Source organism: Ctenocephalides felis, unplaced genomic scaffold (genome assembly GCF_003426905.1).
Source record: "Ctenocephalides felis isolate EL2017-DRISC unplaced genomic scaffold, ASM342690v1 CF-g0.4_SCAFFOLD_01604, whole genome shotgun sequence".
Taxonomy (NCBI): Eukaryota; Metazoa; Arthropoda; class Insecta; order Siphonaptera; family Pulicidae; genus Ctenocephalides; species Ctenocephalides felis.
Window position 1 is genome coordinate 54820132 of NW_020537758.1, and position 144179 is coordinate 54964310.

Genomic DNA, 144179 nt, shown 5'->3' on the forward strand with positions numbered 1-144179 from the left:
GAAAATTTTTGCATATCTTCACGTGTTAAAGGTATCTGAACATTTTGGCACATCTTAGAAAATTTGGATGTATGCGCGTGTGTGTATGTTTGGATACAATTTTTCGTCGACAATTTAGGCAAAAAACAACCGATTTTAATTCGAAAATATTCGATTCCTATTGATAAGGAGACGTGGTAATTAGTTTTTCATGGAGAAATGTCAACCTGTTTTCAAGATACGGGGCAAAATGTGCCAAAAACTGTAATTCAGTTTTTGAGAGAACGAAGTACCCGATTTAGATGATTCAAACAAACATTTTATTTGTTTGGACGAAATAAAGACTTTATGTAATTTTTAGTGAGGCAGGTCGCGCGGTTTCGGAGATACAGAGGACGAAGTAAAAAAAAGATATTAGGCGGTCAAAAATAATCATTAGGCATATGCACATCAAATTATCAGATATATAATCAACTTTTTAAAAATGAGTACTAACTTTGTTACAATGCTGTTGCGTTCCGTACCAAGATTGGTAATTTTTAAAGTTTACTTATTGGTTAAAGCAAATTTCAAAATTTTCAGAAACAATTTTTTTTCAAATTCAAATTTTTAAAAAATATACAAAGTTTTTTACTCCAAATCGGAATGTTAAATTTACAATTCAGTTTGAAAATGTACATATTCCAAATGCGTTCTTCTAATCGTAAGAAATATTTCCCCAGATGGATTAATTCTGCACCTTTTGCTAATGTAAACTTTCTCAAGTCTTTTGAGTGATAAGACTGTCACTGTATATTTCATGAACGATAAAATATAGTGATTATAATTATCTATTTGAAAATGTTTAAAACAGTTGTTATTAATCATCGATCAATATTTATTGATTACTGTTTTTTTCCTCGAATTTTTATTTCTGGTATGGAAAGATCCAACAATTTGCCTTAAGGCACGATTCCATGCACCACTAGTTACAACTTGTCGCAAATATTGATACATGTCATCATAAGTATCGCGGCATTCGAAGATCGTCGTCTTAATGCGTATTAATGACAGTTTAATCACCGTGCGGGCGTTGCATGCTGCATAACTTGTGCGGTGTAGTTCGCAGACACGTTTCAGAGAGGAAATTCATTTGAGATTTCACACGCTAATGTTATTACAAGCCACAGAGAGAGAGTAACATTGGGAAAACTGCAAGTGAGGGTAGAATGTTATATAGAGTTTGTGTAAACGGCAAATTAATCGCATAAGTTATTTAAAGCTTTATATATACTAACATACATATAAATATACTCGCAAGGAACTAATTAAATATACTATGTAAGCATATAGTTGTGCTCTGTACGATTGAAATGCTTTGCGTGTTTTCTTTATCGTGAGAGTAAAATAAAAAATAGTTGCGGAAAATAATATTCTATGTATTCCTTCATAGAGTAACAAAATAATCCGCATTTAAATTTTACTTATAGACTGTTATAATTATTATTATTTGATAATAATCGAATATGATTTTGAATATGATAATGAAATATATACGTATTAATCATTTGCATGACAAAGAATTGTATAATTTTTGTTGTACACTATATTTATGTATTGAGTTAATGATTTTATCAACTTCCCGCAAAGTCTAGAAATTGAAATCGAAAATTTTTACATTTGTTCACGTTTTGAAGGTTTCTGAACATTTTGGCATACCTCAGAAAAAAATTGTGTGTGTATGTATGTGCGGATACAATTTTTCGTCGATGTTTTCGGGCGCACGGATCAACCTATTTTAATGATTGAAAAGCATTCGATACCTATCGATAGGAAGATGTGCTGATTAGTTTTTGACAGAGGCGATTCCAGCTGTTTTGGAGAGATCGAGCTAAATGTGCAAAAAATGGCATTTTTGAGATAACTAAGCATCTGAATTGAATGATTCAAAGAACTTTCTGCTTGTGTTGACAAAACGATTGATTTTGGGGAAAAAAAATATTTCCAAAAAAAAAAAATTAATATTGAAGACAATTCGAATTTTATTCTTTTTCTAGCTAGATTTTAAAGCTTAATTATATACTTCAAGTGAATAATTTCAACTTTGCACTTCATTCTATATAATTCTTATAAATATTATAAAATATCCTTCAATCTAAATTTTATTGATTAGTTTAGTTTATTTACTTTTCTGTGAACATATATAAGTACCAATAATTATGAAAATCCATTTGTAAACATTTAACATTCCTCAAATTTTTCTTTACGGTACGGGAAGTTCCAGCAATTTGCCTTCAGACACGATACACCATTAGTTTTTGATATTATTAAATAAAAATGAGTAAATTTTTGTTTTAAAAAGTCTTCAACAGCCTCCTTAGCATATCAATAGATTAGGATGGGGTATAAAGTTCCACTTTGACTCTTAGTAATAATTTAGCCAAAACCAAACCAGTTACATCAAAAGAAAATTGATGTCAATTTTCAACATCAATTGTTTTCTTTTTCCCAGCGTGATGGTGGTGCTTTTTACCTCAATTATATGTGAGCAATTCTAGAGGTTATAAAAATAATAATGTTGAATCTAACTTAAAATAACAACACCTATTATCAACTAATTAAATAATGAATAAATATTTAATAAATATTGAATGCATAAAAATATTTAAGTATCTCAAGTTAAATAACAGTGCACAAGTGCTTATTAGTTTTTGGCGAAGGCAGGTCTAGCCGTTCCGAAGATACAGGGCAAAAAGTGCCAAAAATGGTAACTCAGTTTTTAAGAGAACGGATCATCCGATTTTAATAATTCAAAAAACTTTTTACTTGTATTGACAAGATGAAGAATTGATCAAATTTTAATGAAGGCAGGTTTAGCGGTTTTGGAGATCTAATAAAAAAAAGTAAAAAAAATGCCATTTGGCGGTCAAATATTGCCATTAGACATATGCACATCAAATTATCAGATATTTTATAGAGATTTTAAGAATAAGTATAAATTTTGTTCACATTCCTATGGGTTCCGTACCAATGTTTATCCGTTAGACGGCGACGCGGCGCTTATGTGCTTTGACACTTCGTCTCTATGCAGTTAAAGCAGTACGATTGCTTTGAAAAAAAAGTTCAGATTTTCCAAAATATGTCCAAATAAAGAAAACAATTTTTTTGCAAAAATAGTAATTTTTAGTTTTTATAGTCATTTATAGTCTCTCAAAAATTTAATTTTTTCGAAGTAATTTTTTTTTTTCAAAATTGTTAATCGTTTTTAAGAAAATAATAATTTTTGGTACGGTAAGTTTCAGCAATTTGCCTTAAGGCGCAATGCCTTGCGCCATACTAGTTCATTATTGTGAATCATTAACTAAATGAAAATTTCATTTTGAAATATTTAATGGCTATTAAAATAATAGTTAGTCGCATATGAGTACAAATTTCAATATATAGCTCTAGATTTGTATACGTGCCTCATTTCCTCCACAATCCTAAGTCGTGCCACGAAAGTCTTTCTCAGTTTCCAAAATCTACATGTCTAAGCACCTGGCACCTTCGTTTCAATGTTTCTCGCAATTATAAATTACGAATCTCGGGGAATTTATCTGTGTCATTACCGCAGTGCGCAATATCACATGCATTCACGTACATGCAAGTGGGATTTTCGAATAATGGAAACCACCGCTTCCTTTCCGAGTTGCCGTCTCTTTGTACCCTGATGCGATAGTAATTGCATTTCGTCAAGTTGGGACAACTGTGACGCATATATCATTTACCGGGTTGCTAATGAGATGTCTTCAGCTCTTTGTGGCAAATGACTTTTAGAATTTAACTGTGCTAACTTTTATTTCATGTGCAAGTCATATATTATGAACTCTCCGCTGCTGATTGTAATAGATTTCGAAAAAAGAGTGCGCGTAAGGTTCACAGGCGATTGAAGTGAAACTTATTTGATACTGTACGAGATGGCATTTGAGTAAAAATAAATACATCATATAACAATTTTAAATATGTTTATTAGTAATATGGTATCACTCGTGATGCACACATTTATTAGTGTCAACCATTATACACATTTATATAATGATAAATTATAAATTATATGTATAATATAATATGTATAATTATATGTATAAAATATGTATAATATTTAGAAACAATAATGCAATTAAAGCTATACTTATGACATGATCGGTTTGTCATTGTAATTAGCATTTAGAAACAAACTCTCATTAGAGAAATGAAGTAATTGCTGATTTATTATAAATTCTATAATATTTGTTCACATAGTGGATTATTTAAGTAACGCCTAAACAAATATTGTTTTAGCAATTTTACACATCATGTGATTGTGTTAGAAGAACTTCATGTAATTAAAATTAACATACATTCATTGACTGCTTGTATTTGTTTTTACTTTTTTGCTGGCGATATAATCTCATTCTTTGAATAGCTGTAATATCTATCTTGCCTATTTTTTCCATTTTAATAACTTCAAAGATTTATAGAAGCTACGAATAATATAGAAATAATTTCTAATCAATAAACTTACTAATCATTAATCTTATTAATCAATATTTTCAAGGGACAGGGCAAAATATTCTTCTGATTCAGGCATTTTTCATTAAATGAAGATCTATGTTACGATGTAACTTTAAAATGTTTATTTATCAATGCCGATTTGTTTGTCGATACGGTACGCATACAACGACAGATCTCTATTCACATACGAAATAACTTATCACAATTTCCGTTGCATTTGTACGGATTTACACCCCAGTCGCGTCTAAAAAAGTATTACTTCAAAAAGTTAGTGAAGTACAGGGTAAGGCGTGGCACAAAGATCAAATTTTACTTTTAGTTATTATACTGTGACAATCAGGTACCTACATCACAACAAAGAAGACGTTTCAAACGAACAATTGCCGAACTATCTTCAGTAAAATTCCTAGCTAAATAATTCTAATAATAAATTGAAGAAATAAGTTTTTCTTTACTATTTTTCTAAAAAATGTCATCTGGATAGCTAGGGGGCATACAGTCCACTATCTTATTTTTAATTGTAGAGAAGTTACGATAAATAATATCTACGGTATAATTTATCGTTCCATTCATTTCAAGACTTTTTTAACAAACAATTTCTGCCGGCTTTTTTGACAAATTCTGCCTTTTCGAATGAATCCGATACATAAATTTCATAGAAATTATTTCTGTATTATTCCATTTTATTTTAAAATGATTTTACTTTTTATTGGGTTATTTTATCATTAAAATTATAGAAACTAGTGGTGCGTAGAATTGATCCTTACGGAAAATTTCTGTAACTTTCCGTACCATAATTCATAATTTTCAAAATCTTTAAAAAAATTGAATATTTAGAAAAAAATTGAATTTGTGGAAATCCGAAATTTTTAAAGATTTTAATTGTTTTAAAGAATTTTTGAAATTTTTGAATATTTCGAAATTTTTCAAACTCATCCAAGTCGTCTGATTTATTTTGTCGAAAATATCATTTGTTCAAAGGACATTTGTTCAAACTATATATATGAACTTTACATATTATAAATCTTGATACGGAACCAATAGAAATTGAAAAAAGTACTTCTTAATAGAATTCCTAAAAAATATCTTCTAATAAAATATGCATAGATCTAGTGATCACATATGACCATCAGATGACAGCACGTCTCTCCATCAATAAGAATCGAATGTTTTCTGACCATTACTACCGTTATCTGTGCTGTTGAAATCAACGACGATAAATTGTATCCAAAAATATACACATACTACTACACACAAGTACACACACATACATTCATGTTTTCAAGGTATTCCCAAATGTTCAAAAGACCATAAAACATATGCAAAACATTTCATTTTTGTTTCTCTGCGATTGCTATAACTTACCCTTCGAGAATAGCATTCATTAATACAGCATTATTAAACTATTGTAAATGCATAAATTTTAATTCATCATTATATAATACATTTTATTTTCGATGTTTTTATGCATTTAATTATATATAATTATATAGAAGCGCTTTGTTCTTTAAATATTTAATCAAAATATAATGATTCATGTGATATGAATTTATTTTTAATTTTCAAGCTAAATTAATTCGCGAATCGTAATCAATATATGTATTATTATTTTATAATTTATTACATCTAGAAAATATATATGGAATGATGTGATTTTAAATTTAATTATGAATACAGACAAAGTCAGATTTATTTCAATTTAATTAAAACTATTCATAATTTGTTTTATGAAATTAATTCCTAAATTTTCAATTATAAATTATGAACCCGATATTCTTCCTACGTATATTTTTTTGTTCTAATGATATATGAAAATGTTTTACAAATATACAATGCGTGTATCATATTTCATTTACAGTTGCGTCTATAATTAATGATACGTGCTTTTATATGGAAAAATAATTTTCGATATTAAAAATACTGCAATGGAAATCATGAACAGTAATTAATTTTAATAGCTTGTATGAAATAATTGATAACGTAACCAACTGTATAATGTAATTTATTATTAATTACTTGTTTCGTTAACAACGCAATTAAGCGTGTATTAAATATTTATTTTTTGCATTATCTCAATACAAATTAAGCAATTTTATTTATGATTATAAATCCTGATGCAAATATTTATGATGAAACCGAACAAACAAATTTCTCAATCATTTCTTAACAAACTAGTATTAGCAACTACTTGTTCCGAAATCGATACTGTCTCGGGCAGCCTGTTATCAAGCAGTGATAATATCAGATTTCAACATTAGATTATAGCTCTAAAACATATAATCAAGTGAAAATTACTTTTTGTGAAATTTGCTGAAAAAATGATTAAGTCAAATATACCACTATTGGAAATATATCACAACTAGAAAGAAAATTTTCTGAGTTGATACTTAATTTACATCGTTAAACAAAACAGTGTCTTCATATAATAATAGACTAATACATTTAAAATAGATGTTTTCATTGTTTGTATAATTCAGATAGTTGTTTATACATTTATGATGAATACGTTTTCGACCAATACCGATAACCTATGTCAGTCTGCGTAAAGACAGCGAACTTTGAACATTTTAAAATTGAAATGCGCAATAAAAACAAATTATGGCCTTTCTATACCATGTTTCGAAATTGCGTAGGTTGTTCACTATAATGTCCCAAGGTTAAAAATTCTATAATTTAAATACCGCCGGATTTTGGAAAAAAACTCATAAACGCCACGACGACTGTTTCTTCTGTGTGGTAAATATCAATAAAATAAATTTAGGCAATAGAAGCAAATAGTCATACCCCAAGACCGCAATAGTCCGCGGTATACTTACGACCCCTATCCGTTCTAATGATGATCGATCTACAACATCAAAATCGTTAATAACTGATATGTTCGATGATTTTAAAATAAGGTAATCTAAAAAAATCCACTGTTCGTAAATATTATGAAAAAAATCTAGAAGAAATCCAGGGAGTCAGGCAAGAGAATCTACCAAGATATGATGATCTTGAAGGAGCAATAGCACGAGAGGTGGCTAATAAATGTTGAGGCTTAAGACAAAATCAATGGAGACCTTGTCCACGCTCGAAAATTATGTAAAGAGACTTTTGAAAGCATAAGATGAGATATTTGTTAATTTTTCATAGGTAAAGCAAGCACTTTGGTTTATCTCGAAGACTTGAGCATTTATCAAAGTTTTGTTGCTTTTTTTGGAATCAGCGTCGAATTACTTAAAAATCGTCTTAACATATCAAGAAAAAAGAACTGTTGTGCAGTGTAATCAAATGCCATGGTAAAATTATTTGCTATATATGTTTTATTAAAGAAACAAAATTAGGTCGCTACAAGTTGGCTATCATGGATTCATGTTAATTATTTTGTTAAACCCATAGATAAGTCGCAATCTTCTCATTCATTCTATAAGTCTCTTTCCCATTAGAACCTTTGTCTTAAATATTGCAAATAGCATTAGATACTCGTACTTCGCCTTATTTTCCCGTCAACTAATAGGACACAACACAATCCCCCAAATTCCCGGCTTTGTTCCACACATGAGGACGTAATATCGCTCCTTGGGGAACGCGATGAGAGCGTTATCTGTGAGTATGAAAGAAGGGGGTAATGACATGCAAATGACCGAGTCTTCTGTTCGAGTTCCAGTTTCTATTGCACGGTAATGGGTTTTTGATCGCTCCTAGTGCTTCGTATTTATTTCTTTTGTTTTATGTGTTTTGTGACGCTGTGGAACGGCTTTTGCTCGAGTCGCGGGGAATGTTCTGCGAGAACGGGCCGCGCCGCGCCGCGCCGTCTGGTTTTTATTCCGATATATATAGGGTGCCTTTGCAACTGATCGACGCGATCTGTACCGATATCAACGGTTCATTCAGTAACGAATGCTTTTACGTTCGAAATAAACTGAATGTCTGCTGAATATAAATGGGAATCAAGTGAATTTATTTATCAACGGTTGTTTGCTTATTTAGCACTACTCGAGAGATTCGCTTAGGTAAATTAAAATGTATTCAATAAAATACACCTATACCTACGGAGTAACTCGTAACAATCCTACTCCTATTAGTAGACGAACTAATTAATTTTTGATTAATTTGTAGTTTATTTATAATCCTTTAACCTCATTAAAATCTTTTTTTCGTAGTCATATACAAAATACTAATTACACTATTATGCAGAAATTGTATCAATTTTCCGTGAAATAAGTTTTAGTAATCGCAATCATCGAAAATAAATCTGATATGTTTTTGCGATTCAAAGACCTCTGAACATTTAGATATACCTTATAAATAATTGGATTTATTTGAGTGTATGTTCGGATACAAATTTCTGTTGATGATTTCGAGAACACGGATCAACCAATTTGATTAATTTAAATATCATTTGTTTGATATTTTATTTATTTATTTATTTATTTATTCATAAGCAAGCCGTAATCAATAATAATAGATATTATTTCAGGCTCTTGTCAAGCTTATTCATAGTTAATATTAAAAGGAAATAGTAATTTTATAATAATCATAGTAGCTGCACGAATATCGCTTCTGAAAATAAAGAGCTGAAAAAAAGCATTCGAACATTAAATACAATGTTCATCATCAAGTTCATCATATTAAAGTCTATTTGACCACCAGTCAATCTCAAAATTCTTGCACAAGGTTGAAAGTTATACTCATTTAAAACCGTAAAAATGTTAAATTAATAAAATATCAATAGAAAAAAATTTAATTTTTTTTTTTAAAAAACATGGTTGTACAAGCGATAAAATGGTCAGACTTCATAGATAAGGATTATGCAAGAAAATAGTTATTCAAATCAAATTGAGAAAATTCAGTAATGTCATAAAAAGCTAATTCTTTAAAAAGTTTAACTAGGGAAGCATGAAATTTTTTGCTGTCTAAGTTTCGGATGTTGAGTGGAAATTTATTCATAAGCTGAATACCTAGACCGTCGATCGTATTGAAAGAGCTGCCTAATTTATATGTGCGCGCCTTAATAAGTTAGTGTCTAGTATTGTAGTTTGAGGAGGACGAAGCCATATAAAAAAGTTTCGAATTGCTTTTGATGAAAGATAATGTTACCAGCAGAAAAATGCATGAGACAGTTAGAATATTGTGTTTTTTAAATATGGGTCTGCAGGAAGCTTTACTGGGCAAGGAAAAAATTATTCGAATTGCTCTTTTCTGAAGCTTAAATATTCTAATTAGCTCGGATGAAAAACCCCAGAATTGGATCCCGTATGAAACGTGAGAATAAAAGTTGCTATGATAAACTGAAAGTAAGCAATTTAAACCAAGTTTGGGTTTTAGGGTGCGCAACATGAAACATGTTCTAGATAAAGTTGGTGATAGTGAGATATAGATATGAACAGACCACTTTAAATTATTATTAATATGGATACAAAGAATCTTTGATACTTGCGAAAAATTATATGCTGAATTATTGATGGTTAAAGAAGTAATATTATTGGATAAACGATTTTTTGTACAAAAAGATATGATTTGGGTCTTATCATATGAGGACATGATTATTTTCACAAAACCATTTCGTTATTTTTGACATAACCACGCTTAATTTATGTTGTAATTCATTAAGAGATTTAGCCTTGATGATAACGCTGGTATCACCCGCAAAAAGAATAAAATCACAAAGATTTGTACAATGGGGTAAATCATTAATATATATGATATCGATTTGGAGATGAAGTTTTAGTCTTTGACACAGGCAGTTCTTTCGAAAATATGGCGAAAACGTTTCAAAAATGGATTTTATTTTTTTAGATAAAGCTGAGTCTTTAAATATTATTTAAATTATTTATTAAAAAATATTATTTGTATGACGATTTGAACAACTAATTAAGTTTTTTGTAAAATGACCATTAGACGTGTGCACATCAAATTTTCAGATATTTTATAAAGATTTTAATGATAAGTACAAATTCTGTTTACATTTCTGTTTACATATGGGTTCTGTAGTAATGTTCATCGGTTAGACTGCAACGTGACGTTTACGCGCTTCGAAATGTCTCTAAAACTAATTGCGAGAGCGATTGCTTTGAAATAAGTTCAAAATTTTTAACAAAATTCAAAATGTAAGCCAGGCATGTTGATTTTATGTTATGTGATTTATTTTGCTTTTTCGGTTAGAGTTTGGGTCATCTGGCTGATGGAAGAGGTTGCATTTATTACTGTATTATTACAGGTGCGAATCTAATCAGTCTAATTTTCATTTTCATGACTGAATATGTTTCACAATTTTTGTTGTCAGACATTTTAGTCGCCACGAATTATGTGCCTATTTAATTATTTTTTTACATATATTTTTGACTGTCTGTAATTTAAATATTATATTAATTAAACTCAAAAAACATAAAACTAATTTCACAGACGACTATCTGGTTTCACAGCACGTCAAAATCGTGAAAACAGGCGGTGTGATAGTAGTTTTGTTACCCTCGATTAACAAATCTAAAATAAGTCAAGTAATAATAGTTAATAAATTAAAAAAACATATTGTGCACCGATTATGTTAAAGTTTAAAGCCAAGGGCCTGCCAATTAACTTTACTAGTTTCATTCAAGTTTATGAGTACTTCTTCAAAAATACCAAATAAATGTTTGAATATTTTTACCAAGAAATATTGAATCTTTTTCGCAGTGTCTTATACTTGATTAGTGTGTCTAATGAAATAAAATTGCGCAACAATTACTAAAAAATTCTTTAATAAAACTTCAATATTAACATTTAAACTCGACAACTTTGATACAGTTTCGTCGAAACTATTTTGAATATTAAGTACTTTTTCAAAGTATTCGTACACCATATTGCGTGTCGAGCCAATTTGCAATTATATTAAATTCAAAGACCTCGCGGAAGACTTGACCCATTATGCATCGCATGGCTCTGTTGTTCATGAAACGATCAAGTTTGTCGTGAGTGCACTATTTCTTTCGTGCAAGCAATTATCGTTAGCTTTAAGTAATGTATTAAGGTTGCATATTACAAATTATAAATTGCTTTAATTATAATTTCATATTTCTTAGAGATGCTATCAGTTTCTGCGTAACCTAGTTTTGTTGGAGAAAAATGCAAATTATGTGACATGTAATATGTGTCATTTGTCGTACCTGGTAATTAGTAATCATCAGGGCTTGCGGATATATCAATCATACCAAAGCTGAATATGTTTCAATTCTCAAAATGTGATATTTAATTGTTCAAAATGTGATATTTCAATGTTCTCATTTTGTATATAAATTTTGAAGTTTCTGAAACGCCCACGACAAGTATTATATATTTTTTAAAATTACTCAAAATTTAGTGTAACAAGCTGAATCAAAATTTCAAAATTTTATCATCAAATTTTTAGTAGTTGCTATTCACATATGTATGGAGGTGAATGCAATATTAGCTAATACAGTCAGCATACAATTAAATTAAGGTTTAGTATATTCATTTTGGAAACATTTAATAAATAAAAAATTCATCTGTGCCAGAGAATTATATTTTTTATTTTTATCAACGCATTTTAATAAAGTTAGGAAATGGTATTTCACAAGAAATGCCACCAGTGAAAATATAGGAAAAATTACAGCAAAGAAAAAAGTGAATACACTGCATTTATTACCTTTTTTAATAACGTCCAATTATAAAACAAAAAAGTACATTTGCACTCGTACCGAAATATCTCTGAAAACAATAATGAATCGAAAAATCAGTGAATGAGTACTAAATAAAGGACGCACAATAACTCATCCAAGCGCGATTTCGCAGGAAATTAAACTTGCTGTGCCTTTTTAATTAAAAAAAGCAACGCTTATGCGGAACAGAAAAACACCCCGTTTTATTATAAAACGAGAGAATGGTTCCTACTATTGTTCAACACTCGAGATTCAGAGCTCCAATTTTATGTCTTTGCACCCTTTTCAGTTAAAGTTTATGTTTTGACAATAAAACATGAATACGACAATGTTGAATGTTTTAATTAACTTCAATACATGTAATATAAATTCAAATGGATAGGACAGAAGATTTTCAAAATGTTATTTGAACTTTCACACTTTCACAATTTTAAATTTAAGTATTTTAAAATCTTTCAATTTTAGTTGCATTGATCTACCGAACTATTATATTTATTTCGCTAGATTAATCAAACAAAGTGATAAATCTGTATACAAGTATCAATTATTATTGAAAGAAATCTAACAAAAAATAGTGTGGGTAAGGATCACACGCCATTAAAGTAAAACTTATTTGCTACTATGCAAAGTAGCAAATTTAAGTTAAGTAAAAATAAATACATGATGTAACAATTTTGAATAATGTTTATTAGTAATATGGTAACACTCGTGTCGCACACATTTATATGTGTCAACCATTATACACATTTATATAATGATAAATTATATGTGTAATATTTAAAAACAATAATGTAATTGAAGTTATACTCCAAATATGACACGATCGGTTTGTCATTGTAATTAGCATTTAGAAGTGAACCTTCATTAGAGAAAGAATGAGTAATTGCTGATTAATAACTTCTATTATATTCGTTCACACAGTGGATTGTGTTAAACAACGCCTAAACAAATATTGTTTTTGCAACTTCACTCATCAAATTGTGTTTTTCTGAATTTTTCATTCTTTGAACATCTGTACTATCTGTCTTGCCTAAAAATATTTTCCGCTTTAATAACAAAACTGTAACTGTGCTGAGCTGTGAAAAACATTTCAAAGATTTATAGAAACTACGAATAATATAGAAATAATTTTTAATCAATAAACTTACGTTTAGTTCACGTAACAATTGTTTAATTTGTTTTATTATTTTCAAAGAACAGGGTAAAATATCCTTTTGATTCAGGCATTTTTCATTAAATCAAGATTAGTACTACGATGTAACTTTGAAATGTTTATTTAACTATGCCGATTTCCTTGTTGGTATCGGTACGCATACAACGTCGATACCGTTACACATACAACGACAGATCTCTATTCACATACACGGCGACTAATCACAATCGACCCGTATAGAAATGATATTATCGAGAGCGAATGACGAATCATTGGCACTCGACTCTTATCTGCCGTAACGCACTTCCGTTGCATGTTAGTCGCGACTAAAGAAGTTTTACTTCAAAAACTTACTTTGGGTTCTTTAAAAGTAATTCGATGTACATAGCATGTTAATGTAGGCGGTGATTCTATGCAATATTGTAAACATGTTCTAACAAACATACTTAACCTTTCTACCCTTGGACACTATCTCAAATTCAGTAAAGTTTAGTTGTTATGAATATGGTCACTACCCTGGCACGAGTGTACCCAGTCTCCCTTATATAAGAGAATGGTATATAAAATAAAATTATTTATCTTTTTTAAATTCAATTGGTAGTTTACTTAATTCTACGATATAAATCATTGTTATATATTGATGATACCTCATATATTAAATATTTAAACAATGACTAATTTGTAGAATACATATTTTAATCATTTCAAATTATATTAACTCATAGTAAATATTATTTTTAATTTCATCGTGTATTGTGTTTTCTCTTATCTCGCCATATGTTTAATTTTTTTTTAAATTTATTACAATCATTTGCTTTTTGGAATTCTAACCTTCATGATTAAGAAATAACAATAAAACAAAATAAAGAATTTTTTAACAAGCAGTACCTCAAGAAATTGAGATAAAAAAGAGAAAACTTACAGGTTTTTGATGAACATATGATTTTTAATTTTTTTTTTTAAATAAGCCACTATACTATTTATAAGCACCTGACCCAACATTTAAATTTTCATTATAATTTTTCATTCTTGAACAACAGCTTATTCTCATCAGATGAAACTTATGATATATTCTTTATTCTATCTTTATTAGTTTTATAAAGAGCTATGTCATAATTCTCAAAATTTCTACAGAACTAAATTCTGCTACGTCTAGTTTGAAACTTTTTACTACTAAAATAGTTTATGGCATTCCCGGTATATTTTCATTCCTGACGTTGTGTTCAGCGTGAAGTATTTTAACTGTGTCGTTACTCCTGTAATAAATATTAATAATGAGAAAATTATTCCTAAAGTGACAGTAGACTTCTCTCAAACAACTTAATTATCATTGCGTGTTTTAATTATTTTAAAAGGTATTAGGAGCTTCCAAAGGTACCTATTATTCAGTACAAATGAACCTCTCTAAATCACGGAATTTTTCTGATGTAACTTCGGCGATCGAATTGAGTTGGAATTTTCCAAATTATGTGTATTGTAAGTGATTAAATTTACATGAAAAAATAATTAAGTATTGTTATTCCAGCTTTGATAATATACTACTTTAGAAAATATTTTGAAAAATTACGGCAAAATAGATTAAATAAATAAATTATAGAAACATTATAAATTTGCAAGCTAAAAATGCTGAGGGTTTAATATTTGAAAAAATATAGAAAAATTATTTTGAGGCATTTTAAAACATCTATAATTACACGAATTAAATTGTTGTCAAATTTACGTAAAATAGTCATCATTTTTTGCTAAAATAATATTAAAATCCTCAAGGTAAAGTAAAGTTTTTTTGATATTATGATAGAAACTATTATAATTAATAAGCACAATTGAATTAATGTTTTTCTACAAAATTTGCATTGGAGTCAAAAATGTACTGTTGTTGATCTGGACATATTACATAAAATCTGAATTTTATATATATTATACTATGCTTAAGCACATAAAATAATATTTTGAAAAGTTGATAGCTTTTTTAATAAAAGGCTAATATTTATAATATTTTATAAAAAAATAAAGTTTTGATGATTTTGAGTGAGAAGTTTTGCATTCAATTCTCTATTCTCTTAAATGTGAATTTTCGTGCCCGTTAAAAATTGCTTTATATTTATTATATAAATATATAAAACTAGTGGTGCATGGCATCGTGTCTTAATGCAAATTGCTGACACTTCCCGCATCAGAATTGAATATTCAAAGAAAAAAATCAGTAATCAATAAATATTGATCAATTATTCATTCATTGAAATATTCATTGACAATCTTATCGCTCAAAACACTTGAGAAAGTTTACATTTGCAAGAGGTGCCGAATAAATATCTTTCTAAAGAAATATTTCTAATGATTAGAAAAACGCATATAAAATGTAAACATTTTTAAACTGAAATATAAATTTAAAATTCATATTTGAAGTATAAAACTTTATTAATTTTTAAAAATGTTGAACAATTTTTTTTCTGAAAATTTTAAAATTTGTTCGAAGCGTATAAGGAAACTTTGAAAATTAACAATATTGGTACGGAACCCAACAAAATTGCAAGAAATTCAGTACTCATTTTTAAAAATTTTATCAAATATCTGATAATTTGATGTACATATCTCTTATGATCATTTTTGACCGCCAAATATCTTTTTTTTTACTTTTTGCCTCTGTATCTCTGAAATCGCTAGACCTGCCTCACGAAAAACTTCACCAATTCTTCATTTCGTCATTACAAGTAAAATGTTTTTTGAATCATCAAATCGGTTGATTCGTGCGCCCGAAATCGTATACAAACATACACACACACACTCATACACACACATACATCCAATTTTTCTAAGGTAAGATGTGTAAAAAATTTAATTTTCCATTTCTTTGCGATTACTATAACTTACCTTACAGGTGGTTAATGAAACTTTAAAGTAGCTTTGTCTATAATTTTATGCCAGGTAAAATTAAAAGATAAGGTTTATGAACAAAGTAGATATTTCAAAATATATAAATTGATGAATTATTACTACAGCAAATTTAAAATAGAACAGTGATTAATTACGTACTATTGGCTAGAGACTATTAAATTTATCTAGTTAGTTAAACAATTAGTATGAATATATGGCGACAAGTAATAGCTTAAATTCGTATACAATTTGTTAATCTTAAAACTGATATTATTTCAATGAATAGTTTTAATTTGTTTATCTGAATCAACTTTAACCTACATTCTTCAGCTATTTGCAAAACTTATAAATCAAAACCATCATTCTTGTCTTATCTCCAAACTTTTAGTTCACAAGCTTAGCCTGTTTGCATATTAGTTGACTAATCTCCATAATATGTGTTATTAGATGAAACTTGTGTTGTCCTGGGCTTTCGTCTACTTCGGCCGTGGTCTCCATGAGCAGGTGTTAATACTTAACTTGTCTTGTTAGTAGTTTCTGCAGAGTATAGCTAGTCACTTATTATAGTAAATTTACCTATATACAAGGATGGTCAAAGATTGTTTGTTCTTTGTTGGCTTCTATTATAATTCATAACTTTTTATAGTAATTTATAATTATTATTTTTAAGTTTTTTCTTGAATTTGCACTACAGTTTTTATTTATACAGACTGCGTACAGTTGTCACTTTGTTATCAGCAATAATTTTGGTAATTTATCAGTTAGCTGGAAGAAAATTAAATGGTGATTTGTACATTTGTCTACATGGAAATAGTGAAATAGAGTCCTTAAATACGATGTATTAGTCATAAAATTAAATCATACAAAAAAAGGGCGAGTGTCACCACCGTCCACACAGGACACTCATGTCATTCAGTGATGTTGAATGATTTGAATTAATGCTCTGAAATTTCAGATATTTTCTCTTATCGACTTTCAAACAAACCTAGTGACATTACAAAAAATAAAATTTTGCTCCGGTTTCTAGTAGTACTTCAATATTTCGTATTTATCTGTAGCATCAGCTTCGTGAAAAAACACAAACTCGTTCGCGAATCGAAAACATCGATAAAAAACAAAGTTCTGCCCGACGAAACGACACTGCAAAACACACGTAGCATATACGAAAATGTAACACAAGGTAAAAACTAACTAATCGGGTGTAGGTACAATTTCAGCGATGATCAAACTTTTCCATTGATAAGTATTATACAAAACACATTTTTGTATTTTCTAACGTTATTATAAGTCAATGATTGTGCTACAATTTTCATTGTATTCAATAAATTTACAAATGTTTAACTTTTATATAAACTTTTTAATTTTTGTATTTTTATCATTATTGTCCTATGCAATTGTGACTTTCATACTCTTCTCGATTTCTACCGTATATTATGCGTATATTTTATTACCATTATATGCAATAGAATGACAGTAATTATAAATATAATAATATAATAATATAATTATAAATAAATTGCTGGAACTTTTCGTACCAACTTTTTTTTTTAAAAAAAGATTTACATTTTTGTAAATACTTTACTTTACGTACTTAAAAAAAATAGCTTTTTTGACAAAAAAGACTTTTTGAAAAAAAATGTTCTCTTTATTTTGAAATATTTTGGAAATTATGAACTTTTTTTCGAAGCAATCGAACTGCTTTAACTGGACAGAGACGAAATATCTAAGCGCATAAGCGCCGCTTTGCCGTCTAACGGATAAACATTGGTACGGAACCCATAGGAATGTAAACAAAATTTATACTTATTGTTAAAATCTCTATAAAATATCTGATAATTTGATGTGCTTATGTCTTAGATCATTTTTGACCGCCAAATGGCATTTTATTTACTTTTTTCACTAGATCTCCTAAACCGCCGCCTTCATGAAAATTTGATCAATTCTTCATCTTGTCAATATAAGTGAAATGTTTTTTTTGCGGGTGAACCGTATTCCCGAAATCGTCGACGAAAATTTGTATCGACACACACACACACACATACATCCATTTTTTCTAAGGTATGCCAAAATGTTCAGAAACCTCTGAAACGTAAAGATATATAAAAATTTTCATTTTTGATTTTTTTGCTTACCCTACGAAAAATTAATAAATGATATATGCAATAGGTATACTTTTTTAATATAAAACAAACGAATAAGATAAAATTAATAAATATTAAAAGTGTAATTATTACAATAGTATGTATTCACAAAATAATTAATATTTCAAATATTATGAAATATACGTATAAAAGTTTAATGAGAAAAACGTGGGCCTACATTACAAATATTTTCATAATATTGAACATACATATTATAAGAGGATGTTTTATTAGGCTTATCATTAGAAAAGATGGTCTTATCTTTAGAAAACTTAAAGGAGTAAAACTGCTAAAATATCTCTTCGTGTTAATTCAAGACAAAATATAATTCAAAGACAAATTTTGAACTCTTTAAATTCGATGCGATTTATGGATCGTATTAATGTATGGCACTGACTCAGTGCTATAATGGAAACTTATTCTTCCTTTGGATTCTATCTCAAAATCAGTATAATTTACCTGTTAAGACATTTGTACCCTGGCATTACCATGCTCAGTCTGCTTTTCTATTCGTTACTAATTACACATGTATATAATTAAGGTGGACCGGTACCTAAGGGGAGAGCCTGCTTTAAAGGCTTCAAAACATCAATTTTTTTGAGGACTTTTTGGGAAGAAAGTAAATATTCAATTGAAATAAAATACTTAGGTTTTATTTTTATACATTTTTTAACATTCTTCTCAAATTAATTTTTAAATATATGTCATAGTATACTGGGTACAAGCTTTTTGCCGAGACGCCACGAGCATGCACGTGTCGTTTGACGGGAAAATTGCAGTTCACAAAAATCAAAACAATTCACCAAGTTTTTGCAAATAAAAAAAAATCATGTTTTTTGATAAAAAATTTTACTTGCGGGTTAATTATAACTTTTTTTAATTTTTTTAGGTTCAACTAGAAGAGAATTTTATACTGAATACAATCAATTTTGTCTCGTTTTGATAGGACAGTTGTTTGGCTATATTTCCAGCCAATTAGGTAAAATCTAACAAATTAAAAACCGAGAAATCGTACTTCGAAGTTTTCGTTCCGCTCGTATACATGCTCGACGCTTGCTTCCTATTTCTTCCATAACTCCGAAAATAATTAGATTTTATTTTCGAAATTTCAGGGATATATTCTTGGCGAGGTTTGCAAAAAATCTACTTTTTTAACACTCTAAAGCAGGCTCGCCCCTTAATCTACAATATAAAAAATTAACTCTGAGCAAAAAAACAAATCAAAATAATTATAACTCGTTATAAACTTGTTATCAACAAAATTATATTAAAAACAAATTTTCTCTGCTCAATAAAAATACAGGTAATGACCATCTGTCGGTAAAGTAATCTATCGCTATTTTCAACTAAGTCGTTAAAAATATGACCACAGGAATAAATTAGCCGTAATAAGTTTCGAAACATATAGTCACCCATTTTGAAAACGTCTCTTTCGAATTAAATAAATCCTTAAAACTCCATCAATATCCCTGTCATGTGTAAGAAACGTCCCCGAGTGTAGATTTTTTCCTTGTCTCGAAAGTAATAACAATAACCGTCCACATTGTTATCTGTACCACAAAAAGGCAGAAGTACCTCGCATTCGGTCCTCGTGACGGACAAAAAACATATCCTGCGAAGTGAAACATTACAGTAATCTGTAAACGCCGCCACGACCCCGATGCCTCGTATATCATGCCCGGTTCCATATTGCACGCGACAAAACTATGCGGAGCCATTGTGCAAACGTGATCTGCTTCTCGGCTTCCTAAAGCTGGACGATTTATGATAAATGGGAATTGTTAATTGGACATTGTTTTTGTTGGGGTTTTGCAATTACAAATCATTGAAGACAGCGGAGTTTCTAATCGAACGATAGATTTTTCAGATATGAAATGGGGTATTCGGGTACATCTCGACAACAAGATACCCAAAAATGTGACGCAATTCAAAGGGCTTTGCTGCATTTCTATGTCGGCATTTTCATGTTATTGTAAATTCGCATTAAGGCATAATCAAACTAGTGGTGTGTATGGCATCGTGCATTAAGGCAAATTCCGTCATTACGAATTGAAATGTTTTTTGAATCAATCAAATCCGATGCTCCATTCTCTCAAAACCTCGATTTCTATTTTCTTCATTCTTTGCTCCATGTCTCCAAAACGGCTGGACCTGCCTTTGCCAAAAACTATTCAGCACATCTCCCTATTAATAGGAACCTAATGCTTTTTTAACCATTCAAATCGGTTGATCCGTGCGCCCGAAAATGTGGACGAAAGATTGTATCCATACATACATACACACACACATCCATTTTTTCTGAGGTATGCCCAAATGTTCAGAAACATTCAAAACGTAAAGAAAAGTAAAATTTTTCAATTTCGATTTTTGGACGATTACAATAACTTACCCTACGGGAAGTTAATATAGCTTTTAATGCCATATATAATTCAATTCACTCGAGTCAACAAGTTGGCAAAGAACAAAATGCAGTTGAAAGTCAATAGTAGAGTGCCAAAAAAATATTATAATGCCCAAACTTCATCTTACAATAATTAATATAATATAATATTAATAGTAGTCCGAGGATGCGAATCATATTTGTGCTCAATATGCCCAATATGCCCAATATGCCCTTATGAATGTAAATCAAGTAAACATGCAATATACTATAATGGACTACTTCATGAAATATTATGTTAAGTGCGATTATAAACTTAACTAGCAATGAAACTATATTATCAGAATATTAGGAAAAACAATTTTAAATAACATTATATACTATTTTCTATCTAAATGCATTTATATTTACTTCAATTGATAAATGTATGAACATACCATTATTAACACCAAAAATAATTTAATACCTAATAAACTGAACAAGTAGCATCTCATTCTAAAATATTCTATTAATAAAGTAGTTGTTTGTAGCTTTTTGTCTCATTTTCTCTTTTTGTTTCTATGAGAACCTCTTATTTATTTATGGGATTTTAATGAAATTGCACACGGTGATAGAGTTGATATTCAAACCAAATACCTCAAAATATTATAGGCTTACGAAACGTAGTTTAATTATAATAATTATTTAAAGTTTTGAGAAATAAACCACGCATAAAAAGTGTGTACAGTGTTCCGTATACGAGTCTCGTATGTCTCGATTGCTCACAAGCACAATTAGAGGTATATCTTATGTTTAAAATTACATGAAATAAGTTTTAGACTGCAGTTTCCTAGTATAACTTTTTAAAATCACTAAATACTAAAATAATTAATGAGAATTAAATTCCATTATTTTGCTAAACTCTAGTTCGTACTGACTTTCAGCAAGTCAAAATTTTGGCGAGCATACGGAAACGTAATTATTTTAAAACATTTACTAGTAATGTATAGAATCGTGAAAAAATGTGAAAGAGTGATTGTAAACGCACTGGGGTGGTAAACATGCAGACAGCCAGACGAATTTATTACACAAACGAACTAGTCAATCAGTTTCAACTGGTTCAATTTCTATGTTGAGTGATTGCAGTTGCAGTTAAAAGAAATGTATATCTATAGGGATGAGTTTAACATTTAAACTATTTTGAATTGAAATGCTACATTTGAATATTGTTCCTGTACAGATTAGAGACTAGAAAAAAGTTGAATAGAAGAAAGGTTCAAAATCCTTTTTTAACAGTTTTCAAAAATGTTATCCGCAGGAGCCTCGCTATTGTATGAGTCAGAAAACAGCTCAAGTACTTGTCACTTAAAACATGTTAAGCTTTTCCAATCATTATCAAAGAAACACTTCTAAAAAACTGAAAACCGCAGTAACAAATTAGAATTTTCAATAATTTAACTGAGAGTGATGAATATTGAAGTCGTCAAGCGCATGTCGTCCATGGGCGACGCTCGAACTAAAAATTTTTGCTATACGGTTCAATAGTTTAAAATAAATTTATCATATAAGAATTTAACACTAGTTACACTAGTAATACATAAATTCTAACCACTTTATAATTATTTAATACCTCAAATTAATTACTATCATACTTCAAATATGATATGAAACTAATCATGGTTTGAGATAACTGAAGCAAGAGATATGAATTCAGTCAGCAAATTGTCTAAATTTCTAGCTGTATCATTTATAGTGCCAGATCTCGTAGTTGGTTGAAAAAGAGAATTATTCTTTGTGAAATTTAGTTCATCATGTTTTTGACCAGACGATTTCGACCAATCACATCAACTCACTTGACGTCCTTAGCTAATGACGATTCAGTATATGTGTCCCATTTTTCTGAGTAGTTCTTAAAAAAGTTTTACTTAAAAAGTAGGAGAGAATATAACCGTGCTGTATCGAACCGATATTGATAAAACGTGTCTTACGCAAAACAAAATCGAAGTAAAAATGGAATGACCTTAGAAGGAAGGCGGAGGTAAATGCACGTGGAAGTTTGAAAGCATAAATTTCAAAATTAAAACGAAAACTACAAAAAATAGTGTAACTAGGCATGAATAAAATATATTAGTATAGCAATTAAATAGGCAGCCTCAATTTAATTAACTTCCCGTAGGGCAAGTTATAGTAATCGCAAAAAAATCGAAAATGAAAATTTTTATATATCTTTACGTTTCAAAGGTTTCTGAACATTTTGGCATACCTTAGAAAAAATGGATGTATGTGTGTGTGTGTGTATGTGTATGTGTATGTATGTGCGGATACAAATTTTCGTCGACGATTTCGGGAACACGGATCAACCGATTTGAATAATTCAAAAAACATTCTATTTGTATTGATAAGGAGACGTGCTGATTAGTTTTTGGCGAAGGCAGGTCTAGCCATTCCGAAGATACGGGGCAAAAAGTGCCGAAAACGGTAACTCAGTTTTTAAGAGAACGGAGTGTCCGATTTAAATAATTCAAAAAACATTTCACTTGTATTGACAAGATGAAGAATCGATAAAATTTTCATAAAAGTAGGTCTAGCGGTTTCGGAGATATGGAGGAAAAAGTAAAAAAATTAGCCATTTGGCGGTCAAAAATGATCATTAGACATATGCACATCAAATCATGAGATATTTTATAGAGATTTTAACAATAAGTATACATTTTGTTAACATTCCTATGCTTTGGTTCCGTACCAATGCTTATGCGTTAGACAGCGACGCGGCGCTTACGCGCTTTATATTTTGTCCCTATGCAGTTAAATCAGTATGATGGCTTTGAAAAAAAGTTCAGATCTTCCACAATATGTCAAAATAAAGAAAAAAAAAATTTTTTCAAAAAAAAAATGAAAAACTTTTTTTTTTTTTATTTTTTTTTTAAAAAAAAAGTAATTTTTTGTCCATATATATAGTTTCTCAAAAATCTTATTTTTTCAAAGTACATTTTTTTCAAAAATGTTAATCGTTTTTAAAAAATTAATAATTTTTGGTACGGGAAGTTCCAGCAATTTGCCTTAAGGCACGATGCCTTAATTGCCTTAAGACAGAATTCCACTTACAGCTAGTTAAGTTTTTGTTTTAGTTGATCAATTTGAACATGTTTCTATATGTGTAAGGAATTTTTAAGATTACATTGTAAAAACATAAAGTGAAACAGTAGATTAATTTATGAATGCCCTACAGCTGCGTCTAATGCCCTGCAACAGCATTTAAATTTAGTAGAAATGTAGCACAAAATTTTGGCGACTTGAAATTAACAATCGGAAATCATCACACATCACCTTCGCGTTAAGAATGGAAACATGTCCGCCCGTCTTAATCAATGGGGTTCAACTACCTCAGGTTGAACATGTAAATTACTTGGGGTTTCACATGGACAGAAGGCTTACATGGGAAAATCATATAATGAAAAAACGTTTCCAGCTTGAAGAAAATTTCAAAAAAACTGTACTGGCTGTTGGGTTCGAAGTCCAAACTATCCATCTACAACAAGCTTCTTGCATACAAAGTCGCCTTAAAACCAATCTGGACTTACGGCCTTTCCCTCTGGGGCAGTGCCAGTGGATCTAATATAAACATCTTACAGAGAGCTCAAAACAAGATCCTCTACAAAATACTGGTAGCTCCCAGGTATGTACCTAATTGACTTGTTCATCAGGACTGCAACATACAAACAATAGCGGAAGAAATTAGTAGATTTGCTGCGATATATAAGTCAAGATTGGAGAACCATCCAAATGAACTAGCAAAGGACCTACTTTCTGCGAACACTGTCAAGAGACTAAGAAGATTAGATCCATTAGACTTAATATAGTAATATATTTAGTATAGTAATTATTCTCACATATTTATATTTATTATTTGCTTGCAATTATTGTCACATATTTATATTTATTATACTAACTTGAAATACTACCAATGGCTAGTATTTTAAAAACTTATTTAATAACTAATTACAACAATTACTGAATGCCATCTCAGGCAGCTGTAGTTTAGATGAAAATAAAAAGAAAAAAAACATAGATTAATTTGTCGATAAGAATTCACAATCCACATCGCTTAGTGGTCGCTGATATCATATTATACTAGGGTCTATCTCAATACTATGAATTTCAGCCAAGAACACGATTCCAGTATAGTTCGTCGGTTGTAAACACAACTGATCTCGGTCCACAGATATAGTTCGCCTCTCTGACATTGATTAGTCGCATACGTCCCATATCAATGCCCGTACGATAAAAGCAGTCTCCAGGTCAAACAATACATGTTTCTGAGCATTCCGTATAACTATTTGCTGGAATAACGTCAGAGTGCTACTATTTGTTCAGTCTTATGTAGAGGTTACTTTATTGTGCGGGGTTGAGTTTTTTTGTAACAGACAGGAATGCGAATTTCAAGATATTTTAAATATATCATTATTCACAGAATCTTTTGTACTTTTTTACACATTTATTTTAGTTAATTATGTTTAGGTGCACTAGAATTTTCTTTTCATACATTACTACATTCGTTAGAATTGTAATTTCATGCAAATTGTTTAGTTTTTGTGCAATTGTTTGAGAATCTGTTAATTTTATGCAAAATGTTTAGGAAAAGAAAGATGACTGTTGAAATTACATTATATTAAACACTATTACTAACAAAGAGAATAAGTTGCATTAACATTTGTTTCTAGCTTAATTAATTTATTATATTTCATATAGTATTTTGTCAGAGATTTTTGAGAAAATTATAAACACGACAATAATAAGAAGATTCTTTATTATTTTGGAAAAACATATTTTTCCTAATTAAATGAAAAATTATTGAAATTATTTTTAGCGTGCCATTGTGTTACTTACGTATTGAAAAAAAAGTTCATTAGTCTATTCAATGAATAATTATGGGTTTATTGAAGATTAATTATTTACTGCACCTTTTCAAAGGCCGTGCTCCATATAATTTACCAAAAATAATTTAACTCGAATAATGAGAGAACCGTAATTATAATTGCCATCGTTTTTGCAATGAATCAAACATCGATTTCTTGTATTAAATAACAATTATATTGGTTGTTGCAGACCATCATCTTGTATTCGATATATTTTAAGAATTCCTATTGTTTATAAAGCTCAAAATGCCATTGGTTTCAGGCTATTGTTTAGAGGCTTCGTCAACTATTTCATGGTATGTGATGTATTTTTGTACCCGAAGCTATGATATTTTCATAAACATATTTTTATTCGTCATTTCTTAATTTGTCCGTGAATTTCTGTTAAACAAGTCACCATTTTTTATGAATATTACGTATTATCATGAATATTTTTTACAACAATTAAATAGCAATCAGAAATTTCTATAAGCTATTGTGTTGATTTATAGAACTCCAGTAACAGTACTGAAGTTCTATATATATGACATGACGAAGATCACCCCAGTGGGCTACTCCACTTCAATGCATTAGATCGAAGGGATGCTTCTTCTTCAATCTTCTAATATGTGATGCATGTAATACGGGAATTAATGTGGGGTTATTGTGGTTGATGATCTTGTGATGAATTTCACTTCTGTTTTTCACTACCTCCTGGACAGTTTCGATTCTTAGATCGTTATGTAGTATTCGGTTGCTGACATACCAAGATCCATTTGCAATACACATCAAAATTTTAGATTGTTTCCTTTGGTTAGATGAAGTTCTTGATTTACTGGCGCAGTCCCATAACTCTACTCCATAAGTCCAAATCGGTTTTATTGTCGCTTTATAAAGTAGAATTTTGTTTTTTAATGATAATTTAGATTTACCATTAATAAGCCAGAACAGCAATCTCGTTTTTCTTTCCATTTATTTTGTTTTGCTGTTAATATGAGTAATCCAATCATAAATATTTACTAGTCACTAAATGCGGCTGAAGTCAAACTGTATTTTGATTTCAGTAACTCAATTTTCTAATTATAGCAGTAGTAAAACATAGTATATTTTTTTGTTATAAGAGATAGTTTCATAAACTAAAAATTTGAAATTGATTCAGTTTTGAAACTAAAGAATATCCAATTTTTTAACTGAATTATTTCAATCCTTGGTTTAAATGGTTCAAATTTTATTTCTTTATATAGAATTAATAGGATTGTGAATTCATAATTATCTTCTAATTTTTCGAAATGTATCATTAGGAAATATGTTTTTGGCTCCATGACCCCTTTTTAATTCATAGTCTGGATAAAAAGTCAGCTATTAGGGGCAAAAAATACAATGTTTATTTCTAATTTTAGACTGGTTTTACGAAACAGCAGGTACATTATTTAACCAATTCCAAATACAAATTTTAAGGGCACATTATTTACAAAGAGATTACACTCATATTAATCTTGTTTAATTAATTTATTATATTTCATATGGTTTTTATCATCTATTTATTGAAAAAATTAGAAATGCAAGAACATTAACAAAGTTTTTTAATATATTGGAAAATCATATTCCTCTAGACTTGGATTAACTATTAAATCAATTGATCTATCCTAAAATTCTTTTTTTTATTTAATATATTTTTTATTTACTGGAAATCTATTGCCAGTAAGAAGTTGCTTTTTTCTACCCCAATCACGAGTAAGCTTTTACAGAAGTTTTAGAAAGAACGCAAGAATTTGAAAAAATATTAACTACTTAAGTTGGAATAATAATAGAATTATGAATTGTACTAATAAGATATGTATGTAAAATCTAAATATATAAAAATTAGATAATTAGAATTTAAAATGAATTGAAGTAAGAAGTAATGAGAAGTATAGAAGAAGAAGAAATAGTGGTTAGAAGATGAAGTGAAAAGATAGTAAATGAAGGATGAACATAAGTTAAGAAGTATAGAAAAAGAATAGGGTTATATGAAGAAGACACTATAAAATTGAAGATTGTATAAAATAATGTAGGTGGCTAAATGCTCGAGTAAGCGAGGCCAATAAAAATAAAATAAAATAAAATAAAAATATTGTATTTAATATAAAATAACAATACAATTAACTAACAATGCATAACAATTACATAGCATATGCTTAGAAATTATATTTGGGTATCGTCAACGAAACAACAGTTCCAAAACCAAAAAAACTATCGACCTAAAAAATACATGCCTTAAAACTTTGATTGGTGGACAAGGTGTCCAACTCAACCGATTTAAGGCGATAGCTGGTTACTAATTTTTTGTCTTCTACTTTAGTGTCTTTAAAAAATACTATATTTCACTTGGTTTTGAGATAAAGTGCACCTTTTTAGCCGCTGAGCTTTGTGCCCTGTTCTACCTTAAAATCTATATAGAAAATATTATCACAAAAGTGTAAAAATATATAATACATTTTTATTTAATAATTAGTCATATATTTATTATTTTTCTATCTCTTTCAGCTTGCAATAAGACGTATTATGGTGTGGCCGGTCGCACATACGAGCTGGAAGTTCCTCGGCCGCAAGATGACGAACTGCCGTTCATATGTCATCTCAACTTCACGGCCCTGGGAGGAGCCATGGGCGATTTCATTCAAGTGAGTTATATCTTCTTCGCCATTTACTACGTAATTTGTTGGGAAAGGCATCGGAAGTTAAAGAATGTTTAGCAATATATACGTGTAGTAGATACAAATAACTAAGGGCAAAGAATTTCTTATATCAAAATATTTGATGTTTCGACGTAATAAATGAGGTATTTTTAGTGTGATAAATTATGGAAAAATATTATTAATAGTTAACGTTTATGTCCTTAATTACATACAAATATTATTGCAATATTTTTCTTTTTTATTTGTTTGTCAAAATTTATGTTCACAAATATGCGTCCTACTCGAACAAATTGTCTCGAGTAAGAGACAGTAAATATTTTCACCAGTGGATTACAATGGTTGATTATTTAATTATTTAACAATTATTATAAAAAACATATAAATTTAGTTAAATCTGTACTTGAATATATTTCATCAAAGGTAGCTTTTTGTAAAGAGGGCTTGGGCATTTCAGCAACCTCGCTTGTCTTGTTTTGGTTTTCGAGTGTTTAACATAAAATTTTTGAATCTGTCTAGTTTTGCTATTATATTTGGTCAACTTTGATTTTTAATATCGAAAACAATCTTTCATACATTCAGAAACACATGTTTTTTCAATGTATAAAATTATTTTAGTCGATCTCCTTTGAAATGCAAATAATTCACAGAATTGTAAAATTTTAGATGGGAAATACAAATCATCCATATGTCAACAACAATTCAAATTCTTGATAATTATTCCGTAGCTCTAAATAGAAGTTAAAGAATCAAAGGATTTGAATCGAGGATGGATCTTTTTCTTTTTATACATTTACTTTCAAAAATATCTGCCAAACATTAAACAGAAATGCTTACGATGGTATGATAGTAGTAAGAGTTGATAAAGGTTTCACTTTATATATAAACCTAATTATTAAACTGCATTGTGTTTATTATATAATGTAGCTTTTATGTAAATGAAAATCATGGAATTTTTGCCTCTTAGCTGTTCATTTCTATCATGCCTATGGGGTAAAAATAATCAAATCAAACCTTTCGAAAACTGAACCGCATTCAAAAATTTAAATGCTTTTTGATGCAACTCCATGAGGTTTAGATTTATTTCATAATTAAATATTGAAAGAGTTATTATATTTTTTTACCGATGGAGATCATGGTCGTCAAAAATATACTAAAATATTACGGCTAAACGACAAGTCGCTTAATTTTAAAAATTTATCAAACTTTGAAAAAATGAGCGGCGCTATTTTGGTGTAAGTCAAAATTAACCCATTCGACGCCGTTTTCCTAAATTTATAAGCCATTTTATGATAAGCACATTTATGATATTCTTGATAAGCACTCGCGTTGGTTAATTTTTTCATACGATCGGCTGAGCCATTTCTTTTGTCAATACCACTCACAATCAGGGACAGTGATAAATTATCTGAAAATTTTGTTCCACAGTTGTTTGTTTAATATATCTCAGTTGTTGTAAAGTTAGTTTGGTTTTCGCAGAAAAAGCTGTTGGTTGGTCACAGTAAAAGCTAAATTGGAGCTTTGTGCCCCGCCCTACCTTACATGTTATTATTATACTAACTAACACAAATATTCATAAATCATTATTTGAAAAATAAATTAAAAAAACAGATTACATTATAAATTTATTTAAAACGAGTATATATTTCAGTATTATATTTTATCATCAAAAATCTTCTAAGCAAAACGACATATTACGCACTTTTTGGGGCGTTTAAATCAATTTTCTCATAAAGTTATATCGTCCTAACAACACATAAGTATATATCTCCCTACGCTCATTATTTTCATATCTCTCGTCGGATGCATCATATACAGCACCGAAAACTTCGCCAGTACAAAAAGAAATCTATAAAATAACCGTTTCAAGAGAAAATTCCATAAAAACGCTCAACGCTACAAACCATTTATGAGAAATACACATACGTATACCGCAACGCAGCGCGGAATAAAAATAACCCAATGCGCTCCGGCATAAAGCGCGTCCCATAAGGTAAACTCCCCGGTGGAGGAATTCCGCCGGATATTATGTAAATGCTACTTCAAACGATTTGAATGATAACAATATTATAAGATTTTTTGGTTAAATATGCACTTTATGCGCTCTCATAAAATACAGGACCGTAGCACTTTTTTATTCTTTTCACTCATGCAAAATAGACACAGTTACGTTTTTATATATTTCAACTGGGTATGAGATATAGTATTAACTTTTTTAAGTTAATACATACAATATAATATATATTATGAAACTGATTAATAATTTATTTTATATTTACATTAATGTACCAGAATTTTAGCAACATCGATTAACAGATCTTATTTATCATAATAAAATTGATCAAGTTATTATGTTGCTAGACGACGATAATATCTTATTCATATTTATGTAAATTTATGTTTATAACTAGATGACCCGACAGACGTAGTCCTGTACTTACGTTTACAATTCAAATGTTCCATTTTTTTTAATAAATTATACTCTTATTTACCAATTTGTTAAAAATTATTATGTTTTTTTACACTACAGTCTATACCGAAATGTATATACGAGTACATCCACCTATATGGATCTTAAATGTACAACTGCTTTAAATAAAATGATCAATATTTGCGTTTTGAGAAACATTATGAAACATTTTTTTCTTATAAATAATTTTTTTATCATTATCCGACGTTTTGAAAAAAAATGAAAATACACTACTGAGAGGTATGTCTTCTTCGCGGGAAATGGCAAAGGAGTTTGAGTTATTTTCACTTTTGAACTTGAGAGTAAGATAAACCTAATTTCAAAATTTCATACGAATTGGAGCACAGTGAAAAAAGACAGACCCAAAACGCTCCATTGACTTAAGTAAATATTCCGTATCCGATGGCAAAAATATGAAAATACTAACGTTTGTATGTGAAAAAGAAAAGGGCTGTTTTTAGAGTTTTCCCGGCAATTATTCGATTTTTTCTCGCCGTAAGAACCACCCTTGGACTTCAACGAACATTTTAAAAAAAGAATTGGCCAAATTGGTTCAGGCGTTGTTGAGTTATACGCTTACCAACACATTTTGCGATTCATTTTTGTATAATAGATATATTAATAAAGAATTCGTGTTGATAAGTAATTCGCTCATTTTTTTATATTAAATTTAATAACTGTTTTGGTATTTATTTTAGTACTCTTTTATTTATGTCAAAATCTATTTACGCCTTAAACAGCCTGATATCAAGCAGTAGTGCCGTCGGATTGCACTTGAAAATGTAGATATCAATTTCCAAGTGAAAGCAGCTTTTCGGGGCAGTGTTGCACCAATACAAAATTTATCACTATTACAGAAATTGTAATATTAACCTTTCAAAGTACTCAGTTAAGAAAATTATCCCAACGGTTCATAGAACCTTTATGTTGTGATAGATATTCAATCATTCGAAAAACAAATTAAAATTCAATATATAAATATAAAAATATAACCAAAATTAAATGAAATATATAATAAATATAAAAAAGTTTGTCTCTGGGAATTATTAAATTGACTGTTTTCTTATTTTATACCTATGGAATTTCTATTAATAAACATGAGAATTTATTTTCAAGTTTTAACTACCATGAATACTTAATATTAAATTATTTTTAATTGATGTTATTTATATAAAATAACAATTCCCAACGATAACAATTGATTTCCGACCTAAAAATTAAAATAATGTTTGGTCGTGCATAAATTATTTATCTTATTCCATATTGGCAAAGTTTGAAACTAGGTTAGGGACAATATATTCCGGGTAGGGATTGGGAAAGATCAGAACAGTCTAATCAAGTAAATTGAGTTATTTTAATAAAATTGCTTATTTACCGGCAAAATACTGTGTATTAGGTGTAGAACTCCAGAGGATTGTGATAAATGAAAGGATACATTATTTCGAGAAAAGATTATAAAACTTATACTTCACGGCGATAATTCTTTTGAATAAGCATTTTGCTACCCCAGTCTCACAGAATTGTCCCATACATCAAATAAAAAAATGATATGCAATTTGTATTTAATAGTGTATTTTTTAAATTTGTATTATTAATACATATAATTAAATTGACTTCAAATGCTTATTATTTAGCAGTTTATGAGCTTTATTTTTTTGGCATTGATTTTAACATGTTTTTTTTAAATAAGAATGCATCCATTCATTTTTTTTTTTATATAAAAATGGAAATATTTTTCTGCAGCTGTGTATTTGGACACAGTTTAATTTATATATTTTTGACGATATCATAAAATGTGCTGGTTGTAAAATTTGCACATGTGCCGTTTTACTCACGGCCGCCGCCGTTGTAATTATTGATTCTCACCGTACACGAAATAGATTTCGTTCAACGTAACATATTTTACGATCTGCAAATAAACAACCTGCTGATTGAATCCGTGTACGGAATCATTGAGCATTACAGCGTGAAACTTTAATCAAATTTACTGTCTAGTAGATTTTTATAGTTCTTTTAAAGTTTAAACACTCCTGTTTGCTTCATTTTCAATTTATTAGTTGCTTTAACAGGTTTTAATTAATTTAAGACTTATATATATATATATATATATATATATATATATATATACGTGTGTGTGTATGTATACATATCGAGAAGCTTTGTTCAAGTATGAAGATACTAAATTAACAAAATATGCAAATGTTAGTAAATTACGTGACGGACAGGTACCTAACTTGATCTATTTCACATTACGATAGAATTCACCAGAACTTCATTGATGTCCAACAGGTTATTGAATTATAGCAGTGATGGACAAATGTATATAAATAGATGAATATATATATATATATATATATATATATATATATATATATTTAATTTGAGTTTAATATTCGGGCGTAACATCAATAAAAATATTTTTATTGATGTTACGCCCGAATATTAAACTCAAATTAAACATATATATCAACATCAAATTCAAGAATATTCAAAAATATATATATATATATATATATATATATATGTATGTGTGTATGACTGTGCTAGCACCACCATAAGAACATATATCCAAATATTATATATATTTTTCAAAATTTATTATAAATTGTTTTGTACAAAAATATTTAGAGAAAACCTATGCATCCTGTATCTCTACACCTATATAAAGCTTGCGCAACTTCACTTAACAATTGTGCTATATATTATGAGAATCATGAAAATGAACTTTACTAATTTAAAAAACAACTCAAGTAAACTGACTTTACTAATTTAAAAAATAACTCAAGTAGTATCTTCAATAAAAGGATATTAATATATTTATACTGATATATATTTTAAATTACAATTTTATTGGAAATCTTAACATTTTAAATAAACTAGATTAATAAAATAGACTATGGTCGAAAAAATCCTAGTCAATATTTATTGCATCGTTTATGATTTACGATTCTAAATCACACTCAGCGATCATGCAAAAAGTTCTGGAACTCCGTTAATTTTACCTACAAATCATACTTTAATTACAAAATGATACATTAATCTTTGTAATTTCAAGGTAATCCAGAAAACACTTGTTTGGTGATTAAGTCAATAATATAATACTTCAGCATTTTATATTTTAAGTAAAACAAAAATGTTTAATATGATATTTTAACTAGTTGTTTGTTCTTTGCCAAACATAATACCTGCCATATAGTGGAACAGTATTAAAAATTAAATGCATATTTGATTTTGTTATTTAATGTATCGAAGAAATGATTGGTCAAATATCTACCTGCCACATAGTGGAACAGTATTAAAAATTAAATGCATATTTGATTTTGTTATTTAATGTATCGAAGAAATGATTGGTCAAATATCGGTAGGAAAATTTCATGAATATTTTCTTCAAAATAATGACGCATTTTGAGTTTAAAATTATTTCGACATTTGTAATGTACAGAAAAATATGCAGGAAGTTTTATTTAAATAAGCTTTTACAATAAAATTATATTGTGTTTTTTAGAGAAAATAGAAAAAGACCTATTTTCTGTTCACAAAGTTTGTACTATAACCTCTGTGAACACAAAATAGATTACTATTTTTAGCTTCCATTCAATTACAGTTTGACATAGGGTAGGACGGGGCACCAAGGTTCCATTTGGTTTTAGGTAAATAAACTGTTTAATCCAAATAAACTACATCACATCATTGATCTACATATCAACTACTTGGGCACTTTTTACAAATATAATATTGCATGTAAAATTGATCTAGAATTTTGTCAGAAATATTCATCAGCAGAGTTGGAATAACTATTTACTTTATGTATCACTAGTAAAATTGTTTTTTTAACTTAATTTACAATCTTATTTATCATTTTTTATTGTGCACACCTTTGCCAGGGTAAAGATTGAGTTGGTCTTTTCTACCTCACCCACATGTTATACATATTATATAAAAACATCAGGTAAATTTAAAATAAAATTATGAATACAACTAATAAAAACAATTAAATAAAATTACTCAAAAATTGTATTAAAACGAACTACGAAAAGAAATAAATTTGTTATAGATTTTCAAACATTGCCGTTTATCTCCTGAAAGCGACGTAGCTTGATTTATTGCAATGGCTAGTTATACATCTTTTACCCTCTACTTTCAAATATTGTTGTTCAAATAATTCTAACTTTACTTGTTTTTGAGATAATGGTGGCCCATTAACGCGCGGGCATTTAAGCCTCGCTCTACCCTATACTGCTTTTATCAAGTCAAATACTTAAATATTAAGAGATTTTAATCCGAATATGTACATGAAATTAACAATACAATTAATTAACTTTTTTGAAATATTTTTGATTAACTTGAGTAATTTTTATTACCCATAATGTAGTTATTCTTATGGATATGGACTGTCCCATTATACAAAATAGTTGCTTTGATCACTATATTTGTAATGTAGAGAAATATTTTATATTAAACTGTATTTACTAAATTTGTAAATCTATAATATAAAAATGAATTGCAAAATGAATTGCTTGGACCAATTTGGCCAATTCTTTTTTTAAAATGTTCGTTGAAGTCCAGTGATGGTTCTAACGGCGAAAAAATCGAATAATTGCCGGAAAAATCCTAAAAACAGCCCCTTTCTTTTTTACATACAAAGATTAGTATTTTCATATTTTTGCAGAATAATCACTCAAGTCAATGGAGCGTTTTGGGTCTGAATTTTTTTACTGTGCTCTAATTCGTATGAAATTTTGAAATTAGGTTTATCTTACTATCAAGTTCAAAAGTGAAAATAATTTAGACTCCTTTTTTATTTCCCGGGGAGATGACATCCCTCTCAGTGGTGTAATCGCATTTTTCTCCAAAATAACATTGGATATCGACAAAAGAACTAATTATAAGAAAAAATGTTTTATAATGCTTTTCAAAAAAGCAAATACTCATCATTTTATCTAAAGCCGTTGTACATTTAGGATCCATATGGGTGGATGTTTATACATTTCGGTATAGACTGTAGTGTAAAAAAAAACATATTAATTTTCAACTAATTGGTAAATATAAGTACATGTTATTAAAAAAATTCGAACTTTTGAATTGTAAACATAAGTACAGGACAACGTCTGTCGGGTCATCGAGTATGAAATATAATTAAGTATATGATAAATATCTGTTAATATTTTGTTTGCAAAATATTTTATCTTTAAACGAAATCATTTCTCAATAACTTATATTTTTCTTTACATAAATATTTTGCGATTCAAATGTAAAATCAGTAAATGGAAGCAACCAAGCTTATAGCAATATACATTTACATGGATACAGTTTACCATGTCCAATATTCACGAATCCATTGGAGCATTGTAACTTATCCAACGTACACAGAAGTGGCCAACTCTCGGCGATTGTATTCGGAATTCTAATAACATTTGGTCAACATGAAAACAGTCTGTCGATACACATGACATTTTCATAATCGCCTGGCAACTATATTGTAACTTGCGTTGCGGTCTGTTTGCTCGGAGCTAAAAGCCCGATCGTATGACTTGGCCGCTTTCAACGCCATATGGACTGTACGATATGTTTGACAATTGATGCCTATTATATGCAGATAAAGTTTGTGTATTTGTTACGTGTACTTTAGCCAATTAGTTTGAGGGAGTAGTGTGAGGAACAAAGGTCCAATTTAACTTTGAGCAATTAAATTGTAAAAACTAATTATATCACAACAAATAACGCATATCAAACAACTATCTGACTATGGTCAATAAAACTCTCAGATAATTCATTATTGTAGAAATGTGTTTTTGGCTATTCTTCAAAAATTTGTCGCCCGGTTTTTCTTGCCACAAGATATTATTTGTGGTAAATTGTGCCGAATAGTTTTTTGCAAAAATCAATCGAGTCGTGTCTTAATATTTTATTAGTGAAAAAATTAATTATTCAGGTATCAGTGATTAAGCTTATATATTAGAGGCCTACGACAAATGGTTTAATGATAAAAATTAATTAAAATTTGGATTAATATTTAAACCATTTGCCAAAAATAACCAACATGTTTGGGCAATTTATTCAATTTGAATAACCTGCAATAGTTTCTCACTTTATGAAAGTCTAAGGTAACACGGTATACTTATTAATCACTTATAAATAGTATATTCATTTCCTATTGATTAAGTGGATTATTTAACCATTTCGAGAAGTTCATGCAACTTCCTTTCTGCAAGCAAAAAATAAAGAGAAAGCACAGGTTGTCAGCCTTTTTCCTGGTAACTTTTTTTTGTATCTGCTTGTTCCTTTTACCCAGCCAGTATAAAACTATATTTGTTGTCTACTGTCTTTTTTCGTATTCACGTCATATAACATAATATTGTTTATATTTACTTGTGTTTGAATATTTTTCTTCACCAAAACTCTGAAAATGTCGGGAAACGTATACTTTGACCAAAAAACTGAATTCGATAGAAAATCTTCAAAAACTAGCAGATCGAAAAAACATAGAATATGCCCATACCAGAGCATAACTAATTGTGAGATCAAATTTCTTAAAATATAAAGAACAAATAACTTGGCAAAATTTTAGCAAATGTTTATTATAATATAATATTGCTAATATAAATGTGATTTATATGCAAAGTTAATTTAAGAAATTTGTATTTTATTCTATACTTTGTAACATGTGTAAGTCAGTACGAAGGCGCTTTACAATTCTATTTCTGTGAGTCAATCTAGTAGAATAAACGGAATAAACGAAAGGATTTAAAGTGTCCAATTCAAACGAATGCACAATATTCTGTGTTTATCTTTCTATACTCTATAGAACTCTAGGAATTGATCCAATCTCCCCCAAGAAGTAGCACAATTCATGTTGAAGGTGTGCTAATGGAAATAAATGTATGTATAAAAATGATAATTTACTGTACATTTTTATATTTTATATAAATTTTACAGATCAGATACTAAATTGTATTGTTGAAATTACTCAGAATGACCTTTTCCAAATATTGTCATGTATCTAAGGCAATTGAACTGCTGACATGAAATACTCCAGACGTCTGTACAAATGCTAATTATAGTTCATTACAGCTTGTTGTGCTTTTACTGCAAAATAAACTGACCGTGGAGACAACTATTCTGTCTTCTTTGTTGCCGCAATCAAGACTTTAACAGATTTATGTGTTGGCTAAAAATAACATTTTCGCAGTTTCGCAAAATTTTTGACATTAAGGATATTATAATAAAGATATTAATTTCATTTAAATAATAAATACATGAATATTTGGACTAAAAAGTTGAATTAATAATATTTTATTTAAGTAATTTGCCCTATTTAAATATGTTAATCATTAATATAATAAAATGTTAATAGAGTAGAGCGGGGCTTAAAGGTCCCCGGGTAAAAAGGTTCACCAAAAGATATGTTCATCACTAATATTTGAAAGTAGAGGACAAAAATGTATAACCAGATATAACCTTGATTCTTACGACGTCGCTATCGGGAGATAAACGACAATGATTAAAAATCTATAACAAAAATCTTTTTTTTCGTTGTAAGTATTTTGGTTGTGAGCACTGTTGTTTAGTTTTTGAGACCTTGATATAATGTTTGTGTCTACGTTATTCAAATCTTTATAAGATGTGTTTTCAAGTAAGATTTGACAGTTTTGTTTTTTAAAACTTCTCTAAAACTTTACATGTGGGCGGGGTAAAAAGAACCAACTGAATATTCACTCTGGAAAAGATGTAAACAATAAAACATAAACTAGTTGTGTATGGCATCGTGCCTTGAGGCAAATTGCAGGAACTTCCCGTACCGTAACGAAATATTCGAGGAATATTAAATGTTTCATAATTACAGTAACTATATTGAAGATTATTAAAAATACTGTAATTTTGTTTAATATTTATAAGAATTATATAAACTTAATTACAGAGTTAAAATTATTGATTTAAAGTATATAAAAGAGCTTTAAAACTTTAGCCAGAAAAAAAATTAAAATCTGAATTATTTTCGATATACAAAAAAGCTAGAAAAAAAAATTGAATTAAAAAAAAATTCCAAAAGCAATTATTTTGTCAAAACAAGCAAAAAGTTTTTTGAATTATTCAAATCGGATGTTTTGTTTTCTCAAAGACTGCTATGTTCTGCACATTTAGCTCAGTTCATATACAATGTTATTTCTGTAAAAAATGTATCCATAAAATTTATATTTTGCTTTGATTAAATAATGTAGCCAATATTTCGTATAATTGCTTTGAAATTGAAAATAAGACTTTTTACCCTGTCTATGAGGTAAAATGACCAGTTGGCAATTTTTTGAAAAACTGCAAAAAACACATTTTTACAATGATGAATTAGCTGGAAGTTTTACTAAACATAGTCAGATAATTGTTTATTTAATTTTTGTTATTTGTTTAGGTCTAATTAGATTTGTTTTCACAATATAATTGCTCAAAGTCGAATTGGACATTTGTGCCCCGCTCTACCTTATCTTTATATGATTAATATCTCTATTAAGATGTCAAAAATTCATAAACAGTGTTCCATTTGTCCTACCCTATCTTTATATTATGAATATCTCTACTAAGATGTCAAAAATTCATAAACTGTGTTCTATTTGTGCAAAAACTATTCAATAGTATTGATATTTTTTTATTATAACTGTATCTGAATTTATTGATTTCATTTCTAAATATTAAACTTTATCCAGTAGCTATTTTATAAATTTGAACATCAAACTTTCTCTGTTTAAAGAAATTTTCAATGAACTGTTTGTTTCTAAACATTTATTTCATTCTATCTCTTAAACACACCTTTTCAAATGCATAAATACTCTTTTCTTTTTTGTATTTATTGGTTCGTTACTATTTCGTAAATTTTACATAGGATTCTCTAAATTTATCAAAATTTTGTTATACGTTATAAACTGAAAACTTGTTGCAAATGAATACTAACCATGTACAATTTTAAGTTATTTATTATAGAAAACTATATGAATTTCTCTCGCCATAAATCGCTAGTGTAACCAAAAATTTAGAGCAAAACCTCGTTCCTAAATCGGAACGCAACTATGTTGTATATGGCACGCTCGAACAAGCAATCAAAGTGCTGTAATTTTGCTCTACTAGCTTCGATGTTAACTTGTTTTAAAATTTATCGATACAAAATCGATGTGAACAGATTTTTAAACTGCTTTATATTATTGTATTACCTTTTACCAATATGTATCTAGATCCGTATTAAATTTATGAATCTTTTCAAAAACAATACAAGAAGAATTTCTTGATAAGTTCTGTTGAACCTAAATGCCTTAGTAAATCAAAGCCTTTCTAGTAACTTTAGGGGTGGATTAAAATTGACCAATGAGATCAAAATTTAACCTGTATAGATCCTGGAAAAATTTTGAGTGCTCAAGAACTCAATTTTAGCACATGTTATTGGTTACTACTATATAGATAATAGACCATACTCTTTTTAAGTATAGATATGCCTTAAATCGGGCGATATATCAATATCACGAAATAAACTGGCAGATTGTCAAAATTTAAACAAAAGTTTTTTTTTATCATAGTTTATTATGTTGTTTAGTTCATGATATATTTTATAATTTTTTACTGTTGTTTAGTTTTTGATGTAATATAATTCATTTGATTACTAATTTAAATGATATAATATATAATTTTTGTTACAAGAGGGGTGTAACGTTTTTTTAAAAAAAAGTTTTAGAATAGCTTAAATGTGGCTAGCATAAAAAGCTTAACCGTACACTAGTAGAACATACGAAAATAGTAAATAAAAGTATAAAATATGTTAGGGAGCCATTTTACTAGAGATAAATTAAATTAATAGTTATTCCAACTCTGATGACATATTCTTCTGGCGAGGTTCCATACGAAAGTTGTATTCAGTGTGATCTTTGTGAAAAATGTGCCCATAAAATATGTATTCCAAACAGAAGTTGTATTCACCTTATTCGTAATATCTAAATTTTCAAAAAAAGTCAATTCATACCAAAGCAAGATTTATGATACAATACGTATAAATATTTTAGTAGATTATAATTTTTAATATAGTGCTTCAAACTAATAATTAAATTGCAGAGAATTAATTAAATAATGTGTCTGCTATTTTGTAAAACCTCTTTGAAATTGAAAATAAAATATTGAATTATTTTGCGCCCTGGATCTATTTTTAGACCAGTATTAACCAGTATTTACCATACCCATTGAAATTTACTGAACAAAATTTGTTAACTGTAGCTTCGATATGTATTATCTGTTGTAATGCATTTGGTTTGGTTTTCTCAGTATAATTACTAAAATTAATATTGGACTTTCGTGTTCCGCTCTAGCCTGAATAATCCAAACTAGTATTCGTGCACTTATGTATGTGATTGAAGTAAAACTTTTTTGCTATTGTACGAGATGGCGTTTAAGTTAAAAATAAATGCATCAAATAATAATATTAAGTTCACTAGTAATATGGTAAAACACGTGATGACACATTTTTTATTGTCAACCATTATACATATTTATATAATAATAAAATATAAGTTATATATTTATAATAGCATTAAAAACATTTATAATATTTGAAAACAATCAGGTAATTGAAGTCATACTCAAATATGACATGATCGGTTTGCCATTGTAATTAGCATTTAGGACTTGAAGCTTCGTTGGAGAAATGAAGTAATTGCTGATTAATAAATTCTATAATATTCGTTCACACAGTGGATAGCTGTAATATAACAATCTTGAGTAATTTCATTAACGCTAGCAATAAATAAATTGCATAGATGTCCATTATGAAGCATATAAATGATACACAGCTACACAAACTATTGTTTAGATAAATAAATCTCAATATCAATTTATTCTTCATTATTTATCAAAATATGCAACTTTGTGATGGATGGATGCTTTACGTTCAGGATTAGTAAAATAAAATTGTAAGCTTTGACATTTGAACGAGAACAATTGTTTCACCCATCATATAATCAAAGCAATCATACTCACGCGACACGGCGACCAATCACAGTCGACCCGTATATGACGAATCATTGGCACTCGACTCGAACGTAACGCTCTTCCATTGCATTTTTACTGATTTACACTCTAGTCGTGTCTAAAAAAGTTTCACTTCAAAAAACTATTTTTTCATTTGTTTCATATTCTCAGACCCTACATTTGCCTAATTCATTTTGACGATTCCATTTATTTACTTAATTTACTATTTAATGAGTACTTGTGTATCACCAGGAATGTATAACAACTCCTTCCTAGTCAGTCACAGCATATTTACACAACGTAACATCTAATTAAATAAAGTGCGAACAGATACCGCACAGTATATTAAAGCAAGATTACGCGACTTAGAATAACATTGCCGAACGAGAAGGGCGGGTGTGAACTCGAATGATAGAGAGTGATATAGGGCGGAATACAGAATACGAGGTTCTTGTGTAAATAGTAATGCATTTCTTTAATTTAGATTTTGAAAGATACGTGTTATCTATTTTCAGAAATTCTAACGTTAAGATAATTTACCCAATATAGTGCTGAGATAATTTTTGCATATGTGGTAGGACAGGGCACAAAGTTCTAATTTGACTTACACATATCAAACAAACGACTATCTGACTATGCTAAGTATAACTCCCAATTTGTCGTTGTAGAAATGTGTTTTTGCTGTTTTACAATGTAATTTAATTTTTTTTTGCGCCATAGGCGGATAAATTGGTACAACCAGGTGGCAAATAAATTCAATATATTATTTTAATTTTAAAGAGATTTTCTAAAATAACACCTGCATTTTTCAGCCAATGCTAAATATAGATTTTATGAGTGCATTTATTACAGAGATAACACTGTAAATACCTTGATCTGGTATTTTGTCATAAATATACATCAGCAGAATTCAAATGACGATTTATTTAATTTATCTTTTGTGAAATTGCTTGATATTTTATATTTTGTACATTTTTGCCAAGTTAAAGGTTCAGTTGCTCCTTTTTATTCCGCCCACCTGTTAGCTTTTATAGAGGTTGTATAAAAATTCTGTTGAATCTAACTTAAAATTAACAATACATCTTATAAAATAATTAAATAACGTATACCTAAAAATTACATTAGGGTCTCGCGAACTAATCAACAGTACTCGCAACAAATAAATAACAAAAAGCGATAATACTTTTGTTATGCATTTTCAAACATTGCTGTTTTTCTCCCCAAAGCAACGTCGTAAGTATCAAAATAAATTAAATATCATTGATTTGATTTTGTTTTATTTATATTTTTTCATTTTTTACTTCATTTTATAGTTTTCCTTTTATTTTCTTAATTATTATTACTTATTATGTATATTGTTTACTTTATTTGATTGTTCTTTTTATTAACTAAGCAAGCATTTTTGCGTTATAAGACTTTATAAGTCTTTATTGACAAAATAATGAATAAAGGCAAAACAAATCATTGATTTGAATGAAAGTGTCTGGTTATACATATTTTCCCATCTACTTTCAAATATTTTTGTTGAAAAATTCTTAACTTAACATATTTTTTGCTATATTTTAATATAGCAGTGGTGAACCTTTTGACCGGCGGACCTTTAAGTCTTGCTCTACCTTATTACTTAAATTAGAAAAGGATGAAAAAGAGAGTGTTCAGAATCTTTATTTACCTTGAAATAGATAAATTTTTGTATTATTTCTGGTATCTGTAAATGGCATACATCTTATTTCACTCGAAATAAATATATGAAAAAATAAGGCAATAAATGCCTTAAACTATGATTTTTTTGGATTCATCTACAACCTCATTTTGAAAAATGTTTTTAATTACGTATTTGTAATACGTACGTATTTATAATTACGTAAAAACCATATTTTTATGATTTTTTATTCTACAAATACTTAATTTTACCTTCCTTTATTTTATCATTAGTAGGTACACCTAATTCATAAGAATAAAAATTGTATTGCAAAAGATGCCCAGAGTTTTGAAGCAGAAAAAATGTTATAAAACTGCCATTTTGAGTTCGAAAATCAACATTTACTATATTATTGACTTATTTAGAAAATTATTATTGGTAGGCAGGTATTGAGGTAGACAGATTTGAACTTAGTCAAGTAGACACTTTTCTAATAAACATTTGTTACCTATCTTTATCTAGATTTATTAAAATTGAATGAATTCTGTTTCAGAAACTAAAGTTCACTTTACGAATACATATATTATACTTCAATGTGCTGAAATACTTATGAAATTTTACTCAAAAAGGTGTTTTGGATTTTGACTATCAAGTTTAGGTGCTTTTGTAAAAGTTATTATACTAGGCGACTACGGCTAATAAGATCGCATGATTTACGGCTACTACCTATGATTTATTTTTGTATTCTGAATTAATGCAGAATTATAGTTTAGATTTTAATAAGGCGTAGGTGTAAGCTAGTACAGCGTACCCCAGCATCCCCTACGAACGTGCTGGGTTGGCGTTCGTTTGATGCGATGCAAAGCTCGCCTCGAGCGATTCTTCGTCAGATGCTTTTCGCGACGGCAAATTACAACAAATTTGCTTAAAGCATTGAATAGAAGCAGACTATGCACTGGTGATTCAATTGATTGCGATAAGTAGGTATTTATACATACCTTGAATGTAATTAATGAGAAATAGTGAGATTTATAGATAGGTTCTGGAGAAACATGATGTATTGAAATTACAGACGTCAGTTTGATAACGATCAATTAATTCATTCATAACTATAATGAAACGTGTCAAGCAAAATAATTTTCTTGAACTTTTTACTTATATTCAAACAAATTAAAACCAATAGTACTATTTGTGAAAATAATATGCAATTTCAGTCTTTGAGTAATAAGATAGGTCTGGGCTTTATGAAAAAGTAAAGAAACTCAACATATCAATATTCATTATTGCACTACCAACGGCTTAATGAATAGTTGCCAGTTCTTAGTAACCCGAGAATTAATCACTTCTTAGTTTATTCGTTACTTTTTGAGATTTTCTCATTTTGAGTATTATTTTAATAAATATATAACTATAAATAAATAACTTGGTAACTAATAACCATAAATAAACAAGTATAACGTTAATAACTAAAGAAAAGTTGATCTCATGCTAAATTCTATGTAGTAGGAACGTGTAAAGCGACTAGGTGTTTTAATCGTATCAGAAGCGCATTTTTTCAAAAAAGAAAATAGACCTACTTGATAAAAATTAAATTTTGGTGATTACTTATTTAAAGCCAACTCAATATAAAATCAATAAACACCAATGATTTATTCTAATTTACACCTACTAAATTTTATAGCATTATTTTCTATGAGGGGTACGACCATACCCAATATAGTATATAATGCAATATACTGAAAACAAGAGTTAACTATTATTGCAATTTTCTAAAAACAAGGAATAACTATTAATTAAATTTATTTCTTATGAAGTTGCTTTTTTCAACTGAATGCGCTTTTGCCAGGGTAAAGGTATAGTTGGCTCTTTTTACCCCATCCACTTGTAAGCTATTATAGGGGTTATATAAAAATATCTGTTGAATCTAATCATACTAAAATAATATATTATTGAATTAAACAATAGTGCTCATAACCAAGAAAACTAACGAGAACATATATTTTTTTGTTATAGAGTTTCAAACATGTTCGTTTTCCTCCTGATAACGACTTGCTTAATTTAAGTCGATTGTTGATTACACATCTTTTTCCTTCTCGTTTCATATATTGTTGTTAAAAAAAATTTAATTTTACTTGTTTTTGAAATAGTTTTTGCGGACCTTCAATCCCCGCTCTAGCCTATATATAATAAATTTAAAAGAAAGGTTTGAGAAAAAATGGCAAAAATTATAGTTATTGTAATGATAATTTTTTATTGTAATTAACTCCAGTAGGGTGAGTTATAGTCGAAAACGAAAATATTTATATATCTTTACGTTTTAAAAGTTTCTGAACATTTTGGCATATCTTAGAAAAAATGGATGTATGCTTGTATGCGTGTGTGTGCGGATACAAATTTTCGTCGAAAAGTTCAAAATAATTCAAAAGTTCTAAAATATTTCAAAATAAAAAAATAAAGTTTTTTTTTCAAAGAAGTTTCAAAGTTAAAAAAATTTAATCTCTTTCAATAAATTTAATATTTGGTACGGGAAGTTTTATCAATTTGCCTTATGACACGATGCCATACACCACTAATCTAACTTTAATATAACTCTAATCTAATAAAGCATTTTCATAAGAAAATTTATTTTAATAATTACTTTAAATGAATTTATATAACCACGGTTCAGACAAATATAATTAATAAATCTATACCTCAATTTGTTATCCTGCCATCAACATAGACACCTTATATTCTGTCTTAGGTTTATATGAGTCTTATACATTTTGCAAAAAAGGTATACGTAGAAGGAAAATCAATTTGTTCGGCGATTTGCAAAAGTCTCTGAGAATATAGTTTTAAATGTCCTTTGAAATCCTGTTCGATTGTTCGCTTATATATCAAATGGTTTATGCCTGTACGTGCTTCAGTCAGCTTTCTTGCTGAATTATTGAAAGGATATTATATGTAACATCAGAGTATTCAGAAGTACCATACCCACATTCTAAATCCGTACTTTTATCATTATTATACAGACAAAGCACAAAAAGCACACATGCAGAAGAATATATGGTTTTTTCATAAAAATAGAACCTTCTATTAATATTATACTAAAGATATAAATGAATTTTGTGATTATATTAAGCAATATGTGTGAATATTTCACCCCAAATTTTATAGGTAATATTAATTTTATACTATATATTATATACTATGTCATGAGTTCGTAATTTAAGATAATTATATTATAGTTGTGTAGTTAATTATATTAATTTATTTTTGTGTGTTTTGGATTCGTGTGATACAGAAATGTACAGAATCATTTCTTTCATGTTGTTCTACGACCTCGCAGATTTTCCTATTTATTTTCCAATTAATCCTCATATCTAACGCCAAAGGCAATATAAAATATTCAGCATCAGATAGACTTGTAAATTAGTTTTTGTATCATTGAAAGTTAGTAATAGTAATTGAAATTAACTATACAAGCTTCTGTTCCGATTATATGACCATACGATAATTTTTTTATTTTTATTTTATGTATAGCTTTGCATTCCATTTATAAATAAATTACATTTTTTTTACTTTATTACCTTCTTCAAAAAGTATTAGTTTATGTTTCCGGCGAGAAATTCGATAACTTTATGTTATTTCATTTGATTTTGAATAGTTTTGTATTCAAATTTTGGAGAGTGTATATGAATGTGATACAATATTTGATTTTGTCGATCGTTTCTCAAAAATTGTTGCACTGAAGTCATTTGAACTGTTTCATCAGATTTTGAAATCCAAAAATTTTTGAACAAGCTTTAAAAAAATATTAAAGTTTGGAATTATGGGTCGTGTCACCAATTTATTCAAATCGGTAGATGAGTATGACCAAAATCGTCGACTAAAAGTTGAATCCATACATATACACTTTTTTCTAATGTATGCCAGGGTGTTCAGAAACCGCTGAAACGTAAAGATATGCAAACATTTTTAACTTCCTGTAGGTCAAGTTATAGTAATCGCAAAAAAATCGAAAATGAAAATTTTTATATATCTTTACGTTTCATAGGTTTCTGAACATTTTGGCATACCTTTGAAAAAATGGATGTATGCGTGTGTATGTGTGTTCGGATACAAATTTTCGTCGACGAATTCGGGAACACCGATTAACCCATTTGAATAATTCAAAAAACATTCGATTCATATTCATAAGCAGGCGTACTTATTAGTTTTTGGCGATGTCAGGTCTAGCCGTTCCAAAGATACGGGACAAAAAGTGCCAAAAATGGTAACTCAACTTTTGAGAGAATGGAGCGCCGATTCTAATAATTCAAAAACTAACAATTCAAAAATTGTATTGACGAAATGAACAACTAGTGAAATTTTTGGGAAGGCAGGTCCAGCGGCAATGGACTCTCAATAAAAATAGGTTAAAAAAGTGTCATTTAGCGGCCAAAAATGTTTATTGGACATATGTACATCAAATTATCAGATATTTTATAGAAAGTTTAATATTGTGTACACATTTTGTGTAAATTTTTTAGGGTCTCGTACCAAGATTTTTATTTTTGAAGTTTATTTATATGCTTCAAACAAATGTCGTCGGCATTTTTGACAGCTTGGAAGTTCTATTAATTTGCCTTAAGGCACGATGCCATGCACCCCACTAGTTATTTTAGATTTTTAGATGATTACAATAACAATAAGTTATTAAATAATAGTATAATGTAAAATTGTACGATAGTTATTAAATAATAGTATAATGTAAAATTGTACGATAGTAATTGTTGTCAAAAAAATACTATAGTGTATAAATAACATGATATAATACTACATATCAAGTGCAAGTACTTTAATCCTCCGTCGGTCGGATATTTTTTCACCTTCGAACGGTCGGAAAGGTCTGGCTGGACCACCATTCATTTTACATCCATTTATATGGGATAAATGAGTTTTTGGTGTCTTATATATTAACGATTATATAAAAAAATCAAGAAATATAAAAAAATCGTTGCTTTTTTTGTTAATTTTTCTCTTTTAAATCAATGAAAAACAATATTTATTCTTTTTCGGCGCCTTTGAAATGAATGTGTGCATTACTCATCCGATTCTCAGTGTTTGCGATTACCAATAAGTTTGGTAGGTTTTCAAGGAACTCTCGTCATGAAAATACTAACATTCATTTTAGAACACATAGCAAAGAATATAAACAACGCAGTTTGAATAGAAAATACCATGAAAAAAGACAAAATACTGGTTTACATATATCAAAAAGCGTATTTTCATACAAAATGTATGGGTGGTCTGGACAGACCTTTCCGACCGTTCGAAGTATAAAAGAGTTAATATCCTTATAATTATCCTTCTGTACATTTTTTCGTCATGATTTTTTCATTGATCGACAGCTAATGAAATTTTAGGAAAAGTCAAGAAATTTCAAGTCGATAGGATTACTAGAAGTATTTTTTATTTTTAATTGAAGCCGAAAAAAGTCTGGCCAGACCACGCCGACCGACGGAGGGTTAAACCACACTTCCTTCTTTGTAAAGACTGCAACATTTATCTACAAAATATGAATGATAGTAATAAGTTTGTTCGCATTTCATCGAACATAGAAAATCTTTTGAACGATGCGTTACATTTAAATGAGACCATTTAACCAATCCCAGCGAACGGAAACGTGTTACATCAAAGCTATGTATTGCGATCCAGCTGACTGACCGTCTATGGAAATGCTCTATGCAATGCGAAAGCGCCGCTGACTGCAAAATAATAGTGCGCAATATGAAATATGAAATGTGTATCGCAGAGCTATAAACCGCATTAGGGCTGACAAAACTTGCACAAATGCATCGATTTTAATTGAATAAATTAGAGACAGTAAGACATAATTCAGTGTGCTGGAATGAACCCGGACATTGAGGCTGATCTAAAACGCTGGTGTATGAAAAATAAAATCAAACACAATATAGAAGTTGTAACAAGTTGGTACATATAGACCTTGAAAATAACATAAATAGTGAATAAATTGTTTGTTTTTTTTTGTATTCAGTATTAGGTTCAGCGATGAAAGACTGCTAATCCAATTTAATTAAACAGGTCTAACGCCTTATTTTTTAAAGGGACTTTAAGAAATAATATCTATATTATTCAACCAATGCCAAATATAAATTTCATGGTTACATTTTTTACAGGTATAATACTTAATATAACCTTGTTATGGAGTTTCGCCAGTAACATCAGTAGAGTTCGAATAACTAATTATCTAATTTATTTTATAAAATAGCGATTTTACTTTGCTAAGGTAAGAGTTCAGTTGGTCCCTTTTACCTCACACACATCTTATAAAACAATTAAATAACGTATACTTCAAAACTATATCAAGGGCTCGTAAACTAAACAACAATGCTCATAACCATAATAAAATAACAACGATAGAAAATACTTTCGTTATGGATTTTCAAGCATTGCCGTTTATCTTTTGATTGCAACGACGTAAGAATCAAGGTAATAACTGGTTATAAATCTTTTTTTCTGTACTTGGTTAAAAAATTCTTAACTTTTCTTGTCTTTAGGATGTCGGTGGTAGGCTTTTTTACACGCTCAACTCTAATACAAAATTGGTATACTTAAATAGTATGGTATCTAATAAGTTACTAGTAAGACTAGTAATTTTAGTTTGAAGATCAGTTAGATTTTTTTGTTCCAATGTAAGTTTTATCATACAGATAAAAAAAAATACTGCTCAACTATATAGATGCCATTTATCATTAAATATGACATAGCCAATGCAGCGCAATGCAATGATTCAATTCAGAAATATTTTGGTTTTACCTTCACATTTAATAACGTTTAATTCGAAAAAATCTCAAACTGTAATTCTTAATTGCATGCTAATATTAACTAGATATAAGTGGTATTCCATCTTTGCGTGAATTTTGCGAAATGGGTAAATAATCAGCTTTTTATTTCGAAAACAAACTATTTGCTTTCACTATAAAATAATTAAAGCGATTTCCATTTGATGTTATTCAACATTTTTTCAATATTTAGTTCCGAAGGAATGGCCCAGTAGCTATTCACCAAAAACTGAACTACAATCTCCAAGTGATATTTTGCAAACGGTTTTTCAATTTTCAAAATGGGTTCAGATTTTCGTGAACCTAATAAACCCTCCTCATTATCGAGTTTTATGGTTTTTAACTATCTGAAATCGGTCTAGCCGGTTTTGAGAAAACGAGAATCAAATTACATCATTTGGATTTACTGTTAAAAATCAAGGAAAGTGCTCGGCCGATATTCACCAAGAACAAATCAGCACAATTCTCTTTCGTACAGTTTTATATTTTTCGAACAGTTATTGAATTCACAAAACCGATTCAGGATTTGAGGTTAAAACTTGTACAAAAACTTCTGCTCTTTCCTGCTAATCATAAAGAGATGACTTTGACGATTGTTGGCAAACAGTGGTAAACGCGAGTTCTTATCAAACTGCATCCGTCTCTGAGGAAATGTCGACTAAAGAATAAAAAATTGGCTCATATATACATATACACAGGGCCGGTCCTACCTTGAATGCGATGCATGCAAAAAATGCGGGCGCACGCCTTAGGGGGCGCCAAAACGAGATTCGGAAATTAAATTTTCAATATAGTTTTTTTTTTCAATATAATTCAAGAAACCTATAATTCTTTTGCATTCTTCACTAGTTTCTTAGTAATATTTAAGACGCAATTTTGGATATTTTAAATAATGAAAAATCAAAATAAAAAAATCCAACATATAGCACCAGTGTTATGTTTAATAATGAAAGGCTAGAATTTTTTTGCTTTCCATGATTTGTTTAATAGAATAAATCGCAAAATAAATAAGTAATATTTTTCAAAAATATTATTTTAAGCAATAATAAACTTACTGAAATGTTTGGATGCCCTAAAAAGTTTGGATCAAAAAAAAGAATTTAGAAGTAGTTTGGTAGTGCTTATGAAGAATCCGCGAATCGCCACGGTATTCTAAATAAATTTAAATGCTTTTATATCATAAATCTAATTTGTTGGGTACTAAATCCAGAGTTATTAAAAAGCATTTAATAAACTAACGTAAATCTTCTTATAATTTTAATGATAAACTGTTGAAACAGTTAAAATAATAAGGGGGGAGTGGCGCTAGAAAAAAACACTACCTTTCCCTTCGGAGAGTTCTAATAATGTATTTCAAATAATCCATATAATATTCAAATAAAATATAATGACCGTACGTAGTAGCAAGACAAGCAATATAAATATCGATATCGATATAAATAGTAATACTCACTCCCCTAAAGTGCATTAGTTTAATTCAAATACATAAGTATGCATATATAGATATATAAATATATAATTGTATAAAGGTGTGTGTAGTTTGAAGTATTTCGTTGCAGTGTACGAGTCTCCTCGGAAACCGGCGTTATCTTCCTGCTGGCGTAAAACTTTCCGCTGCAACTGCACTGTGTGCAGGAAGCGCCTTCGCTTCAGATCTTACTGGTTCTCTTTCGCCATCCCTATTAGCCGCTATCGCATTTTCCCATAGTTCTAAGAAGGACTCGGATGTAGATGGTCTCGTTCACTAGACTTCTAGTACTTTATATCAGCTACTATTGCGTACTTTGCCAGATTTATATCTCTGTGTATCCTCACAGGAGTAATATATTCAAAGAGACATTCCTTATCTGAATATTGCGTGTATTGAAGAAGTAAATCGAAGATGGGATTTGGTTAGGGTATGGGGTTATATTTGTTAATAATAGTGCTTTTCGTTAAACTTTTGTAAATGGAAGATGAAAAACTAGAACTGAAGAAAATGTATTTATATTCATATGTATTACTATGATCTTTCTGATATTCTGTATCAAAGGGAACTATATGAAATCAGTTTCTTAAATTAACTGGAAAAATCTAATCTATCCTTTCAATATAAATAGACTATTACTGAATGTACAATTTTTAACTTCCCGAAGGAGAAGTTTATGTTTTGATTAAAAAATCCGATTCGCTAATTTTATGTTTTCTCGACGTTTCAAGCCGTTCTGAATCGAATGAGACCAAAATTGGAAAAAGTATGCATGTGAACAGATTTTTTGCCGTAAATCGACGTTTTCTCAAAAACGGCAGGATCGATTTCTAAAGTTTAAAAGCAATTCGATGTATCTCGATGAGTACTATTATTTGTCAGTTTTGTGCGACGATCGGCCAAGCCGTTTCTTTATAAATCGCAGAAAAGTGAAAAAATTTTCGTCTACGTTTTAGCCCGCAATTCTGAATTGATTTTGAAAATTCAAAAACCGTTCGAAAGCTTTTGATTGGTAAACGTGCTTATTAGTTTTTGGTAGAGATCGGCCGGGCCGTTTGCTTGCAATAAAGTTAAAAAAAAAATTCGACGATTTTTATGATTATTTTTTTGGCGGTAGATACCATAGTCTTCTAGATCATACTAAAATATTATAGTCCTACGACAACTCGTTTAGCTTTAAAAATTGGTCAAAGTTTGCAAAAAGTAGTATGGTCTTTCTGGTATTTGTCAAAAATAGAACTTTTATCGACGTTTTCTCAAAAACGCCTAACCGATTTCAGAAATTTAAAAGCCATTTGATGTATCTCGATGAGGATTATCATTTCTCAGTTTTGTACGAAGAGTGGCCAAGCCGTTTCTTTGTAATTTGGAAAAAAGTGTTAAACTTTTCGTCCACGTTTAAGCTCATTCTACCTAATCGATTTTTAAAAATCAAAAACTGTTCGAAAGATATTAGTTGGGAATAATACTGATTAGTTTTAGATGAAAATCTACTGACCAATTTTCTTGTAATTAACTGCTGAAACAAAAATTGAAGCCGATTTTTATGGAACTTTATTTGGCGATATATTTTGTCTTATAGAACTTACTGAAATATTACAGCCTTACGACAAGTAGTTTAATTTTAAAAATTCATCAACGTTTGAGAAAATGAGTAGTTTTTTTTCGACGTTTGTTAAAATAAAAATTAGACTATTTACTTGGTATAACGATAGAGTAATTGGTCTTAATGAACATACTAAACCAATAAAGCCCTACGGAAACCGGATCAATTAAAAAATTATTGATTTTTGAAAATTTGCTTTTAGAAAATACTCAGAGTTAACGTGTAATTATATGTAATAAATCCACTCGGAATAGTTTTAATCACTCATAAATTAATTTATTTGTTGTTTAAATCGATTATTTACACATATCGGGAAGTTCATGTAACTTGCCTCAAATCAAAATACCAATACCAACTAGTTTTTTGCATCAGTAATAAAAATTAAATATTTTACATTAAAATATGAAAAAACCTATTCACACTATATTGAAAGGATAGATTAGATTTTTCCAGTTAATTTAAGAAACTGATTTCATATAGTTCCCTTTGATACAGAATATCAGAAAGATCATAGTAATACATATGAATATAAATACATTTTCTTCAGTTCTAGTTTTTCATCTTAGATTTATAATATTAGAAGATATTGAAAATCAATATCTTTCAAAAATATACTGTTTGGTTTGGTTATGAGGTTATATTAGTTAATAATTGTGGCGTTGATAAAAAAATTCTAGATTGAATATGATAAAAATTAATGCTCAAATAACGCTTCTAATGTATGTATACTATTACTTTATGTATTTACTTATTTTGTTTAACAAATTAAACCCTGTTGGAGAATTTTAACAGAAATGTATAAAATGCATTTATATTTCAGATCAGCGTTTATAAATTGGTCATGCAACGCCTTAACATTTTTAAAACGCTGTTATAAAACTTTTGATCTTTAAAAATGATTTTGATTTGATTAATAAATATGAAAGTTAGACCTTTAGAAATCACTATTAAATTGTGAACGAAACTTTATAGGTGAAACATGTTATATAAATTGAAATTCAAATTAATTTTACAACTAATTGTGAACAACTTGTTAGCATTCGCTGCTTAATGTAATTATATATACTAATTAAATTATATATAATAATATATATATACAGATTTAAGAATAAAATTAAAATTAAAATATTAAAAATAAGAACTCGCGTTAATTACACGTGAACTAATAAATTGATTTCTTCCCGTTTATTAACTTTACTATATACAGCTAGTATATACATTAATTAATATTTAATAAACTATTTAATAAATAGTATGATATAAGGCGTATAACTCAGAATGTAAAGTTTAGGAATAAGTAAGGCTACACGTGCACATAAAGAAACATATGATGTAAGGGTTGTCGTATCGGAATGGAAAGGTCATTATATAGATTTAATTTATAAATATTCTTTCTTCTATATGTATATTTATATTGGTGTAAATATCTACCATTGCATTCAAATCACCCAAAGCGAATGGGTTATAGATCTATCATTTTTCAATTTGCCTCCCTGAATTCAAAAACTGCCTTCCTGTGGAGAGTGCGCCCCACGTTGGAAATTACTGCTATAGATGGTATGACTAATTATAAGGCAAGTAGGCGCCTTAGTCGTACCGGAAGCACATTCGTGAAAAATGAAAAAAATCTTCATCAATGAAATTTTTGTGATAATTATTACATAAAAAAATAAATCAAGATTCGGTAAATATCAACGATTTTATGTAATTGTAATTACAGTGAATGTTACAGACATTTCATCTTATACGTCAAAAAATTTGCGTAGAAATGTAGAAAATACATTTATACATGTATAGCTTTGTATCTCAAAGAACTATGTAGGATAAATTTCAGAACTTGACTGAAATATTCGAATCTATCGTTTCTATATATAGGGTAGGGATTTCTTTTTATCTTTTTAGCACAGTTTTTCTTTTGTAGCATTAATAAACTAATAAAATATCTTTTAAAAAGTGCGATTCATAATAACTATATGTAAATTGAAAAATATGTCGTTGTAGAAAGCAATTAAATTTCCTATTTACGATACAATAAAAACCCGTCATATTGGTTATATATTCAATACACGTAGCATCTGAAAAAAATGTAATTAGCACTTAATTCTTATGGCAGATTTTCAATAAAGTCCTTCTCAAGATTTCTGTATCAATATTTATGTCTGATGGAATATTGAATCGACAGACCGTGATATCAATTAGATTAGTGTGAACTTCTCCGGGTAGGAGATGATGAAAAGAAAACTCTTCTATTTCTTCGCGGCTATATTCCTGTACATTATCGTCATTGAATCGCACGAAACAGACAGAGCGCTTTAACGACGCGGTTCGAGAGTTTAATCAATGGGCGGCGTTCGCGGGTTGGAAGGCACTTAGGCATAGGGTCGGTAAATAATTTTTTATTTATTTATTTATTGTGAGATAATTGAAATCAATTTATCAAAGTTAAAAAGCTACCATCTAAATCTAATTCAATTAATAATGTATTGAAACAATTTCTTTTTTGTTGATTCTTAAATAAATTCTTTAATTACTAAATTGGTGACCCCGACGTCATTTAAGCTTTACCAATATAGAAAACGTATCACAATATTTGACCGGTTATAAATTTTGGGATGTCATGGCCTTATTGATTTATGTTAGTACATCTAAAACCAATGCTGATTCAGACCGGTACAAATTGATATTGGGTGGTCCCCAAATATTTTGTTCAAATTGTGTAGGAATGATGCGGTAATTGAGATCAAAATAATATGATCGCAACATTGAGAAAAATATATAAACTTATTTAAAAGCACTAATAATAAGTGATATGAATGAAGTTCAAGCTTGCTTCCATTAATATGTTGTCAATAAGTTTTATAATGTTTTTAAAGAAATGGAGCTAGCCATGGAGTAGAGGTAAAGTCCGTGGTCTAGCAATCTCTTTTCTCGGTTTCGATCCAAAACTCAGCGAACTTGGTATCAAGCATTATGATATCAGCCTGCACTCAAGATCATGTTTCTCAATTTCAATCCCAAGCGTTTCATGGGTATTGGTGCATAAAAATATGAAGTTAATATGTTACAACTAAGAGGCAACTTGGTTGCTTTCTATATAAGCATTACGTGAATTAAAACAAAAAAACAGATTTTACCCAATCAATGCAAAATACAAATTTGATGGGTACACGCTAACTTAAAAAAGTGCTCGTAAGGTTCACACGCGAACTTAAAAAAGTGCGCGTAAGGTTCACACGCGATTGAAGTAAAACTTATTTGCTACTATATAAGATGGCATTTAAGTCAAATAATTACATTATAGAACATTTTTGAATAATGTTTATCAGTGACACTCGTGATGCATATATTTATTAGTATCAACAATTATACACATTTATATAATGATAAATTATAAATTATATATTGATAATAGCATTAAAAACATGTAATTTAAAAACAATCATGTTATTAAAGTCATACTTTAAATATGACATGATCGGTTTTTCATTGTAATTGGCATTTAGAAATGAACCTTCATTAGAAAAATGAAGTAATTGCTGATTAATAACTTCTATAATATTTGTTCACACAGCGAATTATGTTAAACAACGCCTAAACAAATATTGTTTTTGCAACTTCACTCATAATGAAATTTAAGTGTTTGAAGAACTTCATGTACTTAAAATTGACATGCATCCATTGACTACTTGTATTTTTTTTACTTTTTTGCGATATAATCTCATTCTTTGAACAGCTGTAGTATCAGTCTTGCCTGAAAAATATTTGCCATTTCAATAAATTCAAAGATTTATAGAAACTACAAATAATATAAAAATAATTTCTAAGAAACAGGGTAAAATATTAAGGAAAGGGTAAAATATTCTTCTGATTCAGGAATTTTTTTATTAAATCAACATTTGTACTACGATGTAACTTTGAAATGTTTATTTATCTATGCCGATTTCCTTGTTGATATCGGTACACATACAACGTTGATTCTGGTACGCATTCAACGACAGATCTCTATTCACATACACGACGACTAATCACAATCGACCCATATAGAAATGATATCATCGAGAGCGAATGACGAATCATTGGCACTCGACTCTTATTTTATCTTACCTGCCGTAACGCATTTCCATTGCATTTGTAAGGATTTACACCCTAGTCGCGCTTAAATAAGTTTTACTTTAATAACAATACATCTTATGAAACAATTAAATAACGTTTACTAAAGTATTATAATAAGGTCTCGTGAACTAAACAACAGTGCACACAGCCAAAAAAACAACGACCAAATAAAGTATCTTCTGATACCGACGTCGTAAAAATCTAGGTGATGGCTGGTTATGCATATTTTGATCTTTATTTTTAAATATTATTATTAAGCATTCCTAACATTTCTTGGTTTTAAGATATTAGTGGTGGACTTTTTTACCCGCTGATAGTTGCCAAATATTTGGTATTCGGCATTATGCCGAATATACTGTTCGTTGCAAGCCTAGTAATGATGAATCTGAGATTGCAAGCAATTAGTTAATTGATGAAACTAATAATAATTATATGGACTTTTGTATAACGTGAATATTAAAAACATACGAATATTTGATAATGATAGTTTAGTAATGCATAATAATATTGCTTTAGGGTGTAGAATTTGCTAATGGCCAATTTAAAATAATTTTCAACATTTTGCTATATTCGAATTTGAATACATACTCGTTGAGCATTACTCATTGAATTATTGAACTAAAATATTAGTTATGTAAATATATCTATCTATATAATCTCCTTCTGTTCTTTTGTTTCAAATGGGTTCGGGAATTATTCTATGATATGAATTCCTTATGAAAATATTTACTAGCTCGTTGTTTATCTGCGGTTGCTTTACTAGAGGCGACCGCAAACGTATCTCAGCCGCGTGTCGTCTCTTTAATCTTTTGCAACTCATCAGAAAGTTACCGAGCGAATTCGCTTCTCTGTATTATACGTACATCTGTATATTCGTGGGTATATGAAAGGAAGAAGAAAATTCGCAATTTATCGCATTTAATTAAATTGCTGCTAAAGTCTCTCTCAGACGCCACGACCCGTTCAAATGGTAATTAAAAATATTATGTATTCAATTAGTTGCGCATCGCATATACAAAAACTGTTCGGATGCAAGGCGGCTACGTGCACTATGGATGCACCTCGCGTCAAAGGAACGTTAAGTTGAGGTTGTAAATTAATATAATTACACTACCGCTAGCTTTTAATTTTAAGCATTTTTTCTATGTTTTTCTATCTTTCATAAAAATGAAAATGGAATCAAATTACGCTCGTTGCTTTTGAGATATTTCGTTCAATTCGACAGACAAAGTAATATATAAAAGTAATTGCGATGCCTTATAGTGGTAATATTAAAAATAAAATATATTTTGTTAATACTCTCTGTAACTGCAAGTTATCGTAATATATATTGGCATACTTTTTATGTTTTATGTGCATATACTACTTATTAGTAGTACTTAACTGCCGATTTAATTTGCATCTTTTTATGTTGCATATGTGGTTTCAGACATAGAAATAGGTCAGTAATTTGGCCAAATTGAAACATTTTTATATGTACTTTAAGGAATTGTAATAAATAATTGCTTATTGAGTCATGATTTAGTGTTTTTTTTTTTTTTTTGCAAAAAGTCAAATCTACTTGTAGGGAAGCTAGAAGATTGTTGTAACAATTTTTATTAATTCATTACATCTTGAGATCAACTGATTATATTTCTTTGAAATAAAGATGGATGGTTGCTGAAATCCTCTACCAAACGAAGTGCAAATAATTCCACAGCCGTTCTTCATTATTTTACAACTTACAAATTAACTTCTAGAAAAAGAGCGGTGTTACAACTTACCCCGTGTTTGGGCTAATAGTAACATCTGACAATGCAAGTAAAAACGTTAAAAAACGGCAATAATACTCTGATAATTGAGTTTTCACTCATTTTGAAGAAAATATACTTGTTTCTAAGTATTTCTTTTCATACATCAACACAAATTGTAACCAACACAAATAAAATATATAATGTCTCTTGTAATATACATTTTTATCATAAATCTCAACGTATACTACAATTACTATCATAATACAAAGATATAGTGTAATTTCACATATGCTCACATTTTACAAACTATATATTCCATTCAATTTTATTTATTTGAATTCAGATTATGTATCAACTAACATCTGGTGTGATTTTTTTACGTCTTTTACAATGAAGATAACCAATTATACAATTTAGCAATCACAAAGATTGTTACACATTATCAAAAATTGATGAATTTGAAATGAAATACGATATTTGAAATTTAAAGTTAGTCGATAATAGTAACCCAAACCGAAATTTTGTGATAGAACAATTTTATATTACATATCAAAAAATGACGGACCTGCACAGTTCTCTTTTTTCTTCGACCTGCGGAAGAGTATCTATGGCAATCATTTTTGTGTTCTATCAAGACGTTTATTGAAAAACGCCTGTTAATAAATAATATTTTTAATTTCTACTAAAAATCATGAAGATGCATTGTTCATTGAGCAAACAATTCAAATTATCCATGGAAATTAAACTACTATTATATAAAGAATCAAACCCATATGGACCTACGGGCTAGAGCTTAGAGATGATACTGACTAAAACTCAGGATTAAAGAGAAAATGGCCTCTAGATAACATATTATATAACAACCATTAAAAATACCATTTCAAGCAATATATTGTAAGATAGATCAATGGATCCTATTTTATTTCAACATTCATTTAATCAGTTCTGTTCGGGACACCGACCAGTGCACATCAATCAAAACAAATTATTGTATACCTGAGTGAGTGAGTCATACGGACAATGGCGTCGAACGTAGGCGATCGCCCCGGCCGACCGCCTGACATAAATATAAACACTAACTGTTCATCACTTGGAACAACAATTGCGTCGGCTATGAACATATTGAACTCAATTGATGATGATAGTGATATGTTTTGTAATTACAATGAAAATCAAAGTGAAATAACAACATCTCCAAATAATATCAATATTAACAACTCAATCGAGCAGCCGTGTTCTAGCAGTGCTAACCCAGTGACAAATACAGTGCCGGCAAATATACACAAGTGGCAGACAGTTCCGTGCAGTGCTAAAAAGCGTAAAGTGTGTGGTACAAAAATCAATCCTCTGGAATTGACCAACAAATTTAGTGTATTATCAAACGAAACGCCAAGTAACACCGCTAACGGTAATAATAATACAAACACAACAAACAGTCAGACCGCTGCAACCGTAAAACCGCCCCCAATTTATATATACAATGTCAATGATTTTGCCGATATGATGCAAACAATTAGTGCCGCTTTACAACCGGGTCAATTTGTCACGAAAACACTGCCTAATGATATGGTTAAAATTAACGTCACTGACGCAGACGTTTATAGAAATGCCGTCAAGTTTATGAAAAATAACAACATTATATTCCACACCTATCAAATAAGCAGCGAGCGTGCATTTAGAGTGGTGCTCAAATATATACATTATACAACTGATATAAACGAAATCAAAACAGCCATCGAGAAATACGGACATACAGTGAGAAGCATTACAAACTTGAAACAACGCATTACAAAAAAACCGTTAAATATATTTTTTGTGGATCTAGAACCAAATAGTAACAATTCGGCGATTTACAAAATTGACAAGCTAATGAACCAAATAGTGTTTTTTGAACCGCCAAGACGAACCAAGGACGTCATCCAGTGCCATAGGTGCCAGCTCTGGGGACATACTAGGACATATTGCAACCGCCCTTATGCATGTTTAAAATGTGGTGATGATCATCCTACTTCTGCATGTAAAAAACCAAAGGACACTCCAGCCTGCTGCTTCCTTTGCGGCGACGAGCATCCCGCCAACTATAAGGGTTGCCCATTTTTTCCGAAACACAACAAAAACTCAACGAATTCGTTCTCCCAGCATCAGAACCATTCGCAGCCAAACATTACTAAAAACCGGGAACGAATTTCCTACACCAATCAAACATCTGATCACTTGAGCTACTCACAGGTCCTAAAAACACAAAATCATGTAAATCAAGAAGTTTCAGCAATCACATCCGTAATCAACGACCTAAAGGACGTAATAAAACAAATGATGCAACAAAATACAATGATTATGAATATGTTATCCCTTGTGGTAAGTAAACTAAATAAATAATGGCTAATTTATTAAAAATTGCTATATGGAATGCCAATGGCATCTGCCAACACAGACGCGAAATTACTCACTTTCTTATCGAGCATAAAATCGACATACTGTTAATAAGTGAATCGCACTTGTCATATGGTGCTACATTCAACATTCCTAACTACAGGACCTACTACACGCCACATCCTGATGGAACCAGTCATGCAGGAAGCGCAGTTTTAATAAAGTCAAATATACGCCATCAAGAACTAAACAAATACGATGCTAATTATTTACAGGCCACCACATTACTAGTGAACGTAGTACCATTCGACATTATGGTTTCTTCAGTTTACTGCCCACCCAGACATACCATCAAATCTGATCAGTTTCAAGCATTCTTCAACACGGTGGGTCCCAGATTTCTAGTTGGAGGTGACTTCAATTGTAAGAACACACTCTGGGGTTCAAGATTAACTACGCCTAAAAGTCGTGAACTCGAAAAAGCAATCACCTCTAAGAAACTTGCCGTCGTGTCTCCATGGTCACCCACATATTGGCCCAGTGACCCCCACAAACACCCAGACCTGCTTGATTTTGCCATCACAAAAGGATTAAATCTCTCTAACATATCGATAATTTCAACCTACGACTTGTCATCGGATCACTCGCCTTTGATAATAACTCTGAGCTGCTCCTGCGCAGTAAGTTTTCCTGAAACTTTTTTACACAACTCGAGGACAAATTGGGAACGTTACAGAAATAATATTTCTGAAAGATTGGACTTGAAGATTTGTTTGAAATCACCGAACGACATTGATGATTCTCTAAATCATCTAATACATGTACTACAAGACGCTGCAAAACTCTCAACACCACCATCAAAGCCGAAGGACGATCAACCATTAAGTATTGAAATTAAACGATTAATTGCCGAAAAACGCAAAGCTCGACGTCTTTGGCAAAAATCTCACGATCCAAAGGATAAAACTGTTTTTAACAATCTGAATAACAAGTTGAGAAGAAAATTGCTTGAACACAATAACTCGTGTTTTGACCAATACATCACCAATCTCAATAGAAAAGACAATTCAATCTGGCGTGCCGTAAAAACCAATAACAAACAGCACTCAATCAATAGCCCACTAAAAATCAATACTCCCAACGAACCTACTTGGGCTCGTACCGATTCTGAAAAGGCAGTTTGTTTTGCGGATCACTTGGAAACAGTTTTCCAGCCAAATATTTCCATGGACAATAATACAGTTGTAATAGCCAGAACTCCAACAGATTGTAGCGCAGAATTACGTATTCCAAAATTCACTCCAGCTCAAGTATTTTCTCACACCCGGGCGCTGCAAAATAGGAAATCCCCTGGCATCGATCTAATAACACCTAAAATGCTGAAAGAGCTGCCAAGAAAAGGACACGTTTTACTAACATACATTATCAACGCCATCTACAGACTGAAGTACTGGCCTACATTGCTTAAGCAATCGGAAATTATATTAATTCTAAAACCAGGCAAAAATCCAGAATTACCAGATTCATACAGACCAATAAGTCTCTTGTCCACCATTGCCAAGCTATTTGAAAAAATGATTTTGTCGGATATCACGACTAAATATGAGATATTTCCTACACATCAGTTTGGATTTCGTCCAATGCACTCAACGATCCAGCAGTGCCATCGTGTGGTAGACAAAATCTACAAATCGTTTGAGAAAGGAGAATACTGCACCGCAGCTCTTCTCGATGTGAGCCACGCGTTCGACAGAGTCTGGCACCATGGTCTCCCAATCAAAATCAACAAAATTATGCCTGATTACTATGAATTCTTCAAATCCTATTTATCGGACAGAACTTTTCGAACAAAAGTAGGCAGGCAGGTATCGACGTTTCGGAAAATTGAAGCCGGGGTCCCCCAGGGAAGTGCTCTGGGGCCTATTTTGTATATCATTTATACCCATGATATTCCGACTTGCAACGGCACCCTTACAGGAACTTTTGCTGACGACACTGTTATAATGGCTACCGACTATAATCCTATTGTAGCCAGCAAGATACTCCAAGAGCATCTAGACTCAATTGAACTTTGGTCCAAAAAATGGAGAGTAAAAATTAATGAAAGCAAGTCGTGCCATATAACCTTCACGCTGAAAAAGGGTAAATGCCCTCCTGTCAGCATGAATAACAAGGCTATACCAGAGGTCTCCAACATCAAATATCTCGGTATTCATTTGGACCATAAACTAAACTGGATACAACATATAAACCAAAAAATAAAAGAGATACGAAGCAAAGTCAGGTCACTGTATTGGTTAATAGGACATCACTCCAAGCTGTCGCTGTACAACAAACTTCTTATTTACAAATCTTCCATTAAACCTATATGGACCTATGGAGTCGAGCTTTGGGGATGCGCCAGCAAAACCAGAATCAAGGCCTTACAGAGACAACAATAAAAAAATTTAAGACTTATCACAAGCGCGCCTTGGTATGTATCCAACGAAATCTTGCATAATGACCTCCATATGGAAACAGTTCAAGAAGTGATCAGTAAAAGAAGCATATCTCACTTTGCCCGGCTACATAACCACGTAAATTCCATCATACAACCGCTGCTGTTGGACTCTCAACCCAGAAGACTCAAGAAGAAACAACCAGCAGATCTTCTCTAAGTGTCTAGTAATCCTCATTGGAGGGTTATCTACCATGCCAACTATTATACTCAAGTGCAACTCTATTTGAGTTAATATTGAACCAAACAGCCATAGAACAACAATATGTTCTGATTGCTGTTGGATAATGTTAAAAAAAAAAAAAAAAAAAAAAAAAACATTCATTTAATCCTCACTTTAGCTTATATAAATATTGTAATTTTTCTAATTGCTAAATAAATCTATCTAAAAAATACTATTATAGAAAATATTGATAGTATACGGTTAAATGAATAGCTAAAGTTATAATAAATATAGCATATTCGTAAAAAGTCGGAAGTTGTGAGATTATCTATTTCATGTCACTTAAAGTCGTATTTTGTACAATATTATAAGAAGAGTAATAATTGAATTGAAAAATAGTTTTTGTGTGTTCACCATTTCGAGAAATAAGTGACAAATAAATAAAATAATAATTGAATAAAACTACTTTGATAATTAGTAAAATTGAATATGAATAAAAACATTTTAAATGTATTAGTAAGTTATGTATCGATATTTAATAATAATGTATAAACAAACAATTCCAGAATTAACCGGAACCATGGTAACAAATATTCTGGTTAATAACTTGCCTCACAATTACTACATAGAAAATATTTTATAAATTTCAATCTAATTTTGGGCTGTGCAAACAGTTTCAGTTACCTGGATATGATTAATGGATGTTTATTCTTCATTTCACAGTTGACATTTGACACGTTTACCGTTGGCCGTTTTGCCGGTCTGGGAGCAGACGGCTGCCCAGACGGCCACATGTCAGTCGCCGAAGAGGGACGACCCGAGTCCGGGGGCCGATGGTGCGGCGCAGCTTGGGGGTACACGGTGTACTATAGCGAGACGCCGTCAGTCAACGTGACATTGCGTTTGGACAGACTAGCCCAACAGGTAGATTTATGTTTTTCATTTATTACTTTTATTCTTTATAGTTTTGGAGTATTTTATATTTATCTCCAGTCCAGTTATTTAATAATAGGAGAAAGATGAAGTATGATCGTTCCAACAACTTCCCATTATTGCTTTCAGTCAGTGCCTTACATTAACATTATCTGTAGACCTTACATTAACATGATCTGTAGACCATTGCTTTTAAAGAAACAAAATTTTGGAGTACAGTTGTGACATGTATTTCTTGTCCTTTTCGGGTGATTTAACCCTTTCCACTCGGCGGCGGCATCCGAGTCGAAAGGGTTAAACAGATGAAAAATCTAACATAAGTAAGACAAGATATAAAAGAAAAGAAAAACAAAAATTCAATATATACAAAAAAAAATTTTGCAACGAAATATTGTTAACTTTGTTTGAAAAAATATGTTGTGTTATATATTGTTACATTTATTCATAAGCTTTATTAAGGTCACTATTTTAGTATTTCCATGTTACCAAATGTTCAAATTATCATTTATTTTTACTTTTCTCTCAGCAAACTGGTAAATTAATAAAATTATGGCTGATCAAAAAAAAGGGTTGCAAGCGTACCCAATCTTTCCTACTTATTTATAACTTCACAATATTATGCCACAATGTTATTGAATATTATTGTAACTTTTTTTTGTAAAGAAAGAAGAAGAATGAAGTCACGTTTAAGAGTATATAGAATAGTATAGAATATAAAATAGAAAGTATAAATAAAAATTATATAGGGAAAATAGTATGAACCTGAAGATTGTATTGAAATTGAAATATGTTGTATGTGTCTAAATGCTCGATTAAGCGAAGCCAATAAAGATAAATAAATAAAAAAAAATCCGAATTCAATAGACTCATTCGAGTTACTCATATAATTCAATTTTAATTGAATCATTCAAAAATCGAGCTATTCAACTTCTGCACAGATTATTGTTTTCTTTGCATTTGTTTATTAGACAGAACGTCGAAAGCGAATTTGTTTATAAAATAAAAAACCCAATTTTAATAGGCCCAAGATTCCAAATATTTTTCTATATGCTTTAGTAATATTAAAGTGTTTGGCTATATAATATTGTACATTAATTTGAAAATATATTTTAACCATATTCAAAATTGAACCATTTTTAATTATTTTTATAATATATTCTTTGATAGCAAATTATATTTTTAACAAAGATTTTGATCACAATAATTTACGAGAATTATGACTCGTTTCAGTCGGAGCCATCACTAATTTTATCCGAGATTTAGCCCCCTTATCTGATTATGAGCAGAATATTTAATCCAATTATTAATAGAAATTTTGTAATTTTGTTTTCAAATTTAAAAATGATATACATCTCAATATTATATTACTAATTGAAAAAAAATGATAGTTATTAGTTTATTAGTTTTATTTGTATTTATATGTTATGGATGTGTAGATAAATATGCATTTTTTTTTTGAATTTGTTTGATTTATTTTTTCAGTGTAAAAAGATAATAAAAATGAATTTTATATCAATATTGTTTGAATCATGATAGTGTTCATAGCTACTAATACTTCCTAAATTTAAATTGGATTTTCGGCAGTACATGTTGTAATAGATAAAACTTCAAACAGCTATGAATTTTATTCATTAATTTGTTTTATTTTTTTTACTGTATTTACAATAAATAACTTTGGTATGATTAATTTACACTATATTTATTGGCTGGTCATTCAACATACGTTCATGTTTTGTTGCCATTAATATAATTTGATTATTTTATTTTAAACTTAAAATTAAAAGTCAAATAACGATATATGAAGAAGAATATAGTAATTTCATTTATGGTCAGTATAGGAACTTTTGTTAATTAAAATTTTAAGTCGAATTGAGATTACCGTGAACTACTAAACCTAATTACAATTCACCGTAGAAATATTTTAAACAAATAAAGGAAATTTTAATTGCTTCAAGGACTTGATTTTTATTTAATTAAATTCAGCTAACCAATGGCGTTAATTTAAAACCAGCATAAATAATATTCATATATGAACTTTCAATTTAAAACTTTCAAAGCATTAATTTTGTCACTTTTTTGTCCAAATATATTAACATTGGCAAAGTACAATTTTAGGGTCAGTACAGTAATTGAATTACCTAACAGAAATATCAGTTAGGAAACAATATTTCATGACAGTTTCAAATTTACATACATGTATTTTCCGTGCTACATACAAATAATTTTCATGTACATTTAATTTATGATCCCAATGCGTAATTTTATCATTTAAGCTCGGGAAATCGTTCAACATACATTGCAAATGTGGTAAATTTTGTTGGATATCAAATTTCATGATACATAAATATAAATATCATTGATATTAAGCGAAACAAATTTAATTTATTTGTAACTGAGCTTTTGTTAGGTTTGAAACCAATAATTAAGTTTATTTCTCTGGAAATAATTGGTTGGTCGTGTAATGGGTTAATAGTTTTGAATAGCTCATGCATAAATATAATTTTAATATATTTTTAATGCCTTATGTATTTAATAACGTTTATTTTTGAAAAATGTATATATATATATATATATATATATATATATATATATATTAGGGTGGTCCTTAAAATGGTCATTTTCGAATTTCCTTGCTCCCAGGGGCTCAGATGGTTCCAAATAGATAAAAAACAATTCTCTTAAAGTTTTAGCACTTAATATTAACGTTTAGATAGAGCGCAATTCAATCAAAGTTTTGTATGGAAATAGCATGGAAATTTTTTCAAAAATTTTAAAAATGTTTTTAGATGTAATTTGGCGAACAAATGAATGAATAAAACTCATTCATTTGTCGCTAAGTTATACCTAAAACATTTTTTTTTAATTTTCGAAATTTTTGCCATGCTCCTTTCTTACGAAGTTTGATTGAATTGCGCTCTATCTAAACGTTAATATTAGGAGCTAAAACTTTCAGAGAATTGTTTTTTATCAATTTGGAACCATTTGAGCCCCTGGGAGCAAGAAAATTCGAAAATGACCATTTTAAGGACCACCCTAATATATATATATATATATATATATATATATATATATATATTGATTGTTTCTTTTCCATAAAAAACAATTTGTTTTTGAAGATGTTTAATAACGACGTTTCGGAACTAAATACGTTACATCATCAGGTTTATTCTGTAATAATTTATATATTCATATCACTAATAATTTTTTTTTGTTAAAAACACTCGATTTTTTTGGAGGATATTTGTAGATGTTATGTCTACACAAGACTTAACCACACTTTAGTTATTTTAGAATATTTAACAGTATCACTACAGAAAATGAAATATTTTAAATTAATTCTTTCATTTCAGAATATTTTTAAATTTACTTTATATACCATAATAAATACTAATTTTTTTAAGTTTATTTGATTATAATTATAAATTGTGTTATTATCTATGTTTACCAATATAAGATATTTGAATAGGGTACTGAGTACTATGTATTTTCTAGTTTGCTGGGAGAAAAAAAAAATAAATGGTGATTTGAACATTCGCCTAATTTTATTGTCAAAAATATGGAACACATCACAACATAATCATTTACAAAGTTTATGAATATAAAATAACTATTTATAACTATTATAATTTTTTAAACAAGAAATATTTGTGAAATCTTTTGTTTTCTTGTATTGAATTTGCCTTCTCCTTTATCTTGCGTAGTTTGTCTTAGTTATGTTAGATTGTATATGTTTAGATTTCACTCAAAAAGGTCAAAAATACATGTCACAACACATACATTTGTGTGGCATATACATGTTGCTTAACTAATTGCTTACAATTAATTGCTTACAATTAACTTCTATTAAATGTATTAGATGTATTAGATATACAATTCACAATTTTCAGTAAATAAAATACAAATTAAGAAATGCTAAAATAATTTTGTCTTGATTTTATGAAACTTGATATTAAGTCTTCGTTTAGAGCATCTTCAAAAGTTGAGGTCGTGTATATTGATTGATTTTCTGAAAAAAAGAGCAGTATCAGAGTCGAAAAATATTTCTTAGCTAAGATAGCTATTGCTCAACTTACGACAAAGTAACAAACAAAATGATCTACCCTGTATACAAGTATCTGTTAATAATAACAGAAATCGAACAAAAGACAGGGCGCTGACTCAATGCGATGATGGAAAGTTGTTTAAACAAACATACTTCATGTTTCTCCCTTTGGACCCTATCTTAAAATCAGTATAGTTTAGCAGTTGTGACTGTCACTGTCGTACCCTGTTACAACCGTACCCAATCTTCCCTAATATATATAGTTGAAAAAACACGCAAATAAACCTTCGAAACTCGAAACGCAAAATCATAAAGAATAAAATATATAATGCATATTAATATAAATATAATATAGTATTTGTAAAATCAACACTTGCTTTTTAGTTAAAAATAGAATGGTCTCAATTATCATAAGCTGTGTATGTCGCAGCAATATCTTATATCAGTAACAGTATTTTATCTGTGGCTTTCGCTCATACAATATTTCAAATTCAGGGCGTCGGATATAACTTTGATCTAAAGTTATCTTACAAGTTGTTGCGTAAGGATGACATACGACTTCGCAACGAAGGTGGAGCTTGGACCGGCGAATTGGTTCCGGGCACTTACTGTTCGAGAGAACTGCACGATTGCGACATAAGGTGAATATAAACTTTCATTTAAAATTGAATCATTTTATTTCGAATAACTATAGAAAATTTTTAGTATAGAAGGTGCAGTGATCGCATGTATTAAATGGATAACTGTTGTGCTAGCTAGATGATAAACAATAAGTGTCCAGTATCTAAACAAATATTTATTATACATATAAATACGTAAATCCGTCCTTAAGCATAAAAAGATTCAGGTATTTTATATATCAGGCTATTCAAATTTTGATAAACTATTCTAGAATTTATAAACATAAATAAAATAGTGATAATGACCTAAAAAATTAATATTAATAAGATGAGAAACGTCAAAATATAAATTCACATAAAATTTGAACTCAAATGATGATGGTATGTTATATTATGAACAAGATAAATGTAATTTAGAAATTATTATTACTAAAAAGCAACAAGATATCCCAGAAATTAAAAGATCAAATTTAACCAATAGAGTTCATTTACTTCGACAGTTGACAGTTCCAGAAATTTAAATTTACTTAAAATCAAATTAATAATTCTTAATTTTATTTGTATTGACACTCCTGAAAATTTGGACTTTGATTAATAAAAATGTGTTGATTATTATATTTATTTTATAAATGCATGATATATAAAAATATTAATATATTTATCATTCTACATATAATAGTATAATGTAATGTCTCATATTTGTAATTATCTAATAATAATTAATTAATCATAGCTTAAAATGATAATTAATTATTTAATATTTGTTTTTTAGGGTGTTGCTTGAATTGAATTTTGCTTTTCGAAGGACCGATTGTAAATACTTTTGCGCGAACAATATTCTTAAATTTTTTGATTTGCTATTATATTTATTGCAAAAAGTACTTTAATAAATGATACTTTTATAGACGCAGCTAGTTAGCAATTTAAATTTCAAATAATGTGAATAAATTCTTTGCGTTTATTACTTCATATTAATTCATAATATTAAATTTTTTAAAAAAATTGTACGGATCTATTAGTTTTTTTGTATTGCAATAAAATTTAATCGATATTTCAAAATGAATTACAAGTTACAAATTGTTTAAATAAAATCCTACGTAGACCAAATGAAAATCAGCATCGATTTAACGATAATAATATAACATGGAGAAAATGCTGGTGTTACAATGTAACGTTCATGAATATTTTGTATTTTTTATTTTCATAATTTATGAAGCTAAGTATTGCGTAATATTCTTATTTTTTACATATTGCATAAAATAACTTGTATATATAGCACCAAAGACAAAGTTATGGCGCACTTATAAAGTGCACTCAGTTTATACGTTGAATATAAAATTACGTAAGATTTCCAGAAGATTATGGTTCAAGTTTTAAGATATTAGTACAGTTCTGAGATTATAATATTTGGATAAATTCTATAGTATATTAGCACCAAAATTTAATCAAGATATAATTTAGTACATTGATAAAAGGTGAACCACTAGGTTTTTCTTTTAAAATTCTATGTTATTTGTCAAATTAACTAGTCAATATCTTTCAAACGAAGAAAACAAAAAAAAACTTTAATATATTAGTTTAAACAATTTGTAAATAAAATTGAGAGAAATTTACAAGAAAGAACTTCGAATGATTTTTTTTAATTTTTGGGATTCATATTCGTAAATTTACAATGATATGAACCCATACTATTATTACAAAAATCCATATTGCCTAATAATAAAATCATGTATTGTAATATAGTTGACAACAATTTTCTAGAAAATATATAGAAACATAACAATGCTATATATCTTGAATGCCGATTGTGACAAATGTTGTAATGTGTGTACTAATTCATTATCAGGAGCAAATTTCTATTAGGATAAAAATGCATCCATAAATAGATAGCTATATTTGATTCGATAAATTAATAATAAAATTTGAGACATTTGAGACAAAGGATAATGAGATAATATAATGAAGATCAGAGATTATTATTGTTCTATCTACAAATCGTGCAGCATTTTTTATTAACTTTGCTCTTTACTTTTGAGAACTAAAAATTTGTTATTTCTACTAACTTACTAAATTTCATCAAGTAATAATAAAACTAAATCTTATCTGTTCTGTGTTATTCCGAATTATATTAATTAAATGCGATACTTGAACATATGGAGCAAAGTATATAGTTTATTAATATCAATTTGCTGTATATTTATATATATTAGGATGGTCGTTAAAATGGTCATTTTCGAAATTCCTTGTTCCCAGGGGTTCAAATGGTTTCAAATTGATAAAAAATTGATCAAAAATTTAAAAAATATCTTTTAGATGTAATTTAGCGAACACATGAATGAATAAAACTCATTCATTTGTCGCTAAGTTATACCTGAAACATTTTTTTTTAAATTTCCAAATTTTTTTCCATGCTCTTTCCATACGAAGTTTGATTGAATTGCGCTCTATTTAAACGTTAATATTAAGAGTTAAAACTTTCAGGGAATTGTTTTTTATCAATTTCGAACCATTTGCGCCCCTGGAAGCAAGGAAATTCGAAAATGACCATTTTAAGGACCACCCTAATATATATATATATATATATATATATATATATATATATATATATAAATATATATATAGTAAGATTATAGTAGCATTGCTTGTTATTACTACAATGTTTTCTGTATTGTGTATTTGGACATTGTTAACGAATATATATATAACGAATGCAAGGACGGAAGTCATCTTAATGTAAATCCAGCCCATTTATTCACCTAATCAAGCAGTTATCTTAAAGTTCATTATATGTTAATTGAATTTTTTTTCATATTACACACAGACCATGCCGCATAAGGTCGCCGAACTATCCGGGCGTTTACCCGCGCAACCTGACTTGCACGTACCGAGTGAGGCAGCGCGCGCCGCCGCCCGGAGCGCACGCCATGCTCGCAGTACGACAGCCGGATGGTCATAAGCTGCATATCAAGGAACAGGCGCCGCACTACGAACGGGGGCAGAGATTGCTCAGGTTAGTGAAAAAAGAGAATTTTTTATTAGTGGGCTTTATTTTGATTTTCTAGCATATGACTAATTGACCCAGCGGTGGCGTAATCGGTGCGGATGTGGGCTAGTCCAACTAGTCCCCGGTTTGATGGTTTGATTTCCGCCTCAGTCATGTCGAGACATCAGACAGCATGATTATAAGGATTATAAACCTCAATTGAAAATATCTTCTCGTTGGCATAGCTGCATTTAAAAATATGGTCATCATTATTAAATTTGATGATCTAATAAATCTGGCTTACTTTCTGTATGTGTGTGTGTGCGTGTGCATGTGTATATGTGTCCAATTGATAACTGATTATTTTCGGAGGTAATAAATACAACTTATTGAATTTCTCTTCTAAGTTACTGAAAAAAACATTTCATAAAGAGCTTTAAAATTTTTTGAAAAATGAAAAAAATTGAATTTAAAAAACCTTTCTTTTATATTTCGAATTTAAAAAAAAAAACTTTTATTTATTAAATTTATTAAAATTATATTTTATTTGAAAGATTCGATTCCTATTGATAACGATAACGTGCTGATTAGTTATTGGCCAAGGCAAGTCCAACTGTTTCGAAAATACGGGCCAAAATGCCAAGCATGATAATTCAGGTTTTGAGAAACGAAACGTCTAATATCATTAAAAAAAATACATGTACATATAGCCAAAATAAAGAACTGCTTAACTTTGTGGGAGGCAGGTCTAGCGGTTTCGGTGTTCCAATGAAAAAAAATTAAATAGAAACATTTGGTGGTCAAAAGTGATCATTAGACATGTGCATATCAAATTATCAGGAATGGGGTGGCATTTTTGTCAGTGCCTCAGGGCGCCAAATTTTTAAATCCGGCCCTGTAGTGTATGTTAATATTACTACTATGATTTTGCTTTGCAAATTCAATATGCTTATATTGCATATTTTTGCTTTATAATTTTGTTGCATTTTTTGCATACACACCGTTTATCGGCGAAAACTTACTTTATCATTACATTTTATTTTCCCTATTCATTTGCAATCTTTAAATTCAGTGAACTAGATTTTTCTTTGTGATTAATGTAGCATATAGTATATATATATTTCCAAAATCACTGATAAAATAACAATTTTAAAGGTTGTTTAATTATAAGTATCTCAATAATTTAATTATATTACCTTTAACATATTATATAGATACTGATACTTCAAATTTTATATTTTTTCTATTTTATGCGTGAAGGTTGTAATTTATTTCAACCAATGATATAAAAAAATATGTTTCTCAAAATTGTTTTTCGCATTCTTTCAATGATAAAACAAATTTATCCATTAAAGATTTGTTCTGACAGAAAAAATTCAAATTGATACCAACATTTTTTTGCATATATACTTTAATTGTAACTTAGACTTTGGTTGTGTCAAGCATCATTTTTTGTGAAATTCTAATTATGACGTATGAAACTAAAAGTGTTTATTTTTCACTTGAAAATCTTGGCTAATGATAAAATATCTAGATAACCATCTACCTTTTTTATTTGTAAATACCAAACTATGTCGTAACTATCTATAATAAAAAAATTGATTGTGAAAAAATTTAGAGCAGAATTGTTAAGATTCTTATTATATTTCATACATTACCATAGTTAATACTTAATATATCATATGAAAAAATACGGTAACTGTGTATAGATGCTTTTATTAGTTTCATAATTAAAGGATTATAAATTGATTTTGTAAGGTAGTTCATAGTTTTTAATAGTTTTCAGCACCTGTAGCATTAGAATTATTTAATAATTGTATATTAATTCAATTTAAAATATTAACTATTCAAAAAATATTTTAACAAAGCATGTCATAATTAGCCAAGTTGACTACAATTTCCTTCAACGCCTGTTGCAATATTATTTACACACGATGCACTTTGCAGATTTATTTTAACGCTATACGACAAATTTCATTAGGCAAACAATTTGCTTAAGACCCAATGAATCTTTGCAGACTATGTACAAAATTACTTTATAATTCTGAATCAACATAATGATGAGTAGTTGGAAAACTAACGTAAAAGCATATCTGCCTGCATAAGATCTTATATTCAATATAATACTACTGAGTAACTTATACTGCTGTTTCCATTATAGAAAGTTGAGCGCATTATACATATCGCAGCGTATGGGGTAACTAAGTTATATAAAAGTTTCGCATAATGTGCATATGTGTTGCAGGCAAAGAATGAGTGTACGAGTACATGCAGCATTTCCATTGTAATTTTATCCTGGCACTACCGAAACTTATTGAATTACAATTTGTATCAAACTGAGAAGATACTAAAATTTGAAACAAAAACAATTTTGCCTGGATTAGTGTAGAAATCAGAGTAAAAAATATGAGTAATTTAATCAATAATCAATCATAAATAATCCTAATACTAGCAATAAGTCTTAATATTGATTGTGATTTTTAGAAAAGATTCGAAATTGAAAAATTTGTCCTATTATCTAGAAACAATAGTACTAAAGTCATGATTCTCCTTCACAAAAATGTTTAAATCATTATAAAATACATTTAAATTTGTAATGTGATTGAGTTTTGGAAATTATCAATAACTTTGAAACGGTTAAAAAAACGTTTTATAATTATTGTTTTTACATAATTTCTATGATTATTATTTTTATTTATTTATTATTATTATTATTATAGTTTGTTTTTTTCCTTTACTTTACATTATAGATTTGTTTAGATTATGCTCTCATTGTAGCTCATAGAATTACTTACAATATTCTGATTGTTACATATAAATTGAATAAAAAATATTACGTTATATATAGCAATTTTAATTTATCCAGAAATAGTATTTTAACTCCTTAATAAATTAATTTTTAAAATATTGGTATGTGGCCATATATAGGACAAAAGTATAATTCTCAAGAATTTCGATATAATATAAACTACTATCATATATTTTAATAAAATTTCTCTAATTATTAATTGTCATATCCAATATATGATTCATACAATTAAATATTATTTAATGTATTTGACTAAAATATAAAAGTATAAAGATGTGTTGTATCGCACACAAATTTGAAATTTCCGACTCTGATTTTTGGGTAATATCATTGACTCTCAAATAATTGAATAAAACTTTCCTCAATGTCAATCATCTTATGCTTCAATAAAATTCAATCCGTGTAATTTTTAAACGACATACATACACGACACACAAACAACACCAAATCGTTCGACACTGATTTTTGAGCAATATCGCTGGTTCTGAATGAATCAATACTAAATGCTTATTTTAAGTTCAACTGACTTAATCACCAATAATATCGGACCTATAGTATTAAATTATTCTCAATTTTTGTAATGTGAACTTGTAGGGAAAATAGGGAAGAAATAGCATATATAGACTAAATAAAACAGTGGCTTTATTTTAAAATTGGTCAGTTTTAGTACCGTTTGCACGAATGTATTGCGTTAGGAAATTCATAATCACAATCCTGTCAGATGATCAGATGTTAGTCGTCTTAGTAAAAAGTTTATTTTAAGAGTGAAGTTTTTTAACTTCCCGTAGGGCAAGTTATAGTAACCGCAAATAAAATCAAAAATGAAAATATTGATATATCTTAACGTTTTAAAACCTTCTGAACATTTTGGCATACCTTATGAAAAATGGATGTATGTGTGTGTGTACGTGTATGTGTGTGTGTGCGGATACAAATTTTCGTCGACGATTTCGGGAACACGGATGGAGCGATTTGAATAATTCAAAAAACATTTTACTTGTATTAATAAGATGATCTAGTAAGAAAAGTAAAAAAATGCCATTTGGCGGTCAAAAATGACCAAGATATATGCGCATCAAATTATCAGATATTTTATAGAGATTTTAACAATAAGTATAAATTTTGTTTACATTCCTATGAGTTCCGTACCAATGTTTATCCGTTACACGGCGACGCGGCGCTTACGCTTTCGATGTTTCGTCTCTATGCAGTTAAAGCAGTGCGATTGCTTTGAAAAAAAGTTCAGAATTTCCAAAATATTTCAAAATAAATTTTTCTTCAAAAAGCCTTTTTTTTCAAAAGAAAATAAAATTTAGTCAAAAATGTATAGTTTCTCAAAAATCTAATTATTTAGAGTAAATTTTTTTCAAAAATCTTAATCTTTTTGGTACGGGAAGTTCCGGCAATTTGCCTTAAGGCACAATGCAATGCGCCCCACTAGTTTGTTATTATTTGTATTTATTTATTATTAACTATTAAAATTAAAATTAAATTAAAAAACCTATACCAGTAGTAGTGCTTATGATCCATTTTATAGCAATTATTAACTGTTTGACAGTAATTATTATTAGTTTTTGTCCGTTTGTAGTATGATTTGTTCTCATTGGGCTCATGCGTTATATGATGATGTCCTGAAGAAGACCAAACGATTTATTTGTGATCATTTTAAAACTAGTATCTTAGTTTGTCTTTACCTTATATGCCATGGTTTGGCAAATGGTTATGGCAAAATGTTTTTGTAATGAATTGCATTTCACGATCCCACAATTTGGCAAATACATTTTCTAAGTCATAAATCATAATCGCTCTATATGGACTAATTATGGATATCCGATTATTAATTATTACCATTATTATCATACGATCTTTAAAGTTAATACCAGGTATTCACAAACACCGCATTTAAAATTCAAAGTATTTAGAAAAAGTGCTCTCATCGTCGCAAAACGTCGCTCGCATAATTGCATCCATTAAGACAGTCACGTAGTTACTTTGTGAATCAACAACATCCACCATCCACCTGTACTGCACTCCGCCGCCGCGTCACTCCCTTTCGGTTCTCTTTGCTTCCGTTTGCGAGATCATTAGTGGGAGATTCATACTTTGTTATTAAAACGTAACTATGCATGGCAATTAAACGAGTCGTTCTGGAGCCCCGTATTTATATATTCTTGCATACATAGGGATAAACACACGTATTCAAGGGAATCCAATTCTTGTTCAATTAGACAAGGCGCTGGTGGATATTTTCATTATTTAAATAATAGTAGTAGTTTTACATTTTGCAATTTCACATACTCAGTTTTTTTCTTCTTCAATTATGTGGATGCTTACAGATGCTTACTAATCTACACTAGGCGTAAGTGGCATTTTGCTCTAAAGCAAGTTGCATGAACTTCTAGATATGTATATAATGGACTTAATCAATAGGAAACTAGTGTGGTGCATGGCATCGTCCTTAAGGCAAATTGCTGAAGCGTCCTGTACCATAATTAGAAATCTTGGTACGGAACCCAAAAATATTTTCACAAAATGTGTACACATTCTTAAAATCTCTATAAAATATCTGATAATTTGATGTACTATGTCCAATAAACATTTCTGACCGCCAAGTGACATTTTGTAACTTATTTTTATTGAGAGTCTATAACCGCTAGACCTGCCTGCCCAGAAATGATCAATTCTTCATCTTGTCAATACAAGTAAAATGTTTTTTTAAATTATGTTAGCTTTCTGATTTGATGCACTGTTCTCTTAAAAACTGAGTTACCGTTTTTGGCACTTCCTGTCCCTTATCTTCGAAACGGCTAGAGATGCCTTCGCACTGATCAGCAAGTCTCCTTATCAATACAAATCGAATGTTTTTTGAATTATTCAAATTGGTGGATCCGCGTTCTCGAAATCGTCGACAAAAATGTATCCGCATACACACACATACACACACGCACACACATACATCCATTTTTTCTAAGGTATTCCTAAATATTCTTTGAAACGTAAAGATATATAAAAATTTTCATTTTCGATTATGGATGATTAGGGTAGGGCGGGGCTAGTTGAGCAAATTTTTACTTAAACGGATGTAGCTCCTCAATGAAAAGTCTCAATAAATTGCTATACCGCTTAATGGATTTGTTGTTTATCGCATAGCAAAACTGTTAATACTAGATTTTGGTAATAAGTAAAATTTAAAAGCTACAGCTGTTTAAATCCAAAAAGTCAAGTATGCTCAATGTACCCCATAGGTGGGGCAAGTTGAGCACTAAGAAAGTATAATGAAATTATAGGTTCAATGTCGATTAGTGATGAAATAAAATAAGTTTTTATTAACCAGTTCTATATTTATAGTCTTTATTGACAAAGAAAACAAAACTTACAGTAATTTTCTTTAATTAATTAACGAAAAGTAGAATCAACAAAACAATATCGTATCTTAGGAATTATTTTACCATTATATTCAGTATTTTTCTTTAAAATCATTATTTCTTTATATTATTACTCATAGACTTAGCTAAAATTTTAAAAATAATTAATTTCTGGAAATTAATGGTAATTTCCTTAGTGACAGAACAAGTTTAGCAGCTATGCTCAACTAACCCCAACTCGGAATTTCAAAATAAAAGTGAGTTTATAAAAAAACCGTAAGAATTATACCCAGAATCTCTGTGCATATTAAAAATTCAATAATTATATGGAAGAATAGCATTTACCTGATTAGAAATAAATAACATTTGACTAAACCAGACGAAAACTCGTGATGAATCACTTTTTTACTTTTTGGTCTCAAAATAAACAAAACGCCCGTGAGCCTCACTCATTTGTCCAGCGGCCACTAGCGATCGCGGGATGTTTATTTCTCCCAAACATCAATCTTTCCGCCATATAATGCCTAAACGGACGGTGAATAGTTTTCGAGATATTTCGATTGCTCAACTTGCCCCTATGCTCAACTAGCCCCGCCCTACCCTACTTAGTATAGCAAGTTGCTGTAGAGATTTCTCAATTTTGTATAAATTTTCTTCAGTTATTTTCAAGCATGGAAGATTAATCTAACTCTTAATTAATTTTTATAATTTAACCAGTTGGGTTTTTTTTTCTAATATTTCAGTATGTTCATTAAGACTAGCAACTCTTATCTATTACCATTCAAGGTTCCATATTTGGCAAATGTTTTTCAATGATCAATCTTGAAGAAACGATCTGACCGATCTCTTCCAAATACTATTCAGTATGGTTTCTAAATTATATGTTTCGAATAGTTCTTGAATTTGAAAGATTAGCAGATCCTTTTGGGAAAAGGTAGAAGAAAAATTTTTGCACTTCTGTACTATGAAGAGTGAACGGCTTGGCCGGCCTACGTGCAGAATTATACAATGCCAGTCCTTATCAAGTTGCATCTATTGGCTTTTAAATTTTTGAATTCAACAAAACGGCAAAAATCGATTCCGAAAGACACACATTCATACACATACAAACTTTTAACAAATTTGTTTTCAAAGTTTAACAACCAGATTTTTTCGTCGTTAAAAAATAATACATAAGAATACACGACTAAAACAAATCTTTTTCTTATTTAACAAGGTAGAGCAGAGCTTGAAGGTTAGCGGGTAAAATGGTCGACCACTGATATCTCAAAAATAAGTAAAGTTACGAATTTTTTAACAATATTTAAAAGTAGAGGAAAAAATATGTTATCAGGAGAAAAATATATAAATTATCTAACAGCAATGTTAGATAATTTATAACCAAAGTATTTTCTTTCATTCTTAGTAGTTTTGATTGTGAGCACTATTGTTATGTTTGAGAGACTAATATAATTTTTAAGTATACACTATTTTTTATATGTAATATTAGTATTTTTAAGTTAGATTTAACCGTTTATTATATTACTTCTATAAAAGCTTATTTGTGGGTGGGATAAAAAGAAACAACTGAACGTTTACCCTTTCTAAAGCAACTTTTAGAAATTAGTTCTCTCACTTTGTAAATGCAGCAATAATTGCTGCTTCATTTACCATTTGCTTTGTCTGATCACTTTGTTATGTAACGTTTTCGCCACGCAGCCATCAGCTTACTCCCCAAGTCACAGGATTCTAAAGTTTCTTAAAAATGATAAATAATATAACTGATTACTTTCGCGTTTACAAGATTGTAAGTGTGTTATACCCAAATGCTCTTAGTCTAATGCATCTAATTCTTATCCCACCTGTACTGTCCCACACCAGAGGCAGGTTACTACGTATTTACTGAAACGGGCCGTTCTGTTTCCCTTCAGCTTAATGGCGCGATTTCATTTGCTTCCGCTCCTGGTATAAATGCGACCGTTGTTATTTTAGATGTGCACCCCAATGTAACCTGACGCCTATTGTGTACAATACACCGTATTATTATTAGTCGAACGTAGGTCGTTGTATCTGTAAGTTTAAGCAGAATAGGAAAGCATTTTTCGAGCTTCGGGAAACCCTGTTGATGCTTTGCAGGTGAAAACCGATTTACGTATAATGAGGTTGCATATCACTTCAATTTAGTTACACTTGGTTGAATACTAGTTGAAGGTTTATTATTTATGTAATCACAAAATGCAGTATGGGGGTACGGTTGTGTCACGTTTTTGATTAGCCATGATTGTGTTAATATACCAGTTAGCTGGGGAAAAAGTTAATAAAATGTTAATACCGGTATTTCAGGTATTTTTACATAAGCGCTATTTGATACATAATTCACTAAAGTTTAAATTTCTCCGAACAAATTTATCTTTAAATTCCATAATCGCATAAACAGCTATATCTTTAAGTGATTCTATAGGGTAAACAAATGACAAATATTATCTCAACTCGTCATTGAACTGAATATTTATTGCTTTACTAAGAGGGCTTCATATTGTGTTACAATAAATAGAGTTAGGCTGATAGATAATGATGTTCGTTTTATCTTATGTAAAAATGTAATGGTTTTCTAAGTGACATTTGCGTCAAAATATTTTATATCATACAGATTACCCCCGCGTAATCTTTATTTTTTCTAACTTTATACATAATAATTATGATAATTACTGAATATTTTTACTTCTTATTACAATTATAAAACTTCGAAGCTTGACTATAGAACCATCAAATTATTTTAAATAACAATACTCAACAATTATAGTATCTTATTATTTATCTCGATAAAGTATCGGATCTTAAATTAGTGTAGAAAAATTATTTTTTTTAAATATTGGAGTTTGTGCTAATTCAACACATCGGATAAAGACAATACAGTTTATTATAATAATGTAATATGATCTTTTATGAGTATTTGGTCTTTCTTACTTACGAGTTTGTTCTTGGTGAAAAGTACTCAATATATTCGATACTGATAATGAATTAATTAAATTGGATATAATTTTGTTAAATTACTATTAAAAGAATCAACTCATTGTTTTTTTTTGTTTTTATTGTTTAGTTGAATATAGTTGTAATTGTATGTACATTTTTTTATATTTGCACAAGTAACTTTCAATTTTTTACGTTTGTTTAAGATAATAAAAATACCAGCATTTTACCAGTAGTCCGGTTTTAAAATGAAAAATTACCGAAATACCGGTATTGAAATTTTTCATCGGTATTGCATTTCCTGATATGCACCAAAATGGTTTATAACGATTTCGTATGGCCGTAATTTCAGAAAAATCTTTGATTTTTTATAATTAATTACGAAGAAGCAGCTTGGCAGATTGTCATGCCAAAATGATAAATCTTCTACTTCTTTATATAGTTACATTAAATGTCTTTCACATTTTTATAATCAGTTCAGCTAAGAATTGGCTCACACACTAACATACATATTTTTTTCAAATTTGATCTCAAACTATTCCGAGTGATTTGAAACGTCGAGAAATCATAAAATTTACATGTCGGATTTTTTCGTGAAAACATAAAATGTTTCGTGAAGTTACAAACTGTAGTGAAATATATCTCTTTGGAATTGACTTAAATGCTTTTAATTTTTTGTTTCTATAGTAATTGATCATAGTGTTTTTGTATTTAATCCTTTTAATTCAAAATGATTTAAATTCGTGTTATTCAAATCGATTATTAATTCCTGCAGTATAATTTAAGTTTAATTTGCTCTTACTGCAGACGAATGAAATCCTTTATTATTTGAATGCACAAAGCAAAGAATCCATTACCCATTACAATCCATTCGGGGCCGCTAAACGCTCAATCCAATCTGGGAACTTCACCTTTATATAATTCCGCGTCCGATGTTCTTTGCTCAATCCACTTAAACGCGCTCGATTCCCACTCGCCAAGACCAACGGATTCATAGCCGACTCTGCGGGTTAACGAGTCAACCGTTCGTGGAAGTATCTCTAATTGGAATCTTATTAGATGGGTACATTTGTCTCGTGGCCTTGGGATTTTCGTCTGTAGGGAGTTTCTGCTTATTCCATAAAAAGGGAGGAATATATAGTGAGGTAAAGGAGACATGTCAATTTTGGCAATGGTGAGAAAGCCAGTAACAGAACTGTAAAATGTTTATTTCTTCAACTGTACAATTTATATTTATATTCATATTGGATTTCATATTCATATTCATATTCGTCTTTGTGTTGGTCTTCGTGTTGGTCTTCGTATTCGTATTTGCATTTGCATTCGTATCCGCTTTCGTATTTGTATTCGTTTTCGTTTTCTATTCGAATTCGTATTCATATTCATATTTATTTTCATATTCATCTTCATATTCGATCATCATCATCTTTATATTCATATTCATAGTAATGTAATCATATTCATATTTATATTTATGTTCGTGTTTGTGTTCGTATTATATTCGTGTTTGTGTATTTGTAGAATACAGTTAGTATTGTGTATTAATCTTCATATAATTTATATTTATATGTGGGAGAATTTACATAAATAATACAGCCACTATTTGTATTTATTTTCACTGCATTTACATTACAATTGTAATATGTATGAAGTAGTATAGAATTTTTTTACAAAAAAAACTGAACTAAAAAACTTTAAATTTATACGGTATTCATTTATATTATGAGGTAGCATTTACCTTTTTGTACATTTTTTTCCCGAAGGAGAAGTTTGTGTTTTCATAAAAAAATCCGATTTGCTAATTTTATGTTTGAGACCAAATTTGGAAAAAGAATGTGTGTGTGTGAACAGATTTTTTGTCATAAATCGAGGTTTTCTCAAAAACGGCTGGACCAATTTCAATAATTTAAAAGCCATTCGAATTATCCGGATGAGGTTTATTGTTTGTCAGTTTTGTGCGATGATCGGCTAAGCCGTTTTCTTATAAGTAGCAGAAAAGTGACAATTTTTTCGTCCTTGTTTTAGCCCGCAATTCTGAATCGTTTTTAAAATTCAAATAGATATTGGTTGGGAATCGTGCTGATTAGTTTTTGGTAGAGATCGGCCGGGCTGTTTTCTTGTAATAACGTGTTAAAAAAAATTTCGACGAATTTTATTATTATTTTTTGGCGGTAAATACCATAGTCTTATAGATCATACTAAAATATAACGGCCCTATGACAAGTTGTTTAATTTTAAAAATTCGTTAAAGTTTGCAAAAATTTGTATCGTTTTTTTGGCATTTGTCAAAATTAGACCTTTGATCAAAGTTTTCTCAAAAACGCCATCTCAATGATGACTATCGTTCGTCAGTTTTGTGCGACTATCTGCCAAGCCGTTTCTTTGTAATTTGGAAAAAAGTGATAAACCTTTCGTCCACATTTAAGCTCATACTACCGAATCGATTTCAAAAAATTAAAAACTGTTTGGAAGATATTAGTTCGTTATGTGTAATAAACCCACTCGGAATACTTTTAATCACTCATAAGTTAATTTATTTTTTATTAATTAAATAGATTATTTATACATTTCGGGAAGTTTATGTAACTTGCCTCAAGGCAAAATACCAATACCAACTAGTTATATTATGAGTAAATATACTAAAACCTTATGGATACCACTCTATAGTGAAGTAGACTAATAAGTTTGATTTTAATATTACTTTCATATAACAAATATTCTCATATCTCCTTTTCTTATTAAAAAAATACATGCTTAGCGAAATAAATCATGTCGAGGATGTTGAATACAATTTCATTGGAAATCAGCGTCATATACAAAGCATACTCTATTATTAGACAATTTGACGATTCAAAAATTTGGAATGTTTCTTTATATTCCCCAATAAGGTGCTTATCATAACCAAATCTGTTTATGCTGTTTTGTAATGTTAACACATTTTCGATCGCCTGTAGTTAATGGCCGATCAATAGATTATAAATGAAAGTAGATTAATAATAAGTTGATAAAGTGTTGTATAATAAATTTTATATTAGTCCATTATATATATCAGCCCTCTCATTAATTTTCGTGAGCAATGTCGACCCACGGACATGGTCCTGTCAAACGAAATGATGATTGAATAGAAAGATTGATTGCAAGCGAAAAGGAACACGGAAGGACGACATCGCCCCTCACGGATTATTAATTCACTTTCCAAATTTCGTATTTAATTATGCTCTTTATTCATAACAGAAATGCGTTCATAATCATTGAAATCGTGTTTTTACTTAGCATAAACTCCAATTAGGACATGTTTTTGACGCCGAATTATTACGTTAATATTATTGTTTATTAGGTGGCACGAATGAGTTGATGCTATTAATGATTGAAAGGTTTCACATAAATCTTCAAATAAAAGTATATGGTTGTCAACAACGTAAAGCAAGTTAACCTTGAAGAAATTTGGAAAAAATATTAATTGATCTTAAAACCTTTAGTATTAGAAAATATTACCAAAGCTTAATTAAATTATTCGCACACATTACTTTATTGCAATTTATTTTAGGATTTTTTTTTAAATTTTGTTGTATTTTTTTAGTAAATATATTATCAATAACTACTCCGCAATTATCACCACACAAATAATTATTATTTATCAAACTATAGAATCAAAAATTAAGATGAAATAAAAAATAATCAAGGTGTTGAGCCAAATTCTTTCCACAGAAATACAGATTTCTGGCTTGATTGTTTGCTAGATTCGAAAAGGTATTTCCGCACGTGATTTCTCAACTTTGTCATTGTATTTAAACTTTCCGATGTTTCAAGAGGATGTTGTATGCAGGACGTGATGAGACTAAAATGCATTCGGCTTTTCTAGAATTCAAACAATCACACCCGCATTTCTTACTGTGTAGAAGTATAAATAAATACGTTAACCCGAGATTTGATAATAAAGTTTTTAGGTTCTGATTGTATATAAAATATCGTTTATTTTTTTTAAACGTAAGCAAAATTTTTTCATACTAATATAATTGGCATATGATTGATACGTTCATTTGTAATATCTATGTTTTAATTATAAATAAATAATAAATGTAAATTAATTTACCTATTATTTTCACCATCTTTGATACTAGCTTTAAGATGAAAATTCCACTCGTTGCTCTTTACTAAATAGGCTTTGTCACAAAATTTGAGTTAACATAGAAAACCAAACGATAACTTTAATTGCTGAGTTAGAATTATTAAGAGTAGAGAAGCCTTAACTTATATTTAAAGATTTATAAATATAAGCTTGCAATAAATTTTTCTTAATTTTCATTTACACATTAAATTTTTAAATTACGGGTTATAATATGTAGAACAATTGACTAAAATACTAATAATTGAGCAAACATTTAATTGTATACCCTCAGCCAAGTAATTCAGCAGGTTATTACACGATTCTATATAATAAATTTGAAAACAGGAATTATATTTTTAATATTTTCAACATTTATAACGATTTCATATGCATATTCTAGTCATCAATAGCTTATCAAATGTGATATTGATGGTAGATTCTCGTAATTTTCTATCTCTATCACAGCCAGGCCATAGTGCTATAACACGAAATGAATTTGCGCTTTGACAGTTCAATTAAAAAAAAGCAGTTCAAATATTTGCAACTTCTAAAACAAAATTGACACAAAATGTAAGGATACAAAACGTCAAGAGCAAATTTGTTATCTGCTAGTACAAAAGCAAATCTATCATTATAAACTGTGTCCATTGAACTATTTTAATGGTTTGAATCTGTCACAAGTGAACGTGTGACGTGTTGATTATTAATATATGTTTTATACTATACCACAGCAGCTTTAACTATACTATACTTCAACATAATAATTATTTTAAAATAGATTAATTTTAAATTGTTTATTTTTTATTATTTATGTATCTTGTATTTAATTAGAGCAATGGTATAATAAAAGCGGTAAAAATAGGTTTAATATTTCAATAAGTTTATTTTATCTTTGAATAAGTTTAAAAAGTGCAAGATCGCTCCACCGCAATGACATGTTACACTTTATAACATAAGAAGCATCATGTTTTTTCTGATGATCAAGTCATTGCAATTTTTTTATGAAAACCAGTCAGTTGTAAATAGTTTAACAAAAGTTTAAACACCTATACACAGATTTCATATGGTATTCAATATAAATATATTTAATTTCTTTATGTGAAGTTATATAAAAATACACGTAATAAGTAGGTTATTTTATATTTAAAAGTAAAATCACGCATTGCATTCACCTCATACAGCATTGAAGTTTTTATTTGTTTAATCGTGTGAGTGTAATAAATGCATGAAATTTTTAATTATGACAATAACCATATCAGTACAAACTAATAATCTGGGTACACAATTGAAATTCTGCCACTATTTTGCAATATAATCATTACAACAATAATGTTAACATACGCATATACACTTGTTTACTTCTTATATTCATTATAAGTTAAAATTCAATAATATTTCAAGGGTTTCTTAAGTAAACTTGTTCAGGTTGCAAACCAAAACAGAACAACGCACATCATCTTCCTTTACTATGATTTACGATGAGGGTTTTGCTGAGCGTTGTGTTTTTAAATTTCGCCTACGTGAGTTTACTTCGTATATACAATATTTCAATGATGTCAGCATTCTCTTTAGCACATCAACATCTGGACGCAGAGCAAATACACAATGTATAGTGAATATAAGTTATGTTGTTGTCTTCAAACGCTTTTGAAAGTGGAACTTTTAGCAATAGACAAGATTATTAACAAAATAAATGTTCAAAATTTTGTTTGAACATCTAACCTCAGGCTGGAGTTCAATTCAATTTTCTTCTGAGTGATAACGACTCGAAAAAATAATAGTTGACTTAATAGCCTGTTATTTCAAGACTTGACGTATAACTCAAAAACATGACGTAATATTTCTTCGTGATTTTTATCTATATCGGTCCATTGATAATCTGAGTTATAAGCACACAGTACATTCTTCATATAAAATATTCAGCTCATAACAAAGTGAAATATATCTTTGCCTTTGCTTTTTTTGTTCCTGATTTAAATTATATCACATCCGAGAGCGCACAGTGCATTCCGATCACGTTTCTCAGCTGTTCCCGTTTTTCAATCAATCTCCGCCATTTTCTATGTTGTTCTTTCTATATATAACGTGCACATAGCCATATACATATTTTTTATATACGTGTTTATGGTTTCAATTTGAAACAAAATTTACTTGAAATTTTGTTGTAATATTTTGCTATTAACACAAGATATTTCCAGGAAAATTATTCGCTCTGGAATGAATAATTTTAATTGGATAAGGTACGTTTTATTTCTATTGATAAAATTTAATATTCAAATTAATCATTATGATTTTGCAATTTCAAAAAAGACTTATTTTTATAATGTATATGGTTGAGCGAGGTTCAAACGTAAGTTAATATCTTGAAATTAATTATAGCAAACATACACGAGCTTGCATGTTTTAAAACCGTTCCTCATAATTCAGCCACTTTTTGCATGCGTTTAGAGTTTTAGACCATGAACTTTATAGCCATTGTAAGTTTCGTTAAAAACGTAACAACATTGCCAACATTTAATTACAAAAAAACGACTCGAACGATCTTTACCAAAACATAATCAGCACAATTTTCAATATCTTTCGAAAAGTTTTGGAATTTTCAAATTTGGTTTAGATTTTTTACGATAACTTGAACAAAATTTTTTTATAGTATGTGTTAAATTTTTTTATATAGGTTTAGCCATTTCTGGGAAAACGTTGATAAAAAAATAAAACTTGGCTCACATACGCAAACACATATACTTTTTCCATAGGTCTCATGTGATTAAGAGTGACTTAAAACATCGAGAAATCATAAAAGTAGCTAGTAGCTTTTTTTGTTTTCCTTCGGAATTATAATAAAAATATTATCAAAATTATAATAAAAATATTATCAAAAATATCCATATAATCATAGCATGTAAAGAAAAATAAAACTTATGCGTTATACACGCGTGAACAGTACGTATATATTCAAAATACATTAATTAATAATTGTATGATGTTGGTACATATTGTAAAAACACAAACTTTATATATACAGTAGGGGGAAGTCCCGTAACGGCGGACGGCACCTAAAACCGGACACTCTATTTAACACGTATTATTTCAGCGAGTATAAATCTTTTTATTTCAAACTACAAGTGAAAGGGGCGCGGAGTGCACACAGGTGTAGGATCACTCGCCATGACTCATCTGTGACACACACGGCCACGGCGGGAGCAACCCTTCGTTGTTTTAGGCGCAAAAACACGCCGTCATCTAAATATCAATGGAAGTAATTCTATTATATTTTAGTGGCATTCAAAAATAAAAGTAGTACTTGATTGTTATCCGTAAAATGGTAAAATATTATTAAATATTTTAAACTATTTTAGTAACTACCACCAAATAAACGAAATTGTCTGTCTCTTAGCACCGGACACTAAGTCGTCTCTTAGCGCCGGAAGTAAACATGTTGATATTTCTTGTGAGAATTGACGTCATTTATTCTAGTTATTTAATTTTGTTCTGTATAAGTATTAACGGTCACTACATACCCCCATTTTTCGTCTTTTCTAGTCAAAGAATGAAAATTTTATGATAAATGTTCCAGCCAACAGCAACGGTGTGGCCCAGCCAAAAGGGTGGATAATTAGTGTTTTTTTTTGCAATATCTAAGAATATTCGTCAAACACAAATATGCAGACATTCCAGAGTATGGAGATGGCTACATATGTGTTCAATGCTGGTTATTTTGAAATGTCCGGTACTAGATGCCACTTTGTAAAATCATATTTTTTGTTACTTATGTTTGATGATAGTATTAATTATTGTTTTGCAAAGATTGCTTTTTTGTTAATTTAGTTTAATTTCTAACTTTGTTATCTAACATAAGTCATAATTTAATAAATCTTTCGTAAAATATTTTTAAATGTAATAATGTAATAAATAACCTTAGACATTCGGCACTCGGGGACTTCCCCCTAATGAAAATATGGAAACATTCATTTATAAATTAAAATAAAAAAAATATTTTATTTTTTAATTTTATGTGAAATAATTCGAAGCACGAAGATTTGAATAACAACGACAATTAACTTACTGTTACAAATAACTTAAAAATACAAATGTATAACATATATTCTATTTTAAAGCTTGATTATTAATATTTGGTATTTTTTATGAAATTTTTGCTATAATTATTTTTTTTGTTTATTGTGAGTGTGAAATCTATAAATTTCATCTGCCATGTAGAACGTGTCGTGTACTAATAAAAAAAATCGTGTAGGGATTTTAATTTACTCCAGATAACTCAGATATTATTTTGAGTCACATCAAAAAACTTTGTTATATTAGTGCACAAATTTTTGTTAATTTCTGATCACAAAGACTTAAAATTCCAAGTACGATTCGAAATGCACATAAACTGTTGCAAATTAATTTAGCAATCTTAGTTTCTCGTGTGCTTTGTGAATCAATTTACCGGGACGAATTTCTAACAAGACTGATAGACGACGCTATTCGTTTATGCAAATTCGTGCGCGTTATGTGTGCACTATGTAGATTAGTCGTACTTCATATGTTGGTCTCGTACAATAACATATAGGGCGGGCGTGTCTAGCCAACGACAGATCCGCCTATCTTTCGCTGTAATTACAAAACACTGTTATCATATGTGCCTCATCCGCAGACATACATTGTTGGCTCCGTTCTCCGAGCCTTCCCGGAGCTTTCACCCTCCGGAGCTTTTGCCCTTCTCGAGCTTTTTCTCCGAGACCGAACGTGCCCCGAATAACACTCAAAAGAATATCTGTAAACGGATGATTTAAAGGGACGAACTAATGCGTCTACGTTCGCGCTGTTAACAGCAAAACTTTTTTACGGATACAAGCGGGTTTCTTAATAAAATTTGTACTCAATCGAACTTTTGCTGAATGCAAACATTTACGACGGGATACAGAACATACTATATAAAACTGTTTTACATGCATATAATAGATTAAAATAAAGATTTAGATATTCTTCGAGTGTTATTTAATATTTATTATTATTAAGTACGAACTGTTTCAGAGTAACTGTGTAAGTAAATAAATATTCAATTTATGTAAAATTATTTGCTTCTCATTATATAAATTGGGTTTACAATTGTCGATTTTGTTTTAATAGCCGTTTTAGTTTATATTCTCTAAAACCTCATAACTAGTGGTGCACTGCATCGTAGCTCAATGCAAATAGTTAAAACTTACCGTACCATAATGAAATATTTGAGAAATTTTATCATTAACTATATCATTATAATTACTCTAACTTTTATTATTTGTATTTCACAGACGAAATATAGGGGATTATAAATTGGACAATGACGTTTTTATATGTTCACATGAAAACTAAATGAACAAAACCGAATCAAGCGAAGTTAGAATTAAAGTACCTATCTCATATTGCTAAAAATCATATAAATTTATTTCAAGTAAGTGAGCTTAAGAAATTAAGCTACAATCAAAATTAAAATCCGAATCATTTTCGATATTTTAAAAAAACATTTATAAAAATGAAAAAAAATGAAATTTTTAAATAATGTTTTGTGTTCTCCAAAAACTGATCGTTCCTTCACAAGCAAAATGTTTTTTGAACCATTTGAATCGGAAGCTTTGTTCTTTCAAAAACTGCGCTTTTTTACACTTTTAGTTTCTTATATCTGAAACAGCTGGGCCCGTCTTTGCCAAAAACTAATCACCACCTCTTCTCACCCTTACAAATTGAATGCTTTTTGAATATATATATATATATATATATATATAATATAGAATATATATATAGGGTTGTCCTTATTATGGACATTTTCAAATTTCCTTGTTCCCAACGGCTTAAATGGTTCCAAATTAATAAAAAACTATTCTCTGAAAGTTTTAGCTCTTAATATTGTCTGTTAGATAGAGCGCAATTCAATCAAAATTTTGTATGAAAATAGCATGAAAAATTTTACAAAAATTTTGCAGAGCGTCGAATTTTCAATAAAAAGTGACACGAATTTTCACTTTTAGTTCATTTGTCGCTAAGTTATACCTAAAAAAATTTTTTTTTAATTTTCAAAATTTTTTCTATGCGATTTCCATACGAAGTTTGATTTTGTTTTTTATCAATTTGGAACCATTTAAGCCCTTAGGAGCAAGAAAATTCGAAAATGGCCATATTAAGGAACCACCCTAAATATATATATATATATATATATATATATATATAGTTGTGGTTGTCTAATACCGTGTATATGTCTATGTAAGCTTACTTGGCATTTTCCACTATAAATTTATATTCGCCCGATTCTGTCAGATGTAACATTTTTTCAGCAAAAACATAGAAATATTTTATTCAGATTATTTTTAGTTGTCAGTATTACGTTACGATCATGCTATAGAAGAATTTATAGAATATGTTATACTAGAAGCGATTTCGCTATGTCTTTAGAAAGATTGTTAACATATTAACAATATTAGAGTAGCCTTGCAATCGCTGATCAAAAACATAAAATAAAAATAGTATGAAATAACAATAAATAATCTTTTAAACATAACTTCATACGTCTAGATTATATTTATCATAGCCGAGACAATGAAAGTTTTATACTGAGAGACTTCAGAAACAGATTTGTTTGATTTTTTTTTTTTTGAATTTTTGTCTTAAATAGCACTTAGAAAACCCATTGATTCATAATAAAAAATCTAATGCATATAAATTTTTTAACTCGTATAATTTGCAGTATGTAGCACATATTTTTTAACTCCTGAAAGAGTTTTGATTTTGTATAATATTAAAAAACTAAATATGTTTGCCTGTTTTGCGCCTTTATTAACTTGTCAGTTATAAGGTTCATTAATAATAATACAGTTTGCAATCACAAATTTATCGATTTTATCTGTTATAAGCTTCCACTCTTATATCAACACTTTTAAATAAAGAACATGAACTTTATATGTCATGCACTATGGTGTATCAACAACAACACACATACATCAACAACAAAATTATTATCTTAGATCAAATCCGATTTATGGCAATTTATACTCCATACCATACAATACTTTTAAAAATCGCCTCTAATTTGTGTCATTTTTCCAAATTTTTATTCCAATTCATGACAATTTTTAGAGTTCAAGATTAATTTAATCCATATATAATGAGCACCAAAAGTGATTTCTGAAACATTTTGAGGTGTGTCACTTTTCTTGCGGGAGTTGGATATGGTGGCTTCTTTTGTTCTGGCTCTCTCAGATCTTACGGCTACTAGCATGATAAAAGTGTAAGTTCATCTGTGAACCTTATCATAATATAAAACTATTATTATTATATGTTTTTTATTTCATCATTTATTGTTAATCAATTTTCAAACATCACAAGACTCAATTGCTGCAAACTTTATCAAAAGTTCTCCATACATTTAGTTGACGTGGGTCAATTGGCAATCGTGTTAAAAACGCTTCAACCCGCTTTAATATAACTTTTTTTAGCGGGCAGCCGTTACTCATGACACTAGTATCTCAGATGTGGGTTGCTACGCATTTGTCATCCGTTTTCTTCTGACACAAAACATGTTGCGATGTCAGGTACGTCGCAAACAAAATATTTTATAATAATGTGAATAGGTCTACAAGCCTCATCCACTTCTCGTTCAGGTTGTGTGACAAACAACTTGTCATATATGAGTTCGAGGCTTTTGCAAATATTACAACAAAATGAAAAAAGATCACGAGCAGCCCGCATACTCCAATGTATGTACTTAAATAAGCTTCTGTACATAAATAAAATATGTGTTTGCTAGCACTCGTAAGACTAACAAGTTTATGTATAAGAATTTTTGCACTTGTAAGAGGAAAACTGCGAAAAAGTTTTGAGAACATGAGCTTCATATCTTGAAAGTTTGTGTATTATGTTTATAAATTTATATCTTTGAAGTTGGTATGTTTTGGAAATTCTACTTCTTTTCTTAGCATGTCATATAATCATGTTCAATAATAATTCATTACATTCATATAGATTTAATGATAAATAATAATATTTTTACAAGTATATAGATAAAATTACGATTGAAGCCCAAACGATACCCAAAACTATTTAGTTAGTTCTGAGAAAATGTTGACAAAATTGAATTTTTAACTTATCACATTATCACATTACTTTTGACTTATCACACTTTTGCCATCATTTTTTTCAACATTAGAGAAATTTTTAAAATTAAACCACTTGTAGTCTGTAAAATGTAAGTATATACTGTATTACCATGACCTTATTAATAAAAAAATCATCAAAATTGAGCTTTTTTAACTTCCCGTAGGGTAAGTTATAGTAATCGCCAAAAAATCGAAAATGAATTTTTTTTGCATATATTTAAGTTTCAAAAGTTTCTGAACGTTTCGGTATACCTCAGAAAAAATTGATGTACATGTGTGTGTGCATGTGTAGTATGTATGTAAGTTTGGATACACGATTTTGGGCGCACAATTCAACCGATTTGAATGGTTGAAAAACATCCTATTGATTGACGTGCTGATAAGTTTTTGGTGGAAACAGGTTCAGTCGTTTTGGAGATATGGGGGAAAATGTGTCAAAAACGATTTTTCAGTTTTTGAGAGAACGGAATACGCGATTTGAATGATTCAGAAAACATTTTACATGTAATGATGAAATGAATAATAAATGAAATTTTTGGTAAGGCAGGTCTAGCGGTTTCGAGATACAGAGGGAAAAATATTTGGTAAAAAAATATTTGGTGGTCTCATTTTTTACCACCCACATAAGACGTGTGCACATCAAATTATTAGAAATTTGATAAAGTTTATAAAAATGAGTACTAATTTTTTGTTAAAATTTTGTTGAGTTTCGTACTAAAATTTTTAATTTTTAAAGTTTACCAACGGTTCAAACAAATTTTAAAATTTGCCGAAAAAAAATTCAAAATTTTCAACAATATACAAAGATTTATACTTTAAATATGAATTTTTAAAAGTCACTATTGCAAATGCGTTATTCTGATCGTAAGAAATATATCATCAGATAGATTTATTTGGCACCTATTGCTAATGTAAACTTTCTCAGGTGTTTTGAGCGATAAGGTCGTCACTGTATATTTTATGAACTATAAAATATATTGTGATTATAATTATCTATTTGAATATGTATAAAATGATTGTTATTAAGCATTGATCACGATCACGATTTCTGATTTTCTTTCCTCGAATATTTAATTCTGTTACGGGAAGTTCCAGCAATTTACCTTAAGGCTCGATGCCATACACTACTAGTATTCATTTTAAATTACTTTCACATTATGATCATGGCGTTAGAATATTCTATGTCCGCATGCGTTAAAAGGAAAAAACCTCCCCTGAGCATTCGTTAACAAATTAAATCTCGTTCCCGGAAATGTGTCTACTTAACCTTTTAATCCCTGGCTACCGTCTTCCAAGAAGGGGTGCTTTACTGATAGATTCATCCGTATTTACTTTGCCGCAGTTTGCATGTAATATAATTGAAATGTTTTATTCGAACTTAATTTAGTTAATATCTAGCCCATAACATATATCATAAAAATATTTTCTCTAATATTCATTTTATATTATACAATAGATGAGCTAGTCATGCCAATAAAGCAACAAAGGTATTAAAAGGGTAATATTAGTAAATCTTTAGAAACAGGTCCGATTTTGTTCATTTTTTTTATTTTAATTCCTAATATTACTCAAAATCACAAATATTTTAGAAGGAAGACATTTTTCAGAAGGGAAGTTAAATATATTAAAAACACATTTCTATAAATGCTGGAAGTTTTACTGAGCATAGTACGATGGTTGTTTGTGATGTAGTTCATTCGGTTTAGACAGTTTACTTACTAATTGGACCTTTGTGCAGCGCCCTACCCTAAAAAATATGTAACTAGTAAAATAAGTTAACAATAACATACAATATAAAAAATTATTAATTTAAAAAAAATCTGCATTAGAAAATTTACTGTTGCAGTTAAATTGAATTGAATTTACACTTGCTCATACAGAAGTAAATAAAATAAGTCAAAACGTCGAATGACGGTCAAATATGAAAATTCGCAACTTGTGAATTGTGATATGTGCTTAGTAACGTTTAACAGGTAAAATTTTAACTACTAATTTACATTTATGCTATTTGCAATTTTGTTAGTAATTTTTAATCTAATTTAAATATTTCAAAACTTACTTACATATTAAAACGCTTAATTTCTCATTATCGGTTTATACACATTTTTGATGAGATTATTCTGGAAATAGCTTATATTTCCTATTAGTATTATGAGTTATCAATATTGTATCTAGTTCTATCTATATAAAATTTAAAGATTAAAATTAATCTCGAGGGCCTGAGATATTCATGGATTTTTCTCTCTAACAATTTACCAACACATGCAAACTACAAACGACGCATAAAACTTGTAAGAAAATTACGCACACTAAAGCTAAACATCATAAAAAAGTTTTTAGATTAACATTAAAAAACTCAAAAAACAATCATAACTTGATTGTAAAATATGAACGTAATAAAATTTTTATATCTAAACATATATTATAATTAAACTTAAATTTAACATGGCTGCATAACGCAGATATAGTAGACAGTAGTTTCATTACTTTCTCTACAGTTTGAAATAAAATTATAGCTTTTTTCTTTATATTTTCATTATGTATTCAACTCAAATAGATTATAAAATTGAATACGAAATCAGCTTTCTGCTTGGTGAATATTAAAACATCTCTCAATATCCATATATAAGAATACAAGCAATTAAGAAAAGTTGGGAAAAAGTAATGAATTTATGAGCAGCTGTTCTAATGAACGTCATTTTAAATTTAATATTTAATTTAGTTTAATGTAGATCGTATGTATTGTTGATTATATGTTAGTGTCTCCTTTTTTATTTATAAGTGCTTATTTCTTATCAACAATCATAAAAAATTAGACAACACAAAAGGTGTATTACAAGCACCCATGATATAATATGACAATTAGATATAATATCTAAACTAGTGGGGTGTGTGGCATCGTGCCTTAAGGCAAATTGCTGGAACTTCCCGTACCGTAACGAAATGTTCGAGGAATACAGAATGTATTCAAATAGATTATTATTATAAACATTGTAACATTGTCTTATATTTATAATAATAAATATTAGACAATGTTACAATTAATATTTATAATAATAATAAGTTATATATAAACTGAATTGCAAAGTTGAAATAATTTGTATAAAGTATATTAGAACTATAGTCAAAATTAAAAATAAAATCTGAATTATTTTCGATATACAAAATTTAAAAAAAAAAAAGTTGAAATTTTTTTTTCCATAATCAATTACTTTGTTAAGACAAGCAGAAAGTTTTTTGAATCAATTAAATTGGACGCTTGGATCTCTCAAATACTGCCATTTTTTGTACATTTAGCGCCGTATCTTCGGAATGCCTGGGCCTGCCTTTGCTAAAAACTAATAACCATTTCCCCCAATCACTACCACTTGAATGTTTTTAGATCATTCAAATCGGATGCTTTGTTCTCTCAAAAACTCGATTTCTATCTTCTACACTCTTTGCTCTTTATCTCCGTAACTGCTGGACCTGCTTTTGCCAAAAACTAATCAGCACATCTCCTTATGAATAGGAATTGAATGTTTTTTGAACCATTCAAATCGGTTGACCCGTACGCCAGAAAACGTGAACGAAAAATTGTATCCATACATACATACACACACACACACATCCATTTCTTCTGAAGTATGCCAAAATGTTCAGAAACCTTCAAAACGTCCAGAAATGTAACAATCAATTTCGATTTTCGGCCCATTACAATAACTTACCCTACGGGAAGTTAAAAAAAAATACTAAATTAATCATAAGGAGATCAATTCTGGAAAAAAATCTTTGATAACGTTCATTAATAATTTTTATAGTGGTATGAATTCTCCCATTGTACGGAAATATATTTTCTGGTATTTCAAAATTAATTCGTTTTTTAAATTCCCTCATTTCCGAGTTTTAAATTTGTCGTCTACCCTACAGTTGTTTTTGATGTTAAAAAATATTGAGATTTTCCTTTATTAAGGATAACTATCAAAATTTGTGAAATTACTTGATGTAATTTGTCTTATTTGGATATAACAATATTTAAAATCTATCATTAACATGGAAATATAAATATGAGAAATTATGATAGTTATTTCAATTTAAATTAAACAGATTTTCATAAGTCTGGACTTGAAAAAGGTATTTTTCTAACTACTTGATTATTTACTTTCTAATGAAGCCAAACACATCGTAGGGAAAATAAACTATGTTAAATATTCCACTCCACAACTACATTATCTTTTATTCCGCTCTCTTATTATAATTCAGAAAACCTGCACGTAAGATAACACAGCATTTCGAGTATAGATCTATTATTGTTTAACATAAAAGTGTTATTTATTTTGATTAATTTTTGTTTATATGTGATTATTTTCTCATCTATAGAAATTGGGAACAATGCGATCCGGCACAAGATCAATTATCGATACGTGACGGCCTGGAGTCCTCGTCTCCGGAACTTGCTCGGTTGTGCGGCGGCGGCGGTGACGCATTTCCGGACGTCGTCACCAGCGGACCGGAAATGCTGCTCGAGTTCAGGACGTCGCCGAGCGACAGCCCATTTCATCCGGTGCCCGTCACCTATTTGCCCGGATTCGAGCTCGAAGTTCAGGTATGTCGCTTACTTTTTGTACTGTTATACTGTTCGACTTTTATGTCAATAAACAATGCAAACTTCTTTATAATCTAATACTAAAAATATAGGTTATAATTTATCATATCGAAACTTCATACTCGTCAAATATTCTTTTGCTCTTTTATAAATAAGTTTTATTATCCAATAAAAAAGCTTTAAAAATGAGTTATATTAAATAATCCATTTGCTGCATACACATATATTAACAGTATACAAATATATTTTCTTCGATCATAGATTGATAGTGTTGGTTTTATTAATACTATTAAAACTAGTTGGTATTGGTATTTTGCCTTGAGGCAAGTTACATGAACTTCCCGATGAGGACTATCGTTTGTCAGTTTTGCGTTACGATCGGCCCAACCGTTTCTTTGTAAATCGCAGAAAAGTGAAAATTTTGACGATTTTTATGATTTTTTTTGTGGTAGATACCATAGTCTTAGGGGCAGCGGTAGGTAAATCACACTAAAATATTACGGCCCTACGACAAATCGTTTAATTTTGAAAATTCGTCAAAATTTGCAAAAATTAGTATCGTTTTTTTGGCGTTTGTCAAAATTACCGATCATCGACGATTGCTTAAGAACGAGTGAACCGATTTCAGAAATTTAAAAGCCATTTAATGTATCTCGATAAGGATTATCGTTTGTCAGTTTTGTGCGACGATCTGCCGAGCCGTTTCTTTGTAATTTGAAAAAAAAAGTTAAACTTTTTGTCGACATTTAAGCTCATACTACCAAATCGATTTTAAAAAATCAAAAACTGTTCGAAATATATTAGGTGGAAATGATGCTGATTAGTTTTAGATGAAAATCTACCGAGCCACTTCCTTGTAATTAACTGTTGAACAAAAAATTTAATCCGATTTTTATGGAACTTGTTTTGACGATATATATCATGGTCTTACAGAATGTACTGAAATATTAATGCCTTACGACAAGTAGTTTAATTTTAAAAATTCACCAAAGTTTAAGAAAATGAGTAGTTTTTTTGACGTTTGTTAAAATTAAAATTAGACCATTTACTAGGTATAACAATAGAGTACTTGGTCTTAATAAACATACTAAATCATAAAGTCCTATAGAAACTGGTTCAAAAATAAAAATTATTGATTTTTGAGAATTAGCTTCGAGCGAGTTAACGTCTTCGTTCGTTTTTAATTATATGTAATAAATCCGCTCGGAATACTTTTAATCACTCATAAATTAATATTTTTTTATTGATTAACTCGATTATTTACACATATCGGGAAGTTCATGTAACTTGCCTCAAGGCAAAATACCAATACCAACTAGTTTTATTGCAAAAGCAGATTATAAAACTTAACAATTGCTCAAAACATTGTCATATACTTTATTTTCAGCGAAATGAATTTAAACTTGTAGTATAAGAATATGTAATGTCAAAATATTACAGCGGCCCTGTCAAAATTGTTTATCGTCCTTGGGCCCTTCAACGCTACGACAAAATTGCTAAGACAAGGCCTTACACTCAATTCTCGCACTGTTCAATCCCCAGAGATCGCATTGAATGTGACACCAAAAAATAATCCCACGCCACTCTTCTTTCGCGACGTTGATAAATTCGATATCATAAAATGAAACACAATGCTCACAGCAAAATAATTTAGGAGAGACCCTTTAGAACGACCGGATTAAGCATCGTTATATTGTAGAAACAGCGTGAAATGTTGATCAATATTTTGATCTCTTTATCCGACTTTAAAGTAATGTGACCAGAAATTCATTGAGCCAAGTGCGACAAATAAGATGAAATTATAATTGAAAATACGTTATCAAACAAAGTTTATAGATCTATTTAAAGGATTATAAAATATTTCCGTAAGATTGGTTATGTGGTACCCCCTAAGAAAATAAAACTTTAATATTTAGTGCAATTTAGTAAAAGAAAATATTTGGCATTTATTGAACTTTTATTAACTTGACTTATGACAACAATCACTATTTTTTTACTTAAGATATATGTTTTTGCGTTTTTTTTGAATGTGCTCTCGGTACGGTTAATGCGCCTTTCCAATTAGTCGCACCAACTATAGCCTTAGTGGTGCCTATTACTAAAAAGTATTATATATAATTCAGTCTGTAATCAACTTGTTTTAGTTATTAATTATCAAGTAGAACAGAATCATTAAATAAATTAGAATGCTTAAAAGAAACAAACGCAGTTTTAAAATTATAAAGTTTCTGGGTTTTAGCAATGGGCGATAAAAGTGTTCATGAAAATATACCCGTTATTGTTTACACCTGCTTGGTGCTTCCGAATTTGAGAAAAAGCTTTGCTATAAAAAAAACATAAAACTTTCTTGACGTAACATAAGTATAAGAAATGTCAGAATCATTTTATTGCCACAAAAGGCTTCGACTTAATCAAAAAAATTAGAGGAAACTTTATGAGAAGCTTACTTTTTAATTATTTCTGTTGCACAAAGTCGGACAGCCTTCCAATTTTAAAAGTTTGCCTAAACAACTAAATAGTTTTACCTAACAGTAATAGGTATAATTTATATTCATCAGACAGAATATATTTGGACGGCTTTTCTTGACTTGTTAGACAGTGGTACGACTTGAGCAACCATACTCTAATTTAAACAACAAAATTTTCATTTGACTTCAAATTTTGCATTTAAATAATTAGTTGTATATATAATTACTAGGTGCTTTGATCTATTCGGTTAGTTTATAAAAATCACGTTAACCCCTTAACTTAAAATGATGAGCAGAGCCCGCGAGCAATTGCTTGGCCAAAAGTGAATATTACGGGCATAGCCCGCGTACGATATTCGGGAAAGAAGCAAATATTACGCATTTCGGGCATGGTCCGGTATGTTGAATGCAAGTATTATAAAATATTTATTCATACGAAACTATAAAACACAAAATTATTTTTATTTTTGTGATAAACCGTACACTATGAGAGAAAATAGTCATAACGCCGCGCCAGCTTAAACAACTTTGGGCCGACATTTTCGAATCTAAATTGTAAGTTAAGGGGTTAAATAAATTGTTATTGATATTTAAAATTAACTTTATATTAAAAATTGTAGTCACATTCGTAAAATTACAATTATACATCTAATAAAACCTAAGTATATCGGTATTATAATTTTTTTTTGGATCACTGCCGTGTTTTGAATTTAAATACAATGTATTTATGTACAATTTTTATATTTGCTGACATATTTATATAAAATGTATTATTTGTATATTACGATAAATAAGTCGCAAACACCGCACTTTGCAATCATAAATTGTGTGTTACTATGCGATTGCGTGTATATAATTGCATATAAGAAATTGTATATAAATAATAATATTTTATTAACATTTTGATCCCAAAATACGTCAAATCTTGCTCAATATGTTTAAAATAAGTATTTCACACATTACTACTGTTTTGATGTATAATAGTTTATTGCGTGCATCTGAATAAAAAACGAATTAATTTGAAAACATCAAAATATTACTTAAACAAGATAAAATTAATTATATTTTTTCACCGCACGTGTTTCGTGGATATTGTTCTCAAATGTATGTATATTTTAAATCGATGTTTACATATCAAACCTGTACGTAATAAAGATTGCATTAAGATTGAAATTTCGATAACGTAATCTTATCAAACACTATATAAAAACAATATGAAATTAGATTCTACTCTTGTTATGACTGTCGAATATACTTAGCATAATAATATTTCTGGTTATTATATAAAGTTCACTTCTGAGAATAGATATATAAATTACTTACGAACAACTAACTAACACTAGCAATAAGTAAACAGTGCATTATTTAAATTTATTTTTATGTATTTAAATTTTAAAACTTAATTATAATATTCATTTTTGAAAAACTATGATAAAAAAATTATTTTTTCTGAAACTGGGCGGAAATGAACTCTTACCTTAAAGCCTTAAAACAAAAGTTGCATTAGCTTCTTGATATTAATGAATAATATTTTATAATAGAATACTAAAATACTTTAATAAGCATTCGGCCATTCAACAACACAAACTTCAATATTTTTTTATAATTAAACCACTTTCCGTAAGCCTATAATTTAGGATATTCGTTAAAACCTTGATCTATCGCTATTCAAAGTTTCATCAGATTCGTCAAAAAATTTCGGACGAAATTCACCAAAAACTAATCAGCATGATTACCAACTAATATCGTTCAAACGGTTTTTAAATTTTCATAATCTGCTACTTCTAAAGAAACGGTTCGGCCGATGGTCCCACAAATCAACGCAAGTTGTCACTGACTTGATCAAAAATCAAATTGCATTTGAATTTTCAAAATTGATGTAGCCGTTTTTGCAAAGTTTTGACTTTGATTCTGAGTGACTTCACGCGACAAGAAAGCACAAATTTAGCAAATTGCATTTACTGAAAACAAAATAAACTTTCAAAACAAAATAAAATTTGTGATAATTATTATAATTCATCAATAAGATAATATTTTTAAGCATATAATAAATATAGTATAAAATAAACATTTATATATATTCATAAAAATTCTACACTTAATTTTTACAATTTTGTGGAATGCATATAATGATTTTCATTATACAATAAAGCTTAAATGGAATGTACAATTAGATAAAATTTCAATTAACTAATTTTAATTAGATACATGATACACATTGCAGTAATAGTTCGCATTTAATGCAATAAGTATGACAGATATTTTCCATCTACCTATATATGCTTAAATCTTCAATGTTTATATATTTGTACTTTCATCATATTTTAATTAAACTAAATCAATGCTGTTCTTCTTTGACTTGTAAATCACTCGTATTGTCTGATAAGTAATGATATTTTACAAATCGAGATCCTTGAACAACCTGTGCTGTTGCATTTGTTATATGGCAAGCAAGAAGTAATAAATTTCTAGGTTGGACCTTCCAAGCAAATCTCATAAAAATACAGGAATATAATGTTAGAGCTGTAATAAAAAACAGAGAAAACAATTTTACAATTTATAATAATATAATTTAAACTACACCTAAGTCTGTTTTTACACGGTCTTTTTGTACACGGTTTTGATATAACACAGTTTGAAAATTGAATTTTTTTTTTAAGTTTTTTAAACGATTTTATTCCATTTAGCGCGATTTGAAATTTTATGTACTTAAATTTTTTTGTCAAATTTAATTTTTGCGATGTATGTTCATATCACAAAAAAGTATTTATGAAAGAAAGAAGTCTGAAACCATCGATAGTATCGATAGTTTGCGAACATTAGCTTAAAGATTTAAGTGAATTCCCCTTTAGCGCGTACAAACAATTTTTACTGGTCAAAGCAAATGTGAATAGCACTAATTTAGGGGAATTATTATTAAAATAAACATGAATTCTTGTTCTTGAAAATTCTTGTTTTTCACTAATTTTAATAGGTTTTAGAGAGAAGGACAAATCACCCATTTTTGTATAAGATCAATGTCTTTTTTTACACGGCTTCTTCTGGAACCAATCTCCGTGTAAAAACAGACTTAAGTGTATTTAATGTAATCGTTATAGTCTCAAGACTACATTCTGGTTTTACTTTTTTGTTATATCAATTATTGAATACAAGACTACGTGTACACAATGATTTCTATATATGTAAAAGAATTATACTTTACCAACAGTCATTTTTCCGCTTATATACTTCGGATCTTTGAATGAGTCGGTTATGGCAGCAATAGGTATGCCCCAATTCACAGCAGGTCCCCAGAAATGAGTGCTAAGACCATAATCGAATATTGAAATATTCTAAGTACGTAAAATAATTTAAAGAAAATAACTTACCTCATTAAATATTGTCTGAACTCTTTGCTTTTTAGCTGATCTGTTAATTTTCTTCCAATTGTTGCTGCCATTGTTAAAATGTATACACAAAGTATTTAAATATCAAACTTACAAGGCCAAACCTTAAATAACTTTTATAATAAAATGAAGTAAAAATATAATAATAATGTATTTAACACAAAGCACGAAATAAATATATTTTGATTCGTAATTTTTCTAATTTATATTTAAAGGATTAAAAGATTTATCAAAATCAGTCGTGCCATGTGTTGAATAAATTAATATAAACTATGGAATGATATCTAGAAACTTATTTATGCACATAATTAATTACACATATTTTTATTGGACAATCATTTGACAGTCCAATGTCAAATGACATTGGTTAACACGTGTAGATTTTTTTGACGTTTCTTTTTTGAGGTTAGAAAATGTTTCAGTTTCCATTTTTAAATAAAAAAAATAGTGTGTGGAATTCCTCCGCGCGGAAGAATTTATACTTTTTAATGTGGAAATGAAAATCAGTAGATAATTATAAATTCAGACGAACATCATTAATATCGATTTATTAACAATTGGCCTCTTTTTATTTTCAATTTTCGAGTGCATGGACATCAAAATCTCTAACCTTTCCAGTGGGATGGATTATTATAACTATAGTAAGATACCGAATGATTGACTTCTGTTTTCTTTAATATTTCTTCCAAAAACTGCATCAATTACAGCTTATTCAGAACACAATACAATACTTTCGCTTTACATAAATTTTTCTTTAATATCTGCTCTAGTCATAGATAAAAGAAGAGTATATCAAATTATCGCCGAATTATATCAAAAGTGTTTGTTTTTGACAAGTCCCTCAAATTGGACTGGATTGTCTTCGACATATCAACTAACACCTTGTGCATCCCTGCCATTTTGCAATGTATCATAAATAATCCACCGAGTTGTGGAAAGCCTAAGAAATGGATGTTAGGAAAACATTGTATGCGATAAGCCACATTTTACTTACTTTCATGAATTGCTCATTGAGCATTTTTACTGCCGTTTTGAGTTGTATGCAAGTGCAAGCAGCTTTCACTTTTTGTCTTAGAGCAACTTCTACTTTTTCCCTTAGAGCAACTTCTACTTTTTCCCTTAGAGCAACTTCTACTTTTTCCCTTGGAGTAGCTTCCACTCCTTATGATCAATATTGTTGGATCATTTCTATCATTTAACATTTTCAATCCCAATTTGTCTTTTACTCCTCGTAACGATATACAAGTGCTATTTTGGGTAATAACGAGCTACACACGTTACCGATTGCAAGAATGTTGTGTGCACTTGCACTTACATAAAAACATTGTTTATATTGCGGAAATTATATTCATTTTATTATGTTATATGATTATAGGTTGAATAACTTTTTATAAAGTTGCAAATATCTAGTTACACATTTTTAGTCTGCTCAAATATATTGCAAAGAAATTATATTTAATATTGAGCATTATCAAGTTGCCATTTATAAGGTCCGCGGAAGACCATCTACAGGTGATACTTCATTACAGCTACAGGCAAAAAATTGGGCATATTTTCCTAGACATATTCCATCAACAACAAATAAAGCAAAACCATCTAGAATATGCAAAGTAAGGGAACTAAGGGTGGGAAAAGAAGCGAAACAACTTGGGAATGTAAATCTTGTCATTCTTGGATTGCTTCGAAAAATACCATTCCGTTCAGAATTACTAATTATATATATATATTTTTTTTGAATAAATTCTATTTTATTTCTTATCAATTTGTTTTATATTCTAAGAAAATGGACCAATGGTTTTGACTTATAAGAAATAATATGTATAGTAATTTTATTACATGTTATTATTAAAACAATAAAATTTATATTATTTTATTATTACTTATTTATACTATCTAAAAAAATGAAGTTATTATATATTTAATTATAGTACATATGAATTATGAATTCTAAATCTTGCTGATTTTACTAATCTGTTTGTTACATGCTTATAATTATTCATTCCTTTCTAGGTAATATTTGTGAACACGCAATCACACAGTTATGTGCGTAATCCAGGACACTGTGAGTTTATTATAAGTGCCTTTGAGGGTTCTTCAGGAATTATAGAAAATCCTAGACATTCACTACCACCTCAAACCGCTTGTCGATACTATTTTCAGGTGAATTACTGTTTTCGTATTTCAAAAATATAATACTTATAAAGTTTTTTACAATGAATATGATACTGGTTATATTATAAATATTTCAATATTATATGAGTAGTTGAATTGTGCATTTATTAATACAAATATATTTTTTTAATGATCCTTCCTCTTTTTAAATAATAATAAATAATGCAATATGTTTTATATGATAATATCTATATACTATTCAAAAATATTCATTTAATTGAAATATTTTACTAACTAAAATATAGGGTAGACATCATGAGGTTGTGTGGTTATCGTTTGTAAAGTATCATGCAGCTCCTGATCCTGCCACTTTTGGACCGCCAACGGAGTGTTTTGCTCAACTTAAAATTTGGGATGGTAGAGCATCCCTTGGTAAAGATACTAATTCGGAGTCTACAGATTCACAGGTGAGTTTTTTTATAATTGATTTTAATTTCTTATGTATATGCTAACAAAATTTAAAGTGTGTACTCCATATTAAAAAGTATTTTTTACGTATAATGGTAAAGTCTTTATGGAGATTTTATTTTTATTTTTTTAGAATGTATATAAACAAAATGCAACTCTATTGGGTGAAATATGTAAAGAAGAAACTCCGAAACTTTGTCCTAGAAGCTTGATTTCAAAAGGTGCTCGGCCATGCTCTCCTACAGGTAAATGAGTAATGATAAATTTTCCAATGGTTAAAAAAATATAATAAAGGCGCTTTCAATTTTATATGATTATATCAATCATACTTTTTTTGTAAATAGTTTTAGATTCTGATGTGATTGATGTGAAATATAATATTCAATGGAATTGCGTATTATATTACTTATTGGACTATTGAGATTTAGAACCTTATATTAAACCTTTATTAAATATAGAATTGCTTATTAAAGTAGAAAGTATATAAAAATCAATTTAATCAGAATGCTAATTTCAGATTTCTTTGATACTAAACAACATTAGTAAGAAATATATCAAAAGTTACATATTAATTCAAAATAGAAAGCAAAATTTAATAGTGCATCAGTGATTTTTTTTACTATAATAAATAACAAAAATACAAGGATTTCTTTACATTGATATCATTCATATAAATCCGTTTTTAAATTTGCAGAGAGTTACTTGTCATCAGGGTCTGATATGACTCTAGAATACCGTGTTGGTAGAAGTGGTCCTGCTCCAATATTCAAACTACGATATGAATTTGTAGACATTTATATGGGAGGTGCTGTAATAACAAGTGATCCAGCATCCCATTCTTCAGCTCTGCTATCACAACCTTCACCTCTTTATCAAATGGCAGAGTCACCTGTGACATCAATAATTTCACCTTCGTGTAATAGAGTTTTTAGGTCTACAGCCGGAAGCAGAGGAGTATTTAAATCACCTCAAAATGTTTTTCTTTATGGAAGAGGAGGTGCACAAAATTTAAGTTGCATAATGAGATTTGAAGGGGATCCTGGTGAAAGCATAAGGTTTGTTTAAGTATAAATTATGTTATAATAATTATAAGTAATAATATCATTTTATTGCAATATTTAAAATATTTATTCAATATTTTTCAAAGAGTTAAACTTATACCTGTATTGGAACAATGATTGATTACTTATACATAATGTTAAATATCTCTGTCAACAAAATAATTTTGATTGAAAAACCCACTCAGACTGCTATGCTAGGTTTTTGCTTAATTGGTTGGGAATCGTGCTGATTATTTTGTTTCATAATTAGCTGTTGAAATTTTATACTTTTGACTATTTTTACGAAAATTTTTCAACGTTCAAGAATCATGGAATTAAAGAATATACTAAAATATTAAGACCCAACAACGAGTCAATCAATTTTAAAAATCTATCTAACAATAAATGAGTAGCGCTTTTTTGATGTGAGTCAAAATTAGATTTTTTATCGATGTTTCCTCAAAAACTGCTAAACCGATTTCAAAAATTTTAATCTATTTGATGGTACTTGAAAAGCACTCGCAATGTTTAGTTTTTTTATTTGAACAGATGAACCGTTTCTTTTTATTAGCAAAAAATGCAAAAAAATCGTCCTCGTTTTAGCCAAAAATCCTGAATCCATTTTGAAAAATCCAAAAACTATAAGAAAGATATCATTTGAAAATCTTGCTGATTAGTTTTTGATCAAAATCGTTCATGCAGTCATAATGAACATGCAAAAATATTAGTTTTACAAAATATATAAAAGCTATATAAAATTTGAATTGATCAATCACGCTTCAAAACTTACTTCGTGTATTTATTAGAGGCATGTTTGTAATAATCAGTAGAAAATTGAATAATCTGCAATAGTTTATAACATATTGATTTGGTATCGATTAAGTCAATTATTTGCACAAGTCAGGAAATTCATGCAACTTGCCTTAAAGCAAAATGCCATTACAACTAGTTTTTAATTATTGTGCACATAGAATTAGATATGTTGTTAGGTTCCCACGCGTGTCAGGTATTTCAATGCTTTTTATTTAATGTAAAATTTCGTAAAATAAAAAATCCGATGTGACACAGTAGGTATTATTATGCGAACGTGTAGATTAGATTATATAGCATATTCATTCTTCTAATCTAAGTCAATAAATCATACTTGTACTCGTACATATAAACAACTTAGCTGAATAACTATCATTTTTTCTCCACTTTTAGATTATATATGTAAATGGTTTCGTATATGCAAAGTTAATTGTGTAAGCTCCGCTTTAGTATCCCTATCGAACAAAAAGAACGTAATAAAAAAGATTACAAAACCCCCCATTTTGTTTTAATTCATATTGCAAACACGATTTTCTGCAAAATATGAAAATGCGGAAATTAATTGATCGGTACCGAAATTATTTTGGAACAAGGGAAAGTAACTTCGTTTTTTTCTAGGCATTCTGGCACGTAATTTTCGTACAATAAACCAATTTTTTAATAAATTTTGTATTGGCAGTTTTGATCGAATATCTTTTGTCATATTTCTGGTATTAGCATAATTTCAAGATCATAAATTTTTTGTTCGTTATTGCTAAAAAACTGGTCAAAGTGTTCTTTGACATGCTGATTTGAGGTAAAGGTTTTACCGCCTAAAAATTTTTTTAGTGACCGAAATAAGGGTCCGATGATGGCAGGTCTGGACAATATGATGAATGTGTGATTGGGTCCCATTCAAGCTACAAAAGCTTTTGGCTATTGACCAAACTTACGTGAGGTCTTGCGTCGTTCTGATGCAGTACTATACCTTGCTTGTGGGATAATTCTGACCTTTTCTATTGAAGTACATCATTTAGTTTATCCAGCTGATGTCATAAGGCATCCGAATTAACAGTTATGTTATCCTGAAAATGCTGAAAAATGAACAATTTCTTTAAAATCTTACCAAACATACAGCATCGCTCTTTTCTGGCAAATTTCAGCTTTGCACCATTTTGAGCAGGTTCTTCTTTTTTGTTTCATGGGTAATTGCGTGTAGTGTATTCTTTACGTCCCATTTGATATTCCTAATGACAATTCGATTCAAAATCTGATAATTTTCAGGACTTTTCAATCGGAATCGCGGACGCCAGTGCGAAGACACACGTTTCTCTCTCATTTCTATACACATCATTCAATTTTAGTTGGCTCAAACAGTATTTTTACCTTTTCGATAGCAAAACAGTAAAATAAGTCAAAAATGCTGCTTAATTTTTTCTGTATTTAAAGTGACACCATCCAAAAACTACTGCATGTAATTGATTAAGACTTAAAATATATTTTTTCAAATCATATAATAATTATAGGGCTTAAGTGTGATGTTAGGTTCAAAAAAATATAGTTAAATTCTGGTGGTAAAAAAACGAAGTGACTTTCCGAACAACCTTATATATTACAATTTTGCTTTCAATGCTTAATTACAATTTTCAGATTAACTATAGCACACGCCTCATTTGGCGGTCGAACTTGTGTGAACTACCACGATGTAAAATCAGGTCGTTGGCATTGTAATTACAGACATAGTCATACTGCTGATGTTAGAATATTGGAAATACCTTGGGATGGTGTAGCTATACAAAGAGACTGCATATGTTCTAATGAAACACTGCCAATAATTATATCCCCTTTGGCTTCCCATACTTTAGAACTGCATTTCAAGGTTCTTATGATGGGTGTTGAACAAGATTTCAAAGATTTTTCATATGAAGGTACATATGAGTTTCTTAGCGATGGTTGTGATACAGATTGGGATGAGAGAAAATTGAAAGGAATAAGCGGAAACCTGGAAATGAGATTACCACAATGTCCACCTATTGCTCAACCCTGGCTAATTGAACCAGAACTCAATGCTAGTCATCTTGTTTTAAAACTTAATGGATTCTGGTTGCCTGTGAAACCACCAATGGAGTGTCCAGTGCATACACGAATAGTTGTTTATCCTGCTGGTAAGAACATTTGTTTTATTTTTTATATTCACAAAAAGATTATACATAGCAGAAATTAATACTTGTAAAATAACTGTTTAACAATAATTATTTACAATGATATTAGAATTAAATTTTAGCATACTCATTTTTAGTATTTTTATTAACAGTTGAAAATTATGAATTTATATATAACTTCAATACCTATCACTAAAATTTTATTAGCATTTAGCCTTAAGCATCAACTTGTTAAAATATTTTTGAAAATCTTTTTTTTAATTGATACATACCTTACTAATATATCAGGTAAATTTTTAGCATTTGAAAGGTAAATTTAAATGAACGTAGCTCAAAAATTAGCGCAGTTATCTTATATATTACAACAATCAATGGAATGTTTTCACCAAAATATTTACTTTTGAAATATTTTTTTTTTAACTTTTGAATTATTAAATTTTATAATAAGTTGTTACTTTATTTTTAGCAAATCCTTCAACTTACCGAGAACTTTGTCCATTTGGCTCAGAAGTAGCTGTGTTTTCGGAGGGATTGAGAGCTCATAATATATTAGGTCCCCCTCATTTGACTCATTCAAGAAGTTTAATCGTAGAAATTAGGCAGTCCAATGCTCATGTATTGACAAACTATAGAATATCATGGATTGAAGTAATCGGTGGTCCAGATCACTTGCATGATTGTGCTTACAGGTAACTTATGATATTCAATCATTATGAAACTAATTTAATGATTCAGCATTTAGAAAGAGGTTAAAATATTTATTTTGTACCTACTCGCATTTAGTGTGTTAAGGCCATGAACTCTTTCTTCATGCGAATTACCGTCAAAATAGTTAGGGAAGATTCACAATTAATGACTAAGAAACGGCGTGGCCGAACTTGTCAGAAACTAATCAGCATGATTGCTTAAATTTCTTAAATTTTCAAAATCGGTTCACGATAATTGGCGAAAAAAATTGCACTTTTCCGCTTATCAATCAGCCCGATCGTCTCACAAAACTAATCAACGCTGAATTTGTAAAATGAATCTTGTCGGGAGGGCCTTAATATTTTAGTATGTTTTTTAATACCGTAATCTCTACCATCATAATAAGTTTCGTCGAAGTCATCTGAACAAATTTTTCATATTTAATTACGAGAAAACGGCCCAGCTGATCTTTGCCAAAAATTAAGCAGCACGATTCCCATCCAATTTCTATCAAACAAATTTTGATTTTTTTAACTGAATTTTTGAAAATGTTAATTTAAGATAAAGGGCTTGAGCGATTAACGCTAAAAATGATAAACTCGAGTTACATCGACCGGCTTTAATTTTTTTTAAATAGTTGAAGCCGTTTGGATAAAATGCCGACGAAATATCGAAAAATCAACTCATATACACGCACACCATATCCTTTTTCCAAATTTAGTCTAATGTCGAGAAAACATAAAATTAAGAAATCGGATTTTCCACAAAATTACAAAATTCTCTTTCAGAAGTTAAAAAGTGGATTTGGCCTGATTTATAATATTCTGATTGTAGTAGGTCCTAAATATAAAGAATTACGTTTGTTTACGCAAGCAGAATGAAATTAATATTAACAATTCTGGTTTGGCTTATCCGTTAATTTGCTTATATATTTTGTTTTAGGTGCCCAGAGTTAGAAGCATGCCTTCCAGCTTCCCTTTGGTGTGACGGTGTCGTGCATTGTCCGTCTGGCCACGACGAGTCGCCAATAGTCTGCCACACTCCATCGCCTTTGAAACCATTATATGTCGGCCTAGTAGCAGCTGCATTTACAATTTTGTTAGCAACAATAGCAGGATTAACAGCATGTGCAAAACGTATAAGAAATGAGAAGAAGAGCAGTCACTTGCACAGTAATGGTGCACAATATCCAGTTCACACACATCAATTGCCTTTGCCCATTCATAACACACATCTAATGAATCACACTGCGCACCATTCTCATACTAGGCAGCTATCAGATGATCTATACTATGATGGTAAAGATAGTTTCTGTTGACAAGAAATGGAAACAGCTGTATAATAGTGATATTTTTATACGATAATGGTATAAAACACATTTTGGAATTTGTGAATGCAGTGTCTGTTATGACTGTGCTGCAGCCTTATTACATTGGCATCATAGCTCAATGAATGACTTCTATTGTTCTAATGACTGTTGTCAATATTTGTATTCACGATGTGGTAAGTTTTTTTATGAAATTGTATATATGTAGAAAATGACACCTATTTATTTTATTTAGTAATAATAATGTATTAATAAAAATGTTATTGTGTGAGCATGTATGACACTTGCTCAAATTATTTTAAACTTATCTAATATGAATTTTACATGAGGCCAAACTCAAGTATTGATGAAGTGTTATTAATATGTTTTAGTAAATTCAATTTTCAATTTTTATATGACTTGTGATGAAATTATAACGGTAAAATTTGATTTAAGATAATTTACTTTGAGCAAAGTTTACATAAGCCTTTAATCTAAATGAATGTTGATTTTTATTAGTTAAACTTGTGGATCTATTTTGAAAAGATGATACATTTATAAATAGAAGACCTATTTTATTATCTTACAATATGAAAACTAATCTATATTGCAGGATAAATATTTTTGTCAATAATAATATTTTTTTGGATATAAACTACAGCTACGGATGCTGCTCTTGCGGTATTGCATATTTTATGTATCACTGTTGCATTTTGCAAATAACCCCAAATAAATGTATTTTCATTTGACAAACATATATTTGTAATTTGTTACTTCATAATGTAAACTAATATCCTTATTCTGAAGCATTGGGTTTATGGGAAATCATTGCAATATTTGATATCATCTTTATTTTGGCCTAATTGAGTCAGAAGTCTGAATGCAATATTAATATAAAATTTAGTTTTTATATTAAATTTGTATTGTAATGCATACTGGTTACATAGTTGTATATTTGTATTTACAGTTATACATATGAAAACAAATAATCCAATTGTTATTAAATGAATAATGGATAAGTCGGAAACAAAGATAATCATGATTCAATAAATAAATTTAAATATCTTTATCAAAAAAAAAAAATTTTAAATGACATGCAACTTATTTTGATAAGTTATGTTATTGTGTACGAATATAGTGATCTGTTGTAAATATCCATGAGTCATTCAACATCCTACAGAATGATACACATGTAGAAACAATATGTTACAAATGTTGGAAATTCAAGTTTTTATTGCAATTGTTCATAATGAAGTGTTTGTCATTCATAGTAATAAATATTTTAGTTTATGATAAAATCACTGGCTAATGCAGCCTTCTGTTATGAGTACCTGATTAGGGTATTATGATAAATCTTTTTATATTGCATGTAAACCTACATTGATAAATAATAGACAGATAGCAATAAAATTACAGTATTGATGTAAGTATAATTTAATATTTTTTGTATAAAGTATGGGACAAATAGCTTGAATACTTATAATATATTGAAATTTGTATACACTAAAAATATTATCTGCTTTATATATATTCTAGAATCTAATTCGATGTAGAATGACTCATCAGACAGATGTACTTATATGTTAATCTGTGAAAAGTTAGTAAAAGTATATTATTCACAATTTCATTTATAAAGATTAAATTTTTAATAATTTTGCACTATTTCTCTCTGTTGGAACAAAAATATTTCGTTAAATAATTTTGCGTAAGCACTGTACAAAATAAATAGCCATGATTGGCTTAAGCAATTAAATAAACTGTGCAGGATATTACATATCCTTTGGGTATATTTTCTTTTAAAAATTATACTCATACTGTAAAAATAAAATTTAAGTCTAATAAATTATAATACTTTATTTATATAAAATGAATGTAATTTTTTCATTTATAATTTTTCATCTTTACAATAAGTGTATGTATACGTAACTTACTCATTAATACTCATTGCTTGATATACTACTTCTTCTTGTTAAAATAACATCCTAAAAATAACACAGGGCACAACATACGCACCATATCAAATATGAATCCAATTCAATTGTGCTGCTCTAGAAAAAAAAATTTACAGTCATTAAAATTCTCTCGCACATCTTTATATACATCTATTGCATCCGTGAGCATAGATAAGTAAGCATAAAATTTCCACGAGCGATCTGTTAGAATTTGTTGGCAACGCGTTCCTTGGCATTGTATAAAAGTTCTTGTTTGAAAATGGAAAAATGAAAATGGAACAATTAGCAGTCACGAGCCACTAATCGAATGGCATTTGAAAGGTATGATAAGAAGACGCATTTAGTGTACACTTTTATTATATTGCTGGTGGAATTTCATTGTCGATTTCTCTAAATTAATTATTCAATGAGTTTAAACACCCATTAATATTGCAATTGTAGTAGTTCACTTTTGTTGTATCGATTGAGCAGTAATTATCATAAATATATGAAATATTTATACACAATCAAATAATTTATATGTCGATTATCGATTTTGGTACATAGATTTTGTTTTTTTTTTTCCTTAATTCAGGTTGCCAGTGAACCACAATTAAGGATAGTAGCTCTTAAGAGGAAATATCTGCGGAAGGATCAGAAAAACCCTCTAGATAGGGCGGATTTTATTCTAAGGCTTTGAGATATAAAGTTATTATACTTGTTTACTAGTTTACTTACCTACTAAGTCTCTTGCAGCTCAAGGCAAATAATAATTGAACAGTATGTCAAAACAAATTTACTGAAAATTATTACAAGCGGCTAATCGAATGGTATTTGAAAGGTATGATAACATGCATTTATCCAGAAGTTAGTGCTAAACCAGTCAGCAGAACGTGTCACCATGGGGCTAAGTTCAATTCAATTACAAAACGTTACGTCAGGGGCAGTTGCTGATATACAGCTATAATATTATAGATTAATTATTACATATTTTATAAATTAAATACAATAACTTAAGAAATAAAGGCCAAAAGATAGTTTATATATTATAGGTATCAAATAGAATAAATTATCAAATTTTAGAATTTTCTGTTATATAATATCATCTAATAATAAATTAATCATAATATTAGCACAAGAACTTGGAACGGTATGTTACATTTATTATTATTATTATTAAAAGTTTCATTTATTTATGTCATTGAGTAAATTCTTGCGCCATCTGTGATGGCAGTCTTTTAGCACTTGTAGTTTTGATCGCAATTTATTACTGATAATTTGAGTATCTATTCACAGTAATAAAATGAAATTTAATTAAATAAATATTTAGTTAAACAGTTCACATATATCTGAATCTTTTTAAATTCTCAATCTTTTAAAGACTAAAATTGTGGACTTTGCTCCTTTAAAGGGTTCGTTCCATCCGAGCCAATCTAACAGTCCGAAACTATCCGCGCATGCGCAGAACACCTTTTTTGTTCCATCTAAAAGTTCAGGCCATAGATAAAAGAAGAGTATATGGTTCAGGCTTCCATCAGAGCAGTCCGAGTTTGAAATGTTGTGACGGTGGTGTGTTGTATACCCTGATGACAGGTGACAGAAGACCGGGTGACACTTCAAGCAAGTGCAAGGTTTCTTTGTCAGCAGAGCGTCATTGCACAATCCATTTTAATCTCAGCCATCGCGGGAAGAAGAACTTGGGAAGCCAGTGGACAATCAAGTAAGTAAGTACGTACGTGCATTTGCCACATGTTAGTCGTTTTAATTTCCATTCATTGTACCCTGTCAAAGTAAAAGGTTGTATGGCCGAGTATATATCAGTATTTTGCATTAGTCATTTTATGTAATGGGCTTGAGAATTATTTGTGGATTCGAAGCTTATGCAGGTGTTTACATGATCTTCCCAATGGTGCTACAAATACCCATCACTACATAATGACAGATTTTGATTGAGGTTAGTAACAATTTGAGAAGAAAAATGGCGCGTCAAATCTTATACGATCATAGATGAATATCGAGTGTTTTCATGCAGTTTGAGAAATTGAGAAAAGGACCATTGATATTGCTTTGATGCAGATGGTCGTATTTCAATTTCATTAGTGAGTTGCTTTAATGGTGTATATTTTTTTCTATAGTTGGAAATCTTATCTGAATCGCTAGCGAATACAACATTTATTTGCTTTAAATATACTGGCTTGTGATGAACAAAAATAATTATGATAAATCCGATTCGAGCATAATAATGTGAATCTATTTTGAAATTGTTGAAGGATTTCAATTATTCTCAAAAATTCCTTAGAAAAATTCTGTAATACTAATACAATCAATGCTTTTTATATGAAATATTTTGTAAGTAAATGAAGCTGATGCATTAATTTTAATTTAATGATTTTGAAAACAAAGTAGTTTTTACAATTGAATGTCACGGTCACGACGAAATGTATTCAACATATTAAAAAATATTTAGGTATTATAATTATCATTCATACATTTTAACATTTCTACAGCAGTTTCCTCTTTCATATATAAGAGCCTCTGAATTTTTATTAAATACCCTTGATGACAAGAAAATTCTGTGCTGATCCTGATTTTTTACTTGAGACATAGTATATATTATTGTTGACGGCTGCTACGATTTAAAGTTACCTAGGTTTCATTGAAATAATTATATTTCTCATGACGAGAATTAAGGTAAACGTACACTATTCCGGGATAGTACATTATTACGGGAGTTTTTCATTTTGATCTCAAAATAAGAAAACGGTCAATAAATAATAATGTTATTCAATAGGACATCAATTATAATTTGAATCCTATAATAAAATAGTACGATTTTCGAATTTAAATATTAGTTTTTAAAGCCGTAAAAAGCTTTTGACAGCATAGGTCGTAACACGATCGCCATTTCGTACTAGCTTGTTAGCGAGTTAGGTTATGTGACGGTGCCATTGCTTAAGGTTTTCTTTCGATTCCGATAAGCTTAATCGATTCAAATATGTGAAATTTTTTATCAGTAATAATAAGAGATTAGTTTTATAGTTAAATCGAGCATATATTTGTCAAGAAATTGTCAATTTCATGACTCCCGCAATTAGGTACACACAACTGAACCAATGAACGTAATTCCGTGAGAATACCGCAATTACGAGAAGTAGACTTGAAATAGTTTTGTCTTTTATTTTCAATTTTGCTTAAATTCGGCGGTGTTTCTGGTATTAATAAGTTTGCTAATAACTACAGAATACTGTGACGTAATTACGGTATATGTTTTTTTAAACTTTTAACCCTAATAATTGAGTTTGAAATGACTACTCTTTAGTAAGAAAGTATACGATTTTTTTCATTTATTTGCATTGTTCCAATATACCTAGAATATTGTAGTAATGAGAGAATCATTTATTTCTACCGTTTCATCTATGATCAATTATTTCTAATATATAAATTGAATAAAAATACAGGTATACCCCGTATAACGCACGATACTTATAGGGCGCGGATTCACTAGGGCGCTGGTATGTATGTATGTATGCAGAGATCTAGGGACATTCCTGTAAACACGATAGTTTTGATCCGATTAAGCTTTTGGAATGTACTTATATTCTAAAACTTCTAAAACATACAAAATTCCCAATCGAACCTGATTTAAGCTAGTAGTTATTGTTAACTTGAAAGACTTTAAGGATTATTTTAAAGTCTTTAAAGATTTACTTAGTAACTTTTATTTCAAGTTTATTTTTTTTATTTTGAGTTTAAATTTTATATTTATTTTAAGTTTATATTTTTGTTTAATTGCCGTTAAAAATTATTCCTTTATTGTTTCATTTATTTGATTTACCGAAACAGTATTGATAATGATTATTATACTGCTATTACTATAATAATACCAGCTTTTATTTTATTTTTATTTTAGAAGTTTTTCAACTTCTTATATTTTTATTTATTCTTTTATTTTTATACTACTAAATAGATGTTTAAAATGATATCAAAGTATTATTTTATAATTTACCGTACTTTTTATAACCTATTCAACTATATTTATCAAGGCAATACGATCAAAAATGTATGCTTCGAGCGCTATCACGGAATAGTGTACAGCGACTCCCGGCATTATATTCACGAACCGAATTTTATCACGGAATTAGAGACAAACGCGTAGTTCACCAAAATGCCGATTATTTCTATAAATGACGTTCTACGACAAAAAATCTTGTTTTATAATAATCTTAAAGGTCTAATTAATAAAATATAACAGATTTAGTTCGTCCACTTTCCTATTTTCTCTAAAACTCGTCTTTAAAGTCAAACGTTCCTTAACGTCCCGTAATATGGTACGTTTACCTTACTGTAATAATTAGTCAAAGATACATGCAATATTTAATTTCAGATAATTACATACAAAGAGTAGTCCTAACTTAGTATTACCTTTTATATTTCAGCTCTGCTATAAAATAGAAGCTGTCGACAATAATCAAGTAATTGAATTATAAAAAATAAGTCAACTCTGGAATGAGAATCCTGTATTACCTTACTAGCTTGCTTGCTGCAGTAGACTTCTTTGCTTCATTAACTATCGGTAAGATAACGAAACAAGCAATTCTTATTTCGTAAGATACAAGTTAAATTATTTAGGTTTTGAGAAGCCTAGAGTATAATTATGCTTTTTAATACACACTTATAAAATACTACAAGGACAAGCTCAATACATAGTCTTTCCAGCAACATACTCCAAGCTTCAACTGTTAACTGCTAATGCTTACAGTTCAAATAAAATATGTAAAACTAATCACAAAATTATCAACTCATATCATATCTTAAAATAATTAAATATTCAAAATATTTGTACAAGATTTATTATATAGGCTCTGTATTGATACTTTTTTCTTGATACAGGTTGCTGATCAACCACAATTAAGGATGACAACCCATAAGAGATGATATCTGCTGGGATGCTCATCTGCTATGAGGGATCAAAAAGACTTTTCTGGAAAACTGAATACATGTAGAGACTTCAAGGTATGCAATTTATTTATTCATTTGCTTATTTATTGATCTTAATATTTTGATATCGTCATTAAGAATTTATTCATATTTTTTTCATTTTATTTTTTTTTTTTTATATATTTAACTTTCCATTATTACAATAATGTGTAATAAATCCACTTGGAATACTAATAAGTCACTCATAAATTAATTTATTAAGTCAATTATTTACACTATATCACAAAGATTATGTCTTAAAATATCGCTTACAAATAGTTCAATTTTTTTTATTATTCACTTACTCATTCACGAGTTTTAATCATTATTTATTTATGCATACAATCGATATTTTTTTCTCTGCTATAAAATAGAAGCCGTCGACAATAATCAAGTAATCAAATTATAAAAAATAAGTCAACTCTGGAATGAGAATCCTGTATTATCTTACTAGCTTGCTTGCTGCAGTAGCTTTCTTTGCTTTATTAACTATCGGTAAGATAATAAAACAAGCAATTCTTATTTTGTAAGATACAAGTCCAATTATTTAGGTTTTGAGAAACCTAGAGTATAATTATGCTTTTTAATATACACTTATTGAATACTACAAGGACAAGATCAATACATAGTCTTTCTAGAAACATACTCTAAGCTTCAACTGTTAACTGCTAATGCTTACAGTTCAAATAAAGCATGTAAAACTAATCACATAATTATCATATCTCAAAATAATTAAATATTAAAAATATTTGTTCAAGATTCATTATAAAGGCTCTGTATTGATACTTTTTTCTTGATACAGGTTGCTGATAATCCACATTTAAGGATGGCAACCCATAAGAGACAATATCTACTGAGGGATCAAAAAGACTTTTCTGGAAACTGAATTTATTAAACTGAATACGCGTAGAGACTTCAAGGTATGCAATTTATTTAATCATTTGCTTATTTATTCATCTTAATATTTTGATATCGTCATTAAGAATTTATTCATATTTTTTTTTCATTTTATTTAAATTTTTTTTATATATTTAACTTTCCATTATTACAATAATACTTATAAGTCACTCATAAATTAATTTATTAAGTCAATTATTTACACTATATCGCAAACATCATGTAACGTGTCTTAAAATACTGCTTACAAATACTTCAATTTTTTATTATTCACATACTCATTCACGAGTTTTAATCATTCATTTATTTATGCATACAAATGATATTTTTTGCATTTTACATTTTTTTTACTTACGCATTTAATAATTAGGAACTTTCTGTAGTTCCTCTACGATTATTTTGCATATCTGTTTTTGAGAAAACGTCGATTTATGACAAAAAATCTGTTCACACACACACATACACACGCACATACACACACATACACAATCTCTGGAAGTTAAAAATCAAAAACTGTTCGAAAGATATTAGTCGGGAATGACACTGAATAGTTTTAGGGAAAAATCTACCGAACCATTTCCTTGTAATTAACTGTTAAATAAAAATTTAATCCGATTTTTATGGAACTTTTTTTGATGATATATATCATGGCCTTATAGAACTTACTGAAATATTACGGCCTTACAACAAGTAGTTTAATTTTAAAAAATTGTCAAAGTTTGAGAAAATGAGTAGGACGTTTGTTAAAATTAAAATTAGACAATTTACTTGATATAACAATAGAGTACTTGGTCTCGATGAACACACTAAATCATTGAATTCCTACAGAAACAGGTTCAATTCTAAAAATTGTTGATTTTTGAAAATTTGTTTTAATAAAATACTCCGAATATGTTAATATTCGCTATGTGTAATAAATCCACTCGGAATACTTTTAATCACTCATAAGTTAATTTATTTTTTATTAATTAAATCAATTATTTATACATTTCAGGAAGTTCATGTAACTTGCCTCAAAACAAAATACCAATACCAACTAGTTTAGTTTATTCTTTTCAATTTTGCGATTTTTCATATAAATTATTTATTTTTTTATTCATTTATCTATTTGTTTATTTTTACTTGCATATATATTTAATTTTAATTAAACATTAAATAATATAATTTAAATTAATTTTAATTTTATTGATAATTGTCTAATCGGACCAAATCGAATTTTTTTGCGCAGGATGTCATTTTTGAGCCGTGTCAAGTGGCTCCGCCGGCGACTTGATTGGTCCACGCGATTGTCAAGTTGTTCATTTGCGTGATGGGCGGCAACGCAAGAGGACCTCCAGGACCAAGGAGAGGACCCAGGGAAGTACCCAATAATAATAAGTGTGTTATAAAAACGAGCAAAATTAAACAAATCATTGTCGGGTTCTCATTCATTCATTTGCGTTTGCTTCCATTGTATTTAAATTTTGTGCAATTTCTTTTAACAATTTGTGACATTGACAGTAGATAGTGAACGGCATACGTAGTTTGACGCGATCGTATCAATTTTTTTTTAAGTACTACTTTATTAGCATATTATGTAATGTCATGATTCAGATCATAGATAAACAAGTATAAGTATTACATAATCATATTATGTAATGTATGATTCAGATAATTACTTATGGGGTATGGGGGTATGGGGTAGTAATAAGTTATGTAGGTATCATTCGTAGTTCTAGTTTTGACTGATACACTAACACAATAATCCACTATTAAACAAAAATGTAAAAATCTGAATCATTCGACATTATGTATTACTTAATTATATAATTACTAAACTATTGTCAATTATGAACAGCTGCTGCCGTTTGCAATCCATATAGCATTGCGCCAATTTATTCATATTCTGATATGCATAAGTTGTTACATTGAAGCATTAACTTTGTTTCATCACTTTCAGCGCGTTTTTGGAGGCCATGATACGAAAATCAATTAAGGACAAAGTGTGAGCACTAAATGTTATCAATTCATGAAATAGTTTGAATCTGGAATTTCTATATTTAATTTTAACCTGCAGATAACTTTACCTACTTCAGCAGTATATGTTATTTATCAAACATTTTAAAAGATGTATTCTAATCTCTTGTTTTTTTTGTTTCAGATTAAATTCTCCACTACTGAATCAACTGCCCCATTCAAACCAACCGACTTTATCGACTCCAATCAATCAAACAGTAAGCTCTTATCAAGTATCTGTCAGGTTGTAGGTATCCTTTCTCAAACATTTTAAGAGATGTATTCTAACCTTTTGTTTTTTTTTATTTCAGATTAAATTCTCCAATACTGAATCAACTACCCCATTCGACCCAACCGACTCTAGTCAATCAAACAATAAGCTCTTATCAAGTATCTATTAGACAGTCTGTATCCTTTATCAAACATTTTAAAAAACGTGTTCTAACCTTTGGTTTTTTTTTTATTTCAGATTCAATTATCCACTTCTGAATCAACAGCCCTCATCGCTTATAATCCATCAAACAGTAAGAACTTATCAAGTATCTATCAGGCAGTCTGTATCCTTTATCAGACATTTTAAAAGACGTGTTCTAATCTTTTGTTTTTTTTTTATTTCAGATTCAATTATCCACTTCTGAATCAACAGCTCTCATCGCTTATAATCCATCAAACAGTAAGAAGTTATCAAGTATCTATCAGGCAGTATGTATCCTTTATCAAACATTTTAAAAGACGTGTTCTAATCTTTTGTTTTTTTTTTTATTTCAGATTCAATTATCCACTTCTGAACCAGCAGCCCTCATCGCCTTTAATCCATCAAACAGTAAGAACTTATCAAGTATCTATCAGGCAGTCTGTATCCTTTATCGGACATTTTAAAAGATGTGTTCTTATTTTTTTTTTATTTTATTTCAGATTCAATTATCCACTTCTGAATCAACAGCCCTCATCGCCTTCAATCCATCAAACAGTAAGAACTTATTAAGTATCTGTCAGGCAGTCTGTATCCTTTATCAAACATTTTAAAAGATGTGTTCTAATCTTTTGTTTTTTTTTTATTTCAGATTCAATTATCCACTTCTGAATCAATCGACTCTAATCACACTGTAAGTGCTCATGAAGGATCAGTCGACAATCCACTGCTTGGGTTTTCGAACACTAATTCTTATAAATTTGCACAAGTGGTTCTTTTTGTAACTGTTTAGTCTTAAGCATGTTCTTACCAGTAGTCTTACTAACTCATTAACAATACTAACATTTTAATAACGTAGTTTGATCAGTTACAATAAAAAACCACTTGTTGCAGTTTACTTAGGAAGACTTAGTGAAACGGCTCAGAAGAAAACACTTGGTGAGTTACATTTTTATAATGTATTATAGTTGTCTGAATTATTACTAATTAAATGCTTTTGTTCACAGGGTGAGCAATCATCGCTTCAGGATGCTTATACACGTGCCTGCATTGAATCTATCTTGCTGTCAGAAACAACATTGATTCGATGGTGTTCCTAGAGAAGATACGTGCTGATGTGTTAGCATTGGGAAGAGCAAAAATTGTGTGTTCAATCAAGGGTTATGACTTCAATACTTACAATATATGCATCTATTTATCAAATACATAAATACATTGTTGTATTAGTTCAATTTGTTGTTTTAATTTCCATTAATTATTTACTTATAAAATAATTTAATTATATTGCATGAATATTTAAAACTATTTTAATGTTATAGGTATGATAAAGAAATATCATCCGTCAGTTCTGATAAATCAAGACAATGTGAAGTGAACAGCAACCGAATGGCTCCATTGTAAAAACTGCATATACAGAAGTTTCAATATTAAAACATTCGTTGTGCAAACAAATATAAGTATTAGAATATTTTTATACTTAGAATTAAGAATTCTGTTAAATAATAATTTATTGATTAGCTTTATAGACGTATTTGACATAACTTCAGCCTTTCCTCTAATGTCTTGGATTTTGCTCGAATGGCCTGCGGCCTGGTCTATACTTGTACCACCCCGGTCTATACTTGTACCACCCCGGTCTATACTTGTACCACCCCGGTCTATACTTGTACCACCCCGGTCTATACTTGTACCCTGCTCTCTTAGGCCCCTGCATTTGCCCCCCCCCCCCTATGGTTTCTTGCCCCTTGATTTGTATTCATGTAAATTGTTGACTAATGTTTTGTTCAAATAGTTTCATATTTAGTTTATAGTATTTTAATTATTGTACAATATTGTTTTATTACAATATTAATAAATCTTTCTTACAGGTTGTATCGAATTGCTAATTTGACAAGTACTGCTGATCGTGCTGTCCCAAAACACTTGTCAAGATTCTACTATGTGTTGCATTGAGAAGCCAATGTCAAGAACCTATATGTTTGTAATACATTTATCTAAATATTGAATACAATTATTGTTAACCTTTTAAATTCCTTGTTTTATTCATACCATTGTTTTCTTTCATTGTGAGTCTTTAGGCATTCGATCATTTGCTAGAGATACAAACACATTAACTCATTTGCTCATGTAATTTTTTTTTATTCACCACTCACTGAATTACATAAATATTTATGTCTTTGCATTTTATAGGTAATATGAGAGAAATTCATTTATCAATTCTGACGAATTAAGACCAGAGTGAAGTGACCGGCAACCGATAAACCTCATTGTCATGTTTGAAAGCCTTAAACTTCTGGCCTCTGATGACTTCGATGTCTTTTGTAATTAGATAAATCAAGACAAAGTGAAGTGAACAACAACCGATTGGCTTTACATATATTATATTGAGTATATATTTAAGAATTAGAAAGGTCCCAAGTCACTTGTCAAGATATACAAACATATTGACTCGTTTAATCATGTAATTTTTTATTCATTATTTACTAAACCACGGATTTTTACTCAATATAAACATGTCAAAAACACACATTTTTCCTTTCATTATTTCATATCTAACTCATGATTTGAATTTTTACATGTTTATATAATAGTAGTAGTTAATGAAATAATGAATAAATATATTGTATTTAATTTAATTTGTTGTTTTAATTTAATTATGAGCCATTTTATGGCCAAATTACATTATGCTGTAACGTAAATTACAAAAATATTTAAACATGTCTACATTTTAAAAATTTCTTGTGTTATTAATAGGGATACTTATTGAGTGCACTCTTTAGTGTAGTCAATTGTGTAGAACAGTTTCTTCACTGTTTGGGTGTTTGCAAACATCTTGCCGCATCTTAGTTAAGCTTTTTATACCTTTGCTTCGACTCGGTAGAACTCTGCGTCATTGCTTTGACTCGGTAGAAACGCGTTGACAATAGACTTTGCTTTTTTCCAAACCCTTATGTTAGTCGAGTGCCTTAAACATTTAATGTGTCAAACCGATGTTTTCTCTTGTTTCAATATTATACTTTCTATTATTTCTTTAAATGGTGCACTTTTTTTTCTTATTGTTAGCTATAAATATTATTTAATTTATTATCATACTGTGTTACTATTATTATATATACTATAATATATATATATATATATATATATATATTATACAATTAGATAAATGTTAATGTATTTTAGTCATTTTCATTACTGTAATTGTATGAATAAATTAATATAATATAATTGTATTATTAAATACTGTGATACATTGATTGGAAGTTTTGAATAAAACTAACTGAACTTTATTTGGAGTGTTTCATTTCACACAATTTTCAGTGATATATGTTAGAAACACACCGTATAGGTATAGGTATTATAAACATTAATGTATTTGTTGATGTTATCATAAACATTAATATACTCATTAATTCGTTTTTCGACGAGGATTTATTATTTTGAATAAATTTCATAAAATATATTACAATTTTTGTAATCTAATTCTATTATGATGAATGAAGTTAATGAAGTTATGACTTTGATCATTTTTAATAGACTAATCTATGGTTATTCACTCATTTCAAACATGTCAAAAATGATAACACTTTTCACTCACTTCAATCTATACTATCATTCAAAGTGTTAATTAGTTCATTTTAATTAATATACTTTAAATATTGGTCAGTTTTAAATTTAACTTCGGACTTATACAATAAAGATCAACTTCTCAAATTGATTTTTTTTCCTTTTTTGCACAATGATACCTTCATTTTTATTGAGACAACTTATTTTTATTAAATTATTTTATTATTATATTAATTGTATTAATTTTCACCGACACGTTTACGCTACCACCCCTTCTCCTTATACTTTACACTACCTCAACCTAATATACCTACCTACGTTAAGAACTAATACTCTTACTTTACTTACCTTTACCACGTCTCGAACCTGCTACCACGTCCTCTCTCCATTGACAACCACCTCCTAACGCGCGACGCCACGACGATCACATTAGTAAACTGTTGCAAAGTAGATGATATTGTATATTTTAAACGAAAAAAAACTAACAAGTCATATGGCCAAAAAAAAGTTGGGTTTGTATGGCCTGTGTTGGCGTAATGGGTAGAGTGATGGCTTCGTACCATAAAGGTACCGAGTTCAAATCATACCTTAGGAGAAAAAACGGAAAGCAGTAGTGCTGTTCGCTTTGAGGAATTTATTTATTGTAAGACGGCACAAAGATAAAATTTGGATTTAATAAACTAAGAGGTCATGAGGCCGAAAAAAAGCAGAGTCGATGTGGCCTGTGTTGGCGTATTGCTAGCGTGCTAGCTTCATGCCAACAGGGTACCGAGTTCGATTCATACCTCCGGACACAAAACGCAAAATAGCGTGGCTGTTGACGCTGTGGAACGAGGTATGCACGGAATCACATCCGTTCGAATTGTAGACCCCAGGTATGCTCCACTCGATCTCGATTGAGAGGAGAGATACGCGCGAGAATCCCGTATCATCCCCTAATGAACCCCGCAGCATCCCCGAACAGGGGCAAGGGGGGATTATAGGGGAGTGTGGGGTTCACAAACCCGCGACCCTGTGGTCCCACCCTCGAAAAATGGAGAGGGGGGACTATAGGGGGGTGAGAGTTCCGCGCGACGACCACCACTGGGTCGCGCCGGTTGAAAAACGGGGTGCATCACAGAGTGTGTCGCGCCGGTGTACGAGTCCCCGGAGCCACCCATCGAGTGCTATGGGGATGAAAAAGGCGCGGAAGAGGCAAGAGAGGGGGTGAGAAATAGGGAAAGGGGAGACAGGAGGGGAGAGATAAGGGGGGGTTACGTTGCTATGTAACGGTTAACCTCCAACACAAAATTTTTAGTAAAATTATTTTGCGATTTGCGTTACCTATCAACCGTTGCTATGTAACCGTTTTTGTTTCTGCGATTTTCGTTGCCTAGCAACCGTTGCTATGTAACCTCTAAGACAAAATTTCCAGTAAAATTATTTTGCGATTTTCGTTGCCTAGCAACCGTTGCTATGTAACCGTTTTTGTTTGTTTGTTTTTGCGATTATCGTTGCCTAGCAACCGTTGCTATGTAATGGTTAACCTCTAACACAAAGTTTTCAGTAAAATTATTTTGCGATTTACGTTGCCTAGCAACCGTTGCTATGTAACCGTTTTTGTTTATTTGTTTTTGCGATTATCGTTGCCTAGCAACCGTTGCTATGTAACCTCTAAGTTAACCTCTAAGACAAAATTTCCAGTAAAATTATTTTGCGATTTTCGTTGCCTAGCAACCGTTTTTGTTTATTTGTTTTTGCGATTATCGTTGCCTAGCAACCGTTGCTATGTAACTTCTAAGTTAACCTCTAAGACAAAATTTCCAGTAAAATTATTTTGCGATTTTCGTTGCCTAGCAACCGTTGCTATGTAATGGTTAACCTCTAACACAAAATTTTCAGTAAAATTATTTTGCGATTTTCGTTGCCTAGCAACCGTTGCTATGTAACCTCTAAGACAAAATTTCCAGTAAAATTATTTTGCGATTTTCGTTGCCTAGCAACCGTTGCTATGTAATGGTTAACCTCTAACACAAAATTTTCAGTAAAATTATTTTGCGATTTTCGTTGCCTATCAACCGTTGCTATGTAACCGTTTTTGTTTATTTGTTTTTGCGATTTTCGTTGCCCATCAACCGTTGCTATGCAACCATTGCGTTAATTTTGTGTTAGAGCAACAACACGGTTACCTAGCAATAATAATCGGATTATCGGAAGTCCGGATTATCGGAAGTATGGATATTCGGAGGTCCGGAACATCAAAGATCCGGATTATCGGAAGTCCGGAACATCAAAGGTCCGATTATCGGAAGTCCGGACAATCGTAAGTCCGTAACATCAAAGGTCCGGATTATCGGAAGTCCGGATAATCAAAGGTCCGTATTATCAGAAGACCGGATAATCGGAAGTCCAGACTATCGAAAGTCTGGATAATCGGAAGTCCGGATTATCGGAAGCCCATACCTGGGGTCCCAAATCCGAACAGATATGATTCCGTGCATGCCTCATTCCACAATTTCGTGTCCCGAGGTACGAATCGAACTCGCTACCCTTTGGCTACGAGGCCATCATGCTACCAATTACGCCAGCACAGCCCATATGAATTCTGCTTTTTTTCGGCTTCATTTTCGACTTGTTAGTTTGTTACATCTAAATATTAACTTTGTGTTACTCAACAATAGCTAAGTAACACAACATTAGCCCGTACTGCTGAATTCCGTTTTTTGGCTGGAGGTATGATTCGAACTCGGTACCCTTTTGGTATTAAGCCATCACTCTACCAATTACGCCAACACACGCCACATAGATTACACTTTTTTTCTGCTTCATGACTTGTTAGTTTGTCATATCTAAATAACTTATAAGTAACCTTTGTGTTACTTAACAATAACTAAGTAACACAACATTAGCCGTACTGCTGAATTCCGTTTTTTGGCTGGAGGTATGATTCGAACTCGGTACCCTTTTGGTACGAAGCCATCACTCTACCGATTACGCCAACACAGGCCACATAGATCACACTTTTTTTCGGTCTCATGACTTGTTAGTTTGTTATATCTAAATAACTTATAAGTAACCTTTGTGTTACTTAACAATAATTAACTCTGCTTTTTTTCGGACCCATGACTTGTTATTTAACAATAGAAAAATACCACAACCTTAGTCGTACTGCTGAATTCCATTTTTTGGCTGGAGGTATGAATCGAGCTCGGTACCCTTTTGGTACTAGTCCATCACTCTACCAATTACGCTAACACAGTCCACGTACATTCTGCTTTTTTCGGCCTCATGACTTGTTAGTTTGTTATATCTAAATATTAACTTCGTGTTATTCAACAATAAATAAATACCACAACGTTAGTCGTGCTGCTGTATTCCGTTTTATGGCGGAGGTATGATTCGATCTCGGTACCCTTTTGATACAAAGCCATCATTCTACCAATTACGCCAACACAGGCCACACCAACCCAACTTTTTTTTGGCCATATGACCAAAGTTATCTTCAGTACGGGAATTTTCAGTAATTTGTCTTAAGGCACAATGCCATGCATCGCTAGAGTGCACAAATTCGTCATTTTAATAGGGCTCGAGAACTGAAGAACATATTTTTTTAAACTTGCAGCATGTTTACGGATCTTTATATTAGTCAAATTGCCAAATTTGATAACTTATTAACCAATTCGATAATTTACGCTTGGAAAGGGAGGCAAGGCAAAATAATAAATTTTAATAATAATAATTTGGTTTATTTCAACCCAAATTTTGCACTGCAATCGTATTATGTTTTGTTAATTATATTTTTTGAAATAAAAAATGTTGTTAATTATATTGTATAGAATTTTTTCTCACTATCCAAATTTTGCCGCCCCCAAAAATTTGCCGTTCTGGGCAGTAGCCCCAATTACCCCTACTGTAAATCCAGCACTGGGTGTGGAGCACCTTTAATGTGCGGTGCAGTTAATGGTGCGCCCCATTGCACGAATACCGACGGCGAATTCTGTTCGCAATGTCTGCGCACTTTGCGAACAGATTCGCCGTACGGATTCGTGCAATGGAGACGAGCTAAGAGGACACCTTTACATCTTGCTTATGAATAAAATAAATAAATTTATAAAAGAGTAAAATTAATTTTAAGGTTATAATCACATAATGTTAAAACATAATGTTAATAGAATATAAAGTGGTATATTATACTAACTCAATATAATACAATCATAAATATATTTATATATTCACAATACGATAATAAAAAAAAATCAAAAATAGATTCAAAATTTCGTATATTTATATATACTTCCACCAAATACATTTGTACATATAGTTTTTCTTTTAATGATTAATATAATCAGTATCAAATATGTTAGCTGTGAACAAATTACATGTGCGACATGTGTTTCAAAAATTTAATTGAATTAAATGGATCGATAAAAATTTTTGTAATGTCTAAATTTGTATTAGACACTTTTAATATCATTGATCCCAATATCATAACAAATAAAATGTAAGAGGAAATATGAATAATTTTAATACAGTAACTGTTCAAATTTTTCAAAATTAAGTACTATCCATGTTTATATAAAAATAACGAAATTTATATTTTAGATCATTGGTTTTAAATATCATTGATACCAGATCAATATTTTTATAAATCATGTTAAATAAATAAAATCAATAAAAAAACATTCTCTACCAATTCTATTGTTTTCATGATCAAGATTTCAGACTGTGGCAGTAGATATAACAAAAATGCGACACTAAATACAATTTGGACCAAATTTTAACCAAAAATGTAAAAAAAAGATTAATAAAGGCATATTCATAAAAGCATACTGTAAAAAAACATGCATATTTCTTCTTATAAAAACAAGAATTCAGAACAAGGAAAACATAGTTAATAAACAATAGAAACATAGTTAATATAAAATAAATTTCTTCCTAATGAATTAATTATAACTAATAAATTCAAGATTGCATAAAAACTCAGGTATAAAATACATACCAAAAATTCAAAATACTAATTTTCATAAAAATATAATAAAAATGAACTGAATTTATTTCTGTTCATAATTACTTCTTATTCAGATTACAATTAGTTATGAAACAATAGAAAATATATATTTTCATATTGTCTTTATGAAAATAAATTATATTAATTATATTTGGGATTCAAATATTAATTTCAAAAATAGATCAGGATATATTCAAAGCTATGAAAAATCCTTTGAAAATCCATTATGTATATATATATATATATATATATATATATATATTTAATGCTAATAACATTGTTAATATACTGTTTAAAAAATGCATTTTGAAACAAATGCGTTTCACATATAAATATAAATATATATAGGTATATATTTAATCATTAAACTATGCTCATGACTAGCAATGGACTTGCAATATATCATACGGGCAAACACTGTCCAATAAAAAAAATAGTTGTAAAATACTTTAAGTGCCCAAAGATTATGTAAAAATGTTCAAGCAGAATCTTGAAAAAATAATCTAGTTAATAAGTTTCCAGATGTGATATATAGTACTGCAAAAATAACTCCATATACTAGTCAAGACATTCATCTACAATTTATCAATAACATATTCTAACAATATAATTTCTATCAATAAACAACATTGATAAAATTATATATAAATTGATATAATTGCTATAATATATATATTTATGTTTAAATAGTATTCCATTTTACATACACAGCATGATTGTATATATTTTAGTTAAAGGGTCATCCATTCTGAATCAAATATACAGTATGAGCAATCACAAAAACTCTGTTGGACAGAACAAAGCAAAATCATAAAAAATAAATTTATTTGAAAAATATATGTTGATGAAAACATGATTAATAATCTCAGGAATTCTAACCTATTTGGTTTTGAAAATAATGCAATAATCACTTGTTTTACAACAACCGTTTAAATTACATAATTAAAATTTTGTTACATTTTTAGGTAAAATTGATTTAGAAATAAATGCCCCCTTAAATAACTCTGATCACAAATTAGTAGACATCATATTATGAGTCTTCTCAACTAAACTAGTTTATGAACATTAATTACTCGTTCATAAAAAACAAATATAATTTGTCGTGGTACAATAAATAATAAATTTATTTCAAATTAAAATTACAATTGGAAATAATATGATAAAAAGATGATTCAAAAACAAAAATCCATTTAATTAAAATTGACTCTGATGCAATGTCTCAATTACAAGAAAAAATATAATACTGTAAAAATTGACAAATACAGAAATTTACTGTTTATCACTTCATTAAAAATTTTTATAAAGATCCATAGTCAAAAAATAAACTTACATTTTATAAATCAATATTAAATGATAAAAAAAATTCAATAAAGGATTGTTTTGCATCAATATATTCCTACATAGCTTAAATTAAAATGACTTCTAAAATCGAAAACTTCGACAATGTTGAATTGTTGGCATTGAAATGTTTGCTTAATGCCAACTATCCAATTTATTAGCATTTTTGAATAGAAGAATATTATTCTACTTACATATAATATATATTTTTTTAATTTGCGAATCATACCCAAAAATAGATACTTTAGTACATATTTTATTTATTAATAAAAATATTATATTCTAGCAAAACAGAAATAGACGGATATTTTTCTATGTTACATATATATATATATATATATATATATATGTATAACATAGTATGCATATATATATATATATATATATATATATATATATATCCTAATTGATTAATAAAACAGAATCCTAATTGATTCTGTTAGGCACTGGCCTCGGATGCAAGTGTATTACGTATAATATTTTATTTATTAATCACTTTTTATCTTTTATTCTTTTTATTAAAAAAATAACTTACTGACAGTTAGTGCTTGTCTATAATTATCAATTTTTACAAGTTATATTAATATGTGTTAGTGATAATATAAATAATTCAAAACCACTGAAGATGACGTAGAATTTTACGTCGAAACGTATGGATAAATAAAGATGTTTTGAAAAAATCTTTACTTTACTTTTTTTACTTGATGTTACGCCCTCCAAGAAATCTATCATACATTTCAACATCAAATTTAAACATTTTCAACATATATATATATATATATATATATATATATATATATATAATAATAATAATAACACAGTATGATATTAAATTAAATGATATTTATAGCTAAGAATAAGAAAAAAAAGTGCACCATTTAAAGAAATAATAGAAAGTATAATATTTAAACAAGAGAAAACATCGGTTTGACACATTAAATGTTTAAGGCACTCGACTAACATAAGGGTTTGGAAAAAAGCAAAGTCTATTGTCAACGCGTTTCTACCGAGTCAAAGCAATGACGCAGAGTTCTACCGAGTCGAAGCAAAGGTATAAAAAGCTTAACCAAGATGCGGCAAGATGTTTGCAAACACCCAAACAGTGAAGAAACTGTTTTACACAATTGACTACACTAAAGAGTGCACTCAATAAGTATCCCTATTAATAACAAGAAATTTTTAAAATGTAGACATGTTTAAATATTTTTGTAATTTACGTTACAGCATAATGTAATTTGGCCATAAAATGGCTCATAATTAAATTAAAACAACAAATTAAATTAAATACAATAATATTTATTCATTATTTCATTAACTACTACTATTATATAAACATGTAAAAATTCAAATCATGAGTTAGATATGAAATAATGAAAGGAAAAATGTGTGTTTTTGACATGTTTATATTGAGTAAAAATCCATGGTTTAGTAAATAATGAATAAAAAATTACATGATTAAACGAGTCAATATGTATGTATATCTTGACAAGTGACTTGGGACCTTTCTAATTCTTAAATATATACTCAATATAATATATGTAAAGCCAATCGGTTGTTGTTCACTTCACTTTGTCTTGATTTATCTAATTACAAAAGACATCGAAGTCATCAGAGGCAGAAGTTTAAGACATCCAAACATGATAATGAGGTTTATCGGTTGCCGGTCACTTCACTCTGGTCTTAATTCGTCAGAATTGATAAGTGAATTTCTCCCATATTACCTATAAAATGCAAAGACATAAATATTTATGTAATTCAGTGAGTGGTGAATAAAAAAAAATTTCATGAGCAAATGAGTTAATGTGTTTGTATCTCTAGCAAATGATCGAATGCCTAAAGACTCACAATGAAAGAAAACAATAATGGTATGAATAAAACAAGGAATTTAAAAGGTTAACAATAATTGTATTCAATATTTAGATAAATGTATTACAAACATATAGGTTCTTGACATTGGCTTCTCAATGCAACACATAGTAGAATCTTGACAAGTGTTCTGGGACAGCACGATCAGCAGCACTAGTCAAATTAGCAATTCGATACAACCTGTAAGAAAGATTTATTAATATTGTAATAAAACAATATTGTACAATAATTAAAATACTATAAACTAAATATGAAACTATTTGAACAAAACATTAGTCAACAATTTACATGAATACAAATCAAGGGGCAAGAAACCATAGGGGGGCAAATGCAGGGGCTAAGAGACCAGGGTACAAGTATAGACCGGGGTGGCACAAGTATAGACCGGGGTGGCACAAGTATAGACCGGGGTGGCACAAGTATAGACCGGGGTGGCACAAGTATAGACCGAAGTGGCACAAGTATAGACCGGGGTGGCACAAGTATAGACCGGGGTGGCACAAGTATAGACCGGGGTGGCACAAGTATAGACCGGGGTGCACAGTATACACCGGGGTGCACAAGTATACACCAGGGTGGTACAAGTATACACCAGGGTGGTACAAGTATAGACCAGGCCGCAGGCCATTCGAGCAAAATCCAAGACATTCGAGAAAAGAAAAGGAAGAGGAAAGCCTGAAGTTATGTCAAATATGTCTATAAAACTAATCAATAAGTTATTATTAACAGAATTCTTAATTCTAAGTATAAAAATATTCTAATACTTATATTTGTTTGCACAACGAATGTTTAATATTGAAACTTCTGTATATGCAGTTTTCACAATGGAGCCATTCGGTTGCTGTTCACTTCACATTGTCTTGATTTATCGGAACTGACGGATGATATTTTTTTATCATACCTATAACATAAAAATAGTTTTAAATATTCATGTAATATAATTAAATTATTTTATAAGTAAATAATTAATGGAAATTAAAACAACAAATTGAACTAATACAACAATTGTATTTATATATTTGATAGATAGATGAATATATTGTAAGTATTCAAGTCATAACCCTTGATTGAATACACAAGTAATTTTGCTCTTTCCAATGCTAACACATCAGCACGTATCTTCTCTATGAACACCATTGAATTAATGTTGTTTCTGACAGCAAGATAGGTCCAATGCAGGCACGTGTGTAAGCATCCTGAAGCGATCATTGCTTACCTGTAAACAAAAGCATTTAATTAGTAATAATTCAGACTACTATAATACATTATAAAAATGTAACTCACTAAGTGTTTTCTTCTGAGCCGTTTCACTAAGTCTTCCTAAGTAAACTGCAACAAGTGGTTTTTATTGTAACTGATCAAACTACGTTATAAAATGTTAGTATTGTTAATGAGTTAGTAAGACTACTGGTAAGAACATGCTTAAGACTAAACAGTTACAAAAAGAACCACTTGTGCAAATTTATAAGAATCAGTGTTCCAAAACCCAAGCAGTTGATTGTCGACTGATCCTTCATGAGCACTTACAGTCTGATTAGAATCGATTGATTCAGAAGTGGATAATTGAATCTGAAATGAAAAAAAAAACAAAAGATTAGAACACGTCTTTTAAAATGTTTGATAAAGGATACAGACTGCCTGATAGATACTTAATAAGTTCTTACTGTTTGATGGATTGAAGGCGATGAGGGCTGTTGATTCAGAAGTGGATAATTGAATCTGAAATAAAAAAAATAAAAAATTAGAACACGTCTTTTAAAATGTTTGATAAAGGATACAGACTGCCTGATAGATACTTGATAAGTTCTTACTGTTTGATGGATTATAAGCGATGAGGGCTGTTGATTCAGAAGTGGGTAATTGAATCTGAAATAAAAAAAAAAACAAAAGATTAGAACACATGTTTTAAAATGTTTGGTAAAGGATACAGACTGCCTGATAGATACTTGATATGTTCTTACTGTTTGATGGATTGAAGGCGATGAGGGCTGTTGATTCAGAATTGGATAATTGAATCTGAAATAAAAAAAAAAAAAATTAGAACACGTCTTGTAAAATGTTTGATAAAGGATACAGACTGCCTGATAGATACTTGATAAGTTCTTACTGTTTGATAGATTATAAGCGATGAGGGCTGTTGATTCAGAAGTGGATAATTGAATCTGAAATAAAAAAAAAAAACAAAGATTAGAACACATTTTTAAAAAGTTTGATAAAGGATACAGACTGCCTGATAGATACTTGATAAGTTCTTACTGTTGATAGATTAAGCGATGAGGGCTGTTGATTCAGAAGTGGGTAATTGAATCTGAAATAAAAAAAAAAACAAAAGATTAGAACACATGTTTTAAAATGTTTGATAAAGGATACAGACTGCCTGATAGATACTTGATAAGTTCTTACTGTTTGATGGATTGAAGGCGATGAGGGCTGTTGATTCAGAATTGGATAATTGAATCTGAAAAAAAAAATAAAAAAATTAGAACACGTCTTTTAAAATGTTTGATAAAGGATACAGACTGCCTGATAGATACTTGATTGGTTCTTACTGTTTGATGGATTATAAGCGATGAGGGCTGTTGATTCAGAAGTGGATAATCAAATCTGAAATAAAAAAACAAGAGATTAGAACACGTCTTTTAAAATGTTTGATAAAGGATATCGACTGCCTGATAGATGCTTGATAAGAGCTTACTGTTTGATTGACTAGAATCGGTTGGTTCGAATGGGGCAGTTGATTCAGCAGTGGAAAATTTAATCTGAAATAATAAAAACAAAAGGTTAGAATACATCTTTTAAAATGTTTGAGAAAGGATACCTACAACCTGATAGATACTTGACAAGAGCTTACTGTTTGATTGATTGGAGTCGATAAAGTCGGTTGGTTCGAATGGGACAGTTGATTCAGTAGTGGAGAATTTAATCTGAAACAAAAAAAACAAGAGATTAGAATACATCTTTAAAAATGTTTGATAAATAACACATACTGCTGAAGTAGGTAAAGTTATCTGCAGGTTAAAATTAAATATAGAAATCCCAGATTCAAACTATTTCATGGATTGATAACATTTAGTGCTCACACTTTGTCCTTAATTGATTTTTGTATCATGGCCTCCAAGAACGCGCTAAAAGTGATGAAACAAAGTTAATGCTTCAATGTAACAACTTATGCATATCAGAATATGAATAAATTGGCGCAATGCTGTATGGATTGCAAACGGCAGCAGCTGTTCATAATTGACAATAGTTTAATAATTATATAATTAAGTAATACATAATGTCGAATGATTCAGATTATTACATTCTTGTTTATAGTGGATTATTGTGTTAGTGTGTCAGTCAAAACTAGAACTACAAATGATACCTACATAACTTATTACTACCCCAAACTACTATATTAGCATGCAAGTAATTATCTGAATCATGACATTACATAATATGCTAACAAAGTAGTACTTAAAAAAAATTGATACGATCGCGTCAAACTACGTATGCCGTTCACTATCTACTGTCAATGTCACAAATTGTTAAAAGAAATTGCACAAAATTTAAATACAATGGAAGCAAACCGCGAATGAATGAATGAGAACCCGACAATGATTTCTTTAATTCGCTCGTTTTCATAACACACTTATTATTATTGGGTACTTCCCTGGGTCCTCTCCCTTGGTCCTGGAGGTCCTTTTGCGTTGCTGCCCATCACGCAAATGAACAACTTGACAATCGCGTGGACCAATCAAGTCGCAGGCGGAGCCACTTGACACAGTTCAAAAATGACATCCTGCGCAAAAAAATTCGAATTGGTCCGATTAGACAATTATCAATAAAATTAAAATTAATTTCAATTATATTATTTAATTTTTAATTAAAATTAAAAATATATAAAAGTAAAAATAAACAGATGAATGAAAAAATAAATAATTTATATGAAAAATCGCAAAATTTAAAAGAATAAACTAAACTAGTTGGTATTGGTATTTTGTTTTGAGGCAAGTTACATGAACTTCCCGAAATGTATAAATAATTGATTTAATTAATAAAAAATAAATTAACTCATGAGTGATTAAAAGTATTCCGAGTGGATTTATTACACATAGCGAACATGTTAACTCGGAGTATTTTCTAAAAACAAATTTTCAAAAATCAACAATTTTTATAATTGAACCTGTTTCTGTAGGAATTTAATGATTTATAGTGTGCATCGAGACCAAGTACTCTATCGTTATACCAAGTAAATTGACTAATTTTAATTTTAACAAACGTCAAACAACTACTCGTTTTCTCAAACTTTGATGAATTTTTAAAATTAAACTACTTGTCGTAAGGCCGTAATATTTCAGTAAGTTCTATAAGGCCATGATATATATCATCAAAAAAAGTTCCATAAAAATCGGATTAAATTTTTTTTCAACAGTTAGTTACAAGGAAATGGTTCGGTAAACTAATCAGTGTCATTCCCAACTAATATCTTTCGAACAGTTTTTGATTTTTAACTTCCCGAATGTGTGTATGTATGTGTGTGTGTGTGTGTGTGTGTGTGTGTATGTGTGTGTATGTGTGTATGTGTGTATGTGTGTTTTTTTTGTATAGCGCCTTAGCGACCGGTTTTCTGTCTGGGTATGTCGGACTCTGTGTGTGTGTGTGTGTGCATGTGTGTGTGTATGTGTGTGAACAGATTTTTTGCCGTAAATCGACGTTTTCTCGAAAACAGATATGCAAAATAATCGTAGAGGAACTACAGAAAGTTTATAATTATTAAATGGGTAAGTAAAAAAATAAAAAATGCAAAAAATATCATTTGTAAGCATAAATAAATAAATGATTAAAACTCGTGAATGAGTAAGTGAACAATAATAAAATTGAACTATTTGTAAGCGATATTTTAAGACACGTTACATGATCTTTGCGATATAGTGTAAATAATTGACTTAATAAATTAATTTATGAGTGACTTATTAGTATTCCAAGTGGATTTATTACACATTATTGTAATGATGGAAAGTTAAATATATAAAAAAAAATTAAATAAAATGAAAAAAATATGAATAAATTCTTAATGACGATATCAAAATATTAAGATGAATAAATAAGCAAATGCTTAAATAAATTGCATACCTTGAAGTCTCTACATGTATTCAGTTTAATAAATTCAGTTTCCAGAAAAGTCTTTTGATCCCTCAGCAGATATCGTCTCTTATGGGTTGTCATCCTTAATTGTAGTTCATCAGCAACCTGTATCAAAAAAAAGTATCAATACAGAGCCTATATAATAAATCTTGTACAAATATTTTGAATATTTAATTATTTTAAGATTGATATGAGTTGATAATTTTGTGATTAGTTTTACATATTTTATTCGAACTGTAAGCATTAGCAGTTAACAGTTGAAGCTTGGAGTATGTTTCTGGAAAGACTATGTATTGAGCTTGTCCTTGTAGTATTTTATAAGTGTGTATTGAAATGCATAATTATACTCTAGGTTTCTCAAAACCTAAATAATTGGACTTGTATCTTACAAAATAAGAATTGCTTGTTTTGTTATCTTACCGATAGTTAATGAAGCAAAGAAGTCTACTGCAGCAAGCAAGCTAGTAAGATAATACAGGATTCTCATTCCAGAGTTGACTTATTTTTTATAATTCAATGACTAATTATTACAATAATTCTTGTCTTGAGAAATAAAATTATTTCAGTGTTCACATGACTTAGCCTCAATGCATTTTGCCTAGGAAACTTTAAATCGTAGCAGCCGTCAACAATAATATATACTATGTCTGAAGTAAAAAATCAGGATCAGCACAGAATTTTCTTGTCATCAAGGGTATTATATAAAAATTCAGAGGCTTTTATAATTGAAAGAGGAAACTGCTGTAGAAATGTTAAAATGTATGTATGATAATTATAATACATAAATATTTTTTAATATGTTGAATACATTTCATTGTGACCGTGACATTCAATTGTAAAAAGTACTTTGTTTTCAAAATCATTAAATTAAAATTAATGCATCAGCTTCATTTACTTACAAAATATTTTATATAAAAAGCATTGATTGTATTAGCATTACAGAATCTTTCTAAAGAATTTTTGAGAATAATTGAAATCCTTCAACAATTTTAAAATAGAATCACAATATTATGCTCGAATCTGATTTATCATAATTATTTTTGTTCATCACGAGCCAGGATAGTTAAAGCAAATAAATGTTGTATTCGCTATAGCGATTCAGATAAGATTTCCAATTGATGCGATATAGGCAAATATAGAAAAAAAATATACACCATTAAAGCAACTCACTAATGAAATTGAAAGACGACCATCTGCATGAAAGCAATATTAACGGTCCTTTTCTCAATAATTTCTCAAAATGCATGAAAACACTCGAAATTCATCTATGATCGTATAAGATTTGACGCGCCATTTTTCTTCTCAAATTGCTACTAACCTCAATCAAAATCTGTCATTATGTAGTGATGGGTATTTGTAGCACCCTTGAGAAGATCATGTAAACACCTGCATAAGCTTCGAATCCACAAATAATTCTCAAGTCCATTACATAAAATGACTAATGCAAAATACTAATATATACTTGGCCATACAACCTTTTACTTTGACAGGATACAATGGCAAAATAAAACGACTAACATGTGGCAAATGCACGTACGTACTACTTGATTGTCCTGGCTTCCTATAACTGGAGTGCCTACTGGCTTCCCAAGATCTTCTTCCCGCGATGGCTGAGATTAAAATGGATTGCGCAATGACGCTCTGCGGACAAAGAAACCTTGCGCTTGCTTGAAGTGTCATCCGGTCTCCTATACTACCAGTATTGCCAGGTCCACCATAGAAAAAAACAGTAGATAGGCCAGAAAAAAACAGCCTTATCATTAAATGATGGTAATATTTTATAGTTATAATAGAATATTTATAGCAACTAACAAAATATTACATTAGTGGTATTTTTGAAAAAAAAAGTTGAAAGCAATAATTCTCTTTAACGGTTTTGTTATATTCATGCATCCCAAACATCGTTACCTATCAAAAAGCGATATTTCTTGAATATAAGTTTTCCATCGTAGCTTACACAATATTGCACAAAATATTGTATACTTCATTAATTATGTATTATTTCATGTTATTATTAATAAAGGTAGATTTAAATCAAACCTAAACTAGTGGGATATTGAACGAAACAAAATGCTATGAATAATTTATTTAAAATGTTGATTATTTAGATTATGTATTACATTCGTAAATGTTGAAAATATGACTATTTGATAACAATATGTTTTCAACGCATTAACAAAACCAGAAATCCAATAAAATGATTAAATTATCATACTATATTAGATTTTGTGAAAATGATTTTCAATATTAAGAAAAATTGCAAAACAAAATATGAGCTTACCGTTTGTCTATATCATTTGTCATTCCTAATATTATTTTTTTTTTTTTTTGAGTATAATTTCATATTACAATCTTGACCTGAATATATATGATTACCATAAAAACAAATAATTTCTTATCACTCATTTATATATGCTGAATTAAATACAAATTTATATAAACACATATACTTTTACAACATTTAAATAACATCAATCAACATATAACACAATTTTCCAACAGATTAACTAACTTATTTCAACATAAGTTCTGATGACCAAATGAATAAGTAGATAATTTGAAATTAATAAAGCATTTTATATGAATTAGTGTTACTTTATGCACATCTAATTTAAAATATTGTGTAATAAATATTTATCATTAGTTTTTTTTTTATTTTCTTTTAAAATTTTTGTTTGTTTGTACTTTATAGCAGATAATCAACAATCAAGAAAAAAAATTACATATTTATTAAATTTGCAAATTAATGGCACATATCTATGTGATAAAATTATCAAATTTGTCATAGAACTGCACAATAAATAATATGTATAAACTTCTATCACACCGCTTAAAATATTATTAAATAACATTTACAATGTAAGATAAATTTGGTTACTTTTTCCTAAAATCTATTAGAGAACTAATAAAAATTTACAATATACATATTTAAAATCAATATACAAAATAACTTTATAATATTTCTTGGATTGCAATATATGTTGGAATCATTATAAAATGAAAACTCTTTATAATACACTTTAGGTAAGAATCACTTACTTTGAAATATGTCATTTCCACAATTTGATTTTCATGTTGTTGTACATGTATAAATATACATTTGAGCTGTCCATGCAAAATATTAACTTCTGGAAATACAATGAACATATTATTTCATAGCATGTGTCTTTGGCCTGTAGATTTAATTTTAATTATGCCTCAATACATATATATATATATATATATATATATATATATATAAATGCTACAAAAATTTAATTTAAAGTACATTGCACTCACACTTATTAATTTATTTATATTTGTGGCAAAATTTAATATCACTATTTCATTACGGTCTACAAGCTTCTTAATGGGGTCATAAATTTGAAATGTTTTCAACAAGATGATATTGCTTCACAAAATAACAGCCTTAACTTTCCATAGATAGAGTTTGACTTTATCAACATTCTGAAGCTATAATATATGACTCCCAAAAAATGAATTTACTAGTAATCCATAAAACCTACTATAATAAAGTATAACAATAAATCAATCAGTGCACACATTCCACAAAATGTGTATCGAAATGATATTTTAGTGAGAGCAGACATTATCACAGCGTCTAGGTAAAGTTCCACTATTCGGAGCTGGCATATGTGCGACAGGTTCTGGACATCCATGCATGGAGAGCAAATCAACCAGAGCAGAAGTTGTCTCTATGCCAGTTATATTTTGAGAATTGGCAGCTGCGAGAGAAGCTGCTGCACGGGAATATAGTAAACAACTTCGACCATCGTGATCCAGAAGCTTTACATCTGCATTGTGCTGTAATAATAAAAATTATAAATTGCAAAAGTTGTATTGATCCTTATTATTTATGTTCATTATAAAGTATTAATTGTTAAATAAATTTGAATGATTGTCGTTGTTAAATATTGATATATTCATCATATATTGTCGAGCATTATTTAGAACATACTATATATTCAGTTTTCTAGACTAGACTATTAAGATTAAACTGTTTTGAATTATATAGGTAATATTTTTTTATAT

At 29.4% G+C, this 144179-nt stretch overlaps 2 protein-coding genes across 2 annotated transcripts; one reads left to right on the top strand and one right to left on the bottom strand.

The window, feature by feature from the left end:
- Positions 1-24003: 24003 nt before the first annotated feature.
- LOC113373953 lies at positions 24004-113402 on the top strand. Its single transcript, XM_026614216.1, has 13 exons — positions 24004-24043; positions 28077-28213; positions 64839-65039; positions 69586-69731; positions 72532-72720; positions 98410-98635; positions 106500-106649; positions 106907-107068; positions 107203-107314; positions 107764-108124; positions 110549-111063; positions 111527-111749; positions 112690-113402. The coding sequence occupies exons 1-13, from the start codon at positions 24004-24006 to the stop codon at positions 113063-113065; spliced, it is 2838 nt and encodes a 945-aa protein (XP_026470001.1). The 3' UTR covers positions 113066-113402.
- On the bottom strand, positions 103382-104630 carry LOC113373071 (mitochondrial pyruvate carrier 1-like). Its single transcript, XM_026613400.1, has 3 exons — positions 104472-104630; positions 104306-104406; positions 103382-103626 (listed from the first exon to the last, which is right to left on the bottom strand). Exons 1-3 carry the CDS (start codon positions 104540-104542, stop codon positions 103442-103444), a joined length of 357 nt encoding a protein of 118 aa, XP_026469185.1. The 5' UTR covers positions 104543-104630; the 3' UTR covers positions 103382-103441.
- Positions 113403-144179: the final 30777 nt, after the last annotated feature.

Coding starts and splice junctions, on each gene's coding strand:
- LOC113373953 (XM_026614216.1), top strand. CDS start 24,004: ATGTCCGCCCGTCTTAATCAATGGGGTTCAACTACCTCAG. Junction 24,044..28,076: donor ATGGGGTTCAACTACCTCAG/GTTGAACATGTA, acceptor TATCTCTTTCAG/CTTGCAATAAGACGTATTAT. Junction 65,040..69,585: donor TGGACAGACTAGCCCAACAG/GTAGATTTATGT, acceptor TTTCAAATTCAG/GGCGTCGGATATAACTTTGA.
- LOC113373071 (XM_026613400.1), bottom strand. CDS start 104,542: ATGGCAGCAACAATTGGAAGAAAATTAACAGATCAGCTAAAAAGCAAA. Junction 104,407..104,471: donor TTCAGACAATATTTAATGAG/GTAAGTTATTTT, acceptor TTATGGTCTTAG/CACTCATTTCTGGGGACCTG. Junction 103,627..104,305: donor AAGCGGAAAAATGACTGTTG/GTAAAGTATAAT, acceptor TTTTTATTACAG/CTCTAACATTATATTCCTGT.